The sequence below is a fragment of the Tinamus guttatus genome, unplaced genomic scaffold (assembly GCF_059628265.1).
Source record: "Tinamus guttatus ecotype Peru unplaced genomic scaffold, ASM5962826v1 Tinamus_guttatus_pri_ptg000138l, whole genome shotgun sequence".
Taxonomy (NCBI): Eukaryota; Metazoa; Chordata; class Aves; order Tinamiformes; family Tinamidae; genus Tinamus; species Tinamus guttatus.
This window is the reverse complement of record NW_028288672.1, coordinates 4,960,012-5,104,190: the sequence shown is the minus strand read 5'-3', so window position 1 is coordinate 5,104,190 and position 144,179 is coordinate 4,960,012. Positions and strand designations below refer to the sequence as shown.

Sequence of the window (144,179 nt, the reverse complement as noted above, 5' to 3'; positions counted from 1 at the left end):
TACGAAGACATTTTTAAAAGAACTCTTGCAGTTTTATTATATGCTGCTATAAGCTTATTGTTTTCTACTGGTTTTCACTTCTGTTTATCCAAAAAAAGGATTCGATTTTTTTTGCTCCTGTTGTTGCATTTGCAATGCCATCCTCCTGTTAGTTGTTATGGCAATTATCTGCAGTGTTCACTTTACTTTGCCAGTAAAGGTTAGAGATGCTTGTCTACATTAGATACATTTCATTCTGGTAAAAGAACTACGTCTGTGAGGATGCCCTGTAAGACTGGCAGTGGTTTAGTGAACCATGAAATAAAGAAAATAGGAGGAAAAGAAAAACAGTAGAGGAAAAGACCACAGACAAAAGAGCATTAGTTATCTTTTGTAAAATTCTGGGTAATAAATTAACTCATTATAAAAATTGCACATATTAAATTATGAATGATAGACCTTAACATTGAATTCTTTATGGCATTATTTTGAACTACTTAATTGTACCAGATATATTTCAATCTTATTACTCTACAAAAAAAGAGTTCTTCTCTTCTAACTGTCCTTAACATTAGAGATGAATGAAGAAAACAATAAAACTGTCAAATAGCACAACTATCAGCATCACTCTATAAGTTGATTATTTCCTAACCAGGCTTCTAGAAGTATATGAACATTAAATGATTTTTTTCAAATGAAATTCTTCTATCCAGAACATCAAAGGAAGTAGCTACAGAACCATAAAAGCAGGAAAGCTTTGTTTTAAACAAAATATACCCTTTTCAATAACATATTACTGATTTGAGAGCAATTCTTTAAGAAAAAACTTACCTTCTAAAGCACGGTAAAGTAGCTCATAGTCTTCTTTTGTTTTAGGATTCTGTCTCCGTCTGTACTCACTTTGTAGTTTTTCTTCTTTCTCTTTTTTTTTCCTTAACTCTTCTTGTGCCTCCCATTCCAGCCTTAACCTCTTTTTTTCCCTTATGTTTTGTACTAAATTTATAGCATGCCAGCGACGGAAATAGGTCTGCAATACTATTACCTACATGTGATAAAATGCATAAGAATCATCAATCTAAAACACAACAGTTTAGAACAAAAATATTACACTATTTACACTATTTTTTCTAGCTAATTAACTACATTTCTGAATATTTCTATTGTACAGAGGCTTATTTTTTGTTATAGAAAGTCACATTGCGTTGTGTTTGTGGGCACATAGTGAACATGATGCATACAAGGCTGTTAGGACACACACCTTCCAAAGGATGGAGGAAGTATCTGTACTATACTAGGGAGAACCTAGTCCTAAAGTGGCCCAAAAGCTCCCACCAAGCAGGTCAGCACCTGAGCCACAAGCAGCACATCAATGCAATTATCCCGCTTCAACAGCTGAGGAAACCAATGCACACACAGGTAAATTCAGACTGCCTATTTTAAGCATCCAATTAAGAATAGAATATTTAAGAAGCAAATGCCAACTCTAACATGGTGATTTGGAGTACTTAAGTTACATGTGCAATCATGGAATAGAGTGATCAAAGAGCAACCCAAAACACAATGCCAGGATGGCAGCCTCTTCACCCTGACTACATAGGGAGCCTTCATGAAGCAGCTCAGTGCCCCAAAGGACCCTTGATCAAAAGACCCACAAAGTGTTTGAACAGACAGGTTCTGCCTTCGTGCCAAAGCTGATGGTCTGTAATTTATCAAAAATGAACCATTTTGCCAAATATCACCTAATAAAGAAAAACCTCAGAAGTTGAATCCAGGTCTCCTAAATGTTCTATTGCTTTACCATATAAGGTCATTCATGGCATTATGTAGCTTGGGCCTTTCTAAAGGGATGAGAATGTCATAGGAATGAGCGGAATGCTCAAGTTTCTGTATTCATCAATGAGAAGGTTTCTCCACAGTTTGGCTGAAGAGCAGGACAAAGGGAGGGGAGACTGAGTGGAGCCATGAGCCGAGAAGGACAAAAAGAGCCATCTGCAAGGAGATGGGGCCTTTACAAAGGAGGGAAATAGGGCAATTGCCCCACATTCTTCAGCAAGAGGGACAAAGGAGTTGGTGAGCTCAGGTGAGAACAGATGGCGGGAGGCCGGAGTTCGGTGTAGGCGGGCCGGGAAGGCTGTAACTTCTGAGTACCTTGGCCAATGGGGAAAAGGAGAGGGCGTCCCTCGGTCGGGAAATTAGGATAAAAGGGGGGGCTGCGTCCCCCAGCAATTGGAGAGACCCCACAGGGATATGCCCGGTGGACTCTCCCTTTATTCGAATAAAGTTTTAGGACTCCTCTGTCTCCTTTTGGACATTCAGTTCTTGACAGCGAGATTTTCCGCACAGGAATAAGTTTACTTTTTAAACCCTAATGCTATATAAGTAAATTTTAGTTTAAATTTAGAATTTCTAATATTTAAAAACTTACAAGCCTCAGAAGTTGTTAAAACATTATTAATGTTGTAAATGAGCTGGTATATGCCTCCTACATGTCGCAAAAAAAAAAAGGAATGTGAAGACTGAGCAGATATTTTAAACTTTAAGCAGGCTTACAGATTCAAATGGGTAAAAACTTACTGCTTCAAGTCTACGTTTATGATATTCATCCGCCGTAACGTACTTCCCAGGTCTTATTATTTTGTCAGTCATGTTTGACACATAAAGACCAATTTTAGTCATCTGCGTGGATGTCGTATTTACTGTTTGTTGGAGCTTATTTTTTTCAAAAACAGTCTGGAAAAAAATGCATATCAAGTAATAAATACACAGACGGTTTTTTTTTCCTCATTGCAGTAAGTGCTAAAATTAACTACTTTTAACAAAAATCACAAAGACTAATAATATTCATCAATTAAATACATTCAAGTACATACTTATTTCTCATTTATTGCCTAATTTCTATTTGAAATAATTATATTATATTGACATTCTATTCAATTTGACAAAAAAAAATCTAAATGAAACACTTTAAAAAGATTACCTGTGTTTCCCTACAAAATACTTCAATCCCTTTGTCAGGTCGTTTTTTAGGTACTGTTTGTGAGCCTGCATTGTGAAATTCCACTCCTGTAATACTATGTTTAAATCCACCCAAAAATGGTTTACGATAGGTAGGTCTTTCTATTTTTACAGTTAAATCTTGAAATGAATCAGAATCTGTTAAAATGGAAGTTATAAGATCAAAATATTATTTAAGTAACAAGCTGAGTTAATATATACTAGTACACATTTGAAAACACCATTTACCTGTTTGTACTCTGACAGTTATTATGTCAGGCATGTGGTATTCCCGTTGAATCACTCTCCTAGAAAACTGTTCTGGATCAAGACATAACGCCTCAGTCTGGAAAATTCCAGGAGACTCTGCCCCAGTTCCTGGAGCAAAAAAGGCAGGGGAAAAAAAAGGCTACTTTCTGATGTTCTCAAAACAAATAAATTTATTATTAAACGAGCCTACCTTGAGATGATTTCATTGAAACACTGCAACACAGTATAATCATGAATTACTAAGCTGAATAGTTTACACAAAAACTGACAATTATATCTAATGTAATATTGTCACTAGAAAAAGCCACTCATTATACCAACCAATGAATGAAAATATTTACTTATTGTATTTGGAAACAAAGATTTTTAAGTCAAAGCTATTTATTAAATACACTTAGTATTTTTTGAAATTCTGACCAAAAGCTGCTCCAGTTTAGACCTGATCTAACGGCTGAAGGAGTGAACTCTGGTGTGAGGTAGCTGACTCATTGGGGCTTATTGTGGGACAATATTTTGAACCGGAAGCCTTGTAGCTTCAGAAGTTACTTTGCAGGTAACTTTCCAGGTTCAAAGCACAGAAAATAGGAAAGTGGCAGGTGAATGACAGGAGGTGCTACAGATTTAAATTGCTGAAATGTTTGCTATGACCCAGTCCAAATTGTTAGCTCAGAGCCCATACACTTCTATAAATTACGCACTGCTGTTTTTAAAATACGTGTGCAAAACACTGACGCATACTCATGCATGTTTTCAGAAAGTAGGATCACTTTATAAAACGCCATTCTTCAGTCCATATATTGCTTCCAGAACTTCAGGTAAGTACACTACACACCTTCTCAAGTTGTTTTCTTACATGGCAATTTTCAGAGTCACCTTAAGATCCAAACTATGCAAACTTGAACCGAATTGCAGGGGGGAAGGTATGCAAGAAGCCATAGTCAACTTGATGGAAAAATATATATCTTTGTAAAGCAGAAACGTTCAGTGTTCAACAATTTTTTTTACCTGTTACCATGACACTTGCTGCATCTTCTGACAGCGCTGAGTCTTGAGAAGTTTGCCGCTCCTCTTCTGAACGCATTAATTCAGGAAAAGGAGGGCGCTTTGCAGTTGTAGCAGGGGATGCAATGCTCGAGGCGTTGGGCTCAAACCCGCCTTGCTCCACATTCTCCAGCAGCTCTTCCCCGCGGCCCGAGCCCTCCGCTGACGGCAATGTGGGCTCCATGCCAGCCTCATGCTCGCCCTGCTCCTCGCCCTCCTCGCCGCGCTGCTCTGTGGCCGTAGCCCTTTCTGAAGACCAGGCTCCCACTGCCAGGTCGCCATCGTGAGGGCTCCCAGGGTCCTTTACTGGGGGAGTCCCAGGGGGTGGCTCTGTACCTGATGTTTCTGTTTCATCTACTTTGCTGCCACTACCTGAGGTATCGTCCATTCCCTACCTCACAGCTTGCACATGGCTAAGCTCTCTCCAAGAACAAGCACTTCTGAAACGCACCGCGGGCCCCGGGGTACTTTTTTTACAGCCGTTCGCAAGGAGTCTGCTCGGAGCGGCTGGACGCCCTATTTTGTACTAAAGGCAGCAAGCGGAGGCCGCGGAGGGGCCCGGGCCGGGGCCTGGAGGGCGGGCGGGCGGGCGCTGCGGCGGCACCGGCCCGCGTCGCCCTGCGCGGCGGCGGTAGCCATAGCAACGCGGGGCCTCGCAGAGTCTCGCGGGAGTTGCGGGGCGCGTGCGCCGTGGGGGGGAGCGCGCGGGAGGCGGCCGCGCTGCGCGGTCCCTGCCTGCGGCCCCCCGCCTGGAAAACGAGCCGGGGTCTTCCTTTCTTCCCAGGTAAATGGATCGTGCACCGTACATGGAAAGCAGCTTTGCTTCTTCTTCCTTCCGATGCGGATCAGGGGATCAGGGACAGAAAGAGGGTCCTGTTCAGAACTGAGTCACCCACACTTCGGTAGTAGGGACAGCAAATTAGGAATAATGAAAATCCCTCGGTATTGCTGTTTCTTGGCAATATGAGGTTGTTGTTCTGGTTTAACAATCTCCATCTCTTGCAATATTAGGTCTCATCCTAGAGACATGATGGTTTCACTCACATAATGACTCCAGTGAGAGGATCTAGAAGTGTTTTAAAAATCTTCACTCTGCAGCTTACAGTGATTTACCTTATAGCAGGTAATCACAAAATCTTTTCCTGCATCACATATTTCCAGAATCGCTAATGGAAAAAATCAAGCAAAATCATTACAACCAAGCTGCAAATTATGCCTTGCTAGCATATTCATCTTAAAACGATTACTTGCAACATAGTTATCCTAATACAGATTCTCTCTTGTTAAACAAGATTCTCTCTTGCCTGTAAAACATGCCTGTACTGGTTGTTGCTAGAGCATGGTATCAGATATATATTTACATATAACAGATACATATCTACAAGCATCAGATACATAGTTACATAGTTAATAGACAAAAAATTAGCTTTTCTTTCTTGGCAAAGATGTATTGTTAAATTACCCACAAAGATAAAAATTTACAAAGGCTAAACACTGATATTATCTCAAAACTTTAGACCATTGTCTATTCTCCCTTTAGCCTGAGTGTCTGTTCAATGTTGATGCTAAAACCTAAAATCAATTATTAAACTAATAATCTTATGTGGCATGGATGTAATTAATTTATAATAGGATAATTAAAACAAATGGCAATTCAACTAGCAATAAAATCATGAAAATAGATCATAGCATATTTTAAGAATATGATAAAAAGCTCAGAAAGCTGAAAAAAGCTATTTCTAGTGTGTCTTCAGGAGGACCTTTTGAAAATTCAGGTTGACTCCTAAATTAAAGCATTTCTGAAGGCTAACCTGGCTTCTTCTGGATAGAAAGTTTTATAAGATTATCCTTTTTGTGATTCACATGGAAGAAAATACATAAACAACAGAAATCACTGAGAATAGGAATTAGATAATATACTTTTCAAATATCTATCTATCTCCCCCTTCAGGATAGCAAACGACCTGTATCAGAATCCCTAATGAGGACACACTTGAGATGAGAAAATAGATGTGAATAAGCTTTTTAACAGTGAAACTCAGTTTTAAAATATCAAACTTCAGGAGCAGTGGGCCACAAATAACAGATTTCCTCTCCCCTGCATCACAATTCACAAGCTTATAGGATAACTACTATAATGACATGCCTAATACTGTTTTGAAATGGAGAAAATAACTGCGGGAGAGTTCAGCTACTGCTTCAGTTATGAAAGGACAGAAAGAATTCCAGTAGTTCTCACCATGCTTCAGGAACTTTCGACATGTCAATATAATTCATACTAGACCTCACAATTTTATTTTGCTTCTCACATCAGCTCAGTATTTGTGAGCCACAACCATTCATCCTGATTTTTCTTTTGACATCATTTGCTTTCATTTAAGCTTATTATCCATTAGCATTTTTCATTTGAAATATTGTACTTAATTTTTGTCCTCCTCTGGAATGCCATCTAGTGGCTTCCTCTTAGAAAAGACCAGCTTTTACTTTTGTCAAAGTTGAAAAATGACTGTTTGAAATTTTCAGAAGTCTAAAGAATTCTGTGATTACAGTAAGAATATCAGAGAGAAAACAAGCAAGCAAGCAAACTAACAAAATGCTCAACAATTCACCCTGTGAAGGGTTCATAAACTCTTACAGGTTCACACGATTTTTCTTCAAAAAAATTGTCAGAAGGCAGAAAAAGATTTTAGAACATTCTTGAGGCTCTTACTTTTAAATAATTTACAAAATTTCCTGAAAATGCATAATGGTTGTGCACAATTAGCTATCTGCACCTGACAGTTCTATTTCAATATACATGTACTGTATGTACAGCTACGGCTGCCGAAAGGAGTGAACACTGCCTTCATCAACGGGAATGTCTTAAGATACAACAAGGCACCAGCATTTTTTCCTCTATCAAAATCTTCAGAGAAAAGAAAAACTTTTCAAAATAGGAGATTTCTTTTTCTCTTGTTTTTTGAATCTCTATGAGCAATCCCATGAATTAGTAAGTCAAGCTTCACGCTTCTACATACAGACTTATTGACTCTGTGTTCTCCAATGTTGAGATGGTGATCCTCTGCTGCCTACTAGATACAAATCTTAATGCCTATGTGAAAAAGGCTTCAGAATTTCTCCTGCATTTTGCTTTAAAAATCACAAACCAGCAAATGCTTATTATGCTACTGGAGAGAACTGATAAAGGTAATTGTCTTAGTAGTAGTAGTACAGTAATTTCAATAGTAACTTCCAACATTTGGCTTTATCTCTCTCTTAGGGATAGCGTTAATGCCAGATGTAACATTTAAAACAAAGGCAGTTTTGCAAGTAAAGTCTCAGTACTGCATTAACTACAAAGGTTGTTTTACGATAGTATTTGCATTAACTACAAAGGTTGTGTTTTACCATAATCCCAATCATTTTATCATTAAAATCATAAAATCATTTTATTTTAATATATTTACTAGTCAGCATCAATTTTCTTATTAGACTAAGCATCCTTTGTACTCATTAAAGACAAAGCATATTTTAGAAACTCCTCAATGATAGTATCTGTTTAAAAAAGCCTGTTTTGTTTTTAAACAAATTTCAGTTGGTACCCACATATACCTTCACGTTAATTCCCTTCATAAACGATTAACTTTTTGAAAGCCTGCAGGTTGGCTTTGGTTAGATAGCAGTGAGAACTCAGAATAATCTTTCCGAAATACCATATTCAGCTTTGTAGCTTCACTGCTTCTGCAAAGGAAAAATCTAATTTTCACTTAGTCTATATAAAAGTACAAACCTGCAACAACTTGCATGAAAAATGGCTCTTAAAAAATGTTATGTACTTCAGTGTAGCAGCACTCAAACAACCTTTAATGCACTTTTATGTTTTTCCTGAAAAACTGAAAAATACAAGCAAAGGCAAATTGCACAGAACTGCAAATTCTTATCTCTGCTTTGAATATTTTTAATTGGCATCCATAACTAAATCTGAGGAGAGTCACACAGTATTTTCATTTAAGCATCTGAAAGAAGCACCTACCAGATCTGCCAAATAATATCTTTTTGTCTTTCCTTATAAGAAGGTAATATTCTAATTCAAGATCCACGATACACAAACAAACCCATGAAAATAGATCTTTATAAAGAAACCCTTTACAAAACCAAATTCTATACATATTAAAGCCACTTAAGCTTGTTATTACACTAAATGTGGTAACCTGCTTCCTGGTCAAGAAACCTCTATCTCTGATGACACCTAAAGGGGTTACTCCCTCCTGCTCTCACCTTGAATGTTCCCTACTCCTTCCCCTCTGATAGGGGAAGTCAACCAGATCAAATTAAAAATACTGTTATTTTTGGTAAGGTTCATATCAGCAATCTGATTCTAGTGGCTGCATGGTCACGGATATACTGTCTTAGCACTACAAAGTTGACAAAAATACACAAATAAAAATGTAAGGAAAGGGCAGGATCATATCTTTCTACAACTTTAATATCTAATGCCCTATCACATGTGCTTGTTAACATACAAATGCAGGTAAGGGTAACTGTCAATTACAATACTTGCCATTTCTTAAAAAGCCCAATGACACTATAATCTGTTTATATAACAGTGTACAATGAATCACTGATTCTAAAAATTCTTTGTTAAACCATTTTTGTTTGTTAAAGAGACAAGAAGCATCGTTGGGAAAGAATTAGGCAGCAAAACCCTGTTAATCAGGAGGCAACAAAAGGAAACAAGTCAAAGGTTACAGAACAGGTGAAAAGAATGTTCTTAAACTACTTTTGCAAGACACTGGAAGTAGTCTTACAATGGCTAAATACAAGGATATGAAGACAAAAGATGTTTTTATTAAGTTATTTTCTTTAATTTAAAGATAATTGTCAGTAGCATTAAATCAATATTTAACGTCTTTTGAATTTCAAGTTATACCACTTTGAGTATTATATTGGCCATCTCCACTGGTCAGAAGGAGGTTCATCAACTAGAGGTTCCCATGGTTTCCACTGTGTCATTTTTCTTGCCAGAGAAAGCTCATTTTCAGCCTGTTAATAAACATCATATACAAGGTCTTAAAAACTGAGTATCACTCATGTATGAAACTAACTTTATTTCAGACCATCGTGCCAGTGATATGTCACCATCTACCATGGTCAGGGATTACTTCAAATTTCATCTTTAAACTGAACAAAGAAATTCCTTCTGCTGCCCAAATGCCCCTCCGCAGCATGCCAGGAGCCCAGGCTCCAACCTCTGCTCTGCCTAATAACACAGCAGCCTGCAGGAACTGGAGATTCCTTCTGCATGGTGCAGGACGTGCCAGGAGGAGTGTGGTGCCCGACTTCCCTGTAGGCAGCTCTTCACCTTCCACCAGATGGACTAGATGAACTCTAGAAGTCCCTTCCAACCTTAACCATTCTGTGATTCTGTGATTTTTAATAGATCAGGTGACACCCAAATGCTCATAGGGACAGCCTGTTCACCTAGTCATTCCCATTCCCCTTCATGACAATCTCTTCAACCCTGTTATTTTCCCAGTCTATTTAGTTTATCTTCCAATATGATTCTGTTATCTGCACCTTCCATATGCACGTTAAGTATATACTCGCATCAACATGGTAACCATTACTAAGTTTGTTAGTTTTCAGCCTGATCATCCCTTTCATGCTTCACTTTCAGCTTCCTTATGAAACAAACAAAGATGTTTTCTAGGAAAGGTAAATTGCAAATTTTAAGTTCAGCCAAAACAACACTTGGGAACACTACTCCAACTTGTACCTAATTTTAAGTTTCCCATTTCTTACCTGTAAAATGACTTCTTCTATGTGGCCACTATTCAGCTTGTCTTCTAGTTTTTGCACATCTTTTTCCTGTGTATTCAAATGCATGTGTTTAGTTTTACTTAGCAGTGGAAACACGCTTAGAGTAAACAAAATGTCAAGTTCTCAACTATAAACACTGAAAAGCAGTACTAATTAATGGCATCCAAAGAATCAGCAAAGGGCTAGAGTATACATCTTAAAAGATCTTTTCTTCACCTTTAAGAAGGATATTCAATCTTTCAGTTATCACTTTAAATACACCACCAATATTGTATAGCTTAATGTACCCAATAAGTGTTTTAAAATGTCAAATGTAAAGATTGTTCTAACAGCACATGGATTTTCCGGTACAAATGTGTGGAATCTATCGCTATTCCACAAATCTTCAGAAAACTATTTTTCTTCTAATTTTAATATCCCACTGAAAATATTCTAATCAATAACAAAAATAAATTGAGACCTCACTTATTTCTGAATTAATATATGAAAGTTGCTTATACCCCCAGAAAACAGCCAGTCATTTCAAAAGTCATTCTTCACATCCTAAAAATCTTTTCACATGCAATATGTATGAAACAGCTCTATACTTACTGTTTGCACTAAATTCATTCGCTGATTTACAATCTGCTCGGTGTATTTCCTATATGCAGCATCTTTGGGAATGCTTTGCAGGACAGTGAGAATTTTTGTATACAGTATTCGCAGGCGCTGAAGTGATCAAGAGACATAGTTAAAATACAAAACTGGACTTACTCAGCTACACATCCTACTTAATCTGCTTAAATACACATAACAAAGTACTGAAAGTATTTGGATGCAAAATGTCTGAAATAACAAAGGAGCCAAGTCTGACCCACACAATTCTTTTCTTGGGTTGGATTGAGATTTATCCAAATTTACCACTGGGAGCTTCCTTACAAAATAAAACATTGTAATTTGAAGTATATATGATACAAAATTCAACTAGATACCTGTATTCCTAGCATTAACCATGCTTTTCACAAATAAAATTCAACTCCAAATGATTAGTTTCAGAAAAACTACTTGAGAAGATAAAAAGATGCATATTACTTAAACTAGAGCATGTTGGCTTATTTTTTTCCCCACCTCTTCTCATGGTAGTACAAAATTCAGCTGTAAATATTGCTGTATTCTAATGCAGTGGTAAAGCAAGATAATTAATAAATGCCAGCTAAGGGACATCTCTTGTCTCAGTAACAGCATCTAACCAAAGAAGAAAGAAAGTCCTGTAAGAGGAATAAGAAACAGAAGTATATTTTAAATAGTATTGTTGAATAGCTGGAAATTTCAAAGTGAGGAGAAAATAAAAAACTGCAGAAACCCTTCCAAAGTTCCCATCTCTTCTATGAACAAGCCAGATGCAGCAAATATATCTGCCATGAAGAGGCAATAAGAATGTACCAAATTGTTCATGAACCAGCTACTTGATTCCCAAGAACTGCTGAGATATTCCGATCACAGGCCCTACATGTGCTTCTTCATTAAATGACTATCCTTAAATTAACGCATCTATTGGGTAAAGTTACCCCACCACCTTGATATCGAGTATAGCTTTTTTAGGTATGTACTGAAAATAAAAGCCAGGTATGAAAAAAAAGTGTGCTTGTGCCCTAGTAATGATATTTATAAAGAGTTTAATTGAACATTTATTATGTTTGAATTGGAGGAGTACATAAGATGCATCAAAAATGAATTCAAAAAAGAACTTGCAGAAATTGAGATTTCTGAAGTGAGCACACATAGCAAAAAAACATACCCAAAATAAAGCCCTGCGATCTGAATTAACTTTAAGAACTAATTTGTTTTTCTGTATTTTTGCTTTCACTTTGGAAAACATTCACAATTTGTCATTTAATTTGTGATCTCTCTAATGGACTGCAACCAAAACAAAACAAAAACAAACCCCGCTTTGTCCTCCCTCTCAGTTTCAGTTTAACATGGAATTTCTCGCAACGTACCTCGTGAGGATTTTCAGATACAGCCAATCCTACCAGCCCGGTGGTCTGCAGAGAGGGCACAAGGGAGGGTTTCATGCACCAAGGCGCTATCTTCGTGCCATGTGACCCTTTTGGGGCCCTCCTCGCCTCACACCTTCCCGCGACACAAACCCCCCCCGCGCCAGCGCCACACGGCGCCGCGACCTCAGCCCAGTCTCGCTCCTCCCGCGCGACCGTTAACGGTCCCGGCGGCCCGGGGCGCACTGGGCCCCTACTTCGGCCACTCTGCTCGGACACCCTCTCCGTGGAAGGTCGCCGCGGCGGGAGGCCCACGCGAGACGAGCACGCGAACCGCATTCACCTTCCTCAGTGCGCCGGCCATGGCTGCGCCCCACTCCGCCAGCCCCCGCCGGCGCCGCCGCGCGCATGCGCCACGCAGAGGCCCTGCGCACGGCGGCCAGAGGACGCGGCGAAGGACGCGGCGAAGGACGGCGGCTGCGCATGCGCCGAGCCCCCCCCCCGTTCCCGCCTGCGGTCTGCGGAGCCGCGGGCCGCCTGGCTCAGCAGTGCGCATGCGCTGAGCGGTGCGGCGCATGCGCGGAGCCTCGGCCCGGGGGTGCGCGAGGGGCGGGTCCCGCCGAGCGGCCCTGGGCGCCCTCGCGCGGGGCGGCCGGGGGCTCCCCCGGGCTGGAGGCCCTGGGGCTGGGGAGGCCTTGCCTGGAGATCACCAGTCCTACATCTTGCGTTTGAATTTTCATTTTATTCCTACCAAACAAAGATAAAAGGTGTAATTCGCTACAGTTTATGTTTTCTGTATCACTGCTGACAGCTGAAAACAACAGATACCAAGCAATAGTTGCCTGCAACTGCCATTAATGTGTCCTTAGAGCTGTCACAAGATCACTTTGGGATTTTTTTTTTCCACTGATCCCTCGGCATTCAAGCTCAGTACAATTCAAAAATGATCTCAAGTCTTTCTTCTGGAAAACAGACAACTAAAATTTATCTTAGTTGCCCTAGTTGCTTGTTTAAAAGTCAAATTTTGCACAGTAGGACTTGATAATACCTGAGTTGTAACTGTTTGTACTCTGCTTTTGAGGGTTTTTTTTCCCCTCTAACTGATAAGCCTTGCCAATATCTGAGCTTGCAGAATATCAAGAACATCAAAGAATTTTCAGTGAAAATCAGTCTTTTAATAACACATAGGCGACCTGAACTACATAACAAGCAACCTTACTGACAAAGGATGTGCTGTGTTTGCTTCTCCGCTCCTGAGTGCTCCTTGGGATTGCACCAGGGAGGTCTGAGGTTCCTGCAGTGGGCCTTTCTGAGGCATAGGGAATAGTCTATCCATTCAAAATGAAATTATTTAAAAATTGCAACCCTTTTTATTTGACTATCCCCATATATTTCTGTTCTCTGTAGTGTTTCAAGCAGATTAGTATGTGTGATTCATAACCAGCCATAGCAGAAATTATTCTGTGGGTGGCAGTTGTCTTTAGCCAAATTAGCCGTATAGCCCAATTACCTCCATTCAAATACTGGTTTTAATCATCTGTCTAGACAGCCCAAGCATACAGGTGTCCCTGCCACATCCAAGCATCAAGTGTACAAAATGTTAGTGTACAAAATGTTCCATCAGGAATTCAGAGGTGTTTCAGTAACAAAATCCTCAAGTTGTTAAATCCTGTTTAAAAAGGTAGTTTATGTAGTTTAAAATATAGCATCTCCCAGACCACAACTACGTGAGAAGTATTAACAGTATTAACATAACAATAATTACCCTGTTTTTGAAAGAAAAGCATTTTACAGTTTATTATTTGTTTTAACAGTGGTTACCCACAAGTGTATCCTGTGTGTTATCACTATACGGTGCACAGCCACCCCAAGAAGGCCTTGCTACTGCTGTCGCTTTTCCTCCCTGCTTTGCCTCACCAATGAATTTATCTCACAATGTGAAGTCTTGCAAATTGCCATATGATTTCGATATCTGGACAAAAGTCTTATTTATTCTACATGCATGAAGTTAAAATTGACCAATGGATTTAAACCTAATAGCTGTGTGAAATCAGAATCAGACACTGTTTGCATAACAACGCTAAGTAGTACTGAAAACAGTTTGAAAAGCAAAATAATACTAGGCCTGCAATATGGACTTGTTCTGATAGCGTCCCGGTGAGGCAGGGGAAATGAAAGCACTAAAGGTAAGCACTTAAAATGTTTGTGTTTTTATGTGTATGTATGTATGTAGGGACATATATACACACCTTATATAGTTGCATGTATTTTATATATATTTTACTATATTAAAATATTTTAACTTAGGCAACTGTGGAGCAGGTTCTCAGCACTGCTGCTGCTGTTGCTGTTGCATTGACTGGGGTTTATTTTGGAAGCTCCTCATAGTTATTCAAGGCACAATTGTGAAAGGTGTTGAAGTAAACATTATTATTGTCATTAAATATTTTTGTTGATTTTATGCCCAAAGGTGACATGCATTTAAGCATCCTGGTTAGGCTTTGGTGGTTCTATAAATGCAAGTGCAGCATGGGGCACGGAGGAGCGATGGAGTTCGGGACATTTGCTCCAATCTGCCCATTTACTGGGCTCCTCAGAATCCACAGTCTAAAGTTTTTTTTCATCAGACCAGTTGTAGACACAGACTAGTTGGAAGATTGTTGTTCCAGTTTGTAATGTTCAGTTTGTGACTGTTCAAACTTGTATTTCTTTTTATCCAATTGGTTATAAACAAAACGATGGCAAATTAATAAGTATTACATCAATGTCTGTCTAGCAAGAGAAAAAAAAACCCATAATCCTTCTCACCCTATACCCTTTGTTTTAACTTGTGGGCACCGTGTTCTTAATATTATTCTGGGGTTATTCTGCTTTGCCCCAGTACTGCCTGTGCCGCTCTTTCCTGCTTATTTGTCCAGTTTCAAGGTTTTAAATCTACTTAAATAAGTACTATCCTTGACAGTGAATCTATGAAGCATTGTGTATAAGCCTCAGAGCAAGTGGTTAGTATTCAGTGATGTAATGTGGCAAGATCCAAGACTAGTTCAAGACTAGACCTCAAATGTGTTTTATTTCAATTTATGTAAATACGTTACCAGATTTTCTTAATACAGCCAGTGAGAGTAAGTCTGCAAATAATGTGTTTTCTTAATGAGAGTTTTTGAGCCAATGAAGGCACAGATAATCTCATTGTGCCATCCAGACCTCGTGTTAAATTTCATGAGATTTTAGAGAAGTCATGTGTAATACTTTCCTGTGGGTTGAGCACACTTATATTACAGTTGTACAAGGTCAGACCTTAATTTAACTAGCAACTGTGTATTTAATTTTAGAAATATCACAGGACACCTCAGCTTGCAGGGCGCTATTCCTGGCTGTTCGAAAGGCAGGCCCAAGAGTAACAGTGACAAGATAATGGGTTGAAAAGGTGAGAATTTGCTATGCTCGCCAATTTGATTAGTACTGAAATACTTTGAAACTGTAAATAATAGTTAATATACTGAATCCAAATTTAGACTGTTATTAATTATTTTATTGTTACGAATAACCTCTTTGGGACTGCATGCCTAAGGGGCTTCTATTTATAGAGAGCTAAGCTAGGATTGCCTAGTTTATTTTAAAGATAAGATTTAGAATAACATTAATGCTCACATAACCTTAATTTTTTATCTGTGTGTTTAATAGTGATAAATCTTTGACACGCTTCTCTCTACAGAAAGACCCAATTTTCCATGATTAGCAAGTATTTCAGACCTTTTGCAATGAAAACAAAAGTAACTTCAGGAAAGCCGAAATCTTTTTTAGGAAAAACTGAATTTCTGTTTCACGGTAAGTATGCCAATAATACCAAGTTAAGAGCAACAAGTAACTATTTTTTTGTTTTAGAAAAAAAAAAACAAAATCAGAAAAAGAACACCGTACTCAAAATGTGTTTACAGAAAAATAGTCTTGGTGATACAAAGACTAAAATTTGTTTGGAGTAAGCATTTCCAGTGGTTTCTAATGATCTAGTATTTTGCAGTGGTCAAAAAAACCCCTGATTTTCCATGAGCAAATGAAATAAAATTTTGCTACTGAGCATTTTAACTTTTTCACTGCTACCTCATGCAAGAGAGATGTTTGTACTGCTGCTCAGTGTTCCAGCCACTGTTCTATTCCTCTGTGATCCCGGTGGAACATCCACACTTCATTTGGATCTTGTCACCTCAGCACAGTGTATTACCAGCAGTGATATAGCAAATCAAGCTCCCAAAGCATTTCTAAACCTCTAGTAATGTGTCCAGCACTTGTGCTATGATGAGCTATTTGCTTTATCATATTTATTCTACCATGTCACAGTCACTTTCTACCTTCTTTTTCCATTTTATATATTCCATATATATATATATATATATATATATATTTATTATTTTTTTTTCTGTGGGATAAAGTATCTTGAAAACAGTACATACAACATTACGAAAGCAGTCCTAAACTGAGGTTTTCTAGCTAAGTGTGTATGTGAGCAGAGCTCGGTACTTGCTCTGGCATAGTCAGTTATGGGAAATACAGCAAAGAGGTACTTGACCAAATAGGTAAGAAAGCTATAAAACCAGCAAAAAAACAATGTATATGATGAGCTGTTAACTATTTTGTTTTTATAATCCTTCAGAGATGAGGAGGTAGGCAGGCAATATATGTTTTCCCAAAAGACATGGATTTTCTTGATAAATTTGTAACTAGGGTTGTCGTGCAAAATGCTGTCTGCTCTTATCCCTTTTAGGAATCTGTGAAGCTAGAGGGTATTCATCACCTCACAAGTTTAAACCTGTTACAAAGTGTTAGGAACATTTATGAATAATAAAGTAACAGGAATATACCAAATATACTATGATGGACTATAATGAACTTGATTCACTTATGGACTGCAACTTTAGGAGGGCTTGTGGATTATGGAAGTTCACCCGTAAGGATGCAGTTTGTCCTGTTTCATAAGCAGGATGCTTCACAAAATTCAGCAACACAAAGGGAGAGCATTAAAAATGCACCAATATTGCAAACGGAAGGTTTTCTAAAAATAAAAGGTACCAAAAAAGGGAAAAATTTAGGTTCTTTTTAGCAAGAAACTTGTAACATCATTTAGAAAATAGGTTTTAACCTGCTTCCTTTAGATGTTTTTTTGACATTCTCATACTTCGTATTGCATCTCAAAAGTTTGAGAGGAATAACTTCCTTTCTGCATAAAGCAAAATTGGGGAAAAATGTAGAGAAAAAAACTCTTTAATTCTTTTTGCTGCAACAAATTCGATAAGCTTTCATAATCTTGTTTTGATTACAAGAGCTTCAGAACATCTTTGTAAATCTTTTTAAAATTATGGAGAGGTTCATACTGTTTTGCATCTGACAGGAAACTTGATCAAAATTCTGAAAAATTTCAGATTTTTTTTTTTGCAGAAGGAACCAAGTTCTGCTTAAAGCTTTCTGTGCCAGATCACAACTTCCAGAACTTCTGAGCACGACCATGACGTACAGTAGATTCACCATTAGGTAGTGTGTGAAACTCTTTAGTTATTTACATGATTACCTTTTGCATTTGATGTTATCTCTCTCAAATCCCATGTTTTTTTTTAATTGGGAAGACATCCCCATAGTCTGTTACGCACCAGGAAAGGTGGAGGGGGCGTTAATACAGGTTGCGACTGAAAACTATCTGGTAAAGTTCCTTTGAATTCAGAACTGGGTGATGAACCACCACCACACAAACTGTAATGAGATGCCTTGGGCTTTCTCAGTCTGAAATTCTGTGTCCAAATGGTATTGATTGGTGGATCACTTACCTGCTGCCAATACTACACTAGGTGAAGGAAGCAAAAAAAAAAAATGTTCTTTTTCCATGAAAAAAAAACTAGTTCAAAGCTTCTGTCAATTAATAACTTTTGTGTAATGCTGAATAAGTTTGATGTGTGATAATCTTTATAACTGATCACATTTGATTCAGAATAGCTGACCTCCTCTATACATAATATACACAATTCTCCTTTTTTTTTTCTTTTTTTTTTTCCTACAAATTTTAAATGTGTGTATATTTTGTTCAAATAGGCTTGCGAATACCTATGTTAGGTGAGGAATCATTATTAGGGTCTTAACGTTGTTTATTCTTCATTATTCATGCTTTTGTGGAAATCATATATCCACTGTTTTGATGATCTTAGCTTCCTAAAGGGGAGTCTCATTTCATGGTTCAAAAATCGTCTAATATTTGTTTGTATATGATAAATGTAATATGCTAATAATAAAAAAAGCTTTTCCAAACAGCCTGTCCAGTACTCCAATTCAAATGTTTCCAGTGTTTTTTTCTTTTTCTATCATTCTTAAATAGAAGTAAAGTAAGCCAAGGTATTATTCAATTATAACAAATCAATAGAAACACCTAATTTTATTACAAGAAACCTTCTGCATACCTTCTGTAGCATATGACCCTTAGTAAGTATGTTTTGTTTCAAGATAGCTCATCATTCCATAATAAATAATGGACGAAAGTGAAGATTTGGCTGAACACCTGCTCACTGAGTATGCCATACAGCTCAGCATTCAAGAATCAAACACAGCCAAGCCACCAGGATCTTCCAGCTATAACGACAGGTACTGTGAATTCAATACACACAGGAACAAATTATGACGTATTTGTAGAGTGCTTTGACACTGCTGTGGCTTTAGTGCTTTGTGCTAAGTCTTCAGTGCTTTCCCCAAAAGATTTCTTAGTGTGGCCATTGCATGTCTCTCTCAATAAAGCATTGTCTGAAGCAATGATGAAAAGATGTAAGCAGAATAAAATGTGGGTTTTTTTTCCTCATAAATTTCTAAAAGATCAACTTTAAAAGACAAGAACACCTGAGTTGTTAGTTACACATTTGCTTATTCCAGCCCTTCCATGAACATTCAAACTGTTCATACAGCAAAAACCTAAACTAAAATAACAAGAAAAACCCTCAGGAATGATCGCAGAAGGATCCATACCTGATCTTGTTTAAGAGCAGTTCCTTTGACAAGAAAATGTGACCTCTGCCAAGCCATTCAGTATGGCAAAAATTACCTGTTGGAGATCTTCAGAGATCTGTGCTCTGTGGGCAGCATTCTGCAATGTGGTATCTGTGCTGAATTGCCTTCTAGAGCAACAGGTCTCTTGAGAGCTCACGGAGAGAATTTAGGAAGATTAAATTCACCTGGCTAAACTAAACTAATACTTCTAGTTATTTTAGGCCATTTGCATTCTTTTAAAAAGTATAGTTTTGAAACAAAACATAGTCTTAAGATAATTCTTTGGCAGAAATACTGTAAATGAGGGACTCCTATTTTAAGATTGAAGTCTCTCTTTTTACTGAAGGTTCTCATTAAAACCTTCAAATTTTTTTTCTAGTCTGGTTATTATGGTGTATTTAGCACCTAAATAACTCAGCAGCAAACACTAGTTCAACTAGTTCGACATTCTATTACATGCAGGTTTAAATGATACTGTTAAAAATATTGACAACTCATTTTGTCAATATTTTGACAAAGGGAAAATCATAACATTTATGCCATCAAGCTCTCTTTCATTAATGAATATTGATGCTTTTGTGCCCTCAAATTATCATTTACTATCAAATGTTGCTGAATCTCAAGAGGTTTCTTCAGGTGGCAGATACCCGTTTTAGTCTATTTCTGTTCCAATTAGAAGATTTGTCACTTCACAACTCCTTCTGGGATCTGCTATGCCAGCAGAGTGGGAGGGAGGGAAAGGACCATGAAAAATACACTCTGGAGGCTCCTCATGAGGTCAGTTTGCAACATGAATTGCATCTAATTTGGGAACTCTGTTTTTTTTTGAAGTTCCACTAACTAAAGAAGTCACAAGGCAAATCTAGGTTGCAACTAATGTATTTGGAGGAAAGCAGGCTCAGATGAGAAGCAAATGGCAAACTGAATAAATGATTTCATATAATGCATCTACTATTTGTATCTCGTATATTCTGCTTTTTTTTTTCCTTTTTTTTTTTTGATAGATTTTTACCACCTAGTGAGGAAAACAGGAAAATTGTAAGAGCCATAAAGCAAGGTAAACCTCCTAAAATAAAATAGGCCTTATGCAAAATTCTGAGCTTTCAGCGTATTCTTTTCAACTGTATCTCGTTTATCTTTTATCTTTTTTTTTTTTTAAGGTGAAGTTTTTGGGCTCCAAGACCTTGTGAAAAAGAAATATGCTTTGGATGAAGCTGATGATAGAGGGTGGTTCCCACTGCATGAGGCTGCAACTCAGCCAATTCAGCAAATACTTGAAATCATTTTGGATGGTGAGTAAAGATGTCACACAAAACCCAAGACAGTGGGAGCAGCAAAGAAACAAAAATAAGCAAGCATGCACAGAAACAGGCTAGAATGAATAATAAAGAAAGTAGGAACATATTCTTCCATGGAGTATCTTGCTACGTTCTATAAATATCAGTCAAATTTTGGTTTGGGGAGGTCACATGAATTTACAGGAGCAAAGAACATGGATAATTTTGTAAGGCTTTGTTCAAAAATCTATAGATAGGGAAAGCAAAAATTACTCTTCAATGTAATCTTCAGTAGTTCATTGTGGCAGTACTAGTTGGATTAAGTTAAGCATAAGTAATTTTCATAAAGATTTAGCATATAAGAATTTCTGATGTATATCAATGTCCTAGCAGCCTCATGCTTTACTTTTATCTTTTTTTTTCTTCCTTTTATTAACTCTAGCATCTTATAAAACCATGTGGGAATACAAAACATGTGATGGAGAAACACCATTAACTCTGGCAGCAAAAGCTGGCTTTGTGGAAAATGTGAGAACATTACTGGAAAAGGGTGTTTGGCCAAATACCACAAATGACAAAGGAGAAACTCCACTTCTTATTGGTAATTGCATCCTTTCCCCGTGTTTAAGCAAAAAGAAATGTAGTTCTTCTCATCAGCTAGACTGGCACATCCATTTCTGCAGACTCAAGAACTGACTCTTAACAAGGGGAATTTAGGCCCATTTTTGCAAATCCTTATATCTGTGAATAATTTCTGCTGATCTAAATACTCCTGTTGGCTTGTATTTACAATGGTGACCATCTTTTTAGATGAAAATAATATCCAACACTTTGTAAAATGTGCCCAGCATTCCGTCTACACTAGTTATGCCCTAGGTGATCACCAAGCTGAGATTTTGCTCCTAAAGATACTCTTAAGAGACTGATACTAGTTTATTTTCTTCAAGACAATTTCTCCATGCATTCAGATATCTTAAGGCCTTTAGCAGCTGGGTCCTGTGTATCTTAAGGTATGAGTACTGTAGAAAATAGGCTGCTGCTTAAACTTTCAGGCCTGTAATTTATACTGAATATTTTTATTTCTATTGAATGATTTCAAAATCAACAAGCTCATTTCTCTCCCTCTTATATTGAAAATGAGTTTCAACTACATTGCTAAACAATACCTCAGGAAAAGTGGTTCTTTTAGAAGATTTTATGCAGCAGATAGAATTAACTGTATCTTATCATATAAGAGTAATTTAGCTGTATCAGATTCCAGTTCCTGTTGAAAATGGAAATCTATTCATTTTTCTGAAAATAAATTACTACAATTCTAATTTACTATATAACAAAATACTATTATACTAAGTAAGAAAATACAATATATAATATAAATATCAGTATTGAAATGCTCAGTTCTCTGAGCTGTTTTTGACTTTGATTCAGGTGCAATTAATGTATTGAAATTTTAGGGCCCTAAAGCATTTTAAGGCCCTAAAGAGACTTCCTTTACAGCTGTTTTAAGCCTGAAACTTTTACACTATTTTCATCCTTTGCTATTTGAATCCTGAAAAGAACAACCAGCACTAACTGAAAGAATGACAATTTATTTCCATAAACATTACCTTATACAAACTCCTAAATATTAAGTTGACAGCTATCTTTGTGCTGAAATGTGCTATCATGTATTTCAGTCTTAGACTCAGCATAACAGAAAGGTTAAGCACTTTTAATAGATGATATTCAGAATTAGTTTTGATTTAGTTACCCATTTGAATGCTAAGACTGGTTTAAGGGGTTCTTCAGTACACATGAAGGTAAATGCTGAACAAGTATTTAGTGGGATAACTTCTGCTTTCAGGCTCATTCAGTAATACTCTACTGGATAATTTTGAAGACTGTTGCCTCTTCAAAACTTTTGACTTGTATAGAGGGACACTCGCAAAAGTTAAATTTGCTAATCCTGGGTGCTGGTTTCTCTCAGTTCTGTCATCAGTCAGACCCACTGTTCCAATGGACAGATCGGAAGTGAAATTAGACTCTTACTCTGGATCTTTTGCGCAAATCCTGTTGCAGTTATCCTTGAAAACTTCAAACTGGGAATCTCAAAAAGACAGAATGTGGCCTCTAAAAGTGACAGGTCTCAGTTGTACTTTGACTAATAGCAGCCACAGAGCACACTCTAGGATTAGAGACAGCAGATGACTAAGTTAAAGTGTACTTTTCTAGCAGGACTGTAATGTTTGTACCATCATTAAAAGCAAAAGACTGCTCTAATATTGTATTATTGTTGCTTTTTCTTTCTGTAAGTCACTTCTCTCTCAGAATCTAACTTACGCTGGTTTTGCCCCAGATATTCAAAACTGACATAATTTACAGATTATGGTATTTTATCTTGATTTCCTGTGTAGTGGCTATCACCATTTACTTATCAATGAGTTTGATTCTCAGATTTCCAGAATGGGAAGTATTTTTAACTTCCTTATATCAGTACAAAAAAACAAAACTAAACAAAACCAACTATTCTAGACTTACTAAATCATCTTTTAACTTTGAAGACAGTATGTCTAAAAGTTTAATTGTATTATTTTCTTCCCTTTTTAATATTTTCAAGCTGTAAGAAGGCGCTCTTTTCAAATGGTGTCTACTCTGATTGAACATAACTGTCATATCCACCAGCCGTGTGTGAGACGTTGGTCAGCAATGCATGAAGCTGCAAAACAGGGTTGCAAAGATATTGTTTCTCTTCTGCTGAAGAATGGTGGAAATGTGAACCTTAAGGATGGATATGGGGTAACACCATTAGGTGTTGCTGCTGAATATGGTCACTGCGATGTGCTGGAGCATCTTATTCATAAAGGTATATGGTCAGGTTAAAAAAAACGCACCTGGATATGTATTGTCTGTAGGTAATTTGGCCCGATTTTTGTGATGAGCTGCAAATTAATTGGGATATAAAAATAAATTCCCTCTCCTTCAAGGTGGAGATGTCCAGGCCTTAGCAGATGACGGTTCATCGATACTGTTTGAAGCTGCTGGAGGAGGTGATCCAGACTGCATAGCACTTCTGCTGGAGTATGGAGGAAGTGGCAATGTGCCTAATAAGGCAGGATTGCTTCCCATACACAAAGCGGCTTATGAGGGACATTACCTGTGAGTATGAGCTCGGGCTTCACGTTTTCTTTAAGACACTCTGTGACTCAAGGTCCAGTTGAGGAAGACTGTGTTAAACATGGAAATGTACAGACCATTTATATTTCAGAAGCACCTCTGTTACACTGAGCCCTGGAACAGGCTGCCCAGAGAGGCTGTGGAGTCTCCTTCTCTGGAGATCTTCAAACCCCGCCTGGATGCCGCCCTGTGCCACATGCTCTGGGTGTCCCTGCTGGAGCAGGAGAGTTAGGCTAGATGGTCTCTAAAGATCCCTTCCAACCCCAACCATTCTGTGATTCTGTGATCTATTAATATGAATTAAATTTAAAATGTTATTTTAGTGCATAAACTACAAAATGGAAAACTTACTGCCTAGGACTAAGTGAAAACCACTGAAACAAATTAACACAAGGTGCCATTTGACATTGCTCAAAATAGATGTTTATGTTTTTGAATCATCTGAAGATTCTGCCTTAGCAAAAAGCTGGATGATGGTCTCTTTTCTTCTTGCAGGGGGTGATTCCTTACTACTTCTCTTCACTGTTTTTTAGGGCCCTGAAATATCTCATTCCAGTGACATCCAAAACTGCAATCCAGAAAAGTGGGTTAAGTCCTCTTCACTCAGCAGCAGATGGCCAGAATTTGCAATGTTTAGAGCTCCTCATTGAAAGTGACTTCGATGTCAATGCCCTGCTGGCTGAGCACATTTCAGACAGTTACGATGACGAAAGGAAAACGGCACTCTATTTTGCTGTTTCTAACAATGACATTCTTTGCACTGAAATATTACTCAAAGCAGGAGCAAATCCGAACAAGGATCCTTTAAACTGTCTCCTTGTGGCAGTGAGAGCTGGTAATCATGAAATAGTCAGGCTGCTCCTATCCTATGGAGCGAACGTCAACTGCTACTTTATGCTGGTCAATGATACCCATTTCCCCAGTGCCATTCAGTATGCCTTGAATGATGAGGTGATGCTGAGGCTCTTGCTTAACCATGGATACAATGTGGAAATGTGCTTTGACTGCATGCATCAAGATATCTTTGGAAATTCCTTTGTGTGGTCAACTCCAGAGGAAGAAATTCTCCCAGGATGGACTTCTTCTGTGATTAAGGATAATCTAGTAAATACGTACCTTACTTTCTTCTCTCTTTTTTTTTTTTTCATTAACCAGTTTTAAAATTCCCAGGTAATTGTGCACAATTAACATACAGGCAAAGTCCCTTTTCAGAAGACCTATAATATAAAAGAGTCTTTCTTCAGTTTTGACCCTGAGATGGAGAAAATTATGTGCAAGGAGTGACTTTAGTTTTAGGCTTGTATCTTAGAGATTTAGGAAGAAAGAGATAAGCCATAGAGAAAGAAATTGGAATTTTTGTTTCTGTCACGACAAATGGAGTAGATGTATTTCCAAAGAGAAATAACTGTCAGGCAGAATGGTGTAGGAAATTATAGCAATATTATCACAGATATTGGCCACCAAGCCTGTCCAGGCAGATCAAGGAATCACAGAAGTTAAGCATGGAAGCAAATGGCTTCTGAAGGAACCTTCTTAGGTGTTAGTTTATGATTGTCAAAATTATTTCTAGTACTCTGATTGTTTTCTGTAATTGCTTTAAAATTTGTGGGTTTGGCATTCCTTTGCACAGGCTTTGAAATTTTGGTGTGTTTTCCTTTTCAGTTCTGTGACTTTATTGCTGTTCCTTGGTTGAAACATTTAGCAGGAAGAGTGGTTCGTATTTTCATAGATTATATGGATTATGTTCCTCTATGCACAAAAATAAAGTTCGTCCTGGAAACCCAGAAGGAATGGCCAGAGATACGGCAGATACTGGGTAAATATCAAACCTCCATTTAATGATTTTATGATTTATTAGAGACTTTAAATGTCTCTGCGGAGCCATATTCAACCAGAATATTTTATAGTCCCTTTCAGCATACTACTAAAAATGAAAGTTTTGCCCTTCATCCATTTCTCAGATTGAGACAGATCTTTGCCTGTTACCACTAATCATGCATTAGCTGCCTTCACTGGAATATAGCAAACATACAGCTGCTGAGAATTGCTCTCACAGAGGATGTTACTGTTCTGTGGGAAGCCCCTAGGGTTAGCTGGGACTGTTGAGGTGCTTCTCAAACACCTTATTAGCCCATGCATTTTAAAGACACCAGCCGTTGTACAGCTGTGAGATACATTTTTTAATGAGGAATATTGCTGGCCTGTCTTTCTCTTTTGTTCCCTCGATCCTTTTCAGCTCTGCAAGTTGTTTGAGCAGTATCATAAGAGCAGGTTTTACATCCCATAATATTCAGGATTATAGATGGTGACGAGTGCTCCATAACAATTGTATCACCATTTCCAAACTCTGTCGTGAAGTACAGTTAGGGTTGTCGTTTTTTATACAATAGTTGAAAAGTATTTCATATGTATGCTTATATTTTTAAAACAAATTATCCTGGGCCTTCCCCCTTTCATGGCACCCAAGATAGGCTTCACCTCCCTTAGCTTTAAAAATCTACAGTATGGATGTCTACGTCTGAGCTATCTCTGTGGGGAAAGCTTCTCCTCTGCTGTGGACGTATGTTAGGATGAGATGAATGATTGAGGTGATTATTTCCCTTCGTTGCTACAAGAGAAGTGTGGACCTCTAATTCAGTTTAAAGGACATTTATAATGTGGTTACCATAAGTTACTTAGGTGAATCGCACTTCTTAGCTGTATATAGTTTTTCCTAGGTACAGTAGATCTTTTCATGATCTGTCAGCATGTTAGGAGAAAACTTTGAGATGTAGGAGATTTGATTTCCTTACCAGTTCAGTGCTGAAATTAAACGTTTCCCATCTAATAAATGGGCCTGAGGAAAACAAACTGAGAAGCACCAAAGCTAATAGTGCAACTTCCTTCGATTTTAAAAGGCCTCTCATTTAACTCATAATTCAGATTTGCAAAATTTGACATAGTCACTTGGTAACTCAGAATATGTGACTGCATGTGCATGCGGGATAACTGAGGCCCACATTTTGAAGGATAGTTGATAGAGATAGTAATACAGAAGCAATTATCCTTTTATTTTTTATTATTTAAAATTATGGTATCACTACTGTAATTATATTTTGAAATCCCAAATTCAATGAAAGAATGAATTTCTAATTGTCCTTAGAATATCATCTGACGATTTCTTTTGGTATGTTGAAAATGTTTATATACCGGGGTATAAACGTGACTGTAGCAGCTTTGCATAATGGTTGGTTAAATGCATTGGAAAATACTGCATAAATATCCAGATGATAAACTGGAATTATGACTTTGAAATTTAGATAATGAATCGTAATGCAAGTTTTTAGTAAACTTGCATATTTACTGATAAAATTCTTTGAAGTGTCATCTAACACATCTAGCATAAAACATTTTTTTTATTCTTATCTGTCTTTTCCTTATTTTCGCTTGTGTGTTGTTCTGCCAGGGAAACATATAATCAGTAATTTTTGCATTCATTAATTTTATTTAACTTTTTTAAAAATTTGTAAATAGGATTTGATTTAACATCGACCATTTAAGAGCAAAATATTTAGAATTAAAGCTTATATGCTGTATTTAATTTTGCTTTGATAGTTTATACCAGCATGCAGAGGAAATCTTTCTCTTTGTTATCACAGGAACATCAAAATAATTTAGTTATCTTAAGTACTGATATTTCAAATATGTTGAAATGCACTGATCTGTTAGGAAAGCTAAATTATACTGAACACTTACAGTGGTGTAAATTCTCATATTAAATGTTTATTTGGAAGACTCAAGAGTCCCAGGCATGATATGATCTGGCCCTGGGGCCTCATTATTGCTGTAGAAATATAGAGTGCCACATAGTTTGCGTGACTGGCCTCAGCATCCATATTTTTAAGTTGTGCATCTAGAAAAGAGGTGAGATCTTTTACCTCTCATAATTTATTATACTAAATAAGGTCCTGGTTTAGCTATTCAGAGACTTTGAAGATACAGCAACATGTGCATGTTTGCAAAGTGGACAGTAACATTAGGCAGATGTTAGCTGAAAACAGAAGGTTGATTATGAATATCAGCAGCATGTAACATGGCATTTTGGAAGTAAAAATAATGGTATTTTATTCCGAACTGGCAAGTTAATAGCACTCCAAGGTAATAGATTTTGATGTTAATTTTTTCCGAGCATGTTTTGAGATTGCGAACTGGACTAGTATCATTGTTGATGACGTTGTTTTTCCCACTGTTTCTATCTTGCTGTTTTCTCAGATAATCCTCGCTCACTGAAGCATCTATGTCGTCTGAAAATACGTAAACTCATGGGATTAAGGAGACTCCAGAAACTGTCAACCACAAAGAAGTTTCCACTTCCACCAGTTCTAAAGAACTATATCCTATATAAAGAATATGATCTGTATGGAAAAGGGATACATTTAGATTAGTTTTTAAAAAATAACTGTGTACAATCTGTTATTTGATTTCTTCACTATTTTTGACAAATCAGAAAATTGTTTAGTTTGTTTTATAATTCAGAACACGATTATATTTGTTGTAAATAGGTCTCCTATGGGAACAATCTTTATTTTTTCTTCCAAAAAGAATGATATGTTAAAGCTCAATTTAAAACTTCATGTTTTAACTCAACATTGTGTTGCCCAAAAAGAGGCTAAAATCAGAATACAGAGACTAAAGAGACTAATGTGAAACACTAAATAGGAGTTTAGGTATATAAAGGATAAAAATTATAATTAATGATTAAGAAGAATTTTCTTGATGGACTCCTTAACGATTGCTGCTCTCTTTTTTGGGGATCCATTGATTTGGGAAAATAAATGTGTAATTTAGTTTGGCAATGAAAATTAAACAACTAACTAACTGCAATTCTCTGTCATTTAATTTGCCTGAAATATAACACATTTTGTATTTTGAAAATCATGATCCTATTATAAAAATCTCAAAAAAATAAAGATTCTTTTTTGCAATTTTGTCAGAGTGTATGTTCTCAAGTAAACCTTCTGTACATGTAGGGCAGCATCATATAATTCTTGGCAGAGTGAAAGTTTTTCTGTAGGCTTTTTAAAAGAAAAAGTGGATTTTGATGGACAAGAAAAAAAGGGGAGAGGGGAAATTAAGCAGCAGGTTGTTGCTTGATTAGTTGAGAAATAATGTCATAAATTTAATTATGGTTCCTGCAGAGTTTTGTCAGGTCACTTCCAAACCTGACTAAACAACATTCTTAGCCATGCTGGGATGCACTTGACAGAATATTTCTGTGCATGCCTGGAGGAAAAGAATTAAACTATAGTCTTTAAACTATTCTATTAAAAGTGGATTTCACTTCCTCTTTGTATGCTAAGGGAAAAAAAAGAGTGACAAACCGTTAAATTCATCATTTTTTTCATATGGCGGATGTCAGCACTATATTGTGCTAAGTCCGAGCATAGTAAAACACTTAGATCATGGTTATTCCTCTTTCTCTCACACACAAACAAACAAAAGTTCAGCTTAAGTACCTTTCTGCCCTACCTAGTGGCAATCTTCAGAATTTCTCCCTTTTTTTTTTATTTGCTGTATTAATTGCCACAAATAACTTAGTTAGAGATGTAAATTCCAGTTCCAAAGGCAGCTACATCTGTCCCTTTGCAGATACCCCAGAGGGCTGCGCTGCCATCCAGAGGGACCCGGACAGACTGGACAACTGGGCGGTGAAAAACCTCATGCAGTTCAACAAGGCCAAGTGCAGGGTCCTGCACCTGGGGAGGAATAACCCCAGACACCAGTGCAGGCTGGGGACTGACCTTCTGGAGAGCAGCTCTGCAGAGAAAGACCTGGGTGTCATGGTGAATGACAAATTGACCATGAGGCAGCAGTGTGCCCTTGGGGCCAAGAAGGCCAATGGGATCCTCGGGTGCATTAAGAAGAGCGTCTCCAGCAGGTCGAGGGAGGTGATCCTGCCCCTCTACTCAGCCGTGGTGAGGCCACATCTGGAGTATTGTGTCCAGTTCTGGGCTCCACAGTATAAGAGGGATGTGGAGCTGCTGGAGAGAGTCCAGTGCAGGGCTACAAGGATGATCAGGGGCCTGGAACATCTGCCCTATGAAGAGAGGCTGAGGGAGCTGGGCCTGTTCAGCCTGGAGAAGAGAAGGCTGAGAGGGGATCTGATCAGTGTATAAAAGTACCTCAAGGGAGGGGGTGAAGAGGATGGTGCTGGCCTCTTTTCCGTGGTGGCCACCAACAGAACTAGAGGTAATGGCCACAAACTGAAGCACCAAAAGTTCCACAGGAACTTCAGGAAAAATTTCTTAACAGCGAGGGTTACAGAGCGCTGGAACAGGCTGCCCAGAGAGCTTGTGGAGTCTCCTTCTCTGGAGATCTTCAAAACCCGCTTGGACGCAGTCCTGTGCCACGTGCTCTAGGTGACCCTGCGTGTGCAGGGGGGTAGGGCTAGATGACCTCTGGAGGTCTCTTCCAACCTGAAGCATTCTGTGATTCTATGATCTGTCCTTGGTCACAACAGATTTAACGGACCAAATTGAAATAATAAAGATTACTGGTGACATGCGGGGAGTCGAATACATGACTTTATTACTGCTTCTGGTCTCAGTAGGGTTGCTAGTCATCTCGGTTGTCGGTTTCTTGTCAGAAATTTTATTTCGGATGTAAAAGAAGTGTTTAGTCATTGTGCAGCATTCCTAGAAACTCTGGTATCTGCAGCTGACTGCCTGACTCTAGGAGATCCCTTTCCACAGAGGGTCTGAATGGCAGATGCTCAATGAAACCAACATGATTAGAATCATAGAATCATAGAATGCTTAGGGTTGGAAGGGACCTCTAGAGATCATCTAGTCCAACCCCCCTGCATACGCAGGGACACCTAAAGCACGTGGCGCAGGACTGCATCCAAGCGGGTTTTGAAGATCTCCAGAGAAGGAGACTCCACAACCTCTCTGGGCAGCCTGTTCCAGTGCTCTGTCACCCTCACTGTTAAGAAATTTTTCCTTAAGTTCCTATGGAATTTTTGATGTTTCAGTTTCCGGCCATTTCCTCTAGTCCTATCAGTGGCCACCACTGAAAAGAGACCATCCCCGTCCTCTGCACTCCCTCCCTTGAGGTATTTATATACACTGATTAGATCCCCTCTCAGCCTTCTCTTCTCCAGGCTGAACAGGCCCAGCTCCCTCAGCCTCTCCTCATAGGGCAGATGTTCCAGGCCCCTGATCATCCTTGTAGCCCGGCGCTGGACTCTCTCCAGCAGCTCCACATCCCTCTTGTACTGTGGAGCCCAGAACTGGACACAGTACTCCAGATGCGGCCTCACCAGGGCTGAGTAGAGGGGCAGGATCACCTCCCTTGACCTGCTGGAGACGCTCTTCTTAATGCAGCCCAGGATCCCATTGGCCTTCTTGGCAATGAGGGCACACTGCTGCCTCATGGTCAACTTGTCGTCCACCATGACACCCAGGTCTTTCTCCGCAGAGCTGCTCTCCACAAGGTCGGTCCCCAGCCTGTACTGGTGTCTGGGGTTATTCCTCCCCAGGTGCAGGACCTTGTACTTGGCCTTGTTGAATTGCATGAGGTTTTTCACCACCCAGTTGTCCAGTCTGTCCAGGTCCCTCTGGATGGCAGCGCAGCCCTCTGGGGTATCGGCTACTCCTCCCAGTTTGGTATCATCAGCAAACTTGCTGAGGGAGCACTCTGTGCCTTCATCCAGGTCATTGATGAATAAATTGAACAGGACTGGACCAAGGACTGACCCCTGGGGGACCCCACTAGCCACAGGCCTCCAACTAGACTCTGCACCGCTGATCACCACTCTCTGGGCCCTGCCATCCAGCCAGTTCCTAATCCATCTCACTGTCCACTCATCTATCCCACACTTCCAGAGCTTGCCCAGGAGGATGTTGTGAGGGACGGTGTCAAAATTAGGGCTCATAGGTCAATGTATTGTGGACATATCAGGCTAAATACGTGTATCCAGAGATATGACCAGAATGTGGGAATTCCTGGGAAGAACTATAGCTTTAATAGTGGTAATTTTGATGAATACAGTGGCCATAATACAAGAAGAGGAGTAGCTGCCTACCTAATACAGTATACTCCAACAAGCAAAGGAAGCATGATCTAATAGGACTTCAGGCAGATGATTTTAAACCCTTTCTGTGGCTAGAGCCAAATTCCATTAGTAATTTTAGTTCATGGACTGGGGTTTATATTTAGGAGTCTATACATGCCTCAGGCATAGAAATCACCTCTGGCATCAAAGCATTCAGCTCTAGAACAGCACATTGCCACAAATGTTAAAAATATCATGAACTAGTCCTTGAAATATCATGAGGTAAGCTAAAAAAGCATGATATTATTGAATTTATCTTTTAACTAATGCAACTGGGACCCTTTTTGTCGTGTGGTAGTCTGTTCTAGAGGGTGCCCTGATTCTGTGTTAAAGCTTTTTTTTTTTTCTTTTTTTTTTTTGAACATTGAAAATGTTTATTTACTGAAGACTCTTCTTTTTCCCTTAGGTGATAAAGAAAATACCATGACATGAGAAAGCATCTGGAATGCTTCTAAGACATCTCTGAACTGCAAAGGATGAGGAAGAGACAAAGATTAGTTTAAAGGAGACAAGGAGAGATACAGAAAGCAACTGTTAACCTTGTGTCATGCTGATGACACCGTTAGGAAATGAAGGTAGGTCTTTTGGATCCCATGTTTTACAGCCAGAACATTGTATTTTAATTTTCCGAGGTCAAGTGTGCACTGGTGAGAGCAGGGGAAGTAAGTGGTCTAGGACTGTCTGTTGTGTGAAAAGGGGAAAAGACAGCAGCCACAGCTGTAAAAAGAAAGCGCTGGGAAAAATTTCTGCTCTTTTCCTTACTTGGACTTTAATTGAACCCTTGCGATCTAAGGCTTTGGTTTTCTCAGCTATCCGGGTGTGACTCACTGGGTGTTCCATCGCAACCCAATTCCATGGCATGTCCACCCCAATAGCAACGTGGTCAGAGGTAATTAAATGCCTTGGCACAGATTCAGGCATGCTCTGGGGTAAGGACTTCTATCAGGTTGGAGACAATGTTTGAGAGCAGGGGTATAGCTCAGTCTCTGTTTCTCATAAAATCTGACACAAACAGCTGCACCAGACTGATTAGCTCTCCAAGGAGCCAGACATTCAACCGTGGTTACATCAGCCTTCGCAGCACCACAGAGAGGGACTTTGTAGCTTGAAGTTTTTTTCAGAGCTCCGTCAAGGACCAAACCATGGGGATAACTTTTGTGTGTGATCAGCTCTTGCCTGTCAGGCTTGTAATGCTGTGTGTACAACTTCCATGCTTTGGAAGCACTTTGTATTCTTGGAAGCTGGTGTGGCAGGTCCTTGTCCTGTGCTGTCAGCAGGGAAATTTTGCTGCAGAAGTCGGAGTTCTGGCTCAGCCTCTTCATGCCTGGGCTGGTCTTTGTCAGATTATTATTCCTGACAGGATGGGTGTCATGCATGGAGAGAGAGTCACAAACAGTGATCATTTGGGATAGACAAAGGGGTTTTTCTGATTGTTATTTGGGATTCAAAGAAGCCTTTAAAGTGCCTTCGCCTGTTTAGCGAGGTGAAAAGCAACAGGAATTCATGAATGTTTGCCTCTGTAGAAGAACTCTCTTACTTATCCATCACTCCCTTCTGCATGCACCTAATCAGCAAACTCACCTGGATCTCCTGTTCTGTGTAGTCACTGCTGTCCCCTTGTTGTACTCTGCCAGTCTGTCTGCTAAATCAGTCCCTCTAAAGCCTATTTTTTCTCCCATGAGCCTTGGAACTGGTAGGTGTCTGCTCAAGAAAAAGATATGTGGAAAAGCAAAACCAGCCACGGTAAATTACAACCTTGACGGCTTTACACTGGGCTGCTTCTCTCCTGGCCTTTCCACCATAGTTCGTTTGTTTGGACTGCAATAATTAAAACTGGAACCTTACCATCCAAGATGTCTATCCTTTAGACTGTTCTGCTCCCTTGAGATAAGGACCTTGCCTCAAAAATAAATCCCCAGCTTCCAAATGCATGGAGCAATCTTCAAAGAAATCCACTCTGATTCTTCAGCAGGACAAATGAAGGGTTAATCAGAAAATATATGGTTAAGTGCACTGAAGCGCTGTATAAATATTTATAGGTATGTATTATGTTGGGAAGCATTTGCCCTCTGAAATGTTCTCTTAATTATCACTCACACCACTGGATATATCAGAGGGAATATTCTCCAAGGAATATATTTTCCATGGTTCTCCTGAAAAGCTGTAAAAACAAATTACTAAATTGCTAGTAGTCACAAGGCACGTACAACAGTGTAAATCTGGTGGCATGTAGAAGGTGTTTACATTTTATTTTTAAAATTCATATTTTCAATAGCAATCTCTACATTTGATCCACTCTTAGGGGAAAAAAAAAAACATTTTGATTGGATATTCTGCATGTGCTAGATATGGTATCCATAACTACCATTGTCATTAGTTTGGGCTATTTTACAATGCAGTAGAGAATTTACCTTACCTACTACATCTCGTTTTTAATTCCTCATGATTTTCATCATTTATTTATATTGCAGAGACTTTATATTTAGAATCTAAAAATACACTTAAAAATAATTTGATGGAAAAAGGAAATGCTAATAGAAATAAGTAACTCTGGGTATTAAGAAATAGAACATCTTTTTAATCGAAGGGCAACTGTAGGTTGTGCTAAGCTACACAAGAGAACTGTCTGGGACTAAGATATTCAACAAAAGAATTAGTCCATGCACTTAGAATTACTTATAAGTAATTGTTCAACTGCTGTCATCTGAACATAGAAATTACTCTACAGTTGCAAATGCGACCAAGAATAGCACAAGGCTTATACTGGTGGATGTTAGCTGTTTTATTTTACTTTTTGGGAAAGAATAGGTTACCTACAGCTGTCTCAACAGTGTGTCTTTCAAACTGCACGTCTAATAACTGAATTCTGTGTCCATGCAAAGGTTCCTCTGGTACTTTATCTGCAGTACAGTGGCCTCTACTTCCTCTCCAAAACTGTTGAGCAATATTGCTATGTAATTCCAAACAGCTGCTGTGTTCACCCTAGTGTCTGTACATCAGTAGCGAGTGAAATGATTTCTATATATAGTTTGTAAATCTGTTGTCAATGTTTGTAAAGCACACTGAGATTCTTCCTGAGGGATAAGAGCAGCTATGTGAAAGCAAGAGCATTAAGATCGTCACTGTGTGCGATGCACTTTATCTTTTTCCGTGTGGTAGAAACAGGCACTGAGGACAGGGGATAGTAAGCAGAGACGGGGCAAAGCACTTGCTCTAAGCAAATCCCAGGCAGGAATGGTTTGTGCTGTCAAAGATAAGCAGGCTCATCTCACACTGTTATTACAGAACATGACAATGCACTGATACAACACGATTAAAAAGTGTTGCCTGAGTAAAGAGGAAAGAAGATTGGGAATGGAATGACTTTTATTCAGTAGAATTTATTTGTTCTCCTTTTGTATGATTCTTCCCATTTTTATATGATTCTTACAGGAAAAACGGGCAATAAAGTCTGTTTCACCCTTGACACCCAACTGTGTGTGTTGCTGCATACTGAAATAAACCATTAGGCTCAGTGGACCCTGGATGGCCGTACAGCATGGACTGCGACTTTCCCTTTTTGAAAAAAAAAGCCTGAGAAATCTGTAAGTCATTAAATCTTCCTATCTGCACCTAGCAATTTTTTTCCCAGTGTTTCCCTATGGCCAAGTTCTCCTCTTGACCCATCTCCCAAGATGGATCCTTACCCACTTCCTGTAAGAGCAACACCAAAATTTATGCACTTTTTTACTATTCATGACTCTCTTGTTTTTTCTGATATGCAAGTCAGCCTAAATACTCTTATAATCAAACTACATTAGACCAGTGGTTGCCCCATGGCTTGTTTCTACGTAGCTTTCTCTAAGCTTCTGGTTACCTTCCCAGCAGCTGTTGGGAATGCTGATTTCAAAACTAATCCAAGCAATAAGGCAGTTCACATGCGCATGTTTTTCAGTGAAAGTTGATCACTGTTTGTGATGCAGCTGAGTTGTTAAGCTACAATCTGGATCTGGAATCTGCCTTCCTGATAGCCAGGGCGTTCAGCATGGTGGGTGTGCTGCTGTGAATTGCATGGAAAAAATCTGCCTTGAATTAGGATGCTGAACATAATTCCCAAGCAAAGGTTGGTTTAGGTACAAATTCACCTTCAACTTTATCTCACTTTTCATTTCTCCAGCATACAGCAATGGAATTATCTTTTTCTCCCTTGTGACTCCACGTTTACGACCTCACCATGTCCTGGACAATGGAATCATCTGGCGTAGAGAAAAGCAGCTGAGAAATTATTCCTTCAAATGCCTACAACACTTGCTTTATCCTCTTTGCTCTGCCGATGCCCCTGTTAAATGTAGGTGATGACGCATCTCTTGCAAGAACAGCACAGTGTGCACAGTTTTCAAGCTATGCCAGTCTCTAGGGAGAAAGAGCTACAGCTTGTCCCATCAGTCTGTCTCATGGTCCTATTTGGAAGCCAGGCGAGATTACTGACCCTTAGTCTCTTCTTTGGACTCCTAATTCAGGCTAGGCCTGTAGAAGCAGTATACAGAAATGGCTATATGCTTGTGTGTGTGTACGCATATATTTAATATCTATATAATATAGATATATAGATAAAGATGTATTTATATATTTACACGTATATATAAATATATGTAAACATATAATGGGAAGGAGGGGGGAAATCACAGCATTAGTATTGAGGGGAGGAAGAAAGCTCAGGAATCATGAGGAAGAAGATAAGTAAAATGCAGTGCAGCAGAGAAAGAACACTAAAGAGGTGCTAAGGAGAGGAGCAGGCACTCAAAGGCTGTGCTCCGTGTGGAGACAGCTGCCTGGAGGGGACACGCTGCGGGGAGAAGGGAGAGAAGGCCAGGGCCGCTGTGTGAGGACGTGCAGAGAGGAGATGGCAGGAGAGAAGAGGCCAAGGAGGTGCCTGAGAACAGCATGAGAATGTGAGGAGGGCCAGGATGGAGCATGAGGGTGGCCAGTGGAGGTGAAGGCAGGAAGGAGGCCTGCAAGTTCATTGCAGTGGAGAGGGCGCGGGAGGAGAGCTCACGGGATGAGGCACTGGTGCCCACACATGGCAGAGGGACAAGGAGAGACAGGCTGAGGAATGAGGGGTGCAGAACTGGTAGGACAAGGAAAGGGTGATCACTGGAGGTAGATAAGCAGAAGAAGAAGATGGGAAATCCCAGGCATGCACTGTAGTTACGTTGTTTTTCCCATGCTCTATGGCAATTGGACCTGTTCCTGCAGTGTGGGACTGCAGCTCCAAACAAGCCAAAGCATCTGTCTGACGAGCTGTCCTCAGGCTCCAGGACTGAAATAGCCTTGTCCTGGGGACGGGCCATATCGCACTGCTGAGGACAAGGTTGTACAACACTCACTTCACTTTCCTGCAGCTTGCCCTGCCCTCACCCCAGGGGAAGTAGGGTTTAAACTGTGGGGTTTGCCCTGCTCAGGGGTGAATAGCACCCGTCAGATGTTGATCACATCCTTTCAGCGATGGGGCCACATGGCCAGAAGTGAAGAAATTTGTGAACGGCAGAGCAAAATTTCTTTAACTGTTGCTTGAAATATTTCATTGCTTGGAAAAAGGACATGACTACTCAAAAATGTTCCTTCTTCTGAAAGCTAGTAAATAGATTACCTGTGTTAGAAAGGATTCAAAAGCCACATCTAAAATCTAGCTGCTGCTGAGAGGATTCCTTCCCACTCAAAGTCAGAAACTTGCGCATGAAGTATCTAAATGATTAGACTGATCCTGCTCCTACAGAATAGGCTCTCTGTTCTTTAACTTTCTCTAATCTTAGTCCAGATATGATGAAAGGGAAGATATTTATGCCATTTTGTTGACTGAATAATGAGTTTTCATGGCTTGTATCTGTAATGTATAGTCTATTCCTTGCATGCAGGATTTCAGCAAGGTTGCAGGGTCATGAGTCTGGGTTTTCTGTTAGCATGTGGCAAAGCACTTGGGAGAATTGACCATAAACAACTGTCAGTGCAGCCATCATAGCATCTACATATGCTGTATACATATAGCTCATGCTCCACTCTCATTATTTCTGCATCACCAAGAAGTTCTTTGTACCACCACTGGTTTGGGTCAGCTCACACCTTACTTATCACAAGATCTCCTCCTAAGATGTTCAAAATGGTGTTGCAGTTTCAAGTGGAATATTCCAGGAAAGGTAATATCAATATTAGATGTATTTTTTCTTATTAACAATTGTACAGGAAGCTACGTGAGAAATAGAAATATTGATTATATTGATTATAATCTTGGATTTTTCTTTTTTTTTTTAGAGAAAAGTTCAAAAATGAAATCTAGAATAGTGTGTTAAAAAAGTTACTCAAAATGTTATTCAAAAAGGAAAAGAAAGTCAGAAGTTGGACATTCAATCACTCAACTTGAATTCATTTGAATTCAGTGCACCGAGATTTCCAGGACCCTTGCTTGATTTGGTATGCAGGCTGGAAAGTGCACTGGGTGGGTCAGACCGTTATTTATCCTTTTTTTTTTTTTTTTTTTTGGAGAAAATGAAACCCATATAATGTCTGAGAATAGGAACTGTTAAATGAGCATAAAAAGTTTCATACTGGAATGCTAATACTTGCAAAACAAAATTACCACTATCTTTATAAGAATACTTCTGAGAAAAATCAATCAAATCATTAGTGTGATAACCTAGTGTGATCTGAACTGCAGAAGTCATGGGCAACTTCAGCAATGCCTGATGCTCACAGGAGCTGAGTACTGAGCACTAAAGAAGTGCTGCATAAAGCCAAGCCCTCTAAAAAAGTGAACCCTGAGCAGATCGCAACAGGCACTTCAAATTAATGGATATTTTTGGACTTAATGTCTCTACATCTCTGTTCTTTCTCTTTACAACAGAAGGCTCTTTACCAGCTCTCCTGAAATGGCTCTTAGACAAATAAAATCCTAGTATGCTGAAGAAGAAGACCGAAAAATACCGAAAGGCTGTTTGTTAGAAATGTATGAACTCCCTCACACTCTGAAGAGTAAGGCTGGGGACTCTCGTGTACAGAATCAATGTATATGACTATAGACTTATGCAGTCAAGAACTGTGTTAGAGTACAGATCAACAGATCAGTAATAACAAACATAATTTCAGCATTTTTTGACTTGTGAGGGCTTGACTTTTTGATCTTAGCATCATTTCTCTGTGTGTAATATGCCATACATTACAGAATAGCTCTTCTAGCAGCTGTTTAAAAGAGTGCTTTAAACGTTCATGGGTTTCACAGTCATTCATATCTCCTGTTTCATGTTGTATGGAAATTTGGTCTAAGCATCATTTTCGCAATAAAAAAACAAGAAAATAAGAAAATAAGAAAAATGAATAGAACTTCCACTCACTCGCGGTTTCATCTAAATGCATCTGACACGTTTCTTTTTCTTTGCAATATCTTATGAAATCATGAAGGTAACATTCATATCTTTGTAAGCCAAAATATTTTGCTCATTCCTCCTTTTCATTTTATGCAAAGATTTGCTCAATACAAATAACCTGCAAATATTTATTTTGATTACACATGCACAATATTCTTTAGTCTGCTTTATTAATATTTTCCGTGTTAAGAAAACATAAGCTTTTTAATTCTACTGCTTTAGCAAACTAAACTTGATGAAATTCACAAAGAGAAGTGCTAAGAGGAAAATGGAATTTATTTACCACATCTGTCCATAAGAATTATGCTGAATCTCCTCTATCATTGCTAGTAAAACAATATGCATAATAATAAAAACTAATGAACAATTTGGCTAAATATCATGCACTCAGTACTAACATCTAATCCCTACTAAATAAAGACAGATGGTCCTGGACAAGAAGAATCACAGAATAGTTAAGGTTGGAAGGGACCTCTAGAGATCATCTAGCCCAGCCCCCAGCTCCAGCAGGGACACCTAGAGCACGTGGCACAGGGTGGCATCCAGGTGGGTTTGGAAGATCTTCGGAGAAGGAGACTCCACAGCCTCTCTGGGCAGCCTATTCCAGGGCTCTGTCACCCTCACAGTAAAGTTCTTCCTCACATGGAGATGGAACTGCCTGGGTTTTAACTTGTACCCATTACCCCTTGTTCTGTCGCTGGCCACCACTGAGAAGAGTTTGGCCCCATCCTCTTTACATTCTCCCCTCAGATACTTATACATATTGATCAGCTCTCCTCTCAGTCTCCTCTTCTCCAGGCTGAACCAGCCCAGCTCGCTTAGTCTTTCCTCATAAGATAGATGCTCCAGTCCCTTAATCACTTTCATTGCTCTGTGCTGGATCCTTTCTAGAAATTCCACATCCCTCTTGTACTGGGAAGTCCAGAACTGCACACAGTACCCCAGGTGTGGTCGTACCAGAGCTGAGGGGCAGGATCACCTCCCTCGACCTGCTGCCAACACTCCTCCTGACGCAGGTCAGGATCCCATTGGCCTTTTTGGCCACGAGGGTACATTGCTGCCCCATGGTTAACTTGGTGTCAACCAGGACTCTCAGATCTCTCTGTGCAGAACTGCTTTCCAGCAGGTCAACCTCTAATCCGTATTTATTTTTTTCAGCTTCCATTAAATGGTACATTAAAATGTTAGTTAAGAACACTAGGTTTTATTACTTAATAACATTAGCATTTATCAGTATAGATGTGATCCTTTGTTAAAAACAACTTTTCTCTCTATTTCTCTCTCACAGAATAGAGGTGATTAGGTATTGCTTGGCCTCAGTGTTTCTGGAAAATATCTGTAGTTTGACCATCATTCACTGTTAGTAGAGAAAATAAATGTGAGGTTTAGGTTTTTGAGCCATGGTTTCTTTTATTGGGTTATATCTATCCATATAAAGATAGTATCAGAATAGCATATCATTTATTGGAGGACATGAATGGATACTCCTATGAAAATAGGATTTAAGGACTCTCCCAACTGCAAATCAATGAGCAATAGCAAGCCATTGCCTTTTACCAAAATGGCCACTAGAGGCCTCATTTGCTACGTTCTGTCAGATTTTATAGCCATTAACAGTGTTGTGCATGGATGGAGGGCCCCAGTCCACCCTAAAGCTCTGTGAAATTCTGTTAACTCCAGTAGCACAATGTAATCCTCCATTTAAAAAAAAAAAAAAAGCACGAGTTTCAAATAAACATGTCAGGTTGATTCTCCCTCGGATGATTCTTGAAAAAGGCAAATCGGTAAATAATCCAGTTGTGTGATTTGCCACAGGCCAGGCATGACAGTCCTGGAGCGGTGCCTCCTGCACCCTTTGGCCCGCCAGCCCTCCCCGTTCCTGTTGCATTCCTGCTGATTACGACGTCTTCCGAGTGCCTTGGCACGATAACCGCATGGCTCCACAAGATAACTGTGGAAATGAGAACAGCTCCGCTGTACAGCTGTGAGCCCCGTGGCGGCTCAGGATTAAATGCATTTTTATTGTTCTTCTTCCACCGTTGTTTGAATGCAAAGTCAACATAATTGTGTCTGTAATTTTATTTTGTGCAGTTCCCCTCCGTGCGGTTGGTATTCTCCCGCGAGCAGCCTGCTCTAAATATGGCAATGGTCAGTGTGTCAATAATCCCCCTCTTCAAGGGACCTGCAAACACTGGTGTTGGGACATTCTTTCTGTTCAGATGTCTCGCTGACGTCTGATGCTTAAAACAGAGCATGCTTTCATCCCTCCGAGCATTGTCGCAGGGCCCCGATGATTACTCTTAAAAGGGTGCCTCAGCTAGTCAGGGAAACAGTTGCTGACCAAACGAGATACAGCTTGCTTGATTCAGCCTTCTTGAATGCCTGATCATTTTAGTTTGATATCGGCCTGATCAAGCGGGACCATGTCTACCTTTGGCTACAGAAGAGAGCTTAGTAAATATGAGGACATTGATGAAGATGAGCTCCTCGCTTCTCTGACCGAAGAGGAGCTGAAGGAATTGGAGAGGGAGCTGGAGGACATAGAACCTGACCGTGCCGTTCCAGTAGGGCAACGGCAAAAGAGTCTAACAGAGAAAACCCCAACGGGGACTTTCAGCAGGGAAGCGCTGATGGCCTATTGGGAAAGAGAGACCAGAAAACTCTTGGAAAAAGAAAGGCTAGGTGCATGTGACAAGGTAAGACACTAAAGCTTTTGCTGTTCTCTAAGAATATGTTGGCTTATTCTTGCATGATATTATCCAATTTACTGTTTTTCCCCTCTTCAATCTCTTTTAGTATTGCTGGTCATATGTTTGCATTTGCTCAGGGTCTTTGCTCGCTCTCTATCAGGAAACACCCTAAGAACTCATATGAGAGCAAAAGAAAATCCTGTAAAAAGTAACTATCTTTAGTGATTAAAATAGTATGGGAGTACAGTTCTAAAGGGCTGGGTAGAAGTAACAGCTGGGTAGTGATATGGACTTTGAGGTAACTTCTGATGTTGTTTAAGAGAAAAGATTCTTTTCTCTTTCACTGAAGAAAAATCTCAGTGTTCCTGACAATATGTCAGGAAGAGAATTTTGAATATGAAGTCAGGAGTAGAGTAAGGTGGCCAACCAGCTTCAGTTTAACTTCAGTCCAGTTGTCATCCCTTGGGTCCTTGCAAAAGCAGCTTGTGAAACTGCACTCTCAAAAAGCAACTTTTGTGCTCATATTAGCTCCACATATTTTCCAAGCAATACAAAATTTTGGCATGTGTATAGCTCATTAGTTTTTAAGTACTGTTTCATATCAAATTCTGACTCTGCTTATAGATACAACTTTGGCTGTTGTTTAAAAATACATATTAGAAAAAGGTGAAGGCAGCAAGTTAGAGATGAGAGCTCAGTCAGAATTTCCAAAAGACTCAATTCACTGAACTCAATTCATTTGCCCAGGAAATAACTTACAGTTTGTGTTAGATAAAATATTTTCTTAATTAAAAAAAAAGTCATCTGGATTAAATTAGCTTCTAATAATAATATTCTAGATTAGTTTAAAATACTAGTGAATGGTGGTATAAGGTATTTTTAAGCAAGAACACAGGCAACTAGCTGTCATCAGACCATTAGTATCAGCTTGCAAACATCAGCTGCCCTCCCTGTTAAGTCTTAGGGAAGGAACAGCAAGATTAATGTTTTCTTCTAGCTGAGTCTTTAATTCCCACTTGGCATCTCCAAAGAAGATCCTGAACAAGTCTGTTTCAATGTCTTCTATGGTAGTTTTTTTTTAATTTATTTATTTTTTTTCTTTTCTGTTGTTTAGACAGAATGAGTGGTGGGTACTGAATAAACCCTAAAGTGCATGCCAAAACTATTCTACTTTTAGTTTGATAAGAGACTTTCTAAATTAGTCCACAAATATGAAAATGTGCTGATGTGGATGGCACAAATACTCCCTCCACAATAAGAAACTTCTGTGTTTCTTAAAAATGAGCTCCTTCTTGCCTTCACATGTCTGAAAATTAGGCACTTAACTCTGGGATTCTTCTATAGCTGCTGGAAAGAGATTGTCCCTCCGGAAGACAAGCATCCTACCTACCTTTTAGGTAGCCTTTTAGGCTGAGTGACTTGACTTTCAGAGCTATTTATGTCTCTGTACTATCTTAGGCTTAACTCTTCAACAAGCTGCTATTATAATATAAAGTAAGAGGGAGTCCCGCAGTGAATGCTAACCCAGTAACAGTGCGTACCTCTATACAGGAACTAAGGGAGGAGTGACCAGTATTGAAAAACTGTTGTTCAAATTGTTATTGGTTATGATACTAAATGATGCCCGTGACAGGAAACCGAATCTACCTTTGCTCTCATAACTGTAAATAATAATAATAATAATAATTGAAACAATTGTGGAATTTATTTTGTTAATCTAGTGCCATCAAAACATACTACCAGTTCATTCTGAAGCACAAACTTCTGCTCTTATGCAGTCCTGTAGAGGAATTAGTATTATATATGCCCAGGTAGATTAACGCATAGGAAGAAAGATGCTTCTGTGAATACTTGGTGTGTTTGAATTGTAGAAGTTTGCATGTATTTGCAGAAGTTTCATATATAAATCTTGACCCCGTAACGAACCCCTGTTTCTAAACGCAGCACAACGCGCGTTAGCTAAGAGTCTTCCCACACAGAATTCACATGAACGGTCATGGCGATGGGTCCTGACCCAGCAAGTCCTCCGTGCGCTGGACTCACTGACTCACACAGGACTGACGGGAGGTTACATTTAGCGTGTCCTGTTTCATTAGAGTCAAGCTTCTCGGAACAACCAAATTATCGGCTGTCTTGACTATCCCAGCACTACGTGGGATTTTGAGATGGTATCATGCAATCTGTTACTACTGGAGTTACTGTTACTACATTTTTAGAACCAAATAGTTAAGCATTTTTTAAATTGTACACATTTCTAAAAATATGCTGTTGTTTTTGTAACGCTTTATTTTGCTGGAAGTACAAAATGGAGTCATGTCTCCACTCAATGCTCTCATCTTTCTTTCGTGTTTTACACATACTGAAATATGAATGTCGATAAACCAGTACATGCAGAACAACTACAATTCTGCAAAATTTTATCAAAATTTAAAGATGTAAGTAGATAGGTATATGCTATGGCTTGGTCCAGGACACCCAAAAGGATCTAAGAACTTTGGGGACAAGAAGTTGAAGACTGGTTGTACTCTGAGGGTCCATTCATGGTCACTGCCTGTGGAGAACGGTTCTCCACAGTAATAGGTAAGAGCACCATGCAGAACTTCTTGGAGAAGTGGATCCAAATGTGCCATTTGGTGCACGACGCACACTAAAATACCTTGGGGTTTAGACAAGAGCAGTACTGGGTAGGCAAAGGGTTATAACCAGTTACGCTATGGCAGCTGACCTGTGACAGCTGCTTGGAGCACATTCTTAGCTCTTGGCAAGCTTGAAGTGATTTGGGGAATACTGGTGTGTGATTACCTGGTACCTGTAGGAATATATGTCAATCTCTTCTCTGTAAAAAGCTTCCAAGTACACACAGCCTTAGAGAGCATCCATATTCTTTTCTATATGACTGTATTATTTTGCATGGCAATACGCATGTTTACACATGTAAACACTACTTATATACTAAATCAGGACATTCTTTTGCCTCCATGGATGTACTAATACACGCATGGAAATCTGAGCATTGATGCAAGTGTTTAATTTTTATGAGATCAGCATGATTTGTTTCTCACAGATCATGTCCGTTCTGAAACTGCAGTCTTGTGTCTCTGCTGGCAAGGATCCATCCATATCTATATTACACCACCTTGTGAACATGCCAACACATAGAAAGCATGAAGTATATTCATGTTGCAATATCTTATATCAGTTTTTCTCTTGGTAGAAATCTTTGACATCAGTAAAACTATTTTAATTTGCACTAAGCATTTGTCTTTAAAGAAAATGAAAAGAATAGTAATTAAAAGGTATTAGGCACTGAAACAATGTTTCTATTCTCTCAACTGTCTCTGTTTCTCTGGATTTATTTTTAGCTTTTAACACTAAGCTGTATAGTTTCAAGGGTTCTTTTTGTTCAAAATGACAGTAGTTACATTACTGCAATCATGTTTAACACCCACACCTCCATTCCTGCTCAGGAATCAGAGCAAGAAGAAGACAATGCAGAAGATATTCAGGAAGAATGTTTCACAGAGAGCAACAGTGAAGTCTCTGAGGAAGCGTACACTGAAGAGGATGAGGATGAGGAAGAGGAGGAGGATGAAGAAGAAGACGAAGATGAAAGTGATGAAGATGAAGAAAAGCAAAATGCTGCAGCTGGCGAAAGAACTTTGAACTGTGAAGGTGGCAGGAGTTCTGACCACAGTAAACGCAAGAAAGGCAGCAGCCAGGACAATGAAACCCTTTTCAATGGCCACAATGGAAAAGACACAGACAGTCCGAGCTTTAAATCCAGTGCCATCCACCCTTGTGGAAATCCCACTGTTATTGAGGATGCTTTGGAAAAAGTTAGGAACAATGATCCCGACACCACAGAGGTCAACCTGAATAACATAGAAAACATCACTTCACAGATGCTTATACAGTTTTCTCAAGCCCTCAGGGACAACACAGTAGTTAAGTCATTCAGTCTGGCTAACACGCGTGCTGATGACAATGTTGCAATAGCTATTGCCGGGATGTTAAAGGTGAACGAGTATATCACTAGTCTGAACATTGAGTCAAATTTTATCACAGGCAAAGGGATACTGGCCATCATGAGAGCTTTGCAGACTAACAAGGTTCTAACAGAATTACGATTCCATAACCAAAGGCATATAATGGGCAGCCAGGTGGAAATGGATATAGTTAAGCTGTTGAAAGAGAACACCACTCTAGTCAAGCTGGGATACCACTTTGAGCTTGCTGGACCAAGAATGAGCATGACAAGTATCCTGACAAGAAACATGGATAAACAAAGGCAAAAGCGTATGCAGGAGCAACGGCAACAAGAGCCCAGTTGCAACGGAGCAATCAGTCCTAAGACCAAAGTCTTGCAGAAAGGAACTCCTCGGTCCTCACCTTATGTGTCACCTAAGAGCTCACCTTGGTCCTCTCCCAAGCTCCCTAGGAAAGCCCCAGCCACAAAAGGTCAGGTCCCAGCTCCAGCTGCAGCACCTCCACCTCCTCCACCTCCGCCTCCTCCCCCACCTCCGCCTCCTCCCCTAGTATTTCCAGAGAAAAAGGTACCAACTAGGAATATAGCTGAGGTCATCAAACAGCAAGAAAGCTCGAAAAAAGCCTTACAAAATGGACAGAAAAAGAAGAAAGGCAAAAAGAGCAAAAAAAGAGAGAACAGTATATTGAAAGAAATTAAAGATTCTCTAAAATCAGTCTCAGACAGAAGATCAGAAGAAGGTTCACGACCCTCCACTCGACCCTCCACCCCACAAAGGTCTCTCCATGACAATCTTATGGAAGCAATTCGAGCAAGCAGCATAAAGCAGTTAAGGCGGGTAAGTAGGAGATCATCTTTCAGCAACAGATCATTGCTCTCAGATATAGCACAAGCTTAATTAATTTTAGTACATATATATTTAATAAAAAGGATATTTAGAAACATGAATACAAGAAAATATTTGGGAGGAGTCTTTCCTCTGATTAGTCTTTTCTCAGCACACATTTTATTTCTTTTCATTTTATTACTTATTCATATTTATTTCATATATTTCAAAATTATGTCTCCATTTTTTATTCATTTTATTTTACACGTTTTAGTTTTATTCATTCTTCTATTCATTTGTATTTCTGTTTGACTGTAGTTTCAACAAAAGTGGGATACTGCTGCAACCCAGGTTCAGGCTTGTTTCAGCAAATGATGCTTAGCACTGTAATCTTGGGAATGTGCCTGGAACACAAACAGGAATCTCTGGAGCATAACATACGGCAAGTCTGTTGTCACAATGTCTCCCAAGAAATGGACTTGCTTTCTTGCTCTAACAAATAAAGCACTCAGAGCTAAAGTTCTTTCAAACAGCTCTAAGCAGAAGAGGAGGAGAAAAATATTTAGTTTTATGGAAGAGGTGAACTTATTTCTGAGAATCTTTAGTGGGCTGAGGTATTATGAAGATTAGATCTTCATAATTAAGACTAGGAACATCTGTATATCACAATGACCTCTCATCATCACGTCACACAGACAGGCAGGCAGCTCAGTTGATGGTTTCCAGGCTGAACAGCAAATGTAATGAGCCTCCACCCCCCTGGTTTTGCAGGTGGAGCTTCCAGAAGCCCTTCGGTGAGAGCGCGAGCCACGGAAGAACCAGAGCACCACAGTGGTCAAGGGGAGGTTGCTGATCTGTTCACTTGTGGTAAAATAGACTGTATAGCAAGCTGCTTCCAGAGTACACTCTTAGATTTGAACCGTTTTTCTTTCCTTTTAAAAGAAATGAACCCACTAAACATTAAAAAATGCTTTAAGCATACATCCGCCGTGTAATTTGTAAATATGGAAATAATTTTCTTTTTTTTTTATTTAATGAGATTTCCGTTGAGAAATTTCTGCTTATTTAGATATTCTTTTCAATATCTGATTGCACATCACTGTACAAGTTCATTGCACTGAGAATTAATAGTTTACTGACCTGCAGTTTCTTTTTCTTTTTTTTTCCATGAATTTACAATAAACGCTGTTTGAAGCTTTTAAGCGGAAACATAGTCCTGGATTTCTGTGAATGTTTGTTTCACATCTGTAAGCACTAGGAAGGTCTCACTGAAAAGTATCTGGGCTCATTCTCAGTTGCCTCAATCAAGCCTACCTGGAGGATGGTACCTGAGCTCATATGTGAGTGCAATTCCATACAGCATGGAAGGAATTGGTTCCTAAGCTATGTACAATTAAAATTAAGCTGTGAGCTGTATCCAGCCACTGCTATGCAAGCTCCTAATCCTTGATCTAACCTAAGGTTAAAGTGTGTGATGTAGTTAATGTTGACTAAAAGGTTGAGGATTAATTTGGAGATTTTAAGGATACGGCAGAATTATTCAAATGAGATCCACTCAACATGAGTGTAAATTACAAGTGTATCTAGGCAGAAATAACCCTGATGCAGAGATTCGCTCAGACAGAGAGACTTGAAGAGCAGTCTAGCGTTCAGGTGGAAAAAGACCTTCATATGATATCAACAAGCTGGGTGTGAATATTCAGTATGGTACAGTGAAAGCAGAGCCAATATAATTTGAGGATGCATGAGGTATCACATCACCGATGATGGCATGAATAGCCCTTCTTCATATAGCATTAGACAGTCTCCCTCTGTTAGATTAATGACAGTTCTGGGTGTTTCAGCTAGCGTGAAGACAGTGATAACGTGAAGAAAACTGAGCAGTAGCCAAAATGTAGAAGGTGAAGAGGAGGTATAAGTTTTGGAAACATTGCTAACTATTAATGAGTTTGCTCATTACAACAATTTATATTTCTTTTGCACAAACCATGCTGAAGAGAAGTAATTATTTAAGGTTACCCAGAAAGTACACTGGAGTGTTGCTGAAAAAAATGCAGCTAGGTTTGTATCTTGAAATAGTCATGATGTAGATTCCCCAGAAAAGGGAGAAAACTGCTTGAGAGAGACATCTTAAACATATCTTAATGGAGCTATCAGGGAATGGTCAGAAAGGTTACTGCTATGGCAAGAGAATGGTAAAGTCATTATAGCTTTGCTATCTTAAATGCCTTTAGTTTTATAATTACTGAGTAGAAGCCACCCAACCAGTTTAAAAGTAACTAACTGAACCGCTTTCCAAAATTTTTCCTCTTGTCTCAGGATCACAACAACTCATACATATTTCTAGATCCAGTATCCAGAGGATATATGGTATATACCATTAATCTTTCTTTAGCTGCTTTTATAATTACATAGGCTACCATAGCATAAATCCAAACCCATTATTGTTATTCCATGATGCCAAGGAATATGGAGCTTGAGATCTTTTGAGCATGGAAGTAATGCAGTAACATCTGGAACCCTCTCCTGGAACTTTGACCATATCTGGGAGAAGACCTGCACGCCCTGGCTTTGCACTTAGCAGCTTTGTGAAGGATGAGACAGAGCAAAATGTGTAATCAAATGAGAGAGAGCAACTAAGAAGTTGCAAAGGAAAATGAAAAGATAGGGACAGGACTCAGGGAAAGCACACTGGAGAGGTTTTGGAGGAAGAAAATGGAAAAAAAAAACACTAAGAGAACAGGGAGGGCAAGAAGTGAGGAAGTTAACTTACTACAGGAGATAAAAAATGATGTGGAAAAAGAAGATAGTGTGGAAAAAAAAAAGAATACTGAAGAGAAGAGAAACAAGAAGAATGCAGAAGGAGAAAATCTAGAAAAGGAAGAAAAAGAAGATGAAACTCATCTTCCAGGTCAGTAGCAACTTTTTGAATTGCTCTTTTATATCTTGTATATTCGGGGCAGGGGGAATGGACAGAAACCTTAAGAAGATGGATTCAGTTTGCCATGCTGGCTGCGTCTGCTGACAAATTGCTCATCAGTCCTGCCTGGTACCAAGTTCTCTCTGCTGATGGAGATCAGTTTCAACTAAAATGTAAAGTCACAGAAGCTCTGATCACCGGTGGTTATTTATGAACCTATGGCACACTCTCTCATGAAATGTCAGTCTGTCCTAGCCAAATTATCATCTGGGTAGTTACTTTCTGCCTGCATAAATTTCACAGCAGTTTCACTTGGAGACATTTCAAAGCGCCTCTCCTCTTGGCAGTCCTGTTGCAGGCCCCTTAAAACATGTTGTTTTGCCCCACATTCTCCCCAGGAGAATTCAGTTTTGCTGCTGATGGTGCTGAGCTCCCCTCCAGGTGGAGAAGCAGCTTCCAAGAAGAAATTTCTTTTCCTGTCAAATAGACAAGTGAGCACCATAAGAAAAGCACACAGAACCGCTGCCTCCCAGGATGCTGGGAGGCAAAGTGCTGCACTGAAAACGAGTGTAGCCCAAAGCAGAGCTGGAAGGTCTCCACGCTGCGTTCCTGCTGAGCACAAGCTCCTCCTGGGAACAAATACCTACATCTGTGGATTTCCCCAGGGACCAGGTCCTACCTGGAAGCTCAGGTCACATTTTGCACCACTCTATCGAGGCATATGGAGACAGATAATCTCCTCTGGAGGCCTGGCTGCTGCCTGTTTGACCCGTAAGGAACGTGGTCCCTGGGTCAACTGCCACGTGTGCAGTGCTGAGACAAGCGCTGACAGGAAAGGCCAGGCATGCAGGTGCCTCTCCTCATGGAAACCCATTCCCTGCCACGGGAGGAAGGCCCTTCACTGTCCAAGAAGGGTCAGAGAAAGCAAATGCACAAAAACCTGTCAAAATGAATTGAACAGTAATACAAAGGGCGAAGGAAACACTGCAAGAATGCTGGGTGACACTGAAGAGGTAAAGGGACCAGGGAGGAGGTTGTATGTCTTTAGGAACAGTATTTATCTCATAGTCAGTTACAGACATGACCAGGCCATGTGGGCTTCTTGGTGGCTGAGAGCCACACAGTGTCTTTGTGCAGCCCCACGGCCGCTCTTCCGTGTGTCTCCGCGGTGCAGTCACACAGGTGGAGCAGGGGACAGGCTGCGGTGACACGGGGTGGCACAGGCTGGGCCCCCTTACAGAGACCCCTCTGCACAGTCCAGGGTAGCCCAGCTAGAAGGCACTAGCGCAGCCGTTGTCTTGTGCCTTGGCCTTCCCCTAATATAAAGCCATGTGAGTACCCATGCCATACAACCGATGTGAAAGGACTGACATGTTGAAGTACAAGAAAGGTCAGAGCCTAATTAATACCTATAATTACAGAACTGACTTTTAATTTCTGTCTCATCACCTAGGGAATGTGTCTTAGCTTTTAGAAAGAAAAACGGCTTGCAAAATTCTAAGATAATTAATTTCTACCTCTTTTGAAAGTCCTCCTTTTTGCTGAGTCCCTTTTTTAAAACTTAAGGAGAGTGACCTATGCTGTCTTGTAGCTGGGGAATTTAGCCATGGGAAGAGGTTTGTCTATGAATTTAGCTAGGGGAACAGGTTATGCTCAAGGCCTCTTCCTCACCTCTATGCCAGCTACACCCACCCCCCGCCCCAATCCAACACAGAAAAAAGAGAAAAAAAAAAAAGTGAGTATCCAAAACTTTCCCTCCTTCACCCATACTCTTCCCTCAGAAGCTCATCTCCATATACGAATATATGAAAGTAAATGACTAAGGGAGATGAAGGAGAGAATATCTGTCCATAAGGTAATGACAGAATGAATTCGTCCTACCTTAAAATGAGGTAATCATGGAAAGGTAAATACAATATTTGGATGTAACAGAAGAGCTAGTTCCAAGAACTATTCACTGGTACAGGCCCAAGTGAAACATCATCTGGAAGACTGCATGCATTTCTGGTAACTAATAGTCAAAAATAAAAAAAAGCTATTTGAATTGGAAGAGGGGCAAAAAATGGCTAGGGTAACTGGGGAACTGGAGAGGCTATATCCCATGAGAAGGGAAGAGAGCAGGTGGTGGGATCAGTCTAGCCAAACAAAGGTTCTAAAGGATTTCAGCTCGTATCTATAAATACTGCAAGGGGAAAAGAGCTATTCAGCTACAGGGCACTGTTAGCAGTAGGGAAAATAAAAGGATATTGACTGTGCATGGCTACGTTTGAACTAGGAATTAGAAGAAATTTCCCAGCTAGTAGAACAAGGAAGTTCTTGAAACAGTTTTCTCATTGAGGAAAAGTGGGGAAAAAAGCCAATTTACTCTTAAAATAATGCAAAAAAAAGACTAAATTGCCAATTTACTCTTAAAATAATGAAAAAGCTAGCTTTCAGTAGCAGATGTGTGAATCTGATACTAGAACATAAGGTCCTTCCACTGTTATTTTAATGCTCTTGGGAGTGATAGATCCCACAAGGTCTTCAGGCTAGAATAGAATTAAAAATTGTAAAAACTTCCTACCATTTGTAGCAAATTCTTTAGTTTCAAACAGATGCCAAGCATATATAGTGTTAGAAATAGACTATCACAAGGAAGCCAGTCTTCTACTAGATTCTAGCTTACTACCATTTCCACTAGATACCAGCAAGACTCAAATACCTACTATAAGGACCAGAACTTAGTTCACAAATCACTGTATGTAGCTAGGCCTGACCAATTTCTTGTCTGATTGTTGGCTTCTCATTCACATAAGAAACAAAGCATTTTAGATGCATTCAATAACTACAACAAAAGTTTCCCTCAGTTTGCCAGTTCAACTACTTCATTTTGCATGCTAAGTTATTGAAACCGGTTATGAAAATGATGCTTTAGAAGCAAGGAGAAAACCTTCAAACAAGAGACAAATCTTGCTTAAAGCTGAAATTATATGCCTGTAAATACTCCTCAGAAGATGTTCTTTAGGAGAACCTGCTGATTTGCACCAGTTACTTTTATATCAGAGGCATGAGATATTTGTGTTTTCAGACACAGCTAAGCTATGTAAAATGTCAGAAAACTTACAGGTTTTCAAGTCTAAATGAAGTTTCTGAACATGTCTGCAATTTTTGTAACACCTTGATCAGTTCATTTGATCAATTGCCTTGCTCTTAGAAGCACAGAGGATTAGTATTTAATGGCTACCAGCCAGAAAAGGCCTTTAAAAGCTGAGGGGGGTCATCTCCAAATCCCACCTCAGCATAGCAGCTTGGGCTTCCCTCCCTCCACATAGCTGTCTGCATCGCTGGATCCAAGAGGAAGGAGGATTAAGAAGTGACTGGGCTGCATTTGAGGGCTGTGATTGCAGTTTGTGCAGATGGGCGAGCGGTGTGAATGTGGATTATGTGACTGGGGCGACAGGGAGCGGTACCGGTGCAGCTCCCAGTACGGACTGCCCCTTTTCCCCCTGCCCACACCAGGCTCCAGCTTACCAGCTTGCACGGTCAAGCAGAGCAGCTCTGCAGGCGACGGAGTCAGGCACGGCCTTGGAGTTGCAGGGTCTGTGAAACCTTGCCCTGACATCAGAAAGGTGAAAGGATGCATGATAGCTAGTGAGCAGCTTTTCAAAAAGACAGTTATCTCCTAATACAATGAACCCTGTTTACCTGTAAAATACAATTACAGGCTCACTTTTAGTGAGTTTCTGGAAAGAGCCACTGCACACATCAAAGCCTAGTTTGCTGGGTTGTGGCCTGAGCTGTGTTTCTGCTCTTTGAGTACTCTGGGTACACAAACACTTTTTTTAAAGTTTTTTTTCTTTTTAATACTTTTTTTTAAAAAACTTTGCTTTGCTTTGGTGATGTGAGCGCTGACTTGTCTCACAGACCTGCAAGACTCAAACATGATCCAAGATCTTCAGATAGCAGGAGCTGTAAGATGATTATTATTGTTATTAAACTAACAAAATAACATTGTCCAGCAGAATATTTCTAAGTGAATATCATTTGTGTCAGTGTAATTTCTAAACTGTAGAAGACACTACTAAATGTAGGAAATGCTCTCCACTGCTTCTTCAGTTGTTGGAAGCCATTACGCAAGCCCCATAACTAAACACAAGGCTCAAAATTTTTCTTTCTCTGGCCACTTCTATGAAAGATTTTGTAAATAAATGTAAAATAAGCCACAACTGTATGAATGTTAAAGCTGTTCCAGCTACGCAAGAATTCCTGTCAAAGACAAGTAGTTTCTGTCACAAAATCATCTAAGAAACAAACACATAAGGAACTGAAAGGACAACCCAAATTGTTTATCCATTTCTAGTAGAAAAAAGTAGAGCTATTTCCTGGGACATGCCTAGGAGACAATTTCCTAAAACTAGTGAAGTAAAATCTGCTCGTGGCATGTAAAAAGGTATTTCCATATCCAGTCAGACCATCTTTTTTCTTGCATAGGAAATATTCGGATTTTCATTTTCATAGGTAAGAACCTCTTTTTCCTTCTGCACCCACTTTATGCCACTCTGCTGAGGGTGTTTAGTCCTTGGCCCATGATATTTCCTGGGCTATCTTTCAGAAATATTCGGCATTATAGCCTTATTCTTTACTAACACGCTCACAAATGCTTTTCAGGGATGTAAACAAGCAGCACTTAGAGCAATGAATTTCACAGGCACTTGAAGGAAGTGTTTATGTGTATACAAAGTAAGACTACAGCTTCCACGGGGTCTCAGCTTACTGCTCCTCCACACTGTGGTGCACACATGTGGCTCAGGCAGCACAGGGAAATGTAATTTATATGCCTGCCTCCACCTTCCCTTTTCCATCTTCTTCTTGTCTCCTGTCAGGCTCATCTTCTGTCTGGCCAGTTCTCAGTCTCTGCTAGAGCTTCCTTGAAGGTGACTCAAAATAGTCCAAGTGAGAGCCAGTCGCTCCAAGCACCTTAATAACTGAATTTTAGGTGAAAAGAGCCGTCCATGCAGCTCCAGGAGAACTAGAGAACTATTGAGGCTTTATACAAGCCCTGGTACTTGCTGCCCTCTTTATGGCTGCCTCGCTGCAAAGTCTTGCCCCCTCTTGTTCCAAACCTGCAGAAAACTAATGTGCCAAAAAAAGGGGGAGGAAATGGAAAAAAAAAGGGAAAGGGGGAAAAAAGGGGGAAAGGGAAAAGGGGAAAAAAGGGGAAAAAAGGGGGAAAGGGGAAAAAAGGGGGAAAGGGGTAAAAAAGGGGAAATGGGAAAGGGGAAAAAAGGGAAAAAAAGGGGGAAAGGGGAAAAAGGAGGAAAAAAAGGGAGAAAGGAAAGGGGGAAGGGGGAAGGGGGAAGGGGGAAGGGGGAAGGGGGAAGGGGGAAGGGGGAAGGGGGAAGGGGGAAGGGGGAAGGGGGAAGGGGGAAGGGGGAAGGGGAAAGGGGAAAGGGGAAAGGGGAAAGGGGAAAGGGGAAAGGGGAAAGGGGAAAGGGGAAAGGGGAAAGGGGAAAGGGGAAAGGGGAAAGGGGAAAGGGGAAAGGGGAAAGGGAAGGAAAGGAAAGGAAAGGAAAGGAAAGGAAAGGAAAGGAAAGGAAAGGAAAGGAAAGGAAAGGAAAGGAAAGGAAAGGAAAGGAAAGGAAAGGAAAGGAAAGGAAAGGAAAGGCTGTTTTATTCTGATTTTGTTCCCTAGACCTTTAAAAACCAGGTTATCTCTGTGTTCCAGGCACCAGGGAGGTGAGGGAAACCTCTGGCCAGGAATGACAGGATAGGGGTATCCAGGTAACATGGATTTAGTTCAGCTTAAGCTATTACTGATCCATACGCTAAGCCCTTTGGGACCCGTATAAGAGACCCGTGGATGCCGAGTGCCTGGTGCAGCCGAGCACCCCCTTCTCCCGCCACGCTGCCGGTGCCGCTGTCACGGTGCCCTGTCCCGAGGGGCTCGGATCACACGGGGAGCTGAGTGCGCAGCCGGGCGTCACACACGGCCCGGCCCAAATCCCGCGGCGCCCGCGCGCCGCAGCCACCGCGGCGCCAAGGGCCCTGCGTGCGTCCGGGCAGCTACGAGCCACCATGAAGCATGAAAGGCAGCTCTAGAAAGTACTGCCTCTGATCCAAGACAACACCAAGCACAATTAAACTTACCTTTAAAAATACATAATGGATGGACCTCCTAATCTCCCTAAACAAGCATCACAGAATATTGGCCAAAGAGAGATGTAAATTCCAATTCCAAAGGCAGCTACATCTGTCCCTTTGCAGATACCCCAGAGGGCTGTGCTGCCATCCAGAGGGACCTGGACAGACTGGACAACTGGGCGGTGAAAAACCTCATGAAATTCAGCAAGGCCAAGTGCAAGGTTCTGCACCTAGGGAGGAATAACCCCAGACACCAGTACAGGCTGGGGACTGACCTTCTGGAGAGCAGCTCTGCAGAGAAAGACCTGGGTGTCATGGTGGACGACAAGTTGACCATGAGGCAGCAGTGTGCCCTCGTGGCCAAGAAGGCCAATGGGACCCTGGGATGCATTAAGAAGAGCGTCTCCAGCAGGTCGAGGGAGGGGATCCTGCCCCTCTACTCAGCCGTGGTGAGGCCACATCTGGAGTATTGTGTCCAGTTCTGGGCTCCACAGTACAAGAGGGATGTGGAGCTGCTGGAGAGAGTCCGGCGCAGGGCCACAAGGATGATCAGGGGCCTGGAACATCTGCCCTATGAGGAGAGGCTGAGGGAGCTGGGCCTGTTCAGCCTGGAGAAGAGAAGGCTGAGAGAAAATCTGATCAGTGTCTATAAGTACCTCAAGGGAGGCCATGAGGAGGATGGGGCCGGCCTCTTTTCAGTGATGCCCAGCAACAGGACTAGAAGAAACAGCCACAAACTGAAACACCAAAAGTCCCACATGAACTTAAGGAAAAAAAATCTTCACAGGAAAGGTGACAGAACACTGGAACGGGTTGCCAAGAGAGTTTGTGGAGTCTCCTTCTCTGGAGATCTTCAAAACCTGCTTGGTGCAATCCTGTGCCACGTGCTCTAGGTGACCCTGTATGTACAGGGGGGTTGGACTAGATGATCTCTAGAGGTGTCTTCCAACCTTAACAATTCTATGCTTCTATGATTCTATGAGTAACAGATTGTTTGAGTTTGGAAGGGACCTGTAGAGATCATCTAGTCCATCCATATTGCTGGAAAGTTTTCCTTAGTACTTATTCTGTATCTCCCAGCATGGAGGGTACATCATTAGCTCTTGTGTCATCTACACTGGACATACAGAACCATTTAACCTGGATAGTGATAATTTAACTGCCTCACAGTGACAATGTTTGGCCATACCTGTGAGTGACTGTACGTTAATCTTACAAAATGATGTATATGACTACCATTTAATTAAATACAGATTAAGCAAAGCAGTTCAGTGATGTGGCTGCTGGGTACTCCGAGGTCATCCATGCAAAAGCAGACAGGTCCCAGACTTCACTGCACTTGTTTATCAGCTCTGATCTGAGCAGTATCTCGTTTCGGTGGCAGCCAGCTGTACCCCCCGCCGTGTCCTGTCACTCGGACAAGGCAATCTGCAGCACTCAATCTTCCCGGTCTGTTTTCTTATCACACTGACACTAACTGTGCCTCCTGGTATATGCTGGGAATTAAGTGACTGGTCAGTGGCTCTTTCATCAGAAAAGGGCTAATTCATCACCTCTGGAGTGGACTTTCTGATGAGAGTGAGGGAATAGGCCTGGCCTCTCTGGCTATTGAGTCTTGGCTCTGCAGTACGACTCATATGCCAGAAACGATAAAAAAAAAATAATAACAATAATTCTCTCTTTCATATTTCAATGAATGGTGAAACATTCAGTTCCCAAATCAGTCTCTTTCTGAGCTGGTAAACATCGAACCCTCTCTACAAGTAGAGTGATAGCCTCAATATAATTTGAGTCTGAGCATAGCTTAGTTTACAGAGTACTTCCTTATTTGAATTCAAGGTTAATTCCTATCTTGCGCTGATTAAAGATTTCTCTCCTTCTGCTGCTTAGTTTTCATAAAGAACTCTGGCAGATTTCTTTTTATTTTTTTCTTGAGGAAAATTGTGAAACCACTTATCTCTTCAAAAATTCATGGTTTGGAAAAGCTCTGCTAGGTTATTTAGTCTTCTTGCTGGAACTTGGAGAGCTGCAATGATCTTCATTGCAAAGGAGAAAGATTATAAACCTACCAACCTATCTAATTCCAGCCTTCGCTAGCATGCACAGGCAACTAATGGACTTGAGTACATTAAATGATACACCTTTTTTTTTGCAGTATGAACATACAGCTTTTGCAGGAAACATCATCCTTGCTCCTTTGAAAGCAGCACATTCAGTTTAGCTGAAGCTGACTGATTGATCAACTGAAGGCAGTTCAGGAGTTACATCATTTATTATGAAGAACTTTTAAGTGAAAATGGGGATTTAGCCTGGAAATGTTGTTGTAGCTTTAGTTCTCTGATTTCCTGCCTCCTAAAAGAGATAATCTATAGCATTCCTGGATGCAAACATGAAGGCTAACAAGTGGCAGAACTTCGCGCTTGCTCTCAACACAGATGCTTCTGAACTGGACTCTCTGTTGCAGGCCAAGGATAAATGCTGCACAAAGATGCATAATGAAATGAATATATTATATGCTCTCAGTCTTGCAGTTCGAGGGGTAGTTTGAGGGGGCACCAGCTTTGCCTCTACAGTGCTCTGGGAGAAATTTAACTGCTTTTTTCCCCCTCATGCCCATTCCTCCAATTACTATTTAAAAAATGATGAAGGGAAGATGACCCATTTTCTCTTCTTTTTCCCTTTGCCTTCATTTCTGTGCTTCTCATAGAAGAGGCTTGCTTTCCTCCATTTGCTTTGAGAAACCTGTCTTCTCAATAGCTCCTCTCAGAGACAAATTCAGTGTGATCAAAGGATGATCTTGGGCTCAGGTAGCTCTCACCAATGTCATTTTTTTCCTGACACATATCTGTGCTGGGCTGTGCATTGTCAAGTGAAAAGGCATCCTGCAATCTTTTCTTTCCCCTTTAATCCTCACCTCAGGTCACACGAGATGTAAATACAAGAGGCAAAGAAGAGCCAGCTCAAAACAATACAGACAGTCTGAATCAAAGCTCCATCAAGATGCTTTTTCTCTTCCCACTGCTTCTGTTCCAGAAACAAAGAAGAAAACATCTTTTGATCTTATGTCTCACTACCTACGAAGAAAATACTTCCTAGCAGACTTCATGTTATGGAAGGTTTTATATTTCAGGTAGAGGGTTCTGTCCTGATGACCGGAAGGCTGATAAACAGAAATGAGAGGTTTCCTTAGCGGGTAAATAAAGATGAAACTATAACTGCACTATGAATATAAGTAAATGCTGTTTACGATTAATTTCTCTAGAGCCAAAAAAAATCTGCATTGCATTTTTCACTCATTTTCCAGTTTTTCTATATTCTAAAATTTTCTCTCGCATACTTCATCGGAAAGCAAAGGTGTGTAGCTACTTTAACACTTCGCCACATACACAATATCTAATTACAGTTTAGAGGAGAAATTAAGTTTGATCTGATCTTAAAAAAAAAAAACTCGATCAAGGATTTCAATAAAAATAATGAAATACTTAGAATCAACCTCACTTCCTTTTAAAAAGTATGCTTCGAGACCACAGAGCCATGTCCTTTATATATGTATATATATATAATATATATTTAGCCTCTGGACAGCCAAATAATTACTCTGTTATGAAGGCCAAATGTTTTGCCATTTTTAAGAATTGCCAAAACTGTAATATGAACTTATGATCTCTCAATATAGTCTTGTACCGACTGATATCTTTCTGTGTAACGGGGCACTGCCTCAGATAACCTAACAAATAAATCCCTTCTAGAGCCTGTAATTCCAGTCTTTGTTTCTGCTTTATGGATTCTGCCAAATGTTCATGTGCCCTGCAGAGAAGTTTGGAGTCTTTGATCATACGGACTGTGCAGATGCTTCCCATCTCCGTGTAACCTTATATTTGGCACATCACTTACATTCTGCTTTGGGATAACAAGCATTTAAAGGGAAACAATGGCAAAATGCAGAGTCTACTTCACAGAGTGTGTGCTGAACAGGTAGCTACGGTACATTAAAGTTACTGAATAAAGATCATTTAAAAAAAAAACCCAAACTGTGGGCACTCGCTTTCTATAAACGTAATATCCCTATTTCTCACCACACACAACTGAATGGATGGATTAAATACAATGTTTAATACAATGCCTAATAACCGAGTGGTGCTCAATATCAGCTGATGGAAGGATTTCATGACTGGATGAAATATAATGCTGGAAATAAGGAGTAATGGACTAACTGTGAATGTCTGTCACAAACTTCTGTAAGAGCCTTAACGGAATCATTTTTTATCCATAGTAGCATTTTACTGTGTGAACTCTTCTTGCAATCCTGTTTTGTTACTGTGAGGAAATGCTTAAAGGTGCTGATAAAAATATTGGGACACATAGGCAGAGAATTAAGCAATAATTAAACTGAAGCAAAACTTGGGATTAGTATATGTATGAGCTTCCGTTTAGCAAGAGCCTTAGAAGCTGAGGCTACAAAATTAGAACCTAACTACCTTCAGAGTAATAAAAATGGGAGGTTAGATTTAAAAAGCAACATTTGCCCTTGTGTTTCTTGGAAGAACTCTGTGTCCCTGAATTGACAGTGCAGCTGTTCATAGAAAATTACGCAGAAAGATTAATAAATTCTTTGCAATCTCAAAATGTATGGCAAGTCCAACGATTTGAAGAACAGTATGGATCAAATTGTTCAGCTGAGTTAGAGACCAGACACATTTCTGCCATGTGGCTCTAGTATTTTATTTGTCAAGGGTAAATAATAAAATGAATTTTAATTTAAGAGAGGAAAAGAAATTGGTTTAATTCAAGCCGTGTCTACTGATAATTTCTCATAATATTCCATGATGATCCAAGGGGTTAGGAATATAGAAGATGACTGTCAGTACACAGCAAAAATATTATCACACACTTCAAAGTTATTGGCTGCCTTTCCTCAAATAAAGTCAGAGCTCTAACGTGCACGCTGATGGAAACAGGATGGCCCCTTTCAAACCGAGAGGATACAGACAGACAAGGCAGTAAGATGAGACCAGCAGGAGCCAGCACACGGAGAGCTGCAATAAATCCAGGTCATAAACAAAATGCCTTCTACACTTACAGCCTTCAGAGGCCCCGAGCTTTCTAAAAGTGCGGCAAAAACACTGCTGCACTCTGGTCTTGTAGACCTGGTAGGACTCCGAAGAGTCCAGCAGTTTTTAATGACATACACCCTGTTAACTCTCATGTTCTAAGAATCTTTGAGGAGAAATGAGTGCCTTTTCATAGGCAGCCAGCAATAAAGTCTGATTTTTTTTATTAACAGGCAGATCTCGGTGGCCATACGATAGGGGGAGAGCTGCTGCAGGTTGTACAAACAGTGCCTGCCGCAATCGCAGAGCTCATCTCCCGTGCCTGGCCCTGGCCGAGGACTCCGTGTTCAGCACCAGCTAATCTGCTGACACTGTCACTCACAGCCAAGAGCTTTGGGCAGGAACCACTGGGAAACAAAGTGCTGCTGGGCCCAGAGAGATCCTTTCACTCATAAATCTCAGCATTAGCCACAGCGCTATAACTTTAAGTCCCAAATATTGTTCACAAGTCACGCTTTTCACATACAGTTCATTAAAACTAAATCCAGGAGGAACCGTATACTGTGGCTGGGTTTCCAGGGTTTGGACCGCATAAGACAAGGAACTCAAAAGCACAGCTTTAGGCTGACCTAGAGGATGACCCAGCATACACACAGAGATAATCTAACTGCTTAGGTTAACTCTGTGATTTAGAGATTTTTTTGGGGTGTCTTACTTAACGTCTGTGAAGCTATTCTGCTAGAGGCTAAATAAGGTGCTTCTGCCATACACAGCAGCAGCTCCATCCAGGGCCTTCTCCTCCTGACACATTGCGTGAGTTCTCACAGAAAAAAATGAGCAAGACGGCAGGTGTTCAGATACTCAGACTTTTTACCACCTTTCTAAAGGGCTATTAGCAGTCTAATGGTAAGAGGTTTAGCCCTGAAAATGGTTTTGGGAAAGATACAATTTGGGAAACATAAATCAAGTTTTAGTGTGCAGTCAGGGAGTATGAAGATCTTTTATCTTCTCATATTGAATCATCTCCTAGAAGATTTCTGCTCTAGCAGAAAGGCTGTTCTAAGAGTGAGATCAGTACTATGGGTGATAACTTCCTGCACCACTACGCTTGATTTCAGCCAGTGCCCATGCCTGCAGCCTTTTGGGAATCTTTGGTTATACCATTGAGTGCAAACGAGAAAATGACCTGCAGGGAGGTGCCTTGGGTGCTTTATAGGCCTGTTTGGACCTTCAGCTGAAGAGGACTTGCTGTGCTGTTGTTAATCAGCTGGCACCCATACTTTGAGGTATCAGGAACGTTGCTCTAAATTCATGTCAAACCCAGGTAATGTAACTAGACGGACAGGGCAGTGCTGAAAAGCTACTGAGCAGAGCGGTTCCTCACGTACGAGTCCGAGCCGCCCAGACCCTCACAACTACCTCAACAGCTGCCAGAGGCCCTCGGGATTTCCAGAGGTCAACAGCACAGACAAAAAACATACATGAAGCGGGCAATACACTCAGCAGCCAAGGTGTGTCCCCTGACCGATTCCCAACAGATTTTCCAGTATTTTTGATATCAACAGAGGTCTATGCTGGGTTGGATCCTTGAGGAATTCTTTTCTTAGCCACCCATCTCACATTGACCATTACAGCAATCTAAAAACAAATTTCTCTGTTGGTCATTGGATGCTCCTGAGTAGTCTTGAGACAAAGATGGAGTAAGATCATTTCTTTTCTCCAAGAAGAATCCACACCAGGAACAACTTCTATTCACTTTGAAAGCTGACAGGCTGCCTGGCAAAGAAACACATCACCACCATGTGCTGTATACAAATGCTCTTCTGAGACCACAAAAAATCTGCAAAGAGACCACCTGCCAAGAAAGTCTGAATTTCTTCCTAAACCAGAGCATGCCATTCAGAGCATGCATTCTGAAGCTTTGGAAAAGCCATCAGGAAGTGCTTCTAAAGATGTATTATTTATTTTTTTGGCAGAATGTGAAACATACAGAAGAACAAAAAGGTCTGTCTACCACTTGCTATGCTTTTCTTCCTGGAATCAGATTTATTCATGTATAAAAAGGCAGCCCAGCACATAGGTAAGACTCTGATGGGAAGCTGAGAACTGATCAATAGCATCCCCATTAAAATAGCAAGATACTGTACTTACCCTGCCACGTGATCTTACCAACCGCTTCAATACTTTTTTTTTTTTTTTTTTTTATTAGATAAGCCACTATAAGTATCGTTAAAAGTGCAAAATTTAGGCCTGACCACTGTCTAATGAGTGATATCTCACATGCTCTCCAGAACTACTTTTCTTACAGGCATTGGGGACAGTAGGTAAATGTCAGTAATCCTTTCTCTGAGGACTAGCTTATTTAAACTACAACAGGCAAAAACCTAACTTTGTTGAGGGTGCTTCACGACACGGATTCTCAGCATTATCCTGCTCCAGCCACCAGCCTTTCATGCTTACAAATGTTCACTGTGGTTGGGCTCCAGAGTGCAAGGGGTTTTTATCTAAACTAGGACTTGAATGTTTTTCCATTTCGTATTGAACTTTAAAATAAATACAGATTCCCTGATGACAGGTGAACAAACTTAGCTCTGCCAAAAGATTAATCGTTTGAGAATTATTTTCTCCCTCCATGATGAGGAAATAGGTGCTGCTTTGTTTGAAAAAAAAAAAAAAAAACTATTCCAACGTGAAAGATTTATAGCAGCACCTAATAGGACAGACTCTTTCTGTCACACATGCACAAAACCCAAATGTGAACTTCTTTAATCAGTGTAACTTGTTCCCCAAACATGTAGGAAAGTCCCACCTACCCACAAATGCTTTCAGAGGCAGTTCGACTGCTCTGGCAGCTGTTTATTCTTTGGCATCAACATACACGGAAGTGACTTTTAAGTGCCTGCCCGTGGTGTTTCATTACTGTATCTGCACAAGCACTATCTGTTCTTATTTCTTAGTCTCCAGCTTTAAACTCCAGGTTGTTACATCGCAGTCTGCACAACCGAGAATACGGGGCTGGTTATTGCTCTTCCCTAACTTGTTCTGTTCTTAAAACTTCCCTGGAGTTTCTCAGAAAAGGTTACACTCCTCTAATCACCGAGTACCAAGCTGAAAATTCACGCTGCCAGAATAACAAAAGTCGGAGCGGAGACAATTAACCTTCAGGGAGGGGGGAAAAGAGAAACATGAAGCAATGGCTTAAGAATGTCACTCCCCAAAAGACTCCAACGGCACTTCAGAGCACAAGCAATAAGGCCTTTTAGTATGTATTTTAGTGCTAATAGATAAAAAAAACCTACAATAAATGAAAAAACATTAAGCTGTGTAAAGATGGGCAAGTGCTGCAGGCATGTCCAAACCATGTTACCCAAAACCATGTCAGAGTAGAACTCCACTACCTGACAAATTACTGTTCTGGCTCATCCTAGCAAGCTACTCTGCAAATATTGCAAAATTCAGCACACAACAAACTTTATCAGAAAACAACTCCTATTATTTGCATTTCAAACTTGATGCAGTGATTGCTTCCATTCCTCTCCTTAACATGTTTGCTTTCATCGCTGTGACTTTCAAAAGCTAAGTTGTTAAAATCAACAAAAATCTCCTCCACAACTCTATAAACGTTCTCACACTTTCAAGTATTATCCGAGAGAGGAAAATGCCAGGCTAGTGCCTGGCTGCCGGTTTAACCATCTGCATTAAACCTAGACAGCTAATGTTCCAGTTTGCTATTGCCCTGTATTTTATTTCTTCTCACACAGACAACTCCAGGCAGTAAACAAATACATAGTAACAGGCACTCTCGTGGGAGCGTGGTGCAGTAACGCTGCTCCTTTTGAAAGAAAAGGGTTTAATATCTTATAAGCTTCCCTAAACCATTTTAGTTTTTCTAAAAATAAAGCTGCTTATCACTGTACTTAAGCTTCAGGAACTTTAATTGGACTAGGAATTCCTCTAATGATTAGATAAAGGCCGTTACAATGGACTGACAACAGCCCTCCATAAAAACAACAAAAACAAAACAAAAACCCACTCCTTTTTCCTTTTTACATACACCCTACTTGGGAACATGATGTTAGCAACTGTTGTCGATTAAATGACGAAATTTGGAAAGAAAAGCTTCCTTTCAAAAGCACATTTTAAACTTCTGCTCGCTAAGCAGAGAGGAAATAACAGGAGGCCCCGGCAAGCCCTGTCAGTAACAACCTCAAGTTCGGGTTGTACTTAAGGCCCGAGACTAGGAAAGAGCAGGAATGCACAAGGCAAATACTGGAGATGCAGGACTGTTCAGACTTCGGGGAGAAAAGCAGATTTATGAAATGCAACAAGCTCTAACACTACATTCTTACATACAAGATACTTACATCTTGAAAAAAGGTTAATACATCAGAATTTTCTGAAGAGTCAACTGTTGCACATTCATTCCGGACCATTTCTTAATGAAGCTATTTTTGCTTAACCTTGAAAGGTTATTGTGTTCCTGAACCTGACGGCAGCAGGGGCCCTTCCCAGCGGCCCCGTTTGCCAGGGTGTTACATTCTCGGCCCATTGTGTTTATTCACTAGCACTATCCAACTTTCCAGACATGAAAACTACTGAGATTTGACAGCAACTATTTACTGCTGGGTGAACTTGGCCAGGCAACCAAAATCACTTTCCAAGTGTGTAATCAATACGTGCAGCTATTTTAAAAGCTATTCTTGTAAAACAAAACTCGGACAATTAACCTTTAAGGAAAGGTTTACCTTTAAGGAAAACACTGCACTACAATTAACGCTTGAAAACAAAATAAAAAATAACCACAGTTTTACACTAGTTGGGTCAAATTAATTTTATTATGCTCCATGATGAATTGCCACCAGTGCAACATCCTATTCACTGTACATTTCAAAAATTCACATACTAAAAATTTCAGTTTGATAAATGGAAAACTGAGTGATTGAGACTCTTTTTGTACGGATTTCATACGTGTAAGTGGCTAGCTGATATTGTCTATGCACACAGAGTGTTGAGATACACAAGCCTCATGCTAGTGTGTTAATTGCTAAGGCTACCTGGACAGTCATTGATCCGGAGCACACAGGAGAGGCCTTCATCGCGACGCGGAGCAAGGACGCGCCGGTGCCACGAGGCGCTGCCTTCTGCTCACGGGGCAAGCGGGGGGCGCTGAAGCCGCGGCCACGACTTCACCTTCATCGCTGCTGCAGTCTTTATGCCTGAATTTTGTCATGTACACGCGCTGTTGTAAAGCAAATATTCATCTGGACAACACAGAATGTCAGCGTAGTTTTTATATGGAGGAAGAAAAAGGAAAAACAAAAGAAAAACAAACAAACAAGCCGTTCCTTTGGCCGGTATCTACAAATAAAAGTTTTACTCAATAACAAAACTTCACCAGAGCTTCCAAAACCTGGAATCCAAATTTGATTAATGAATTGTAATCTGCATAATTATATTACAGAAATCCCAACTCAGAAAACGTAAGAGCTAAACATACCTACTGCTCAGCGTGTTTGGAAAACCTCTAGGCCCCATCTGCTTAATTTTAAATGCCCTATATGCAATACGAATAAGGAAGCAGAGCCAGAAGTTATATGCAAGCCATACAATAGTTTTCCTTATACACAAGCTCTTAACTCCACGGACACTAGTGCACCCAGGCTGCACTTGCACTTGACTCTGTGCTCAAGCCATTACAGCAGCAAAGCTGGTAGGAAGGGGTTTCCAGTAGCAGAGGGCAATGCAAAAGCCACCGCAGGGAAGTTAGACCACCTGGAATTTTCTTTTTCCTCAAGTTATGTGCTTAAATTACTCCTGGAAGAAAGTCAGCATCCTCTGAATAATTTAACTACAACCATACCTCTCCCACTACCTCTCAGCAACTTTCTTTTCTTTTTCTTACGTCTAAACTCATTCTCTAAAGACTAGATTATAACTGTTAGAAATCCAAGCCGTATCATGCAGGTCCAGCCTGTCAAGATCAGGCCAACACTGGGTTTCAGTCAATACAATTCTGATAACTTAAATTTAATTTGATACATTGACTACAGTGAGAGATCCAGGAACACTATGTATTAACTATGCTCCAAATATGACTGACTTAACTAAATATTCTGCATCAGTTAATGTGGTTCTCTTAAAAAAAGAAAACAAAAAACCCACACTCTACCTGAAAATTACAGTAACTAACAGTACTTAGTGCTGCAGATATTAAATACCCACCTAACATAGATTAGCATTTTGTAATAGGCAGATATGCCAATATTTACCACACTATAAAAGTACAACTTATATAGATGTGCAAGCTGTGAAATGAGAAACCCATTTGCTGTCCACTTACTCCGATACCATTCCTGTGAATAGGGTCCTTGATCTTCATCACAACCCTTGGTCTTAAAGCCAACGTATGAAGGCAGAATATTGCCATAAAGTTCAGTACATATTCAAAGTGTATATTCCGAGTCAATGGCTTCCCGACTTCCTGGATGTGGGACTGGTGCTTTAGCATTTGTTATGTACCATAACTCAAAGACTGCAAAGTAATACCACTAAAGTTTACTTTATTAGTACACCAATGCCCTACACATTTTAAAATGTAATTAAACATTATTGAAGCAAGCATTAAATGCAGCCCTTCAGCCCAAAGAACACATAAAACTGATTTTAAAAATCAAACTGTAGCAATCGCCAGACTTCAGTAAAGCCCCCCAGCAATTTATACTTCTTCATTTTGAAAGATAAGAGCTGTAAAGAGAGGACCAAACCGGTCTGCATCAAAGATGTCTTCAACACCACTTTACTACCCTGTTTGACCTCAGATAGGTAGTTCTCCAATTAAAGCACTCAATTATTCACTGCCGTTCGATAGCAGTCCGTATTGCTACAGTTAGGGCAAGGTAATCTTCACAACTAGCTGTGCATATCTGTATGATTTGGGTTTAATGTAAAGCGTACTAGAAAGGTTTGTACTGCAATGTTGTGATGTATTTGTAACTGTGCAATATTATAAACCAGCCTCAACATTCATGTAATGTTGCATTTGAAATGAAGGGGCTAAATAAACTAAGAGCTGCATCACTTAAAGAACATAGTGCTATACTAGGTTTTAATAAGAAAATTTAGATACAGAAAAAGTAGGGTATGAAAATAGTGTTTTCCTTCTTGCATTATAACTAAATTACATTAAGGTTTTTGTCAGTCTCACATATTACATTTAAACTCCCTTGTTGATGGAATGGAAAGTATTCACATGTACATGATCATCCAGGTGTAAACTCGCACACATTAACAGGGAGTAGCTTTGTAGAGGATTATGACAAACCTTTACAGATTAAATGAGGTATTGCACAGATTAATAAAAAAGCAAAAGGCAACAAAAATATACAGCAAATTGGTAGAACATTTACATGATAAATTTTACAGAATCCATAGACAGAAAGTAGTGTTTAGTATATCATTCACCTTAAAAAATATATATATATAATATAATATATGATCAATCGTCCCATTCGTCATCATCCTCAAAGTCTTCTTCATCATCTTCATCCTCATCTTCATCTACAAGACAAAGAAGCACAAGTCACTTGCATGCAGGACAAAAGTGTTCTAGCTGCTCCACAATTTTCATGGCGGAGGAGGAAGAGTAGTGGGAAACAGAACCATCATTTCAATGAAGCCAAGACAACATACTTGGTAACACTGAAGTATTTTACTAAAATTGCTACGGCACATTGATCTTAAGCTGCAACCACTATCAAGACATAAGTTCTAATTCCTTTCATTTCTCATCGACTTCCTACTATAGGGGAAAAAAAAACAACCAACCAACCAGAGACTTCTCTTTTGCTGTGAGACAGAAAACAAGCTTTCATTTCATCATTTCACACTTTCACTGCTATTACTTTTCTCTAAAAAGGTGAGTAGATACCATGTTCATGATGGATTTTTAACTTCAGCAACAGATTCACTCCTGAAACTTAAAGAACTGTTTCCCCAACCTTACCTTATGAAGGGATTTTTTACTCACTACCTAAGCAGGGAAAAAAGTTTTTGTTGGCTTCAGACTGCTGTTACTGGAATATTACCGACTGCTTCTATTTTTAACTTTATTCCATTTTCCATTTTTCTTTGCACATTTAGTTGGCTACAATTAGTAAATTATCGTACATATAAAAATACTGATTTGTCAGGCCAGAAAATTCACCTCTTAATAGCTCTGAATTTAGGATCCTCTGGTGTTTAATTGATGTAAAGCAATTTGTGTAAAATTTGAAATTACTATGCAGGTCAACAAATCAATATATAATTATATTGCATTCAACCAAAGCGAAAAAAGAAGAGATGCAACTAAATGGCTGCACTGCAACTACTGAACTGTATTCATTACAAGTTGATGTTTGTCCTCTTGTCACTGTTGTAGTCTTACTTTTTCAACATGTTGAAGTCTGAAAAGTTTGTTCAGTAAAAAGTATACAAGTAGTAAAGTAACACTACTAGTCATTCATTTCCTATCCAGCAGGTGGCATCCAAAGCACACTGGAAATCACAGAGATCTAAGAGTGTGCAACTCTGCAAGAGTCTTTGCTTGTAGAAACAAAGATTTTTTTTAAAAAGCCTGCTTTCCAAAATACTCTTTTCACTAAAATTACATTAGATATCTAATGGATAAAAATATATCAGATATAAAAAAGTCTTTAGAAGAGATGGTTACTAAGCTTGATTAGTAATTTTTAATTCAGTATTACTGCAAATACAATTCACAAGGTAGCACAGTGTAAGCCCTGAAGCCATCACTAATCGTCTGTCTAGAGCATTCCATATTTGACTATATTCTGATTTTTTTTTCCTATTAAGATTTTATGTTCCACTGAAATATTAACACTTAAATAGACAGCTTGATGTCAAGAGAAAAAAGATCTGTCAGGCTTACCTGAAGAATGAATGACTTTGCTCCTTTTCTGCATAACTTCCATTAAGGCACCCACAATTCCTGAGGTGGGTGCTGGCGTAGGCGGTGCACTCTCTTGGCCATCAGATACCTTGTGGGGCAGGGGGGGAAGATACATAGACGTAATCAGAAAAACAACCTGTATATTTGTAGACAAACTGTCCTTATAAAATTGCTAAGTTCATTTTCAGCTGGGAGGACAAGTGAAACTATAGTTTCAGTTTTCTTAGCTCAAACTAGACCTATGTTTAAAAAAAAAAAAGTCCTTTTTTTTATTTTAAACCAGAATCTTAAGTAGGAACTGGTATTGAATATTACAACTCATACACCAGGAAGCAAGTGCTCAACTAACAGAAAGCTTCTTGATGCAATCTTACAGGCATAATGATCATATATGCCTTCCCCTCTCTCCCAAAAGACACCCTTTTTATCCCTAGTGTACAACAGTTTTTCTTCCTGTTTAAGTTTGTTAGTCAAGTTTGTTTTGGGCTGATTATCCCTTTTGAAATTAGTCTCTGATACTGTATACCTGTACTAACAATTAAATACTAGTATGCCCTTACACATTTTACACCAGAAGCATCAAATGCACAAAAGAATGACAAAAACAGCAGAACTGAAAGTCAATGAGGTTAAGAGAAAAAAAAAAGGCAGTTGAGCAAAAAACTTGTACTGAGCATCAGATCAGCTGAAAGTTGAATGAAAGTTGTGAAAAAAGCAGCTTAAACCAAATGTGTAAAGAACAAAATGCAAGATGGTGACAAGTAATAACTAATGAGAGACAAAGAAATGAACTGCACTTACAGAGTACAAAGGACTGAAGAGGGGCGACAAGAGTGAAGTTAAAATACAGGGGGGAAGAGAGACATGGCCTAAAGAAGCTTTAGAAATATCTTCTTCCACTTCAGTGTCAGAATCATCTCAACATTTTTTTAAAAGCTTGACTAATTAGGTGAGAAAATCTATAAACTCTAGAAACCCCCCATATTCCAGATCTCAAAGGCCAGAGGGATATGGCATTATCCTCAGGACATCTACCACAGCGTGAGCTAGTTTAATCTTGTTAAAAGAGATATACTGCCTCAAACACCTCAAACTGCAACAGTTACACGTTTATTGGTAAATTAAAGACTGTTACACCATATTAAGCATACTTCATTTCCTCCTCCCTTTTTTCCTTTAAAGTGTCACAGTCTTTATTTACCCTGGGCCACAGAACTGAATCAACCTAGACACGTCAGCAAATATCCTTTATGAGGAACACTCAATGCTACGACTGCTTTCAATAATTTTTTGCAACTTTCACAGCATAAAATTTTCTCGGCAGACTTAGTTGTTAAAATAAGCATACTCCTAAATACGAAGTGACTACAGAAAAAAGTTAAGATTTACACGTTATAGGTGCATAATCTGTTTATAAAAAGTATTTAGTCATCTGCAAGAAAGGCTAAGAGTTTGTTCCTTAGCATGGCTACACTAGGACCAGATGATGAGGCTTGAGAAGGGAAGATGCTGACTTCCTTGCTTGGAAAAAGCAATGATCATCTTGCATGCTCAGTTCTGTTTCCTCTCACATCTCTTCTACAATCATCCTAACTACTGACTAGTCTTAGATTAGGAGTTGCTTGCAATTTAGTGCTACTAATGGTTTTTTTTAGGCTATTTTACTGTAATGTTAGAAGTGGCTCACCTTTCAGCTATAACATCCTCTAGACATCATCTACCAGACCCTCAGGCCAACATATTACTATGAATGCATTTTATACCACCTACAGGGTGAAGTCACCCTAATAGCAGTCCTGTATCTGCAGGCGAAAATTGTCTTGCACATATTGAGTGTCATAAAGAACACACCAAGAAACACCCTGAGCTGCAGCAGGAACAAGAGAGGAAACCACTAGGGGTAGAGAGAGGCAGCCTCAACATCTGCAGAGCACAGGACTCTAAGGTGGCAGGAAGTGATCTACTGATTGCTTTACAGTATTGTTACTGCTGAACCCACTCTCTGCAGTTACTTTTCACTGAAGTACTCAAGAGATTAGCAGTCTTTGCATACTACTTCTTGCAAAAGCTCTTAAAGTTTGAATTTAAAGCTTTATTGAAAGTGAAAAGCAAATCTGAAATGAGAAAACTCCACGTAGCAAATGTACTTCCTAATATTTTCTTCAGTAGTAAAGTCTTATTTAAAAAAAAATGTAAAAATATGATCTAGCCCAAAGGAAAATGCTGCAAGTTATTGTTCATGCTGTTACTGTTCATGTATTCTATCCATTTGCAAGTTCCACTAGGGACTTGGATAACAAACTGCTTTACTTACAGATTTCAGTTGTATACCCTGTCGTATCTGGTCTAATAGTGCATCTCTTCCTGAGCAGGACACTGGTCGACTGTTATGTTCTACTTTCTTTAACTGAGCACCTTCTCTGATTTGATCTAAGAGTGCTGCTTTGTTTCCTGCAGGAACTGGAAGCTGGTTGTCAACCTCTGAGTGAAGACCTGGTGGTGGAGGAGGACCAGGAGGGGGTGGAGGTGGAGGTGGAGGCGGGGGCACTGATGACCCACTTGCTGGTGGTGGTGGTGGAGGAGGAGGACCAGATGGTGCAGATGATGAATGCACTGGTGGAGGAGGAGGATTCATCCTGTTTGGAGGAGGTGGAGGCACTGTTGCACCTGGTCTAGATGGAGGTGGGGGTGGCGGTGCTGCTGTGGGAGCTCTTGAAGGAGGAGGAGGAGGAGCCCCTCGGCCTCGAGCAGGTGGAGGAGGAGGGCCCGAGCTATGGGGAGGTGGTGGTGGAGGTGGAGGGGGTCCTCCTCTGCATGGCGGTGGTGGAGGTGGAGCTGAAACAGAACAAGACAGAGTACAGAATTACAGGCTACTCAGTATTCTGGAGATTTATAGAAAGATCCAATTTTTTTTTCCCCAAAAACAAGAACAAGGCTTTGCGTTTCCTTTTACAAGGATCTCTGTGCCTGTGCAAGTTTCATCAATCCTGGATTATGCTGAAAACAGCTGAAGATAAATAACACTTATACGGACATAAGCTAAGGCTAACACAGCCCCTGTGCCTGTCTCTATTTTGAGAGCACAGGCCATTACTGCAGGGAATGACTGCAGTATATAAAAAGAATCCTAAGTCAAAAAACAAGCTATGTCTTTGTTTATTTATCAGGAGGGGGAGTGTCCTACTGTAGTAATTTCCTTCGTAATCCAAAACATATCTGAAGATGTGTATTCTCTTAATAAAATCTGGCAGGATTTCAAAAGAAACCTTAAAAATTCTGTTGAACTGCGAAGGAAGGAAAGGAGAGAAAAAAGATATGAAAATACTCTTAAAATGAAGTATACATAATTTCCATTCTGTAGATTATCTATTAATTTATGTTGGAATTATTGAGGAAAACATTTTTGAAGCATTACCTTCTAGTAATAAGAAACTGGAAACGTGTTAATACAGGGAGAAGGCGGCATACAGTGCCAAGCACCCTGTGTTCAACCGTGTGCATTCGCATCCCTAAACAGGACCTGGCAGCAAACAGGGCAGCAGGACCCCTGCTAGAGCACCTCAAGTTACCCATGATGGGGGACATGCACAAAGACTAACTCGAATCTCCTCCAGCTCATTTTCCTTGGTGGGCAAGAGCAGGGAGCTGTCACAAAACTGCATCTCGCTCCACTGACTATGGCTTCACTGGAGCGATGCTTCCTCCCCGACACGGCACTCAAAGTTTGCTTCCCCCTGCCATGTGAAGCACCTCCTAAACAAATTTTTTTTTTTTTTTTCCCCTCAACAAACTACAGAGTTTCCTATTCTTATTGCCTAGTGGTGATACGAAAAAGCATTTCCCCCAAAAGAAATCTAACATTCACTTAGAAATTTTATCTTGTTAATAGTACGAGCATTTTTAAAATGTGTTCTTAAAAAAAAAAAAAAAAAAAACGCTTCATAAGTTGCATGATCTTTATTTTTGCCAACAGAAGCTACTCTGAGCCTCTCTCTCATATTTTATGCCTGCAAAGTCCCAGCAAAATATATGTTATCCCCCTCCCTGCAAACCTTATAAAACTAAGTCTCACTCTCTTTTGCTGAAAATAATTTCCAACAATATCGTTGTGTAAAAGAATGTAAGAAGAGAACAGCTTCAAAGATACTTCAGTGCACAGGATCATTGCTATGAGTTTGTGTTGAATTGCTGTGTACTTCCTCTGCTAATAGCATTTTAAATAGCACATTTCGATCTCCTCTTCCATTAAGCATCTAATGGCTTGTGGTTTGTGCGGTTATTTCATATAACTACTTAGTAATATGACAGTGCCTGGGTTAATATATATATATATATCTCACATATATACATGATTATCTCTCTCTCTTTCTCTCTTCTATATGTAGAGAAAAATCACATTTAATTGCATATGCTTTGATTGTAAAAAGGACTTTGTCCTCAAGAAAGATGCGTGATTTTTACCTCTTCTGTTATCCCCTTCCTGTTAACAGCTGAGAAAGCAACCTATCTGCAAGGGAACAGAGAGGAGAAATCCCTGAAAAAGCAGCCTGAAGGAGAACCACCTATGCCTCCTTCCCTGCACATCCTATAGGAAGGCATACTGCTCTTAACCGTCATTTTCCTAAGCTTCATATCATATAAATTTCTCCTCTCTATCTGCATCAGTTCCAGATAAATATGCAACATCTAAGCTGTGGAAATACAGTTCAGGAGGTTTTTTTGAGGTTTATCTGCACTTTAACTGAGAAGTGAAATGAATGAATATTCCATGTCCTGTATCAGAGCCCCCTCCCGAGCAGACTATAGGCAGCTGTAATACCTATAGCAAAGCTTTGCTCTCCTTTAAGCAAGGAGGAGAGGCCATTCCTTCCCCCTCTAACCCACACATGCCAAGTGAAAGCAGAAGAAAGTTTTAAAAATGCAAATTAATCTGAACATGGGTATTAACAACAGAGCTGTAAAGTCTATTGATAGTATCACCACCAAAAAAAAAAAATCAAAAAACAGAAGTAAGAGAGAGAGGGCAGGCAAATAAAACAAGAAATAACTTGTTTCAAAAGAACAACATATTGACTGTGATTCTCCTCAGCATCTTCACAGGGTGAACACTTAAGCACAGAAATTCTTGCAACAGAAGACAGGAAAATGTGTTTCAGTGAAAAAACAGAATATTTCAAACAGCAGTCAAAATTACACACCACAGCATATTTCTGGATAAAACCACTGAAATTATGAATTTTATACTTCTAGGAGCATTCACCTACCTCTACCACAAGGCAAAAGCCTGATCCTAATTATCATGCATGTTAAAGGTAAGGCAGCTAATCTTTCAATCGCATGCAGGCAAAGTAGCCATAGCTTGACGTTAATGCACACATTGTAGAAAAACTAACATTTTAAGTATTTTAAATTAGTCACAGGGACTTCCAGACAAATCTTGTCAAAGAAATTTTCAGTCAGTAGTGTGGTGTCATTAACTCTGTACATATTTGAACAGAGCTAAGATTATACAAAGAAACTGACAGACTTGTTACTGAGACAAAAATCAAGAATTCAAGTTTTGCTCGCAATTCAACTAAAAGTCTGACTAGTATCTAGTATCACCATCAAACAAATGTGGACTAAGATCTCCTATCCATTAGAAAAGAATCACACAGTTTAAGCACAAATAATTTGAAATATATGCTTGGATGCCAGCTCAGATACATACCACTCCAACGTGGGGGACCTAAGGAATAAATGTAATAAATTACTGTACCCCAAACCTGCATCTATTCAGGCACTAGAACAATTTATTTACTAGTTTAAGATGGCTATAATTTCAACAGTTCCAAGGGGCAATCTTTAATTGAAGTTTGATACTGGCAATGTAATTTTCAGACTGACTTGCCATGTTGCAGCAGCTGAGATTGTATTTAAAAGTCAAAATTACTTATTTTAGAGTCTTCTCTAGGCAGAAACCTAATCAGACCTCCCTGATCCGAAAGTGCTACCTTTTACTTTAAACGGTGAGGGAAGGGGGAGAAAGGGGAGGAGACACCTTTGGTTTCTTTAAACATTTACATCAGATTTCCAGGTCTCTGGCTGTTGCAAGGCAGATCACACACTGCTACTAGGGCGAGGGATGCTTGTCAGCCACGTACTACTACTACACTGATAACAGAAATATGACTTTTAAGAATTTAATTTATTTATGAGGTTGAGACTATAAATAAAATACAGAACATTTACAATCTGAAACAAATCCATACGAAATGCATTGCAGAGCTTTGCAATCAGCAAAGCATTACTGGAAGATACTCAGCTGACACAGAAAAGATCTTTAGGAGAAAGTATTCTCATGAGTGAGGCAGACCTTTTTTTTTTTTGATTTTTTTTTCCATAGTGCAGGACGTACAGAAGCATTACAAAATCCAATATATCTATAGTGATGTGAAGTCCAGAGAAGACTATGAGAAACCAAATATCATCAACAGTGATACAATCCAATTTTTAAGGCAGAATAACCCCTGAAAAATCTGATGTGAAAGTAAAGGGAAACGCACCTTGTCTACGGAGTTCATTTTTAACAGCTTCTACACCTCCTGTTTTTTCAATGAAATCATATATGGCCTTTGAAGTTTCTTTGTCTTTTAGTTGAGCCTCTGAAATTCCGCACAGATCAAAAAGATTTTTCAGTTCTGGGTCCAAGTTGTTCACCTGTAAGTTAAACAGATTAGTTCCAAGTATCTTGAAATACTTTTTTTTTTTTTTTCTTAAACTTGTATTGAAAAAAAACAACAAATGTACCTAGGAGGAACAGCAAAAACAAAATCACTTTCTCCATGCTGAATTTGCAGTCAGAACTTTAGGGCTATTTTAGGTGTGGAATGTACCTAACAAAAAACTCATGTTTTACATGCTTTTCCCTCTACCCCACCTCTGGTTCCCTTCTGCTGGGGGGATGGAGACATCATCTTTCTATGCTTAAATTACAGAAACAAAGTAATCAAAATACCATGAGTTGCAGTTAATATTTAGTTGATACCGATCTTCAACCACTTAAATTAAAAAATATTCTGTAGCTTTTAATAGCTTTTAACCATTCAGCATATTGAACAATGTATCAAAATACTTACATCGAAACCTGTGTTTGGATCCCAACCAACATGTCCAATGTGCCTTAAAAAAACACAGAAAAATCCATTTAATCCACAGAGTAAAAAGGATCTAATTAATAATTGTTTTAAAATAACAGTTTTAAAATTAAGAAAATAACCCCTAGATAACTGTATCACCACTTAGCTTCTACCTTGATCTCACTGGACACATCAGTGCCTCATTTGTGAGGGAAACAGCAATACTTCCCTTCTCACTTTGTCTTGTGAGAAAAAGAAAACAGAGAAAGCAGCAATTTTACCCTTAGGATGTAGCCTGCAGCAAGACGTTAAGGCTCCATTCCATCCTGCAGTGCTAATACTGATACTAATAGGAGGGCTGTACATCTGCCATGGTCCTTAGTGCCACACGGCAGGAATCCTCCTGCTGCCTCCCATCCTGGTTTGCTCTCACTTTCCTGACATTTCTCTCATTCCTGTTGGATCCAGGCTTGGGGCTGTTACTACCACCAGAATCCAGATTTCCTCTGTGATGATGCTGTTCTACGTCCAGTTGTTGGCTTTGGTATAACTACAAGCACTTTCTTCTTAGAAAGTCTGATTTTAAAATTGCATTATGCTACAAAAAAGGCAGAACTAAAAGCCCTTTGTTTTGCCTACAGAAAAGGCAGAATTAGAAACTCTTTGCTTTGCTTAAATATTAATATAATTTATAAGATTTATTTAAATGGAAAGCATGTTGAATTCCTTCTATTACCACCATACAGTCAGACTTACGGTATTATTCTGGATGTTAAGATACAGCTTGCTTCGTGTAAACTAGACACGTATTTCCAAATATATATAGTCTCAAACCCATTTATAATGTATTAAGCTGGCATAGGCAAGTTAACAGAAGTTTACTAGCAAATATAATCTTATACTTTCCTCCCTACATGCCTGTACATTTCATAACGTTATTTTAAAAAGCTTGTGAGCATGATACTATTAATCAGAAATTATTACTGAACTTTACAGATACTAATGTTCCTAAGAAGTAAAACGTTAACAATATTTCTCATTTATTTTTTCATACTTCAAAGAAAGGAAAATAAAAGTTACTTGTGCATAATGACCACAAACATTATGCACTGCAAGGAAAAACAAACCTCTGGAAATGTTTAAGGTAACCATAGGTCCTGTGATATTTTTTTAAAGTGCAGGAAGCTCTAAGCTAAATTAAGTACTTTTTTTTTCTTTTTTTGAGCTGCTCAGAATAGTAAACTGAAATTCACACATTTTCAAGCTCCTTTTGCAAAGGTTCACTATATACAATTTAAAATTACATTTAACCCTAGCCTGTATACAAATTCTGACACAAACTAGAACGTATCCTTTGTTTGAACTTCATTAAATATTTTATATCATCTTATTCTCAGCTTTTCTAGGACAACCTGAATATTTTATGACTGCACATAAAGAGTTCCACAACTGTCAGAGCCTGGCAGACAATATAAACAGTCTCATACTCAGTATATTATCTGTGCTACTTTACACCCCTCCAACAGCTCTGATCAGAGGCTAAATGTGATTTGCAGTTTCATCTGCCTGGGCCAAGCCAACATCAGCATGGCTAGAGGAGTGACCAACTACCAATTATTACTCAATTTCCTTACAGATTAAGTCTCACTTTGGTATTTTCTCTGTTTTTCCTGTATTGAGAGGAATGAACAGATGTAGCCCGTCAGTTCTCCGCTCAGCAAGATGTCTGAAGTGTCTGAGCGCAGCCTGGGCACGGAGGGATTTCAGCCTCTCCTTTATTCTCTGTCCTCTGCCCTATTCTACAGAATGCTCTCTCAAAACACTATAATATTACTATAATCATAATAAATTATGCTAACTAGCAGCACTAGTGCTATTTTAGGGATTTTTAGTCTAGAAAAGCATATCAGTGTAAATGATGCCAAAAAACACTTCAAAAGAAAAGGGCTCGCTAACTTGAGATGTAATCCTAATACTTACTAAGATTTATAGGGAAACGAATGTTTCCTGCAATTAACGCAAGCTTTTTATTTGTTAAAACAGCAGCATTTTATTCTAAAATGCTGAAGATCAAATAATCAAATTACCACTCAATAAACCATCAGCAATTCAGTAAATTCAAGCAGAGCTTTCCCAAACAACATTTTCCCTCTATAGCAGCAGCTATCACATAAGAAATTCTAAAAAACAAACTCAATTGATCCTTAACAGGCCTCCAGTGAATTCTGTACTTCTGTCACAAGACACAGTGCCACCAGAGTTAAGTAATGTTACAAACAGGAAGCCAAAGATGACCACAGGGCTGTACTGTCTCCATTACCTTGCAAAACCACACCAGCAGGCACACTTTGCAGGACAATTTACAGCCACAGCCTAAGACCATGATGTTAAACAGTTGATCAATGAGGCTGTTAAGCCAACCACTTAACCAAGGCATCTTTATGCAGCTAAGTGACTTCAGGATAGCAAGTTACTTGTGTTTAGAACTGAAGTGAACTTCGCCGTGCCTCAAGTAGCTTTAGACCTCACAGCGTGCCGGCTCACAGCCCCTGCAGTTGAGGTGACCCAACTCTCACACAGTTTAAACCTGGAATACTGGCATGTGGAATTGGCAAATCTCAAAAACGTCCTTACTGGAAGTTAGATGGCGTCCCAATATCTGCCTTTGTCAATCTTTTCTTTTTAGTTTTTCCTTTCTTCTTTTCTTTGGTATATGAAATATTGTTGACTTGTGGAGTGTAAAATCTGTTAGTTGTAATTTCTGGGTTTTTGATATCAACAGTTGCCATTGGAAGATTTGGACCTGTGAAGAAAAAAAAAAATAGAAGATTTTTACTACTGCTTAAACAAAATCCTACTTAACCTACTAAGCCCCCACTCCCTCTCCTTACATATACACTTCTTTTTGAATGGGAAGCTAAGTGTACCATAGCCAGTGTTCCACACACAACTGAGTTGCTGGATGTCAGAAGTATTAACCAAATTACTTGCTGAAGAAAAAAAAAAAGTTGCTACAGCAGAGCAATCACAGCACAGTTTTATAAGCTGGAATTTAATTTTTGTAATTTTGGCAAAAAAGATGATTTGAAACTAAAAATTATAATGGGTACAGAATTCTTGAATTTTTTTATTCATCAGAACAAGAAACATTAAGGTATGTCTGTACATACAATTGTAACTACAATCCTAGATTCTGTATTCTGACTTCCATAAATAAAACAGTGACACCAGCATGCCCTGACAGCACAGTAAACTGATCTTAAAGGGGATTTTTCGCTTAGCAAACATCAAACGGGAATGATTTCTGCTACAGCTCACAGAGCATCACACACACAAGAACTTCAGACTGTAGATAGGCTTCACTCTGTACATGTTATGAAGTCTCTGAAGCACTGGAGCCTTTACAGAGCTATTCAGGATTTTTCATTCTTTGGTTCACAAAATAACCTGAGACACAGACAAAAATGGAGCTTGAAGAGCACTAGCAATAAAAGCAGCATGGAACACAAATTAAACACTCGAATTATGAATTAAAATTCTCATACCTCATCCTCAAGATTAACAAATCAGAAGTGTTAAAATAACTCATGCAGTTATTTTAAATGCATCTGAATTAAACTCATGCCAATTTCAGTATTCTATTTGTTTCTGTTATTTACATAACACTAGTAAAGGATCTTTTCTAGCAGCTTTTCCACCCATTTTTTCTTCTAGTTTCCACTGAGGATAGCTCTTACATGATAGTAGTATTTAAACACTAAGAAGCAATTTAAGCTTGTTATTCGTGAATGTCTATGGTGTAGGTCCTTAAAAATCAAAACAAAAATATCTACAAGGATCAGCAATCTCATTCTTCCAAAACTGAAGCCATCTTCCATTCTCCTCCAATTTGCTATGCTACAGCCTGCAAGTCAATTTAAATAGTTTATCTTAAACTCAGGCTTCTGACCTCACACTAAAGAGGATGAGAAAAAACATGAGACTTTGGTAGAGGAAAATATTTGGACATCTATTCACGACTGTGTGTGTATGGAGTACACAGTCTCCCTACACCTCCTGACAGCAGCCTCCCGACACCTGGGCTTGCACAGTGCAGACCGATGCAGAAAGCAGCAGGCACTGCGACAGGTGAATTATCTGGCACTTGCAGATTAACACCTCCACAGCAAGTATCTAGAATTGACCAGAACAATATACAAAAAAAGAAACAAGATACTGAGTTAGACAAAGCTCGTCTGGCAGCTCCTACATCCCACTGTAACGGTGTGAGGACAAGACTTAAAACTGCATGGAAATGGCACAAGGAACAGCAAGTGTTTGCTGCTAGCAGCAACTGCAAAAATAGCAATGCTACAGTCTAGACAACTGTCTTGTGAGAGCAGTAAAACACACATTGACCACATATTGACCGCATACTGCTACGCACAGGAATTTGTAGGCAACACTTAGAATTAGCTTTAAATTCACTAATTGGTCAGTGCTATCCACAGCAAACTTAAACGTGCTGTTAAGCACTTCTTTAGGATGAATGGACAATTACAGTCCTTATTTCATAGCTTAATACAAAACATTGCAGCATTTCCCATTCTATTCCACCACTGATCAGACTCCCTTACTGTTACAGATATTTGCAGTTTCAAGCAACACAAACTTAAAACAAAAATGCTAAACTGCTAGCAAGTTCTCAGTCTACTCCCAGCTGACCAAGGCTTTCCATATACGCCTTGCTTTTTGCATGCAAGGCCTAGGTTAACCATAAAAAAATTATATTAAGAAAGAGACACTTTCAAAACGAAATATTATTTACCCAAACTCAACTTAAGATCTGATAGCCTGATTCCTCAATACTAATATTCATTCTAGATATCACAGAAAGATCTTTAAGACAAAGTTATTCTTACCGTCAGCCTTAGCTCTTAGATGTCCATGAGGGATATAAGAACCTTGAAAAGAATTATATTCTTCTAGAACTGCCATGTTTATATCCAGCAAAAATTTTCCCATCATAATACATGCACCTTCCCCATCAGGTATAGACAGCTCGATAAACGAAGATGAGAGGGGCAGGTAGAGTTCATCATTAGGAAGAACCTGACAGTAGAGTGGCTTTAAGCATCCACTGCTATCAGTATCTGTGATATCTCCAGAAAAAGTGGTAGAAAACATTTTGAAATATTTTCAACTTTAGAAAATTCTTTGTATTTTAGAACATCTCTGGTCTGTCTGTAGCCTTGAACAGATGCCTAAGAATAACTGCAAACTGTTCTAGCCAGCAGTTGAAATAAGTCTGTCGCAAGGTTTTTAGAGATTCCCTCAAAGCCTAGTTGTCTGACAAATCCTTCTTTCAGGCAGGACTTCACTAAGAGGTCAGTTCAACCACAATAATTCCTCTTTATTTGCATAAAGAGACCTCGTCATTACAAATGAGAGCAGGACGTAAATCCCAGGAAATTACAGGCTAACACCCTTTATATAACTGTTAATGCTAATTTGGTTTAATCCTGCAATTCTGTAAAAACAAAATAAAACTAAAAAATGCTTTAATCTCTACCACTGAAAAAGATCCCCTCCCAAAACAAATAATATTTTTCCCATACAACTTTACATTTGCCTTAACATATGCAGAAAATCTAAACAAGCCCCAGCTGAAAGCAAATGCCCCACAGCGTTCCACACAGGGACCACATGCACACAGAGATGGGACTGTTCCTGTTTCTCAGCTCTTGAGTAACTATGTACTGATACACAGCACGAAACGAACAAACAAAAAAGCAGGTAACCCATTTTTGAAAAATAAATTTTCACTGTATGCAGAGAGCAACACAAAACCCAGTTTACCCTACAAGAGCTGCTTCTTCAGTTAAACCCCGACAACATATGTCTGTTCTAGACTGAATTACAAGCACTGAGGAGTCTGAAGGCCATCGTCTGTGTTGTGAGCATGTCTCATCTGAGGCTGCAGAAGGCAGGAACACAGCTAACCAAACCCTACCTCCTTTATCAGTAAAGCAGACAAGCTTTATGAAATTCAAGGAAAACTTAAAAGGGACACAGGCACCCCAAGTTAGTAAAATGCAGAGGTGCTCAGAGCTTTGACTACTGATTATAAGCATAAGTAGTGGGCAAAAAACCTGGGCAAAAACCTGTATTTTTTATAGAACAGGTCAGCAAAAATGTATAGGACCAAAGTATTGCACGTTTAAGCCCATCAGCATTCTTCTTCTAAGAAGCTGCTGCTGCCTGGCTATAACAGAATGAATAACAGAGACTTCCATTTATATTTTTAACATACAAGTTTTCACAGGCTTCATTTTCTCCAATTTTCCCCCACTCAGAGATAGCGAGTCAGACAAATGATTTGTATTATTGTAGGTAAACACAGTAGAGACAAAAGCTGTTTTATTTTGTAGCACATGGTACCACGACTAATGTTTTACTTTCCCTTCTGCCCTGCAGACACTGCTATCAAAGAAGACGCTGTTCAGGTGAGCAGAGGCAAACACTGCTGAAAAGGGAGAACAATTCCAAGCTGAAGTCTAAAGAAACCCGGAAGATCAAAGTCACGGAAGGAATCCTACTGAAGAAGTGGGCATCAGAAATGACCAACTAACCTGGAGTTACCCACATTACTGCCTGTGTTTCCTCAAAACTTAAATATTCATGAGAACAGAAACATTAATTTATTTGAGCAATGTTCTACACTATGAAGGCTTTATTTGGAAGTAGGTTAGCAATCACCTACTTCTGTGACCTACCTACCAAGATGCTTAGACACCTTGGTTAGTGAAAAGTTAAGGCCACCTCCTCAACTCTGCAGGTTTACAGTTGTACCCAGGGTTGAAGGATGTCAGATAATCAGTTGATGATATCTCTGCTCAAGTAGCAAACTAACAGTCATTACAATATGACCTATGCTACAATCACCAACAGGTTAAATCACTTTTTAGGTTCAGTGTGGGTTGGTAGAAGTCTTAACTAAGCTTGATATTCTCTGATGTGCATTTTTCACTTGATCTTAGAATAAATGATAACATTTTTCAATCCGAGTTATACTTAGTTTTGATACCTTCCATCAAATTAGTGATGGGAGAACCATCTGAGGGAGTCTGCATCTTCATGCCAGCAAAATGTGTTCAAATAAGCCTTGTATGCAAAGAAAAATGTTCACCATTGAACAATATGCACTATATGTCCAAAAGACTATGCTACTGGGTTAGCTGCATATATTGAATCTCAGATTTTAGAAATGTTTTATGAACTCTGTCACGATTATCTTTAAATAAATATCATCCCTTATAATTGCCCTTCAATTTCAGCAAGGTTCTGTGTGACAACCTGATATACATGTATTCTAAAAAAACCCAGCAGCAAATTAAAATACAAAGATTTCTTCCTAGTTTAGGCAGAAGGGCTTCTGTTCTACTTGCTATAAAACAGGTTCCTCCAAAAGCCACAAATCTTCCAAGCAAGAACTAAACAAATACCAAAGAACAGAAGCAAAACAAATACACTAACCTCCAACATACAAATTTACTGCTTTCTCCACCACATAACTATCTTGACCAAGTCCAAAGCAAAGATGTACAGCAACAATAATTGACAGAATTGGGAAAAAAAATAAAATGCAGTGATTCATGCAAAAAGCTTACCATTCAGTGGGTCTCGTCTTTTTTCTGGTGGGAAAAAAAAAGAAAGAAAAAGAAAATGAGCTGTTTATTCATTGGTATCACTGGAAACTTTCATTTTAAATCTTATTTTTCTAGTGCAGTTTTGAATGACCTTGAACTCACTCTTAAGAACCTAAAAACATTTCAAAGCCTACTTGTTACTCAACTGAAACAAAATTAAGCACTATAAAACTATAAGAAAAACTTAGAAATAGGCACTAATTTTGAGTAAATTAAACAAACATAACAAAATGGCTGAGTTTCTGACGTTTAGAATACTTAACCAAATTTTGCAGTCAGCAAGCAGCTTTCAAATGACTTTGTTTTGACATAACCCATCAACACAGGATTTCTAAATAACACTTTTTCATTACTAGTGAATGAGACCAGGTCCTTCATTTTAATTTGAAACACAAACAGCACTTCTAAGCAGTGATGTTCTCTCACAGACCCCAAAGTACTTCACGATTATTTGTTTTATATGCAAAGAATAAGAGAGAGAGGCAAGTCAATTTACCTAATGTTACCAGGTAACTGAAAAACAGAACAGAACTCAATCTCCTAAGTACTAATGCTGTTATTTTACTCACTAAGCCTAACTGTTTCACTGAGCATGAAGAATTTTGTTTGAAATGTTAAAATGTAGTTGCAAACACATAACACCTCAGGACCCTTAGATATTCCTGCCAGTCTATAATGCTAAACTCTCCTTTAAAAGGTGCTTCCCTCACCTACAATTCATGGCTCTCTGCCTCACACATTTACCTACTGCAATCATCCTTCAAGACATGTAGTTCAATTACATTTACACTACTGGCATACCTATGCACACATTCTTAGAAGTGTGGGGTTTAACCGTACAGGGTGTAACAGCACAGTTTATCATCTCTTCTGCCATACAACATGGTTCCATAAAAACACTGTGTATCCTCCTTTTCAATCCAGAACAACTGCAATCTGATGGGGACTCCAAAGAGTTTTGTAGTAACAGGAATTTTTAGTAGACAGTTGACTTTTCAGTAAGCCTAAGTCATATTTTTCAAGACACACACATGGTCTTCTCCAAGACTGCAGGCATGTCCAGACTGTTTTGACCTAAGTTAAATAAAATAAAACCCACCCCACACTTAAGTGTGCTGGGCATTTTGACCTGGCATACTGATCTTCAGGTGAGAGTAAAGAACTTCTCAAGGTCACGCAACCTTCATCAGATGAACAGGAGAAAAACCTCCGAGAATCATCTTTGGCTGAGCGGGCAAGCCTATGCATGGAAACTGGAGCAGAAGGTATTGGGTTTGGCGGACAAAAAAGGGTGTTTTTTTGCCTAATACTGTGCTTTCTCTCCCTGAACGTATAAGAACTACTTGTGCTGGGTTGCCAAAAGGCTGCTCAACTTTTGGAGCACACTTACAGGCCTATCTGAGAAGCAGCAACTCAAAGAAACAGTAAAGGAGAGTGCAAGATTGAGAGCAAGTCATTTGGCAGAGGATGGGATGCTGGCAAAAGCACTCTGCATTCACAGGAAATGTTGAGTGACCTTGTGCTAAATCAAGGGAATCCATTACAACATTTATTAGGAGAAACAGAGCTCAAGAGATAAATTAACGGAAAACAAATTGAGGCACTTTAAACACTTTTCCCAGTAATTTTTGTTGGGTGTATATACAAAGGTTAATCTGTGGCCAAAAGTCACAAGTTCTTCCTAGGGATAAGAATCTAATTTTGACCTTTTTTTTTTTTTTAAAATAAGAATTTAGCTAGATAAAAAACACCCCGGTATATGCAGATTTCACATGAATCCCTTCTGTCCTTCCTTCTCTGTCATTCTACTCTCTCTCACACCCTCTCCATAAACAAACTGCTCGTGCGTGTTCAGCGTGGACTTGCACGTGCCCCTCTGTGGGGCCCCGATGCGCTGCCTCTAGCGTCACCCAACGGCGGGACACACTTCATGTACAGTCAGAGGGAGCAGAAGACTGGCCTGGTCTGCAGCTACCTGATATTCTGCATACGATATTCCCCAGCTTTCTGAGGAAGAATTTTTGTTCTTGCTACCTCCCAGCGACAAGGGCTTTCCAAAAGACTCCTGGATAAATCTTGCAGCAAGCCCTGAATGGCAAAAGATGCTACTAAGTGATCACGAGGAGCACTCATTTCAGTAGAAAATATGTCAGGTGGCACCATGATGAAGTGAAGTATATTTTGGGAAGTAGCAAAATCCCTTTAAATAGAAAGAGCATCTACCAGACTACACAAGGTCTATTTTTGAAAGGTTAATTGCATTAAAGAGTATTATGCCAATTTGCAATTCAGGTTATGACTTGGGCAAGTGTAAAGCCTGTTATTTTGGATTCACAATTAGATACAATCCCATCCATGGCATAAATACGAACTCCGTCTGGTGGCTTGTTCAAGGACCCTTCCTCCCCCCACCCGCCATGCGCCTTTTTTTTTTTAATTCTTGCTTTAAAACTGAAAAAGAAAAAAAGAAGCTCTTTTAAAAAAGTTGTCTTCAACATATAGTTAAACATATTAGTAAGCTCATGCTACAGTGTGGCTTTGAGCACAGAAACCAAGACATTTGCTCAAAGTATAAGCAGGAAAACTTTTGTTGTCCTGTGAAGAAAAACTACATGAGGAAGAACATCCTGTGAACAGGAGAAGGGTTTTTGACTAAACCACTTCGTTTTCAAATGTAGTTTACCATGGCCAATATATTTCCTCCCAAGTCATGTCTGTGTACTGTACCTTGGTTTTTAGACAGATGATAGCTAATAGAATGAAACTTTGAGAACAGGATATGCAAGCTGACGCAAAATTACTTTTACTCTACATTTCAAAAACATACATAATTAATGCCACTTCTTAGTGCCCTCATTTCTTCTCAAGTCATACCACCATATTCTAACTTTGCCTGTGGGTAAACTTAAAAAAAGCATTTAAGCTTCCAGACTGAAAGCCCTATGCTTGAGGCACTTTACCCGGTGGAAACCTAAATGACTACACAGATCAGCAGGTTACTGAGAATACCTGAAAGGATGGCATTGCAAGACCAGGGATTCCTATCTTTACATTGGACTCTACTGAACTCCTAATGCAATTCCAGTCCCGAATGGACTATAAAAATGCACCTCGCAGCTTGGACATAAGCCCATGCTACTGTCTACAGCACGTCTGAGAACACCCGTGTGTGCCCAGCCCACATCAGCTTATTCTTCACAGTCACATGCCTGCCAGGCAGGCAAGTTGTTTATGGGCTCCTCATAAAAGGACCCAGACAGGATCTGTAAGACGCCCAAGCTCCCTGCAGACCTGTGACCATGTTTCTCAGGCATCGTGCAGCTGGCAAAACGCATGTCATGCTTCACACCGTCCTGTGCTGCTAGCAACACTATAGACACACTGTGACTTCTGTTCTTGGCTTCTGACAAGATTCCTGCTTGTGAATAAGAGACGTTTCTCTGCTAAACACTGGACCAATGCCAATAATTCATTCACATGGACTCCTGAACATCCCAGATGGTAAAGCCTTCGTTACAACCCACTTGGGCTGAATTTAAGCAAATTAGTTATAAACAGCCCAGAGCTAAAAGAGTGTTTAGTCAAATGTGAAAACAGATTACAGGAAGATTTCTAGTTTTCCCACTGACAACTTAAACTTTTTGCTTCTTCCTTGTCTATATTTTCAAACACCATAATCTGGGAGTCCAACCTGCATGGAAAATAGCAGCAAAGAGCACCAAGTAACTTCAGAAAAAAAAATTTTTGCACAGTAGAAAAATGAAACATGCTTTCCTAATGCAATTACTTCTATATATAAATATGCCAGTAATGGCTCCAGGAGCTTTCAGACGTAGACATTATTTCCTGCCTCCCCCCAAAAAGACAACATAAACAAGCCTGAACTTAAGATTAATTTGAATATTTACCAGATTTTCTTTGCCGTCGTCCAAGTAAATCTGTTACTGTTTTTCGGAATAGTTTAGCTTCTTCTTCATTAGCAAAATTAAGACCAACTTGACATGTCTGAAAAACATTAATATTCCCCCCACCCATGACTAAGAAAACACTTTAAAGGCTTTCTTAAATGTTTTCTTAAATCTTTTGAAGACATAACCAAGAAAATAAAAACAAGAAAAACACCACATGGTAAATTTGGCACCAAGTCTGAACAAAACATTCTCACTATGGGATATTCCCCTTCTAATCAAGTTTCTAAAGCTCATACTTCAACAAAACTGAGCAGGATCTTGTAGGCTGAAATCAAAGGGAGCAAAAAAATTTTGCTTTAAGGATACATGAAACTTGCATCATCATGTAAGTGAAAATGTATTATGCTTGTGTTATGGATTAAATTTTCTAGGTGAGGCACAAAAAAGATTTATAAACAAAAATCTACAAGGAATAATTAATATTGTATTTTTATAAGCAATTTATACAATGAAGGCGAAGACTTCAATTGTACTAAAAGAAGCTATTGTGCAAATAAATAAAGGATATTTTAAAATAAGCATTCAAAGACATTGAGACTCACATCTCCAGCAAAGGTATGAAAATATCCTCTAGGACTATTATATACAAAGTTATTGTACAGCTCCTGCTCCCACAATAATTTCCCATCCTGAAAAGAAAACAAAAAGGGAAAATATATATGTATATATAAACATTTTGAAATCAAACTGCCAAGCTTAACTCATTTCACATTAGAATTTACTAAAAGTTTGAAGCTCTGTTGTGTTAAGCATCTACCCTGCCACTCACCCAAAGAATGGCTTCAAAGCAGATTGGGACATGCAGAGGCACCAAACAATTCCAAGTCACTGCCTTCTGTTCAAATTCCTGCATGCTTTGAAAAATATCTTTCAAATTCTCCAAATCTGCAATCCTAATACTGGCAGTAATAACAGAGAGCCGTGATAACAGCACCAACAATCACATAGTTACAATAGTCATTACAATGAAGGCGGCTTCTACCAGTATGTTAACTACCTCCAGGTCAGCCTTCAAACAGTAACTTCAAGAAAATTTCACCTTTGTAAGGTCGTATCTGTGGCACGGCAGCATGATATCCAAGGAGCAAGTTTTTCACTCAAATCTAATAATGAGGTGGCCAAATCTCAAGGAATGCCAAGAGGCATTCCGGAGTGAATGACAGAAGCCAAGCTCTGAACACTCACAGCTAACAAGCTGCTTTTAGCCCTAGAGATAACGGGAAGCCTTCCAAAGTCTTCCTGAAAGTCACGAGGACTTATGTTTCCCTGTATGGGTTTATGGAAACGTGCTGTGCACACTTCAGCTCCTATTTCCTAATCTGTCTTGAATGAAATATTACAGCAGGATACAGATCTTCAGTATGAACATACACATCATGGAAAATATATTTTTGTCCCGCAATTTTCACAGGCAACAACACATCAATCTTAAAGCTTCTTTTTCTCATACCTAATTTGAAAATATCACACAATGAGCAGACACCTGCTCTTCTGACAGCTACCCATACAGGTGACATTATACTAATTTACACTAGTTTTACTAGTCAGATTAGTAGAAAACTGCTTCTGTGAATTGTAAGAAAACTCACACCTGAACTTTGTTTCGTAAGAGTTGATACTGATGAAATTATTGAATTTAGAAAAGCTGAGAAAATTGCACAAATATCTATTAATAAGCATTGTATTTGCACTGCTTCCAGTATGACATCTATTGACTTCAGCATTCTTGCATGAAGTTGTACATGTAGCAATTCATTCAATTCAAAACTAAATACAACAGAGTTTAAAGAGCGAAAAGAAGGAAAAAATAAGAAAGCCAAAAAAGTACTTACCTTGATGTCAAATATTCTGATAAAATATGACCTCTGTGGATTGTCCTTTACAAGGCAAGCTACACCACAGCACTTCTTTGACCACATGGCATTGCGATCTGCTGCATATATTTGAACAACTGCTGAAGACATAGTCTAAAAGGAAAAGTAACTATTAGTTTTCAGATAAAATTACAAGTTTACATTTCATCTTTTAGCAAAGTATTCGTCAATTTTGTGCTTTATTTTGGGCAGCAAATCTGATATTTCCCAGCATGATTTTAGTCTATGACTACTAGCCACTTCCTAAAATTCCTGAGCACGGTTTGGGAATTCACACGAGCTAGGATCATTCCCAGTTGGTTGTATGAAACCATCCTGCTTTAGAAATAAGATGAGGATTATTCCAGACCAGATGGCCTCAATTAGCAGAAATCTTCCTAAGCATACTTTTTACTATAGGCATAATTTATGCATAAAAATTTATGGAACAAGTACAGACTAGAACATCTCTCATACGAGGAAAAAAAAAAAAAAGTTTGATTGTTTAGCCTGAAGAAGAAAAGATGGTAGGGATAATCTTATCAATATGTATAAATATCCGAGGGAAGGTTTAGAGGAGCCAGATTCTTCCCACTGATGCCCAGTGACAGGACAAGAGACACTGGGGGAAAAAAAAAAAAAAATGGAACACAGGAACGCTGTCTGAATCTAAGGTAAACTTTTTCTTTTTTTTGTTTAAACAATGAACACTGGAATAGATTACTTGGAGAGGTTGCTGAGTCTCCAACCATGAAGACCTAGCTGACCCTGCCTGAGCAGGGTTACAGTAGATGATCTCTGGAGATTCAGTCCAACCTCAACTATTTTGCAGTTCTAATTCTGTTTTCTGTTCTTATTTCCCTCTGACTACAGAACATGAAGTAGATGTTTCACAGATCTATTGTAATTCCAAGACCTTTCTTGAAGGATCATATCTAGCCTGAGTAATGGGCTCTATATTAGGTTTTCCTCATCCCCTTTATCAATGTCTTGCCAAAGTGGCTGACTCATGCAGAATGAAAACATATCTTGTTGCATTATAAGATTATCTACGTTTCACCATTACCCACATCATACTTCCATTTCAACAGGTTAACAATGATGAAAAGAATTGCCACACAAGCTTTTTAGGATTTTCTTATCAACAAATCTCATTTTTTTTCGCCTAAAATAGCATGAGAGTAACTATCTAGACTGTCAGATACTGCATAAGAAAGATTAATAGTCTTTGTCCAAGAACCATAATGCAGCTCCCATGGGTAAAGACAGGGATTTCACTCCTTTTTTTGTGGTCACTTCTTTGGACGTCCTAGAACTGACTGCTCATCTTTCCTGTAACCTACAGTAAAAGTTTAGCAGAAATGACTTGAAGAAAGCTTTGCAGTTGCTTCTTCAAATGCTCTAAAAGGAAATATGTATATATAAAAAATTCTACCTGTAATCTACAGAGCAACATGAATATTTTAATCACAACTGAACTTGTCAGATAAGGAAAGGGAATCTTGAATTGGCCATACTACCACACCAACATAGACAGCTGATGGATAGTGCAGGTATAAGTGTTACTCTTCCCTTACATTGCAACTGAAATGGACAAAGACTTAATTCTGACTGCAGTTGGCCAGATTTTGTTCAAAACCTATGCTAACAGATTTATTCTGTTTTTGCAATTCCAGCTCATTCTTTGACTAAAAATCTTGAGACACAAAACAGCGAGGAGCGCAGACGAGGCCATGCTACAGTTGTGACTAAGGCAGCATCGCACCCAAATACAACTGTCCCGCTGCCCAAACACAAAATCTTTCGACCTTCCGAACAAGTCCAATTCCACTCCCATTAACCACTTAGAGTAGTAGGCAGCCTTGGCAAGACTTACATGCCCTAATTTAAAGCACAGAAGGCTATGGTTGATTGCTATCAAGAAGGATTTCCTTCTACACATTGCTTCCTATCGCAGAAGCGACTGAATTGAGTAAATCAGTAAAATGTTTAAGTCCCTGACAACAGCCTTAAGCCAGCACAGAATTCTTCACTCATTCCTATGAATTTTCCAGTCATGGAAATCACCTACCACTTGAGTAGAAGTAAGAATACTACACAAAGAGTAAACTCTCATTCTGCATAATCATGATAGATATAATTAACATTTGGTGCTCCTTGGCACGTAAAGCTTATTTGGAATGTTAAAAAACAATTTTAATGAATCTAAAGTAGGTGCTGTTTCAGACTTACCAAACCCAGAATTAAACTACACTTTAACTTATTAATTAGCATTATGCAAATTCCTAGCACTCAGAATACAGTGAGGTTTTTGCATCTTAGATCATAATTATGAATTCCACTGTTATGCCCTACTATTTTTTCCAAAGGGATATCAGAGAGAGGAAAAAATTTACAAGTGTGTAGAGAGGGCGAATTAGGAAAATACAGAGCAATGCTGTTATGCCTCATGTTACTCAGTTTCTGGAAGACAGGTGGCAAAATCATTTAGTTTCTGATCATTCACTACCTTCAAAAACTTGCAAGCTTACTAGGAAAACTTGCAGCTTGCAAAAGCACATGGCCATAAATTTCACTGCCTGCTATTCATTATGAATCCCAGCCAGACGAGTTCAATTAAAAATTCTTCAACTTTAATTGCAGAATTGCAGGGTCTGAGAACACTCAAGCCAGTGTCATAATTTAAACATTCAATTGCATTTTCTGAAGCAGCATTTGTTTGCTGTGAAGTCAGCTATTGCACACAGCACATTTCTCACCCAGCATTCCCAAGCTTAATATTGCATCTAAAAAGCCTCGTTGTTTGGTTTTAATTATGTGTAAATATTTCTTCAAGCGAGGTCATGACACTGACTTTACAGGAGTGCCATTAAATACTCTAGTGTTTTTTTTCATGTACTATAGTAGTTTTTGATATTATTTATTACCTAAAATTATTACTGCATTTTCAGAAGAATGTTTTTAAAGTTGACCCTAGTGCTTTATATAACAATTCTGATGAGACCTTGCTTTTCCTATACACCTCCAGAGTTTCAAAAGGTGGACAGAAAAGAAATAAGCTCTTCCACAAACTGAACACTGTGTGTGTCGCAGCGGGGAAGCACTTGTAGGTGAAAAGGAGGGGACAAAACCCCTCAGTTTCCTTCAAGTTTGCCAGCATCAACGCTCTGTGGGAGGACAAGCTTGGAGATGCCTGTACTCTTGTCACACCTCTCGAACTGGTTACCTCTGAGGCAGGAACAGGTCGGGTTTGCCAGTTCTGTACTGGCGGCTCTGCTGACCGAGCTGGTCCCGTCCCTGCTTCCCGCAGAACACGCGTTACCAACACGAGGTTCGTGGAGCCACCTTCTCCCTGCTGTAACTGGCTCGCAGTAAGACCAACATCATCACATCAGCCAGTGTCAGCTTCCTGCCTAGAAGCTGGGCAGGAGATACCGGAGATACCACAAGCTTCTGGAGCGACTATTCATTGAAGTAGCCTGTCAAATTAATGGCTTGCAGTGATTCAGCCTGTTCCTCAAAAACCTATAAAGGAAGCTGAGAGCTGATACAAGCTGTCCTCACCAATGATACCACTGGTGCACAGGGCACCTGTGACAAACAAGCCTGCTTCAAACACAGACCGTGGTGGAAATCCTCCTGCATCCAAGCCAACAGGCAGAAGAAGCCTGACCAGGTGGTGTTGGCTGCTCCTACCACATCTCTCATTTCTGCAACAATTCTTTAGGAATAAATAATATTGCTATTCAACACCATTAAGCCAGGGCTACGTTATAGGCTTCCTCAGATGGCAGGGCTCAGGAATAGAGGTGCAAGAGGGAGGCGAACACCTTGAGAGGAGGCGAAACCTTGATCTCAACCACAAGCACAGGAAGCCTCACTGCTGAGGAAGTCTCCAAGAGCCCAGAATTAGCTGAATCACAGGAGATGGGGAAAATCAGCAGAGACTTGTGGAAGAGAAAGACAAGCAGCAGAACAGTGCAGGGGAGCTAACTGCGCAGTCACCCTAATCCACAGGAAATTAGTCAACTGAAGTAATTCAGTGGCTGATACTTCCTTCCCTAGTTTAGAGTGGTTCTACAGGGGGAAAAAAAGGGAGTTGACATAACAGATAGCAATGGCTGATCAAGCAGAAATGTCATTTGAGGCATTAGCTCTACTATGTGAGCTCATGAACTGCAATTGGACTTTTAAATGCCAGTACTTTAACAAATTCACAAACAAAAATTAGAGCAAACAAAATTAAGAATTAGGCAACATAATACCTGAATGATATTCTCCGATCAGCTCCTTTTTAGTGTCCAAAATAGATGGAGATGGTAAAAAACGCACCAGCAGTGCTCAGCACTGCTTATGAGTTTTATCCCATTACTCTTAGCGCAGAAAGCACAAAGCTTGCTGCAAGGATAAGGCTCAAGAACCTCCTCCCCTGCTCAAAGAAATGCCTTGGGTAGCCATACAGAACTGAATCCTGCTCATTCTTTCTGGCAGTTTCAATTCCCTTCTGCAGTTTTAAGAGAAAACATTGCCAATATCCTGGCATTTAAGATGTTCTCATGCCATATGGAAGCAGCACTGCCTTCCTGACTAGGAAGGGCAAACAGCGACCGCCAGGGTGAGCGCTGGAATCATGCACCAGAGCCTGGCATTGCCCATCACCTCTAGCTGGGCTTCTTAGATGAACTGATTATGCCTCTCACTATCCGGATGATCCCTAACTAATTAGGCCACCCAAATGACCTGTAAGTGCGTTTACCTAACAGTTTCTACATTGTAAGCAGCAAGAAGAACTTTTTTATATTAGACCAATATATTTCTCAACACTGTCACAGAACCTTGGCAAATACAACTTTAATCAGATTCAGAATCCTACAGTATTTGACAGCCCCAGATCATAGGTAATCCAAATATCTCTTAAGCACAGGTGCCAACCACAGTGGTTCAGGTCTACTTCAGGCACCACCGCTAGAAATATAAATGCAAATCAACTCCCTCCCTATTTTTTAAAGATATCTTAGTATTTTAATTCACCAGGGTCAACTGCCAATTACTTGGCTTTGCAGTTTTAGAAAGGGAAGGTAGAAGGTAGCTGTAGATGGCGAGGAGAGAGGCTGGTAACGTAAGAGCAGACTGGTTTTACCTTCTGCTGACTCTAAGGAATCACAAGGCCTGTGGCCCACTGAGCAATGCTGGGAAAAGAGTGAGATGATGGAGGTGGTACAAGAGAGGTGTCAAGAGAGTTAGGTACAAGAGAGGTGTCTTGCACTGACCTGGTCTCTTTCCTCAGGAACAGGGATCAAGCTATTCATGAGTGCTGAATCTTGTGTAACTAGAGTATGATGATATTGCCTCAGTTAACATGACGACTTTACTGTAGTTACTTATGCCTTTCAAAGAGTCTACAATATTTTGACTATTAAATTTAGATCTTAACTCACAGCATTTTCCAATCTTTAGATTGGCGTACAAATTGTATTTGTACATCTGGGACTAGGGGATAGATCTAGATCTAGTTATGTTGTCTCATTGTTGATTTCAGTAATTTATTGGCAATTCAGGAAAAGTATACTAAACTTTCAGAGCTGCTATGGGTTTTAATTAATAATTTTATCTTTAGAGACAATACAGTTGTGTATGCAACTTAAAATGCAGTGCAGAAAGAGTATCTTACACTATTTTCCATACAAACAAATATGGGAGTTCTGAAGTCTGCTCGCATATTTCAGCAAAGCAGCTAGAAACAAATCTTATAATTTTAATGCAACTTATAGGAAGTTATTTTGAGAAGACAGACTTTAATTACTTTGATTCCCCATGGAGGGGAAGGCTAGATCAAAACTTTGTATTATATTTGACAAAATCCACATAAAAGAGAACGTTTTGTAAATGCCTGAACACAGCAGAAGCTCTGTTTGGTGCAAGTTAAAAAATTACTCAACTCTAAGACATAGAAGCCTCGTTAGTTCTATTGCTCTTAGATATTTTTTTAAATCACCATTGTTCAATTTAAGCTTAATGCTTGCTTCTTATTCCTTAATTTCCCATAATTACCAACAGATTTAAAAATATATTATGAATAGTTGCTAAGAAATTCATGTTTTTAACGCCTACCCACAGCTAGGCTTCATTAAATAAAGTCACAGCGGTAAGGATGCTGCCTTTTAACTTATCTGAAAGGAGAAGGAAAAAGAAATCAGGATTTTCTGAAAACAGAATAAGATTTTTTTCAACAAAAAGCCACTTAAGGTATTTCATATCATCTTGGAAATATGAAGATCTTAATCTAAGCTAGGTCCATGCAACCATAGCACAAAACACTAAATTGTTTTGATCACTCGTTCCTTAAACAAGGAACACCAGTAGCGGAGAACAGATTCCCCTTATTCTGATCAGCTACAACACCCTGATTCACAAACTTTTACTGATGCAGAGAAGCTGCCATGGACCATTAAGTTACATTACAATGGAGGAAAACAAAACAAAACAAAAAAAAAACGGAACGGATGAAGCAAGGGAATAGTGCTTAGCAAATGTAAACTTAGTAAAAAGCATAAAGAATAGGGAGAATTTATTTTTGAGAAATTTAGGAGAGAAAGAAGCTCAAAATAGTATACTCTAGATTTGTGGAAATAGGTAGAGCACATGAAACACATTTTAATAATGTATTCTTTTTTCCCCCCTTTTCTTAGGGAGAACACTTTATATTCTTCACATTGTAAGAATTATATGTTTACACACACAGTTCAGACAAACTGATAAATTATGATAAAGTGGAAAGAGTGTACGGATTTTGATACTCTTCTCATACTCTGTGTGTTCTGCTTCATAATTCAAAAATTGTTTCTTTTCGCTAACTATTTGACTATAAAAGTGCCTGTCCAGCTTCAAGTCTGCAGTTATCTAACAGAGTGATCCCTCACTCCTAATCCTTGCTTGGGCAGTTACAGCCAGCTCGCATGTTTGAGTGTGCTCAGATGCAAGTTCGCTTGCATTTCTAGCACTTACTTCTGAGAACTCTCCAGTTTGGCTAGACAGAGCTTGGCGATTCCTTCCGAACGCTCCTTGCTTCCTAAAATAGTCACATCACAAAAGCTGCTCTACTGTGGGTCACATGTCCAGCAATTAAGATTTAAAAAATCAAATCAAACAACATGCCATTAATTAAATTGACATATTTAAATCCCACAACTTCAGTCTGAATAAGCACATACACTCTTCAGCCTTCCAGAGCTATGACGTAACCATGACCTGGTCTATCTCTGCGAGCAGTTAATTTGCTAGATGACATGTAAGCTTTTAATACTGTCACTTCCTGTTTACCTGGACAGCATTATTACTAGCTTCATTAGCTGTGTCTCATGCCTTAACATTTCGAAACGTTGGCTGAACAAGCAGCAGGCACGTGACAAAACGCTGCAGCAGTTGTGTGCTGCTGTTGCAGTTACACATCTAGCTGCTTTCAGAACTCCTGAAAAGGTGGCGCACACAGGTCTTGGACAGAATCGTCTGTGTCCTGCTGCCACACACACATTACTGCCACTTCACATTTCTCTGAAAATGCCTTTGAGAAAATAAAGCAGAACACGGACCTCTCAACCACAAAAACCAACACAGGCACAATTTCTTTTTCTTAAGTTTTAGATCTACTGAAGTTTTTTAATCCCCCCGCCCCTTCTTCTTCTATAGATCCACTCAATGGTATCTGCATCATCATTTGTAAGTGTTCAGAGCAACAGCTAAATTGATTAAATAAAGGATGTAAAGCATAAACCTCAGAAATTCCTGAACTGTGCTCCTTCTGGAATATTCATTATTAAGCCCTTGGAAATTCCATCCAACATCTACTTGCATTCCCATGTACAGGGGAAAAAATACAAATGAACATTTGCTTTGCAGAGCCGAGATTCATGTGAACTTTTTTCAGGTCCTTATATTTGGGAACAGGACCATAACCATTCAGGAATGCTGCCTTCAGACACCTTGAGAACAATGCAACAAAACAGCTTAAGTTGTTCTAAAATAAAATCTCTTCTGTAAGAAAACATTAACTTCATGCCAATGCAAAACAAAGAAATCCCTTCAAACTGCAAACCAAGATTGAGAAAAGGTTATTAAAAGTAAAACCTCATTGAGTAATAGCCAACAACTGGTCTCTTGCAATTCTGTATGACTTGTGTCCTGTCCCATAAAGCAAACACAGGCCACTTACATAAAGGTGGTTACAGATGCAACTCCTCCCACTTCTGCTGTGCAACAGCTAACCTTTTGATTCCTCCTGCAGCACTTGATGTTTGAGCTGAACAGTTTTGATCATTTAAGTCAAGATAAGGAAATCTGTAATCCTACGTATATTTTTTTCATATCTATAGCTTTGAGTCTGTTATAAATGATCCCCAATTGTAAGTCTTAAAAAGTAATTACACTACTATAAAAATAGCAGATTTAGTAGTTATACAATAGCTTTCCAAATTCAAAGCTCAGTCCCCAGATACAACGCTAAAACAAACAAAAAAACACAAAACTAAAAAAGAGCACACACACATTAAAAAGGGGACAGATATCTGATAGGGAAAGCATCAAATAGATACCTGAGGGATTGGTGTTTTAGCTTTGGTTCTGTCAGTGGTCTGCTGTATGACCTTCGTATTTATTTCTCCCCTGTGCCTCAGTTTCCTCCTCTGCAGTATACAGATATTGACCTCTACCTTTGTTAAGCACTTTGAGAACTACTGATTAAGAAAAAGGATTATGCTGCTATAGTCAAATCCACTACTTTGGAGGGAGCTATATAATCCATTTGTTATGAGAAAAACATGACTAGTGTTAGTTCTCCCCAAAATGCATGAACGCCAAGTAATACTTGATAGTCTAGTCGCCTGTAACTACTTGACTGTCTCAGACAACCCATCAATGCTGATACAGCTTCATCGCAAGCAATGAAACCTTGGTTAAAGTAATAGATATTACAATTAATACCAATAATAGTCACTACCTCCTTAATTCAGAAGGATCTAGAAAATCCTAAGGCAACACACAAAAGCAGACTGGAACTGGCAGTATCAAAGGAGTGACATGAGCACATAACAAAAGTACTTCTCAAATAGCCCTCTAGACTAGTTCTGACATAGCCTTTCAGCAGAAGTAATAATTACCCACGTATTTAGGCTCTTTCTCTTTTGAAGTATTCCAGCTACATAATATAACATACTATAGATAATTGGGATTTTGGCATTGCTATTTCTGTCTCTTAAGACCTGTACCAAGGCCTTGACTTCAGTGATATTCCGTCATATGGGCTCTGTAGTTCAAGATAAACAGTGAAGTTAACATTTTTCTTTTTGAGCTTACCATCCACTAGCCAAAATTAAGTGCAGAGGACTACTGAAGAAGCCAATCTCTTCCTCCATAGTTCCTTACAATTCCAGATTGTCAGTTAGGGCCACAAGCCTGCTTGCTTTGCTAGAACACAAAAAAACTCCAAAGAATTCACTAATTTGCACTTGAGAAGTTGTTCCTTTATACAATAAGGACGTTGTAGAAAGAAGGCAGCAGGATGTATTTCTCTCCGACACTCAACAATTGGGTGTCTATGCTTGCTTATTCTTCATGAAGAAAACACCAATTTCTGCTTAAATAACAAGACACTCATTTTTCTTTTAGTGCAGAGCTGCTAACATAGCTTTAGATTGCATTTCCAATGAGCTATTCAGAGCAGAAATGAGGAAGAGCGGTATGAAACTGTTCTCAAAGTTTTATTCTTAAAACACCCATGATTGGATGTGGCAGAATAAGAGCATCTCTGCAAAAACTGAGGATCATGAGCTTTGCTCTAGTTCAGTACTACTGTGCATGAGCATAACCTTTCAATATTATTCAGTAGGTAAGACAAACGTGCTACTTATCACGATAAAAGCCAGCACTGGTCTGAATTTACAGATAAACCAAAAGTGATTTTACTCTCCTTATAACGGTACTGAAGGAGCATTAAATGTTGTGTGAAGAGCAAAGTTGCAAAAAAAAAAAATTAAATTGATATAGGAGTTTTTTGAACCCATAAAAAGTCATCAACATCATTTTAGCACAAAGACAGTAGTTTAGTGTATTTAATAAACTCTTAATAGCAAATAGCTGTTTTAAAGAACATTTAGAAGACGCATTACTAAGTCCAAAAATTACTCTTAGATTAGTATTGCCTGAATTAACAAAATGCAAAAAGTTGAGCCAAGAAAAATAATAATAAACAAAGATACTTTAGCATAGAGCTTTGTTCTCGATCCTAATGAAAATACTGAAGAAAATCATCATGCAATACACTGGCAACTTAATCGGCCACTATCGTTAAGCTAGTCAAGTATTAGATTTGAAGCGTTACATGCTTCATTTTCTCAGCTGTTTTTATCCAAGTATTTCAACCTGTTCTGGAGCTACTAACATATTTACTGTCAGTGATTCTTGTGCTTGAGAGAATTTCCAACAGTTCTACTGTCAGCCTAAATGCTTGTCACCTTTCTGAAAAATCTCCATTTACCATTTATGCAATGTTGGTTTCACGATAATATATAAATACAGTGCAGTGCAACAATATATCTAGTAACAGAAAAAGTATGCTCATTAGTACTGCTTATAATAATTAAAGGGGGGGGGAGAGGACAAAATAAAAAAGTTACTAGAGACATATAATGATATACTCTTCCACATTTGGAAAGGAGATACTCCTCTGTAAGGAGGAAGCCCAGATGACTGGAAGAAGCTTCCCTGGCCAAAGCACACACTGGGCTGCCCATTTTGCATGAGCTTGCCTTTTCTTTGAGACCAGCTAAGCACACCAATTGCTCTGATAATATCTTGATTAAGATAACGCACCTACCCTGGAGACTGAGATGAGTTAGAGTTCAAGAAAAGCGGTACACTACTCCAAACACTTTGTGTGGGTATAGGAATAGAGTATCTCTGTTCCTGGAAGAAACAATCACAAAAACTGCAGAGATGTACGAGAGATCCACACTGACCCTTTAGCAACCTATTAAGCTGTTGAACATTATGAACATAAGATTAAATGTTTATTGTATAACTGAGTTTCAAAAAAAAAATCTAGGAACTAATTTGTTTACCAGAAACTTCACACCGGCACAAAAACTGATAGAACAGCACCGGTAGATCTTAATCTAAGAAAAAAAGACAGAAATACAGATTTCTGGTAGGCCCAAATTTCAATCCAAGGCACATACATTATTTACTTAAGGTGAAGCTAGTCAACTTTGTGATTAAAATGTCTAATAGAACACTTGTTATTCAAAAGTACATCCTTCAAAATAAGGCTTTTTTAAGTCACAAAGGCCTCCAACATCCACTGTGTGCTACAGAACACGAGACAGAGGTCCAGAGTAACATGTTAGCTGATCTGCAACCTCAGATCATGGGCTCTTGAGATAAAAACATCAGTGCTCTGTGAGAGACATTACAGCCCTCTGGAGAATCCAAGCGTCAGTTACCTTATTTCAGGATGAGATTAATCTGACATAACAGGACACCATGCTGCACTGCAGCAGTGTCCCATGTGGAGGGAAAAAAAAGTGTCAATTTGAAAAAATGGCCTCTAGGATAAGGCTGGCATTCTCATTTATGGCTCATTTTTTTGATACGAGTCAACTATTCAACACCCTTCACTAATTTACACACAGTGACCCTGGAGCAACAACATATCTGCGATGAGCAGTCCCAGTATTTGGATATAGGTACTGCACCATTTGATTTCTAGCACAAGTACCACAGCCAGAATTATTGGTATGTAAATCATAATCTAAAAACTAACATTAAAAGCATTCAGCTTCTAAATCCATGATGGATTATCTCCCTTTAACTTTGAAGCAAAGACCACTTGCCATGGAAGAACCATTTATACAGCACCAAACATCACCATGGGTCCATTTCCTGGTGCTGACTTAAACACAGGCCTCAAAATAACATAAAATAAAATAACATAACATAACATAAAATAAAATAAAATAAAATACTGAGCGGGAAGAGAAGCCTGTAGGACCACAGATTAAAACTGAACAGCTTCAGGTCAGTGTCTAACAAACAGCGATGCCTAAATGTTCTCTACATCTAGCAGATACGGAAGACAAAACTGAAAAAGGTCCTGAGCTCACACCCTGGCAGCTCTGGGAGAGCCAAATGAGTAAGCTGAGGTACCAGAATTGACAGAATGTCTGTGGTGATTAAATGGTCATTAATCATGCTACTCTACTCCTGCAGACTCAACCAGGAGACAAATTGTTATGTCTAAATAGACAGAAAACTGCTAAAACCATCTAAAAATCAGCTGCAGATTCCAAGACACCTCAGCATCTCTCTGGAAGCTCTGAAGAGGCACACAGCTTAGACGGCTCTTAAATCTCTTACAAACTAGCCAACAGAAAAGAAAGCCTTGAACAAGACTATATTTTCTTGTTAGGCCCATGCTCTGTAATCAGGAAACATACTAAATAAAACACAACATCCCTTAAGGTAAATTCTGCTGTATATAATGCAGCTTATGAAAGAACAGCTAGAAATTAATCAGATCTCCTTACCAGAAGACTCCCCACCTCACACACACACCCTGAAATCAGAAAAGGTGGTCAGGCACCTGATGAGTTTGTATTCACAGCACATCAAACACACTTGAGAATTTGTCAGTCGCAGTAATTTGCTACAAGCAGAAGCACTTTAATCTGTTGGAAACTCATAGACACCTGAATCTTCCAGTTTCCAAGGCAATTTCTGGGAGCAGAGAGGTAAAACTTGGAATCTGTTGCTGGCAAGAAAATCTGCCTTAATGTTAGAGAAGACATTATGTTATGGGAAATTATGGGAACAGCAGTAGAGTTGATCCCTGCTCGGATACTCGTAGATGCTGGTAAGGAGAGAGCTAGAACAGATGGCTCAGTGGGGTCTCCCCATGCCCAGCACTGCAGTTGCCTGTCTCCTGGTAGCTCTCATTGATCGCATTAGTAAATCAGACCAGGGCTGTCTTTGACAAATAGCACATTAGAGTTCACATCTAAACAGATGATTTTTTTCTCTGCTCCTCCCAGCAAAACAAATCGGGCAAGGATGGCCTTAAACACACTACATACTCAGACTGTCCACCCCATGCCACTACCAAAACCGTGCTCGTTAATTACTTGAGTGAGCGCTGGCACCAGCCGCACCCGGGCCAAGTGCCAACAAACCCAACCCTGCTCACCACTGAGACCCTGCCCAAGCTCACTCCACCGCCCTTCGAGGTCTGCTAGCGTGACTATAGGTAGCACAGCTGGCTGCCACAGCAGGACAAGAAGAATGAAAGGACAGGATGAATCCTTTCTGGACAACACCTGCATTTTGGCATTTTCTACATGTCAATTCTGGTTACTGTGCACAGAAAGGTAGAGTCTAGACAGGTCTGGCAAGTGCAAGGCATGCACTCCCTGGGGACACCCTGTGACATGTAGAGCAGCAGCAAGGGGAATATTTGTTCAGTAGAGCAATCCTCATCTAAACAGCAGAAACAGTGCAGAGTAACTAACAAAAATTGTATTGCAGTCAAGGGCAGAGATGTTCAACAATGTTGTTAAGTAAAAGTCTCAATGAAGAAATAAAGCACTGAGAGAATCCACTAAATGTCATAAAAACACAAAATGAAAACAAGAGGTGGACCGAGCAAGAACTGTACCAGCTGAAAGGTCATTTAGCATCAAACCCACCTTATCGAACAAAACAAAAACATCACCAGGTTTTCATCATATATAACTATAAACTAAGGTAAGGAAGGTAACACTCCACAGAAATCTCAGATGTATAAATATTGACTGAATATGAATATGGGCAAATCTTTCAGAAATGCAACTTTTTTTTTTTTCTTTTTTTTTTTTACAATAGGAGAGTGATGTGATGAATCAATACCAAGTTCTTTGTAGAAATTGAGCGCAACCAACATTTCATGTTGCACTGATGCTTTAAAAACCTTCTGTACTTTTAAATGAAAAATTCCAGATATACAAATTGAAAAGAGTGGCTACCAGGACAATGAAATCCTTGAAAAGGCCATGTTTTTTCCTTATGGATAAGGAAAGAAAAGGCAAATTAAAAAAAAGAAAAGGCAGAGCAATGCTTTACTTATTAGAATGTACCACTTCCTTTTTTTGCAACTGCACAAGGAAGCTCGCCTGTGGTACTGCACTGAACACGTACCACGACAGGATGTTCATAGCTCTCTTCCTCTCTTTTCAGTTAACCACAAAAAGCAGCTACAGTTTTGTAGATAGGAGCCTATTTGGTCATATTTATGTATACTTAGTGTCTTAAGCTAAGCGAGGGTTCTATTTGCTTTGGCTAGTTGAAGGGGGAGTGAAAGAAAAAGTGCCTACTTACAAAAGTTGACCACATCTTAGCTCTCGAGAGAACCGTCATAAGGCTAGAGGATCAGGAAATAACCTACAGTTCACTCAAAGCAGTACTAAGAACTTCTGTGGGTTCCAGTATCAACTTGGAGAATTGCTGGAGCTGCATCTTCCACTATACAGTTCCTTAATATAGGAACTTCCTACCTGCAGGATAAGTACACAAGGGTGGAGCACGGCAAGAAGTCTGAGGACTATCACATCCAGGTTTTGTTTCCCCCCTCATCCATTAAAGTCTCTCTTTTCTGTAGCAAGATTAACATTTACTTTGGGTCACTGAAGATGGAAGAGCAGAAAAGGGTTTATCTTAAGCTGACGTGCACTGCACACATCCAAAAGCAGCAAGCTGGCGGGCATAGAGGCTGCCTCCTTTCCCCACCTCCTTCCTTGTGCAACGCTCTGTTGAGTAAGGAGAATACATGTCACACCTACCCCAAAACCAGGAATAGGTAGCTACGCTTCCTGCAAGACATGAGGCCTGTCAGTGGAAAAAAAAAAAAGTAGTTACAGAACTGAAAGAAGCTGCATTATAAAGAAGCAGAGGAAGAATGATGAGGAAAAAATAGAGGTTGGGTTTATGCAAACTAAGCATGCTGGGGCTGGAGGTATTAAAAAAAAAATCTAGAGGTACTCTAACTACAAGGAGGAAAAGGAAGAAGAGCCTTTGGGTGGGACATAGGGCAAAAAACAATGTGAGCAATGAGAGTTCAAGGAGTCGATACTGGAAGCTAAAATATGAGATTTGGGGAACAAAGAATAGGATGCAGGAATGGAGGAAATCAGCAAGAAGCAGCTTACAAGGGAAGCGGTGCTTAAATTAACTCCTAAGAATATCACTACAAATTTCACAGTAAACAGCTCCATAAAATTCTTAAGAGATCCATTTTCTGTATGGGAACTTAGAGTTTTCCAAAGTATTATTTAGTCTGTTGCTTCTATTGTAAAAATATACTCTGCAATAAAGTTGTGAAGAATGTTACATGTATATTTTTGCACTCCCTTATTTCACTGCAGATTCATATTTTTCTAACTTAGATATTAATCCAACACAAAGAATTTACAATTTAGTGCCAAATTCCCCCAATCAAATATTCTTTCTGTTCTTCAGGATAAATAGAGACACAATTATTAGGCTTTGTCACTTCATATTCAGAATATGTTATTTAGGAATACATATTTTAACTTTCTTGTAAATAACGCTACTGAGTGTCATGGTTGGCTTTTAGGAAAGCTGTCATCTGTTACATTAACTGCTACATTTAAGTAAAGACATCTTCAAGATGTTCGCAAACCCAGAGACAAGAGCTTTCTTCCAGAGTTCAAATTATGAAAAGTCATCTTAGCTTTTCAAAAAGGAAGAACACATTCATGTTTCTTTTCATTAGGTCATTACTTTCTAAACTGAAGGCATAATGCCCCAGCATACAAAATACACTTAGCAAGCACGAATAGGTTCCTGTATAACTATCCCATTCAGATACTGCATACAGACTAATTGACATGAGGAGATTGGGGCAAAATTCACTTTGAAGACAATGATACGAGTGCTGGGAAATTTTGAATTAGGTATAAGCTTATAAAGGAGGAAAAAAACATGTGGGAAATTACATTACATAAATGGAAACACTTATGACCTTGATTAGCAGGCCTTAATGCTTCAGCTTTAAACTCGGCATACTAGAGAAGTAGAAAATACATTAACACTTCTTCTCAGTAAACTTGTATCAAACAGGATGGGGGAAGGAAGGGAGACTGCCTAGAGTAAGGATTTTAAGGATAGCAGAATAAACAGCACAGGGAAAACAGTCTCATCAAGATGGGAACACATGTGCGAAAGCAAGCGCCTAAGGTGAGCCTCAATCTGGTGTAGTGAATTTGCCAGTATGCCAAGGAGCTCTTACAGCAATCGTTTCTTTGCCAGCAACGATATCCTTTGCAGAACATTAGGTTTACAGGAACTGAGTAATCTGTAAGATGCTTTAATGAGCAAGCTTCTTCCAGAACCACATATTCCTAATACAGGAATTTTAATTTGAGATTCCTAAAATGCCATGCACATAGAAAGGTGCTAGAAAAACTGTCTAGCTTTAATGCGAAGGTAGCTAAAAATAACCAAACTTGAAGAAGTAAACAAATGAAAATCTTTCTAAGCAACCATTGCTATGACTATCTGGATTCCACTTTTGCTTTTCCCATTTGACTCGTCTAGTAAATAGCCTTTGTGACACAGAGATCACAGCACATTCAGAACTTGGGATTTATCTGGAGCCATCTATGAAAGCAGCATCTCACGTACTTTGCTTGTTTTCCTTATCTAGAGAGGCATAAACAACATACCTGGAAGCCATAGGAGTTAAGTGTGGCAGTGTACCCAAGTACACATGCTGAGAATCAAAGATACCTTGCACAGTCTATGGCTAAATATGGTAAAGTGGACTGGATACATGCTTAGTTCTGCTAAATCCACGTTATGCAGTTTATTTACTAACAAAACAGCAAATAAGAGATTCCCACATAATAAGTAACACATATTGACATGGTTTCTTGAGGAAGTCATGCCTTTAACATACCAAAGAATAACACGCTAGCATAACAAGACATAATATTGTTGCTTCCTTTTACTGCAGTAACATTATCTAGGCATTAGGTCACTAAAAACAGTGAGTCTTTTACATTATATTAAATTTTAATTCTGTATTATAAAGAGATTTCTCTTTATAAAGAGAATGGTGTATGTTCTCTGACAAATAGGGCACTTTGGGCTCACCAAAACCTGTCAACATTGAGCATAGCTCTCCCTGCTAGTGAGCCATGAAAGCAGCAAGCCCTTCGCCATGTCAGCTAGGGAACTGCTGCAGTTGCAAAATGACTAAGGCTCCTCACACACCCTTCAACACTACACAGGCTCCAGCACTGAGCCAAAGCAATCACTGCTGCTGGTAGCACCTTTGAAACAGAAAAGGTCTGCGACGTAGCTCAGAAGGGAATGCCAAAGCTATGGAGAATTTTCCAGATTTTTTAAGAGGTGAATAGAGAAGCCTTTGCTACATATAGTACCAGAGCACCCACAATAGAGATGAACAGTGACTGCAATCTGTAGGACTTGGAGGTCAAGACGCCTATATGTGTCTGACACCTCTCTGCTGTTGGCACAGTCAAGAGATGTAATCAATACACTCACAGGAGCCACAAATACAGTTTATAGTCACACCTGTCTTTCTCGAAATGAGTGAAAATAACGGATCAAGACAGATACGTGGTCTTAACACACTTCTCATACCCACCTAAACAATCTTCACTTACAGCACATTTCACAACCGCAGTCAAAGAGCAAGCTATGAGCATGAAATACTTTAATACATGCTAATAAGCATGAAATACTTTGGAAGGAATTCTGCTGTAGATACACGAAGGCAGCCACTTGCTGCAGAGAGTCCGATGTGACCTCTTCCACTGAAGCTTTATAGGCACAAGCTTGATTTAAATGAACTGCCAAAAACAAGGAGATTCCCTCTAGCAGGGAAGATGACTGCTGACAAGTTGCTTAGAGAAATGACTCCACTGGATACTAACGAGGCATATTAAGAAGTTGCGTGATTTTTGATAAAACATGACAGACTTCAAAAGAAATCTAGACGTAAAACTTAATATTCCTGCGTTCCACAGGACCTCATCTCCATATGTTTCTAAACAAGATGGCTACCACTTCCAAACTAATGATGTAGTTCTTCCTCTCTCCCAGAGACTCCTGCTGTTCAGACTTGGATCTCAGCCTTTCACACACCTTTGTGCATGCACAGCCAGAAGCCTAAGCACAAACCGAAATACTCCTCAGTCACATAAACTTGCCTGTTGCTGAGAGTATAATCAACCTCTACATCTTGACTCCTGCTGATTTCATATGCACAAAGTCTTGGGGGTTCTTTCCTGATATAAATCTTTACATCTTATCAATTAAGAACTAAAGCTCCCATTTAGAATTTTATTCTGTTTTACACAGAATGTTTGAGGTTGGAGGGGGCCTTTAGAGATCATCTAGTCCAACTCCCCTGGATCCCTCCTAGCAGGGACACCTAGAGCACGTGGCACAGGGTGGCATCCAGGCGGGTTTGGAAGATCTCCAGAGAAGGAGACTCCACAACCTCTCTGGGCAGCCTGTTCCAGGGCTCTGTCACCCTCACAGGAAAGAAGTTCTTCCTCACATGGAGATGAAACCCCCTGTGTTTTATTTCAGTTATTATGGCAAATTATCCTTTGGCTTTGACAAATACAACTGTATTCTGCTCAGTGCATTTTAAGAGCATTTTTCTCATTTTGCCATTCTAACACTTTTTGCATTCTTCCATTATTTCGTATTTGTCCTATCAGTCAAAGCAAGATCTTTCCAATAACTACACTATCCATTACATGTTATTCAAGTCACACTTGAACACTGAAGTGTAAAATATCCACACACAATCTTAAGTACACACCGGCATTCTCTCTCCTAAGTCTCCTCACATATAAACATAAAATTATTTCTGCAGACTAAACGGATTTTCAGTCAGTGGCATTCACGACATATATCTTGCAATTTAGTAACCAGGTTTTCTTTCTCAGAAATAGTTAATTAAACTTTATCTACCCTTAAAAAAACAAAAGAATCATATTGTTCAGTACAATTTTTGAGTGACTGATTTGTGACTAAACACTGATTTCAGAAAAAAAAATAAAAAATTTAGCATACCCAGAAAAATAGTTCATCAACATAATTTTAAACAATCTTATAACTCAGTTTAGCATAAATTTATAGACTTTTATATTTACAGTATTATAAAAGGTAGTTATTGATAAATTTCTACAATGTTAAATTTTACTCCTGACAAAGACAGAACGATGTACTCGGATCAAAGATGCTCACATGCTTTTTTACCACATTTAACAATGACAGAAGCCATTAAATATAGCATGCAGATTTTTATTGCATGAATACTGCTTTTTTTTTTTACTTGAATTGATTTATAGGTGCAAATTTAATCAAAAATCGAATGCTTGTATGAGCAGAATCAAGCTAAGTTTTCAAAGATACTTTAGCTTCAGGTAAGACTTCTACAGTTTCAGCAAATGAAAAAAGACTGGGTGCTGAAATCTGTAGTATTACTTGTGTACATTTTTCTGCTAGATGATGAAACTCCAGAGTATTTGAGTAAGTCCAGAAAGTGATACCAGTATCACCAACACAAACACTATGACAGCCTTTTCACCACTTCCCTCACTCCCAGGTAGTTTTTGTGGTTACCAGTCATAATGATTTCAGATTCCTTTGAAATTATGTCAGTATTGGAATTCTTAGCTTGTCAGTACTAATTTAAAATAAATCTACTCTCTATATTCTATTGCTTTTCCATGGAAGAGAAATTAACAAGATGAATCCTCTATATAACTTCAAAGTAACTGCCTTGCAAGCAAAAACATGAGCCTGTAGGATGGTTGTAAGATGGTACATTCAGAATTACCTATGTTCTTCTGACCCAGGCACTCAGGACTGATACTAGCATCACATCCTCCATGGAAGTATCGTGAATTATTACTGTACAAAGTCACTAAGGATCACAGATTCATGCCTTAACTGTTCTGCCATTCCCTTTAGTAGGCACGTACACACAAAGTTAGATAAGACATGTAGACTGAAATGATGCTGAGTCTCTCACATCACCCACCACACACCACACAGCTCAGTCAGGTGTGGGAGATTCAGATTGGAAAGTTTTAGTTGTTACCATCTCCAGGTGCCCATCCCTCTTCTTTGGGGATGACTGTCCTCCCTAGGATAGAGATGTTCAATTTGTTCAAGAACTAGTTTCCGAGTTGTCACCATTTTGGCTCTACATGTTACTGAGGCTAAAAAGTTTAGGGTATTATTAGAGTACTATCTTTTGACAGACTTCTGGAGCCATGTCCTCAAGCAAACAAGCAAATGATATAGACACCCTGTTAGAGGAAGATGAGCCTAAATTTAAACTAGAAAATATATATGGCAGAATGAAAAGGATAAGAGGCTTGGCCACAAATAAATAAATGAAATCCTCAATTAGAAAGTCATCCAAGACTCACATCAAATGCCAAGACTGTGTAGTTTTAAAAAACAAAAAAAAAAGCAAGCCCCTTATCTATCTATAAAATAACTAGCATGTCATGAACCACACATCCCTCAGATACTCGGATGATATTTACCTTGAAGCCTGTTTAAATTATTCCCACAAGTAACATATCCCAAAAACTTGAGAAAAATCAATGCTACAGCAGGGCAAAATAAAACCAGCCGCTTATCCTCAACAATAAATAAATAAATAAAATAATCTGAATCACAGAGAAAAACAAAATCTGGAGATCAATTTAAGCACAAAAAACCCCACATGCCTCTTTTTAATGTAGACATTATAGGCAGGTTTTATTTTTTGGTTGCAATAGAACCAAATGCATGGAATGTGTACCTGAAGTTAGGTAACGAATATTTCTTGCAAATCTACTACTTTTTAACGTGAGCCTCTTTCTACACGTTTCCTGATCACACTTTCTGAGCCACCCGACAAAGGGAGCAACTTAATTGTGATGACATGGTGTTATTTAACTCATTCCAATGCAAATATCACCTGCTTCCTGTTCGGCTACGATTCCTGCCTTCCTTGCAACATTTGGTTTGATCAACAATAGCATTTCAAAGTCCAGAGTTACACGGAGCTATTATGATTACACCGATATCCTGCTCTAAAATAGCGACACGAGACGCTGTAGGTGCCTCACGTTACTATTCTAGGCAATGGACATGAAGCATCACAAGATACCAGGATGGCATCATTTTAAATGATGGTAATCTGGAAAATGAGAAGACTATTAAAAAAATAAAAATAAAACAATACAAGCAGCTAGATTTGGAAGCTCTGCAACTGCTTACTTTTAATACAGTTTTAAAATATACTTTGCAGCTCTGTTAATATGCAAGAAGTTGTTCAGGAAAGTAAAAACTTGCTGGTGAACTTGGGGATGCATCGCCTGCACCGAGCTCCTTCCTTCTTCTTGATCCGGACACGGCGCTCGGTCTCCGGCCGGGAGGGAGGGAGGGTGGCGGCCCCCGCCTCGCGCCGAACCCCCCGGCCGGCCCTGCTCGCCGCTCGCCTCGGCCTCGCCGCGCGCGGCAGCCGCCCCCCCCGCCGCCCGGAGCGCGGCGCCCGCAGCGGGAGCAGCCGCGGGCAGCGCCGGGGGTCGCGGGGAAGCCGCTCGCGGCGGCGGCCGCGCCAGGCCCCGCCACCCGCGGCCTCCCCGCCCGGCGCGGCCGCGCTCGCCCCATTCATCGCGGCGCGGCCTGCAGCGAGCAGGGCGCCCGGCACCGGCTTCCGGGCCGCGCCGGGGCAGCTCGGCCGCGCTCGCCGCGGCGCCCCGGCCTCGCGCCCCGCACTCACCACGCATTTCTTGCCCAGGAAGCCGAAGAGGCTCTCGTTCTCCTGCGGCGTCAGCAGCAGCGAGCCCACGTTGCTGACCCGCCGCGGCTGCGGGGGCTGCTGGCTGCCGCTCATGGCCGCGCTGCCACTGCCGGCGCCCTCCTCGTCCGCGTCCTCCTGCCGCCGCCCGCCGCGGCCTCACGGCAGCCGCATCGCGGAGCCTCCCTCGCGGGGCCGGGCAGGGGGCGGGGGGAGAGCGGCGGCCGGGCCTGCGCGAGCAGCGCGCGGCCCGCGGGGAGGGACCGCGCTGGACCGAGTCGGGTCGGGTCGGGTCGGGCCGGGCCGGGCCGCACCGGCCGCCGCCGGATCGCGCCCAACCCCGCGGCGGCCGCTAAACTTCCAACTTGGGCCCCGCTCCGGCGGCGGCCGCGCGATCCAACATGGCAGCGGGGCGGGCGGGACCACGGCGCGCGGCGGCCGGGGGGAGGGAGCTGAGGCCGGCGGCGCGGCCGCTACCAAGCGCGGCGCGGGGGCCGCCGCGGCCGGCAGCCCCGGGCGGGGCCTCGGCGCGCCCGCCCCGCCGTACCTGCCCGGCCGCGCGCCCGCCCCGCCGTGCCGGGAGCCTGCGGGGGAAAACGCAGAATTACAGGGCGTAAAAACGCTCGTGGATCCCGTGATACCCCCTGAAAACCTCCCAGTAACCGTAGTTGTTGGCGTGGGAGCTCTTTAGCGCAGCGACTGCCCCGCGAGGGCGGCTTCACGCAGCTCTGCGCGCACGGAGGTGGCAGGGGGCATGCTCGAAGCCCGGCGTGGGGTTCCCGTTAACTTTTCAGCCGATGTGATTAGTTTATAACTCCACAATGGTTTGAGCTTTTGCCGTTGGAAAGAACAGTCTTTGTGGGGCCCAGCCTAGAGATGCCCGGGGGTTTTGCCGTTCCCAGCAGTGCCGAGGGCGGGAGGTTGGGGGAGCCTTGGCCACAGCTCCAGGGCACAAGGCTTCACCCTCCTCACCACAGGCCTCCTGGCTGAGGCAAATGCACCCAGAAAAATATCCATAGATATCCTGTCTTCCTCGTGTGAGCCGCAGAGGTCCGACCTGCACCCCTGCTGCCGTGAGCACGAGGGAGACGCTGGAGGCCGCACGAGGCCCTGCGACTTCCCTCCATGCTCCTAAGCGAGGAATGTTGGCTTCGTTTTCCCTGATGAATTCATGGACCATCTGGAAAATGCCAAAGCACCCCCATTGCTCCTGGTGGTGACTTCCTTGGTATTCAAGAAGGCCTGAGGAGGCCGGGGGAGAGCGGGCGAGCGCGGATCTCACAGCACGGGGCTCCTGGGGAGCAGGAGCAGATGGGCAGCCCGTCTGCTCCGCGCGGGGCCCCGCGGCCCTGCGCCCAAAGGAGCCTGTATCAGTGTCTGAAAATGTAGGGAAGGGAGAGCAGGGGGAAACTCTGAGCCTCCAGCGCAAAAAAAAAAAACTAAAATAAAGGCCTGTGCGGGGTTCCGCGGTGAACGGGGGCTGCTTTCTGTTGCAGAGGAAGACCAGTGAGTAAGGCCCAATTACTTAAAATTATAAATATCTCAACAATAATATGTTGTTCCGTTTTCATTCCTTTTCTGTGTAAGTATACGTAGGCTTAGAGCATATTTTAGTGTGAAAGGAAATGTTTTAGTTGAAGCCTGTTAGAATATTGGCAGCATTTCGTTGCTTGAAAATGTACGTAAAAAGGTAACACACTTTAAGCTACTTTACTTGCCCTTGTTCTTTAGTTTATAAAGCAATCAGTTACATTAGAGCCTAAACCCATTTCAAGGAAAATTACACTTCTAGTATTAGTGGGCACAGTGTAAATAGCTGAATTAAAATTACGGTGGGCCTCCGATGAAGGTACTTTCCTCACCTCAACCCCTTAAGTTTCAGTCATTTTTGTTAACTGTTCCTCCTCATGTGGCTTTTTGCCTCCAACTAAAGTTGTGTAGTTACTAGTGGTGCTTTTTTTACTTCATTCTGTTCTTGTCAGACATGCAGGCCAGCAGCTATTCTTAAGCACTCTTTTTTCAGACTTTATTAGGGTTTTTTTTTGCCTTTTTGATAGAGGTGGATGGGGAAGGGGCAGGAGGGGGCGCTTTTTAACTTCTGTGTTTCATTAATTATGCAAAAGCCGTTTCTGTTTTTATGCCTGACAAAACAGTGAGTCCTGAAGTGAAATGAAAATATCAATAGTTGGTCATGAGACCAAGGGACTCACTGAAAAATAGATTTTTGCCTTTGATATTTGCATTAGCAGTAATAGCGGCAAAGAGCTGCTATTCCCGCATAATATATCCGATTTCAAGGAAAGTTCTTTTAAGCAAAGCCACAAACCAGAATTACCTGGCTATATTTTAAAGAAATTGCAGTGCTCTGGCTGACCTCTCATAGTCGCAAGGTACAAACTTCATTGAAAATAACATACATCTCTCAGTATGAGCAAGCATAATTAAAGTATTTTTTATAAACATCTATCTAATAAACAATTATTATCCTTGTCAAACTTATATTTGACAGAAGTACATCTCTCTGAAGTTGCATGCTTCAGATTTAAACATTCAAATACTCATACAATTTCAGAAATAAATTTCTGCAATTGAAAATAATAAGACCAAAAAAGAGAGGAAGGTTTTCTAGGAAAATTTGATATTTCTAGCACTATGAATCTTGGTGTATTTCAAAGGTTTTGCAAGGGCCACATTCCAAAACATAAAGGTTAATTATCTAAATAAAAGAGACAGAATTTGTCCCCTTATAAGTAGTTCAGCAATGGTTTTGTCTGTTTATTTTTAGTAGTGGTACTGTGTTTTCCAAATTTTGGTTTGTCCCAGCATGGAATTTATGTCTCCCTAAACTCCCATTTTGTTGTTGTTGTTTTTAATTTTCATAAAATTAAAAGATGGTTGATTATACAAAGGACTAGTGTGCTTAAAGGGGAATAAAGCTCTCAGTCGGAAAAAATTCCTTCTCTCTTCCATCTCATATTCACCGAGAGCTGGAAGAGCTTAGTACAAGTGCATACATCCTTGCAGCAACCACATAAATATGGCTGGGGGAGAATAGAAGTGAGAATGTATGATTACTGTCACCACATTTAAGGGTAAGTCAGCAGGATAGAAAAAGACTAAGCAAAAGCAAGGAAAGCCTTGTTTCCCTGAGCACTCTTTTTGGTTGTACCATGGAGGACACTGGTCCATTTCCTGCAAAACCACATGTGGTAACCAAAGAAAGGAATACACTGTGGTTGAAAATAATGTCTGCGTTGTGAAGATACAAGTTCTCTGTTTTAAGTAAACCACTTTTTTTTTTTCTTTTTTCTTCCCCAAGCACAGAACTCATCTAAAAGAATTGGTTTCAAATTGTTGCTGAATCAATGATAAATAAGAAATTATTTTACTGAAAAGAATTTCATTCACTTCTGTCTGTGCACTGAATCTTTAAATGTTTAGACATCCCAGCCTGCTCTGGAAGTAACTGAATCATCTATTAATTTGTGGTTCATTTCAGATGCATTTTATGTATTTCTTTTCTCACGGAGATTTTATATTTGATTATTTGTTTTGGGGGCTGTGGCAGGGAGTGAATAATCTGGAATAAATAGGGCCAGGAGTCTGTGGTGGGTTTTTTTTGTTGTTGTTTGTTTTTTTCTACATATTGAGTTTATATGCTGAAAATGTCAGATGCAGAAGGAGATAAAGTAGCCACAAAGGTAGCAAAGTTGGCAGTTAAGCTTTATTTTAATAAGTCAGCAAAGCTTAATGTGTAGCCTTGTGAATGTGAACCTGTAGGGTGAGTGGGAAGAACCTACTAGTAGGATCTCCGTTTGTGGACCTGCTGAAAACTGTCCTTGCCACCAAAATGCGCAGTCTGAAGCCTGAGAACTGATACAGCAGGGCAATAAGTTCCTTCAGTTATTGCTGTATCCTTTCTTCTCGTTTACTGCTGTATCCTTTCTTCTCATTTTCAATATCAGACTGCTGACTTTAAGATGAAGGAGAGGAATTTGTGTCCTTCCATTCTGCTTAGAAAGTAATAATGTTGGTTTTGCTTTGGATGAAGAATCATACTTTGGATATACTGGTGCTAGCTTTCTGGGGTAGTGTTTTAACTTTGAAATCAGTCATGGGGGGACTTAGCTCTTTTCAGGAGTTCCTGTCCACTTCCATAATGGCCTGCAACATTGGACTGCCCTTTTCAGGGCTGTGGAGAAGACAGCAAATCACACACTGACATCAGAAACATCCTAACTCTCTTCTTAACGTTTCTTTCTTATGAAGGTATGCTGATCGTTGCTTACAGAAACTGTGGAATGCTTCTGTAGCCATTCCACAAAACAGAGGAAAACTTTTTCTTCCTCAAAACTAGCTAGTGTCCAGCCTTGCATCAAAGCTCGTCTCCAAAAACTGCTTATCGCAGGGTTTGTTGAGGCACTGGTTTTGTTGTCTTTGTTTGGTTTATACTTTAGCAGAGGTATTAATTATGAGTTTTACACACAGCAATAAGCATGAGTGGAGTAAATGAATTTATTTTGATTGATCCACAGATCTTAAAAGGAACATTTATTCTTTCTTCTGAATTTTTAAATTCAGTGTAATGAAAACTCCCTTCAACCATTAGTCAGCCACCATAGGATCAAGAATTTTACCTGTTAAGAAAAAAAAAAAGGAAAACGTGTTCTTTCCCTCACTGGGATCTGCAAATATGTTGCTGTAGCAGATTCCACTGACGACAGAAGGTTTGCTCTGGCTTTGGAAAGTCAGTTCATCTTTGCAGCGTGGCGGAATGCCCTTCCCAATCCACATGGCCCTGACCAGGAATCCTGTCTTACTGAGATGAGGGTGGCAAAGTGAAGTACCCTCAAAATCTACTGCTTTTGCTGGAAGTATATTGTAGTATTCATCTTTTGAGTCTGTCTTCTACTGGGGTTTACAGGATCAGATCTTTAGTGCCGTATTTTGTTGGGTCACTGAGCCCTTCGTGCCCAGGCAGCTCTTGTTCTCCTGCCCTCCAGGGAGCGAGATCCTTGTCAAAGGGTCACCCCTCATCTGAGAGGGAGATTCAGCCTCGGGATTTTGTTGTTACAGCAAACTGCACTGCACTGTTCGTACGTTTTTAGTAGCCTTGCGTCTGTGTGGGTTTGATAGTCGATGCAAATGTATGTTTTTTTTTTAAGAACAGTCTTTATGCGTCGGCATTCTTGAAGGTTTATGACTCCAGCTCATAAAGCGAGACTGAGAACGTGCATATCTTGATTAGCCTGATTTTTGTGTTCAGGGAGGTTGCTTATATCAGCCCCAGGCCACCTAGAACCACTGGTGCACTGACCGGTGCTGTTTTTGTAAGAAAAGTAAGAATCTGTTTAGCAAATACAAGAGCTTAACAAATATATACTCTAGGAGCTTTAACAAATATATGATAGAAATGAAAATCCAACATATCGCAAATTCCTGAGAAGGCAGATGAAAACCATCTATTTTTTCAAACCCATGTGTACAGTCAATGGACTGCCACTTGTGTGTGTGATACATCAGCAAGAAAATTGCATGGCTGTTCTCTTATTTCATCTCAGAGATAAGTAGATCTAAAAATAAATCTTCATTTTTGAATGCATCCTAGTAAATAAAGATAATCACATTTCTTTTTAAGACCTTAGGGATGTCTAGAAGAATTTTAACACCAGGCAACCAAATTATTTTAATGGTTATTTTTCATGGCTGCCCTATTCTTGCTTTCAGTTAAGTACTCTTTCCATTGCCTGTTGAAATGACACATGCAGCTGGTATTAGTGGCATTTATGTGAATATCCACAACTTGTTTTATACTTGACTACTCGAAGTGAGCGAGATGAAGTTCTAATTTGTCCTATGAGAACAAATCCAGTTGTTTTATCTTTTAGTTACTGCAGTGCTGCTGTACATGTAGTACAGTGGTGCTGGAAACCCTGAATAGATTTGATGTCTAGGTGACTTGTGTATGCACATGTACCCAGTGCCTCATCTAGAGGGACAAAATATTAAACTCGGAGCAAACATCCAGAATGGAGTAAGTGTTGATTCTACAGGCTAGAATCTGAAGTCGACAAGTTTAGTTACGTTCCTTTAATCTTTTTTTTTTTTTTTGGTGGGCATCACAGTGAATTAAGCCTACCATCAAATTTGTTAAACAGACATATATCTCAGCTTCAGATCTAGTCTACAGTGCTGAGCTGATGTGCTGTGTGGGGAGGAGGTTATGCTGGTTTTTTTAAGAGACAGAATTGTGTTTATTTGAACTCACAATTCTCAGCGTATTTGCCGTAACCACATATCATGCCTGCTGACCCACTTTGCTCGGTTAGGTGTCTTGGCCTTGACTTTTCTCATATCTATTTAAAGATGAAACCAAACTTCTTCATTTAAAATACTTTCCTACTAAGTACAGTAATATGAACAGTTTTGTGAAGACTAGAAACCTAGAGCACAGTTAATAAGGGCTTTCTGGGAAAATACTTGCTAGGGCTAGAGCAGCTCTTTCACAGAGGTCATGGCAAGGAGCCAGAGGAGGCTGGTAGACAGCTAGGCAACCCAGAAAAGAACAAGTTTGTCAGCATTTAGAGCTGATTACTGTGAGAATAATTTTCCTTAGCTTAGCCTGCCTGGTGTTTACTTAAGAGGGGGGGTTAATTTTTCACTAAACTTCCTAGGAACCAAGTCATTTTTGACTGGTCGTGTAGAAAGTCATTTGTTCAAATCAGATGGAATAAGGGTCAGGAGGGTTTTTATTCATATCACATTGCATTCAGTTGTGGTTACACTTCCTGTAAAGAATATTTTACTGAAAGAAAAAGGAGTTTTCTGGGAAGAGCAGTCCCCAGTTCAAAACAAAGTAGAAACAGAATACGTAAGTGAAAATATGAAGTAGAAGGTCTAGCAACGCATGGTAATTATAATACAAGCTGTTATTCTGGAGGTGTCTCTTAGATGCATATAGCAAAGCTTGGGGTGTGTTATTTTAGTATATATAGAAGATACAGAATCATTCCCATAGCTATATATTATGGAGATTATTTTGGTTAAGTGTTTTGATTTCTCATGGCTTCAGTGATTAATTCAAAAGTGTCTGAAAACTAGTAAATATGAGAAAGGTTACCCGCAATGAAAAGGGACTGCCTTCAGTCCTTACCGTTTCCTGCCCGTGACTGCCAGCTACGCTGTCAACAGGTAACCATAAGAAATAAACACACATTTTTTTTTTCCAGAGGCAGTTTGTGATTACAAGCTTAGCATAACTTTGTGGGAATATGGGCGGTCACGGTAGCTTTATAGTGCCCAGCTACCCCAAATCCCTGTCCAGCTAAGACTGAATCGCTGTTCAAATCCAGTAGCTCCCCAGAAGGCTTATGTGTGTTTACCAGTGCACTGTACCCCTGCTGCCCTTTTCTCTGGCTATCTCTGTATGCAAGGTCAAGCCTGCAAGAGGGGATTACACCAGATCTGTGTCATATGGAGACTTTCCTCACACTGAAATAATCCTTCGTTAGCTGATTGCCTAATGGTATGGTATAAAGCGTGGAATAGTATGAAGCACATGGAAAGAAATAAATGCATGAACACTGCTCTTTCAAAAGAGAAGGTGGAGTTGATTCATATTTATACTGAAAAATGTTTCTGACAAAATAATATTCTTAATTTTAATGTTGTTCTTGAATATACAGAATGTTTCCCAAAGCCTCTAAGATTGTGTGGGTTCTATTTCAGATATGATGCAATCCCTAATTTGCAGCCTGCTTAATTTTGCAATATGAGCTGTCTTTATGCATTATTTATTGTCTCCCAATATGAAGAGGATCAGGACATTAAACAGAAAGAACACAATTTGAGGATGAGGATGTTATAGGGATGAGATGAAGTCCAGCAGTAAAAAGGACAGTGGTTAAGTGTCTTAGATGAGAACAGCTTAGGAGAACCTAGGAATCACTGTGAGCTACTGTGCTAATATTGTCTGGGAACAGTGAATGAAAATCTTGGATACTTCGAGAGAGAGATTCCCATCAGAGACAGTATCATTCTTTAAGGCCCTAATGGACCTTACTGGGAAAAATATGTATAATTCTGCTTGCCCATTTTCAAGAAGGTGAATTTAGATTCAAAGAGATATAGGGGAAAGTCAGCGTGCATGGGAGGAGGAAGAGGAGCCAAGGCAAAACAAGAAACAGAGCTGAGAGAAGGTGTAACTTTAAATGTAATACACTTTCTGATTATTGAATACATGTCATTTCTGTATATACATCCAATTTCAGTCACAGTGACTGAATCCTTCTATATCAGATGATGAGGGGCTTTATGATTAATACATCAGAGGATAAATATCCTTTTAAAGCAAAGGCAAATGTTGGTTCAAAAATGGTTAGAAATTGCTAAGGACTACATTTAGGCAGACATTTGCAGCTTCCTAACTCTAAGGATGGTCAGTTTGAGCAACATTATTCCATCAGGAGTAAGTGAGGGGAAAAAATGAGCTGCTTTTAAGATGGAGCTTGATACATTTATGAAAAGCATTCTATAAAGTATTGCCTTTAATACCAAAATTATTGACTCAATAATTCAGAAAATTCCTTTCCACTTTTCGTTCATATTCATCCTTCAGGTATCTTGCCATCTAAAAAGTATTAATAAAAACAGTCATGTTATGCAGAAAATGCAAAACTTTCTGAAGTTGTATGAAAAAAAAACACAACAACAAGAAAAAACTGATTTGGGATCTGTTGGAGAATGATAGCTTTCTATATAAATCTGTCAAAAATCTGAATGTCTTTAGTCTGCAATGGTGAAGTTGCTCTGAATAGAACAGATATGATAAAAAAATGCCTGACAAGTATTTTCAAGTAGCTTTTCTTTTCATTCCATCTAGCACTTTCCAGTAAGAGGCAATCTGTTCTGCATTTAATAAAAAGTAATAAAATACTGAATTCAGAATTGAATGCTGAGTAGTTTAAAATAAAAAGAAGTTTGTAACTTCTTACAGTTTACTATTTGTACTTGGTATCTAGAGGCAGTGGTTAAATGAGGTGTCTCTGGGAGGAAGTTTCCATCGGATTATAAACATTGGGTTGATGATCTGTACAGAAATTTAAACACAATCCTGTTAAACAACATACTTAGATTGTTAAACAACACCAGTTGTTTTCCTCGGATGGGGGGCACTAGGCTGCAGTATCTTGAGGATAGTTCTTAGAGATTTTGTAAAACTGCAATGTATAAAGTTGGGAATCACTGGGCTAAAATACCTCAAGCATCTCATCAGAAAGATGGGATATCTGGTGGGTACAGAATCTACCAGTAAGAAGAAATTGTCTAAATGCTGTTTACTCACAGTAATAGTGGGCAAAGCAACAGCTACACGAATAAAAAATGGACATCAACATTGGCTGTATCTGCTGTAACTATAAATTTGGCTTCATTCTGGGTTGATTTGCATACAGCTGGAGAATTTGACCCTAGATTTTACCCTTATAATCTCTAAAAAATTTATAAATGAAAAATGTAAATGTAATAAAAATTATACAAGAACACACACAGAAAAGTAAGCTATTCATAGAGGAAATCATTTTTTTAATGTTAAAAATTGTGGTTTGACAATTGTTGCCACTGATCAGCCCACTTGGGATGCTGCACATACAGACGGCGGAGAAAATCGGAAAGATCACAGATGCTGTTGTGACGGCACAAAGGAAGAAGGATGCAAAAATGAGAAACGAGGATGTTGAGCAGAGTTCTGGAACACTAGAGAACTGGAAGACGGAGCTTGCGAGACTGCAGTTTTGATTAAATTCCAGCACGCACAAGTCCAAATGCGTAATCATGCTCCTGTGCAAGTTTCTGATTAGCCCTAGCTGAACTAGGGTCATGGCGAAGCCTTTGGGCACAGTCCTTGGGCAGTTTCCCCTGTGTTCTCGGAGGCTGCACAAATACGTGAGCACGCAGAATCCTATGCCCGGCACAATCCTTTTGTCAGGGGTCGATCGTGCGCAAGATCCTGTGCACGTCACTGCATGTTTTCACCCTTGCACTATCACAACCTCTAGATGACTTAAGATACGGTACTATTATTAACTTCCTGGGGAAGGGCATGGGAAGGTGACTGCAACCTATGGATGTGGATGCAAACTCTGTTCAGCTTGGCACTGTGCTTATTAGAAGAGTGTCTAATAAAGCACTATAGGTGTTAGAGAGCACTACCAGGGACACTATCTGTGTTGTAGCATTTAATTTTGTTTGCAGTCTCCACTTTGGCCTGTTTTTCCTCCTTTATTAATTTAAAGCAACAGTTGCTTACTGTTTGCAAGCAGTAACCAATAAACCAGGGATCAGCTGTTCTAACTGCATGGTTCTTCCCCTTCTCCCCCAAAAGCAAAGTTACTATAAGAAGTTCAAGGTTTTTTTTTCCCTTGTCTTTTCTAGACTTGTTATTATTATATATCAATGGAGGACACCGAGCAGTCAAAATTATGCCACAAGTTCTAACAAACAAACAAACAGAGACCAGTTAGCAATCTACTCAAGTTAATTGTGTGTCGACACATGATTGGAGCTAGCAATCAAAGAGATTTACATTTAAATTGCTATTTGGCAACGCAGTCAGCCATTAGCCAATGCAGTCCATAAAATTAATCACCCATAATATACTCTGCAAAGATTAGCAGTCCTTTCATCCCGGGAGGTTAGTCCCCACCTCCAGTAAAAGAGACACTTTACAAATCTGTAACTTCAGTACAGCGTGTCCTGCGTTAGTGCCCAGACCAGAAATTAGCGTGATCATTTACAACTGGTTTTCATTACAGTTCTCCTGTATTATATGGGTGGGAGCGTGTGCTTGTGTAAATATGCTTATGTGTGTTTATATGTATGAGTACATACATCATCACTGGTCCTTCATGTACTGCACTGATATTCCAATAGGGATACATCCTGGCCATGGATCACAGGAAAACTCCCACTGGGGAAAAATCATTTAACCTTTTGTCTTCAACAATTTTGCAGAGTATCATTTACCTTTTGGCATTCAAATTCATGTTGTGCTGGAACCTTGCATCAGGCAAGCAAATGGCTGAACTTTTAATACAACCTTTGTTGCCTGTGTGAAATTTCATACCCAACACGGCTTGTGGACAGGCAGGCCTCCAAAGAAGATGGGGCAATTTCCTAACACGGCTTTGGAGACCTGCTTCCTCACTTGACATTTCAAAGGGAGTGCTGCTCATCTGAGACAATTTGAACATTCAGATTGTCTTGAATAGCAGTAGCAGTAACTACAAAATCACGTGAGAAAACGCCTGCTCTCCAAGTGCTGGTGTGTTTGCTGGGTTTTGCGGGTAGCCGACATGAAAATGTTAACCTGCTAGGGTAAGCATTTACAATTTGTTGTGAGTAAATAAAGCAACAATTGATTCAGATAGGTCTGTGTAGCTAGTGCAAGCTGAAATCAGTGGAGCTGTGAAAATTTAAATGTGTTGAGCACCTGATTAAGTCTCAAGTTTGCAGCGGTGTCTGTAGTGGGGTATGTGAGATTTTTACAGATGAAAGGTGAGACTAATCTTGGACCCCCTCAAGCTGCTGTGTTATGTCTCAGTGTTCAAGCCTTGGGTATTCTCATTTGTCAGCTGCCGTCTCTTTGAAGACTTAAGCCCTAAACTGATCTATCAAAATCCTTTCTGGTACGTTACTGAAAAGACTGCTGCCACTATTGAGCTGAATGGCAAGCAGTGAAGGTGCAGAAATATAAACTATTAAGATTTTGAAAAACATAATAATTATTGAATGAAGAAATCCCAGATTTTCCTGCTTTGATAGTGTCTTTATTTTTTTTTGTGAACGTTACACTTGACAAATCTTCCATTTCATAGCAATAGATTTCTTTCCAATGTTTCTGATGCTCCCTTATTTTGCTGTGTCATGAATCCTGAAAATGAGAAACTGTAGTTAGTCCAGTTAGCTGTTCCAATAGCTGTTCCTACAAATACAGAGCCAGGAAGTCTAGGCAAAATCCTAGAAGCGCCAAAGCTTTGTCGTCTTTGTTGCTTAAACATTGAACATATAACTTCTAGATTATGCATCTTACCCAAATTAACTCAATGCTGCGTTTCTGTATCCTTGTAATTTTCTCATAAATATTCTAATTTATTGCAAAAATTCTTTGTGCCTTTCCTCATTGAGTGAATAATTGGGCTGGTTGGGTGACTAATTGGGCTGGTCTGCTGCTGTGTACACTTTTAATGTGTTTTACATAATGTCTAGAAACTGACAGATAGCTAAATTCCCCAGGATGCTAGAGAAAGATTTTCTTGTGATTCTTATGTATACACACACAGATATAAAGCTTTTTTGGTATATCCTTATGTTTCTTCACAATTTAATGCTCCCTTTATTTTATGAACTGAGCACATTCAGTGTTCCAGAATATCCCTTCTCATGTGAAAAAGAGACCCTATGGAACGATATATCCTATTTTGAATTCTTGCAGATATTTCCCGTGTCAGTAGTGTCAAATGGAGATATCAGTGTGCTGGAGGTTACAGCACAGCATAAAGCCCAAATGAAAATCTTCCTGGTGTTTTGCACTTCAAGACGTAGAAATCCTGAGAGTTGTGTCCATAAACACCGGGGTGTCAGGTGTGTCCAGCCAGGTTTGTGTCTCAGTCCTGGAGCCGGACGCAGAGCTATTGACAGAACAAGGGAGCAGGTCAAGGACAGCCCTGGGCCTGGAGGGAACACACGGACATTGACCGTTTCTCACTGTGAGCTTTGGGCACAGGAAGGCTCTGAACCACTGTCCTGCTTCATGACGAGGGGATGACCGGGACCTGTCCCACCTCTCCTGTCCCATCAGTACAGACCTTCATGGTGTAGGGCAGCTGTGGGACAGCAAGGCCATCTCCTTCCTGTGCTTCTGGAAACAGGCTCGTCCTCGTGACTCAGTCCTGAGAAAACAAGATGTCCTCTGAGAGGTGCTGCAGAATTCAGGGTTCTGCTCACTGGATTTCAACCACAACAAGAAAATATCCTTTTTAACTTTCCTCTTTAGGGAGAACACTAGCAGAGAACCATATGCTTTGCACAAGTAATTGATTTTGGAAGGAAGATACTTTTGTGTTAGGTTTTGCTTTATGGCCCCCTTCATGTTCTCGCACTGTGAAGAATAGTTGCAATGTAACAATATATATTTTAAGGCTTATGTATATTTCAGCGGTTAAACTGACAGTTAGCACTACTTCGAACATTACCTTTTACTGCATGGGCTTTGTATTTATACTTACCAGACAGGAAGAACTGAAAACGCTCCTGAATATGAAGCATTCAGTGCTATAATACATAGTCCCTTTCATGGGTTCACCAGAAAGAATGATGCCAGCCTCATGATGCAGCATGTGCAGACCTATGTTAAGCCATTTTAATGGGTCTGAATTCAATCTTAATCTTCAGAGCTTGCTCCTGAAATCCATATTTAAGATAGTCAGTATTAAGTCAGCTGGAATGCTGAATTAAATATCATCCACAGTGCTCAAACTATCTAGATAATGTCATTTATATGAGGCACAAGGGGTGGAATTCATTTGATTCCGTGCAAATCACTTCAGTAGCTATTTACATCTGTGCTAATCACATCATGCTCCCTTTGCAACCAGTGAAGAGAAATGCTTATATCTCACTCTGTTGCTGTGTGTCAGCTGATCTGTTGTGTACATCTAGCATATGAAGAGATGTACTCTGCACTAAAGGTAACTATTACTCTCCAGTGCTTTCAGAGAGGCCTTTCAGAGGGTTCATACATGGGCATTCATCCTGGTGATATCTAGAGAGGTGAATTCCACTGAGATGACTGACAGCAATTATGGACGTGATTTTCAATAAATGAGATCAAGCACTACATATTTTACACTTAGCTCTACAGCTCTTTGCATATTAAACCCAATGAGACAGCTGGTAATAGTCCATCAACAATCTTCTTGGTCTTCTGTCTCCACATTAAATTGCTGACAAGTCTCACTAGGTAAAAGGAGAAATCAAGGTATTTGCAAATAATAATCAAAAAGGCCTGAGGAAAAGGAAAAAAAAAAAAAAGGTGAGTCCATGGTGTTGCTGGAATTTCTTGTCTGAAACTACCTGTGCTGTTTCCAAGGCCTACACCCCAACTAGATGGTTCCTGTGCAGAGGAGGAGAGGGAGGATGAGGAGGGTATTTGCCGGCTGTGATTCCCCAAGCAAAAGGGCAGATTTTATTTGTTGACTGCCAGCTGAACAGAGCACAAGGGCCAGGTCCTTCCCTCAGGTCTGGTCCTGGCTACTTCTGACATCCACAGGACCCTGCAGACGCTGTAGAGCTTGCCAAGTCTTCATAGCCTCAGCACCAAGGTACTGCACTCAGTTTTTAAGGAAGTTGAAATCCTCTTTATTTGTTTTCGAACAATTTCCAGACACTTGTGAGAGTTGAACACTGCATTAAGCTGCACATGTGGCAATAGTTTTCATGATAGACATAGTTTAGACTTTCTTTTTTTCACCTTGTTTCTGAGGGTCTGACCTCAAAAGGGATTTTCAAGTATTAGCTTACAGATGTTAGCTGGTATCTCAGAAGTCTGTTTAGCACAGTCAAGTTATCAAAGTATTGTGCATGTGTTGACTTTTTAGGGGACTCTGTGTTAAAGTCATCTTAAAAAAATACTTATTTTTAGACTTAAAATTATACTCTGTAGAATCATGAGAACTTGGAAGAGAAAGCAAAGTAAAAGTGAGAGAAAAGTAAAAAAATGTTCTATTTACTAAAGAAAAACATTTTCTTTATCACCCACAAGATGGTGCCACTCACTCAAATTAAAGCGCAATCTTCCTTTAAAAACTCTATAAAAATGACACTTAAAAAATTAATTCTGATGAAAAGGGCGATGGAGCCCAAAAGTCTCAGTAGCACCTCTAAAGTAGGGCTTAAATGGGATTTAAGTGACATATAGCCATTGTGCTGCCATTATGCACATGTTTAAATTATGTCCTGCACAAATTCAGGGACATATTTGCTAAACTGAATAACAGAAATAACCTTTTACTGCATATTATCACTGCTAGTTCTGCAGAATCAAAAAACAGTCTGAATTTCTTTCTGTGCACCATAAAATAATAATTTCCTAAATTCTGAAGCATTATATCTAAGGAAATGTAGCAAAGATGGGCAATATGCAGAAATGTAACTGATAGTGCAATTTAAAAAGAATGGGGCTGCCAATGTGTGACTGTGAACACATTTGGGCTTCATTTCCTGGGATGATTAATCAGATGGAAAGCTACCAGCCTTTCTGCAGGCTGCTGCTGGGCTTACAAAGTTGCCAGGTAGGAAGGGAAAAAAAAAAAAAAGAAAAAGAAAAGGCCACCACTTTTTACATATAAACAAAATGCAATAGATGAAATAAAAACTAGAACATTCCCCAATGACTTTTTTATAGCCACTTTAGATGAAGATCTTTCAGGATGGTAACTGCCGTTTATTATTACACCTCCTTGAAAGTGAATGTCTTAAAGAGTAAGATTCCCAGCTGTGGTTATGTGTAACATTTCATCCACAGAAATGCCTTTAAGTCAAATACTGAATGGCAAGGAGATAGCAAAAAAAGAAGGTGCGCCTTGACAGATATCATTTCCCATACTCAGCTTCCTTTTATTTCTGCCCTCCGTCCAGTCACTCCGAGTGCCCTTGCCTTCGTCCCAACTGGCTCCTAACCAAGTAATTGAATTAGATCTTTTTATCAAAATTCCCATCAAATTCCTTTTAATATAGACAAAAAGTTGTTTTCTTCCAATCTCCTGTTGAGAAGAACATGTGCACCATTTTATCTGAAATGTCCTAGGTCTCTTAGGCAATTTTAAGGATTTTATTTGAGACTGTAATCCAAAATTGCTCCCAGTAACATGGTTAGGAGCAACAATGCAAATGGCTAAAATGGTTTCTGTGTTTTTATTGCCCATTGAAGTCATCCTAATTATAGATACACTAAATTGCTGGATTGAAAAGCGTGGGTCCGCCTCTCAACTGTGAAGCAAGTCATCATCTTGGGGTGGATCACCCTGAAACCCTAGCTTCTTCCTGGCTGAGGTGATAGAGTATTCAATCTCTAGAGAAAAGAGATTACCAAAACTCTAGAGAAAATATATTATTAATGACCTGAAGCATTTTAGCATCACAATGAGTGTTGAAAGAGATCGTTTGCTTCCAGTTGCAGTAGTATGAGAGTTTGCATGACTCACAGCAGTGAGGATGGCTCCATACCTGTTTTGTTTACGTTAGCTCCAAGCCTAAGGATATGTCTCAGCCCAAATCACGCAGGGTGTTTCTCAGATGAAATAAACCAGTTTCTTGTGATATGCATATTGTGGTTGAAGAATGAAAATTAGTTTGTTTATGAGACAGATTATTTTTAGAAAATGACCATTACTGACCATTCTGTTGCAATGATCTTGGTTTTTACTTACTAAGAAGCAAAATTACATTTCATTTTTATTAAAATGCCAAAAAGAAAGAGAAATAAAGAGTAGGGAGAATGAAAAAGAAAAAGGAAAAACCTTCCTAAATTAAGGGTTGAATATTCAAAGAAGTAAATGTAATTTAGAGCAAATGTTATTATAAATTCTAGTACACATTATTCCTAAGTATTTTCACTTTTATTATACCCTCTTCATTTTCAGAGGAAAAGAGATCTCAACCGGTAGTCTTTAAAGTCATAATCAATGTGTTTTCTATGGAAAAAAATACACATTGACTTCAGACAGTAGCTTTTGTGTTTCATATTTAAATTTGAATCATATTTCCTTCTAAAGCAAACAAAGCACATTGTTAGGAAGTTGAAGGAGGAAGGAATAGCAAATGCAGGAAAATATAGCTTCTGTATCTGGGTAGATTTTGAAGCACATGATCCAAGCTGTGTTATTCCGGCCAGGAAAAACATTTGCCTTTTTGTGCTTATTTTCTTCTCTACAAGAGAAAACTTTTTTTTTAGAACCAGATCTGGTTGTTTGGAATTGGGTTCTAGCTTATCACACTACATTAGATGTAATAAGGTTAAGACATTCTGTCTCGCTAAGATGGATTCTTATTAGACAGAAAGCAAAATGATTAAGGAAAAAATAACAGAAAGAAGGAAAGAAGCAGTAAAGAAGTTAATAGACTAGGAGAATGTTTTCTAGAGAGGGCCTGTTGTCAAAGGTATGAGATGGGTCTCTCACATTGCTGATTGCTTTAGCCCTTGCTGCTAGGGCTGCCGACCATCACAGCCTCTGGCGATAGAAATGTCACAGATTGTGATGAGCTGGAGCACATTGCCTGCTCGTTCTGCATTCTGGTGACAGCAAGGTGCGCAGGGCCAGCGAGTCGTGAGTGCTGGCACGGAAGGTGTGCAGTTAGGGTGAATGAACCCAGCCGGAGCTGCCCTTGGCTGTCCCTGAACGTCCCTTGGCTGGGTTGGTTTGCAATTCTTCCACTTTTTGTCTCACATTCAGCACTTTTTAGTCTTCTCTCGTCCCTTTCTTACAATAAAGAGCTTTTGAAAGGTCAAGGAGCATGACCGGTGTAAACAGTTTTACAAATATTTTCCTGCATCAGCTGAATTAGTTCAGAAAAATAATGTATCTCTCAGTTTTATTGGTGGATCACTTTTACCTTTCCCACTTAACCATGTTTTTTTTTTACAGAGTTGACTTTAGACAATAAGGGTAAAGTGTGAAGGACTTTAGTGAGTTTTTTGTAATTTCTGCAAAATACTTTTTGTGGGGGAAAAAATCACTGTTTGTACTAAAGCTCTCTTACTATGCAGAAATTACAAAAGTGTTTTCCCAAATGTTGCCTACTTTTTTCATTTTAGCACCCAAAAGCCAAACATTAATTGTAGAAGTGGAAACTTTGCCTTTTCACTATAAAGAAGGACTTAATTTGGTGAATTTTCTACAACCTTACTTGTTTTCATATAATGTTAAAAAGTCTAAGAAAATTGTGAAGATAAAATTTACCCACAGGACCCAGCTCCTGCTTTCTGACTATAAAACAGAAATCCAGCAAAATTGCCTTGCAGAAGTATGTGGGAAGTCACGTTTTTTCTTTAACTTCCTCTTAAGCAAACATAAATTGACATTTTTTTCTCTTTATTCATTTATCTCCTGCTGTTGTTTGAAAGTACGATCAGCGGCACAGGCCTGTGAGTCAGCAACCTCTCTGCATGAAGCTGAACAATAAATTCCATTTCTTCCTCTTTACACTTTAAATATAACTTCATTTTTCTCTTCAACCTAGGAATGAGATCTGTTAGTTATTCTCTTCTTGTATGATGATGACATTATCAGCTTTCTTGCTACTCTGAAATAGCTTTTGCATGACAATGAAAATTCAGTTAAAATTGAGAAGGAAAAAAACGAATACACAAGATTTTATTCTAATACAGGGCTTCGTTCAAATAATGGCAATATCACAGAAAAATGAGAAAGGATCTTTCAATAATGTATGTCTTCAAACAGGAGCATGACTCTTATCTTCAGAGAAATGTGTTCAGGGACTTCGATCTTTTTTTTTTCTATTTGTTACATGTACTAAGAATTGAGGAGCCACAAATCTGATTTTGCAAAAGTCGTTGCCAAAACATTTATCTTGCCAAAACAATCTTATCAGTCTGATAAGCTCATAAATGTTTGCAGACTTTAAACACATTCATTATCTCTGCACTGTAAACATAACCAGCAGCAGAGTAAGGTCTCTGCTATTTAAGTGCAGAGGCCTAGTATTCTTACTGTATTCTCAGGGGTGTCTTGCAAGAATACCTGAAAGCTAAGGTTAACTAAGTGACCAAGTGCTTTCAGAAAACATTAGCAAAGTGAACTTCACAATTATCCACAGAAATAAGTATTTACTTAATGCAGAGGAAGGTAATAAAATGTTCTCTCTTAAATAGATTTTATGTTCTTTAGAAAACATTAGGAAAATCGAGGGTTTTTAAATCTTTATACTAGATCTATACTTAAATGTATTGTGTTGTACCAAGCGGGAAGATTTGGGATTTGTTAGCTAGACGCTCCAGTCTCATTACATAAATTCTTTGTAACACTATGTTCAATTCCTGTTCTTTTTCCTGAGGAAACCAGACTGTTAGCCCAAAATTTGCATTAGCCTTGGCTGACTTGTGATTGCTTTGACATTCATAGGTCAGGGATTTATTTCACACCAAGCTTCCTTACGCGCTCTGCCCTTTTCACACAATGAAGTTGCCGTGCACAGATTGTGCATTCAGAGACACTCCTACCTGATGGAGCATCAGCCCTTTCTACGTCTTGGCATCCGTGGGTTGCTGTGGCAACTCAGCAGCAGGCAGCCTGGCATCTCCTGGGAGAGATTTTAGCATGAGGAGGAAACGGCCAACACAGAAAGAGGCAAAATAAATGGAGTAGTTTGGATTTGGACCTGGAGCTCAAGGGAGGAGACATGAGAGAGGTGTTGGACTTCTGGGCCTGCAAAACACATTCCTGATGGAAGTGGTGTAAAGATCCTTCAGAAAAACGTTATTGAAATCTCACATTGTGGTGGTATCTCCCCAGATGCAGTCACAGTGAGAAGCTCTGTCCAGCTGAGGAGCTGGGAGAGGCAGTTTAGTCCATCTTGCAGTTATCAAGATATTTTGAGGATGTGTCTGAGTTTCAGTTTATGTAGCCCTAAAATCACATGTCCTGCATTTATGATTAAATGTGTTTGAAAAAATAAGAGGGACTTATCCCTCTAACCCTTTTATCCCCTAATCTTTGAATAGCATCACTTTATGTGTATTGTTAAATACTTTTTAATAAAAAAAGACTCCTGGGAGGAAATTCAATTCAAGATACGTGTATGGGCTCATAAGAACAGGTTCATACAGACCTATGTCTAATGAATTTGACAAAAAGCTAGACTTCAAATCTTAGCAACATTGTCTTCTAATCTGTGTGAATTAAATACGTATATATATATATATATATAAATAAAATATATATTCATGGAGGTACTCACATTTGTCACTTAGCAGGAATCAATAATGTCTGCCTCATAGGAATTGCTGCATCTCCCTTGTGATCTCCATTTTTCAAATATCAAACATAACTGCAATATCAAGTAAAAAAAGCAAAGAATATTAGTTCTTAGTTCTTCCAAAATGTGCAGGTAGAAAGAAAGATTAAAAACAGAATGGGTGGGCAGCAGTAGTATACCGCCTTTTATTAAATACCATTATTTGCCATCAACTAGTATTTGCAAACAGAAACTAGTTTTCAATGCTGCTTCTTCCATGCCAGATTCTCTGTGGCTATTTCATAGTCCTGAACACACATTTTTTTGCTCTGGTTGCCTTTTTTCTCCAGTGGTTGGAGAGATTTCACTTAGGCTAGCAGGTCTGAACACTATATGACTAAAAATGCCTTGAAGAAACAAGTTTTTGAGTTGAGTTTTTTCTCCTGTTTATCCTACAGGATACACTTTTGTAAGCATTTCTGAGTAAAACTATGGAGTGAATATTTTGGTAGTCTGCCAACCATTTATTTTAAATTGTTGTTCTTTCCCACTTTAGTTAAAGAAATGCAATACTAGTTAGTGGTTAAACTGAGATTTCTTTTTTCCCCACAATACCAATATATTCTAATTTCATTGAGGTCTAATTTTTGAACTGTAGCAAAGATTTTACTTATATATTTATATAAACTGAGTACATGTACATGCCATGCATATATCTCAGACTTGTACATACTGATCATTTTAATAACATAATCATAAGGTTATTCTTTCCACACTGTATTTGAACAACAGAACAAAGAGAATCACCAAAATGATTTCCCCATGAATTATGTACCAGTTTGCTTCATACTGTTCTGAATATGTGATTAAAAATATTACTAGAGCTAAATGAAAAACAAAGCAATGAAAACAAAGGAGGAATATCACAGGGATACTCTCAGTTGGGGAGTGTTGCTGCATGGCTGGTGAAGCTTGGTTTTCTGGAGCTGAGGCTCAAAAAGGATGCTGACTCTTAAAAAGACTTTAGAATAAGGGGGTTGTGGAAGGTGCCTGAGGTAGGAGTCACCATCCAGAGAGGGAGAGGAGAGAGCAGAAGCAAACTGAGAAAGGCCTACACTGCCCAGTACCAGAGCAGTCTGCACTCCCAAGCCCACAGGCTCAGACAATTGGACTTTGTAATTAAGAGAAGGAGAAGATGGATATTTAGGCCAGGCCAAATAAAGGAAGCTGTCTGATTATTTTGACCCTTTGTTTTGTGATCTAGTTTTGGTCAATAAACAGTGCTTTGTTTTGCATAAGCTGTTTCTGAGTCATGGAAGTCATTCATAGGAAGGCACAAAAGAAGCCAACCTCTTCTCAGAGAGGTGTAGGCCGTGCAGGAGGAGCATGTAGTGTGGCCTCACTCATGGCATGGGTAGGACAGTTTTAAATGCATGGCACACCATGTGTACCTACTGGAGCTGATGAACATCAGCTCAGACACTACAAGTTATTTGTGTCTTTCTTCCTGTAGGAGCAGGCTAAGGCTCCTACAGGAAGGCACTTAGTGAGTGCACATTCATGGGTAGGTCTGCCTGTGTGTGAAACCATGTGTCGATCCTCAATAGAAAGTATCAGCCAAACATTCTGGAGAGGGACAGTTCTTGAAGATCATTGTGTTTCTACGCAGTGATGAAAAAAACTTTCTGAGAAAAAAAAATGCCCTATCTGAAGGGAAAGATTGCAATAAGTGCTCTGGTTACTTTACAGGCTAGAGAGTCAACACAGGAGATCTCTTTTATAATTATCTCAACCTTGGGAAAACTTAGATTGGAGCTCAGTCAATGATGAGATGCAAGTCCATAGGAAACAGCTTTATTATACCCAGGGCTGAGGGAGCTACTTGCTTTCTATTTAATTTGAATAATTGCACAGATTTGGGGGCAGATGTAGCAACAACAACAATCTATGCTTGTTTCAGTAGTTCTCTATACTTGTTTCGTGTATTGGTTTCAATTTTAATACCTATTTTAAATGGCAACAATCATGCTTGACAAGATCAGGAAATTCGAGTTTCCTTTTTAACACTTCTTAGATTCCACATGGGAATTTGGGCTACATTTCTGACCCCATTGTCTGCACTGCTTTGAGACACCAATATGAAAAGACTTCCTCTATAAAATCCCTATATATTTGATGCATTTTCAAACGGCCATTCAGATGAAATGAGTCCATTTAACCTTATTGGTTGTGCTGAATCATTTTCAAACTCTCCTTGCACAGCACACAGATCTCCTGTTGGGAGACTGGTCTTTCCTGCTGTGCTCGGTGGTGCAGGGAGCACCTTCGGGGAATTTTGAAGGCTGAACGTTTCAGGATAAACTTTGGGAGTGTTTATGCCCAACTGCTCCCTTTAAAATAGCTGTTGGTGAACTGTTTTGCTTGTTTTGATTTGCAAGTGGCCCTGTTTTTTCCTGTTCTGCAGTGGTTCACTATGGATGGTCATTGAGTTGTCCCCACAGTTAATGCCTGTCTCTTTCTGAGATGAGTGTGTGTAGCTCAAAACATAACTTCATTCTTCTTGAGCACTGATTAGGTCATTCCCCCTCAGTTCATAAAAACAGGCAATACAAAGTTATTTTTCTTTGCCAGAAAGAGAGCCAGACTGCTTCAACACCTTTGGCTTTTAATGCCTTTATTTACTTATTTATTTATTTATTTTCCAGTTGCATGATGACAGTTAGGTAAAATTCTGCCCTTATCTTCCCGTCCTGTGAGTTTCTCATTAGTTTAAAGCCCACTCATTAGGAAGAACAAATTCCCAGGACCAGCACATCAGCTATTGTAAGTTGCTCTACCAAAGTTTTCTGCTGTTCAGTGATTTTAAAGCGGTAAGTGCCATGTAATTTGCTCAATTTTATATTCATTAACGATAAAGTTTTCTGCTTATTGTCTAACAGTAGGACAACTTTCTGTATTATATTCTGTAGTGATCACTTCTGGATTATATTTTATTTTATATTTCTGCCAAATAGCTGTGGTGCTTTACACTCTTTATTATGTATAACAACAGTTTTGGATTAGAACACTGATCTTGAAAAGCTATATAAGCCAATAAAAGTCACATTTGAAAAACGACAGTGATGTTTTGGCTTTAAATGGAATTTTACAGTATGATTAATCAATTTAATACTTAGCTGCAGTCAACAGTAGAAACATTGAAAACAGTTTACCATAAGTTGTCCATGTAGGTAATCCCATGTGAAAAATAAAGTTTTTCTTTTACATTAGAACAAGACTCTGAAAGTAAATGTTTCAGTAACATAGATCTATAGTAGTGTGTTCCATCACCTATGTTCCCTATATATGAAAATCAACTCCAAAGTAGCCCAAAAGAAGATGCAGTTTGCTGATTGACAATGAGTTGTGATAATTAATGATTTATGTCAATATTTTGTGCTCTACAGATCTAGTCATATTCTTAATTTAGTTTTGAGACAATGTAGACTGCAAGACAAGCTGAATTTTGGCATGAAAATAAATCCAGAAGCAAATTTCACCTCAAAAACTTTATGTTTTGTTCCCCAAATTGTCCTGAGTTTCTGTTCAGCAAAGTGCTAATATTTCCTTTTGTGATATCAGAAGAAAACAGAAATTATTTACTGCAAGAATTTATAGTAGCTATACACAATTATTTAAAAGATCTGCCAAAGCATTCATTTATTTTTTAGCTGATTGAAGGATACAGTTTGTTTTTCACAAGATTAAAAATGCTTACTAACTCCATCATTTCCACAGCAATATTTCCTGATTTACACCTATCAATTAATTTCAGTTGAATTTTCTGGAGTTACACAACAGAAAACTGAATATATCTCAGAGAGAGTTACTGTTAATTTAGTTTATAGCATTTTGTGTGGAATAAGCCAATGCCTGCTCACAGGAATTCACTGTTATTAATTTGACCTACTTTTCTGTTTTATAAGTGCCTCTGGTAACAGTAATGCTTTCAAAAATGAACATTTGAATTAAGTAAGTAGATAATATGAAAACAAAAACTATTTTAAATGCTTTACAACAATGTAAACTGATGTATTACTTATTTTGCTGTATTGCCCATTCATATATTCACACAGCTATTAAAAATTATGTGCCAGAAGGTAGAAGGTATTCTAGAAGGTTAATGCCAATTAATGTTCATGATGTCCAGTGAAAAGCATTTAGTAATACATTAAAAAGAAAATCCATAAAACAGTAAGTTTTTTTCAGGATACTGTTGGCTTGCACTTCTTTTTTCACCCACCAAGGGCCAGAGCCAAAAGAACAGTATCCTGAACCTTGCTAAGCACATTAGTCTTAATTTCTTAGGGCAATAAGGCTTTAGTTGCTCTTACAATCAATATGGCTCCTAAAGAAGGCCAAAAAGGTGAAATTTATTTTTTCTCCTTTATTCTTTGAAAAGTACTTTTAACGGAGTAACATTTGCAAAACATTAAATACTGTTAAAATTACATTTGAAGGTATTATCTTTTATGCTTTTAACACCAATATTAAGAATACTTTCTTCTAAAATATGCTGGTGTCTTTAAACAGGGCAAGAGGTGGAATCTGAAACAACAAAACACGCCAGACTTTTTCCAATGTTACTGTGAATGGCATGGATTTGAATAAGTCAGATCAGTGTATCAGTTCAGTATATTAGATTCATGTAGTAGATTCATGTATCAGTATATTAGATTCGTGTATTAATGTATTAAGTGTCCAGTTCATGTATTAGGTGAACAAGATATTACAATACGCTCAATTTTATATAGCTTCCTCCATTCAAAAATACTTCTTTTTACTCAGAACTTAAGCAATTGAAAGACTATGGTACATATATGTATAAATACTTGCAGTCTCCTCTACGACGTGGACAAATTTAATCCAAATTAACTTGTATTTCCCTGATATTTGCAAAATTATCCGTAATCTCTTGTGATTTAAAATGACAGGGTTTTTTTAAGTAAAACACAGAACTGGAAAACATGTTATTGATTTGCTAGTAAATTATTTAAAAGTTTTTCTGCCTTGGTTTCACAAAATGCTTCTTTAAAATGGGGATATTTTCCTCTGTCCCTGTCCTGACTACAAGTCAAAATGAGATTCTCTCACCCTGAGAAGAAAATTCAGGAGGGAGCACCAGGAAGGAGCCACAGCATGACCCAGCAGGTCCCTTGGATCATTCTTTTTGATCTTGGTCACAAGAGATGGAATAAACAAATATCTGCAGCATGCTTTGGTTTCAAAAGCTCAGATTTTGAGGACTTACCCTGTCTTATAAATTTCGCCTCTAAATTTGCTTCTGGGCAGGGCAGGGGCGAAGTGTTAACTTCACAGACCAAGGACAACTTCAAATTACAAAAAACTAATGAAATTATTGCAGTTAGTTACAGGCTGCATATATGGATACTAAGAAAGTAGACAAACCTGACATTTCTGCCTGCTGCTAATCTAAACTATTGTTTCTAGCCTTTAAGTACAGCTAAAACCTCAGTTATTTCACCCATAAAAAATTGCGTCTGGAAAAGATATGTCTCATGGTTTGCTGATTTTTTTTCCAGTGTGGAAGTAGTTCAAGGAGTGATTTGTATTTAAACCAATCTTATGGCATCGGCTGGGATGAAATTCCATCACCATTTATCAAACTGAATAGCCCTCAAAATTGCTGATATTAATGCGATGCCTTGGCACACCAGACAATGTGAGTAAGGGTGACAGAGTCTGGCTTCTGAAGTCTATCCAATAAAGAAGTTACATATAGACTAGGGCACATAGTCACATAGATATATAGGACACATGAAGTATTAAAATGGTTGTTTTTAATGGAACTGAAGCATTATGTGTTCCATGAGAAAAATAACTTCTCAATACCATTTATTTTTGTCTCTCATTGACATGCTTGCAATGTCTTGCTAAAAAAGGAAATGCCTAAGAAGACCTTTAGTCCATATATAAATTATTGTAAAAAAATTATTGTGATGCATCCGAGAATGTCTTCTAGAGTTTTCTCTTTGCTTTAGAATGACCAATCACCTTCACAAAAGGTCAGCAGCGACAGCAGTGGTCGTGTATGTGTGACCCTCCACCTCATTGCTCGTGGAATTTCTTTTCATGTTTTGCACAAAAATGCAAGGGATGCTATCTTTCACCTCACAATTAAGCCCACCTATTGACCAAATGAAAGTGAGCCTTAATATAACTTGCAAAGGAAAAACCTAATCACATGCCTTTTGTGCTTCCAGTGATCTGCAAGCAAGACTGTGAACATTTTAGTTATTTTTATTTCTGTTTACTTTTTAACTTGTAATCTAGTCTGAGAAATAATGGTAGTTTAAGAGTTAGGATGACCTGAAACAAGTTACTGATAAAGGGCGCTAGTAAATACTTATTCTTTCTAAAATGTGATGCTAATGAAACTTTAAGAGAAATGACACTTGAATAATGAAGTCAGTCTGTGTCCATCTTACTATGCCATCTTATGCAAACTGGTTTTCGACAAGACCGGGAAAAGCAAGACCTGGGTTCGTTTTGAAGCAGACTAACAATAGCGGAGAGGGAATAGGACAGAGAAAATGAGAACAGATTTGGTATTTCCTTGATGTCTTAAGAAGATAGATGCACGCTTGATAAAGATGTAGACATAATACCTGGTAGGTACATCCTGAAAAATCATATGTTATAGAGAATAATGTACTGATGCTCAAGATTTTTTCATGTTATATGCAAACTGCTTTTAAATGTGATTCTATTGCAAAAATAATATAAACGCGGTTGAAATGTCCATATTTCTTACCCACAATAATAATTTCTACTGCGAATATGGTCAGCCTATGTGCGAAAAATGACATTTCTTTAAGCTACCAACTCCACACGTTCCTCAGTGGAATAAAACAGTTCACCTAAATTTATTTCTTTTTTAAGTGCCATCATACTTTTTTTTTTTCCAAGCAAAGTACTTCCCTCCAGATATAAAAAAACTTAGATAAAAAGGATTTGTGTCTACAGTGAAAATAAGTAGAGCTTTATACTTAGTTGTGAGTCACTAGTGCATTTGGGAGCCTGAAAGTACCTTTGTGAAGTATTGTAAATCTAGTTTAGGCCCCACAGCATGACTCTTATCTGCTAACTAAGCTGGAAAACACCACCTTTCCTATATGATTTAACTGTACCTCTTCAGCCTAATAAAAACATTCTGCCTTTCCAACTCTAGATTTTAAATTATAACTGAGATATTGGCTAATGATGGAATCTGAAATGGCCATTATTGTAGGAAATTTTCTTCTTTTCTTTTTTTTTTCCAAAATATGTTTCTGAATACTGAAATAATTACGGAGTTCAATGAAAGATACAGAAACTACCTCTCATACTTCATAGGTATCTGTGAGTTCTTAATTTCCTACTGCACATTATGTTGCAAGCACTTTAATTTAGTTTCAAGACTGTAGTTTTCCCTTTTCTATCATCAGAAGCAAGGGCATGAGAATTGCTCAAGTTAGTTGCAGGTTATAGTCTTCCAATTGTTGCAATTTTTATGTGATTTAGTTTTTAAAATCATCTTTATATATATATTTCAGAAAATTGAAATGTCAACTAAAGCACCTTTAAATCCTAGCTGAAATTAGGTCTAAAACTACATGCTCTCTGGGTTTCAATGCAGCTGCTGTTTAAAATCTACCTTTCACATTATGGCATAATTTGTCATTACAGTTTTAGAAAAATTATTCTATTTGGAATGACTATGAGAAAAGAAAAGAAAACCTGTAAATTTCTTAGGTGACAAATAAAGGATTTTAATGAAATAAAATCTCCAGAAAACACATGATGAACGATTATTTTTTACAAAATGCTTAGTTGATTAAAGAAAGTTTCTTATTTGTTGGCCTTTGAAAAAAACTCCACCAGCAGTCAAAACACTTAAAATGTTTCTCTTCTGGAAATTAAATCTAAATAGTGAATATGCCCAAGTTAGTGAGCTGTTTATCCAGAAGAGATGGAAAACCTTGATCTTCAAGGACAATTAAAGCCATTAGAAGATGAAAAAAATGAATGGTATTATTGTTAAATGTAGGGATTTTACTTTCTTGGGAAGTCAGTATACAGAGAAGTCTAAAATAAGATTTGCATTTGATGAATTTTATGAAATTGCATTGGCTTGCTATTATATGGCTAACGTGAACCATAATCTAAAGTATCTGCCATAACATAGTGTGTTTTACTGTAACTCCATGATAATAAAAATGACAGAAAAGCAAAATTGTCTGGAGTATACTATTGGACCTTATTGGAATCTGTTTATCACTTCAGTGGTCATGGAATGAGGCCTTCACTTTTTTCACTTGTGAAGAATACAGTTTTGTTTTTAGAATATAGAGCAGAAATATTGAGAAAAGATTATGCCCTGAAAATACTGTAGTGTCTCAGAAAGATGTGTCTTTGAGAGGTTAAATTGATCATGACAACATACCATTGAATCAGAAAAACAGGAGAATTTGGATTGATGTTAATAATGAGCTTCAAGATAGAATTGCTAATGTCTATGCTCATTAAAAAATAGAGATTAAAGCAGCCCAATTAATGCTCATGCATGAGATCAAAAACCCCATAGTCCAAACAAACAGCAGTGGAAATTGTAATAGAAGATGTTTTGTTCTTGCTTAGAACCTGTTTCATGTACTTATGAAACAATTGATAATTTATTCTCCCCACTTTTTCAGTATTAAAGATAAGATGTAGCTATTTCCTTTAAAACATGTCTCATACAGCTTCAGATGGTGTTCTGAGGCAAAATAAAACATCTGCAATGAAATTCCCATGTGTCTGTAACATCAAAGTTCATCACAGAATAATGTATCTGTGTTGAACTTTGCCTGCAGAACAAGCTTTTGGCAGAATTTTCTGCTCTTGCAGGAATTATGCAAATCACAGAATCACAGAATGGTTGAGGTTGGAAGGGATCTCTAGAGATCATCTAGCCCAACACCCTGCTCCAGCAGGGTCACCTAGAGCACGTGGCACAGGGTGGCATCCAGGCGGGTTTGGAAGGTCTCCAGAGAAGGAGACTCCACAACCTCTCTGGGCAGCCTGTTCCAGGGCTCTGTCACCCTCACAGGAAAGAAGTTCTTCCTCACATGGAGATGGAACTTCCTGTGTTTCAATCTGTACCCATTACCCCTTGTCCTGTCGCTGGCCACCACTGAGAAGAGTTTGTCCCCATCCTCCCTACATTGTCCCCTCGGGCACTTATACATATTGATCAGATCTCCTCTCAGTGTTCTCTTCTCCAGGCTAAACAGGCCCAACTTGCTTAGCCTTTCCTCATCAGATAGATGCTCCAGTCCCTTAATCACCTTTGTTGCTCTACACTGGACTCTTTCTAAAAGGGTTGTCTTCCTGTGTGTCTTATAAATCATAGAAGGAAAAGTGAGATGCTTGGCATTTTTAGGCATCTAAAAGGTAGGCATTTTGCCTTATCATCTGGGTGGTTATCACCTCTCAGGGCTATTGGAGAGAGTGGGAGAGAGTTCCATAGAGCTCTAAAATAGGGAGCTTGCAGTAACTTCGGGAGATGTCTATTATTTGCTGAAGGAGCTTGAGTAACTGTCCTAGATGAGCTCTCTAGCTTCTCAGTATCTCGAACAAGGTTAAATGTTCAGTTTGCAGATGAAAACACCTACACCTCTACGACTAAGCAAGGCAGCCAGGGACCTTCACATCTTCAGTGAAGAGCCTACAGAATTACTCAACACATCGTGATATAAGGAGTGATATAAGCATATTCATTTTGTCAGCTGTGATGTTATTTAAAGCCTTGTGAAGGGCAAGGGGACAAGCATTTGCCAAGGATTAAAAATATCGCCTAGAATTAATCTATTAGATATTTCCTAACCTACCACTATTAGGGTTTATTATCTGCATTGTGGTAATGTCTACGGGCCTCAACATTACACAAGAACTGTACTGGATTAGTCATTAATATATGACAAAATGATCTAATTATATATTGATAATAACATAAGACTAAACAATATTGACATTTGGATTACCTCTGTTAGGCAACAGAGATCTTTTCCAGGATCTTTTCTTACACAGAAAATCACTAGCACCTTTCTTTTTCTCCCATTCTTCTCCTCCTCTTTCATCTTTCAGCTATAACTGCTGGAAAAAAGCCTTGCATTAAGGACTTGCTCTCATATACTGCAAAGCAATCCAGTCTCATGTGTGAAGAAGCTCTTACAAATATTCTAGATCATTGCACCAAAAGAAGCAGTGCAAAAGTAACGTGTTATGTTCAGAAGTCTCTTTATATAGGAAAAGAATAGGCTTTTCCCTTCCCTTCCCTTCCCTTCCCTTCCCTTCCCTTCCCCCCTTCCTTCCTTCCTTCCTTCCTTCCTTCCTTCCTTCCTTCCTTCCTTCCTTCCTTCCTTCCTTCCTTCCTTCCTTCCTTCCTTCCTTCCTTCCTTCCTTCCTTCCTTCCTTCCTTCCTTCCTTCCTTCCTTCCTTCCTTCCTTCTTTTTCCTTCTTTCTTTCCTTCCTTTTTCCTTCTTTCTTTCCTTCTTTCCTTCTTTCTCTCTTTCTCTCTTTCTCTCTCTCTTCCTCTCTTCCTTTCTTTTTTACCTATGGCACTATATAGGTGGTTATGTGAGGCTCTAAGAGGAAAAAGATACCAGTTACACTTCCAGCAAATTGGTGGAGTGAAAATGAGCTGGTTTCTTTTTCCAACATGCACGTTCATATGTAGTACCAACTTGTTGCCCTGTAGCAAAGGCCCATTTCCCATTCATTCAGTGATAAGCTCCCATTCATGGACATACATGTATCATTAACAGAAGTATCATTAATAGAATATAAAGGATTGTAAGCAAAATTTTCAAACTTGGGAGCTAAATCTGTATTTAGACATGCAAAATAAGTAACCAGACTGAGGAAACAAGAGCATAAATCTGCAGCCTACTGATGAGGGCTTGCTCCTGGGAAATCCTGCTGTCCTGACCATTTGCTGTTCTGCTCTTCTTGCATCTCTTTAATCGTTGTTTAATGCATTCTGCTTTCCTTCATCACTAAAGCAGATATCCTTTTAGCAGACCACTGGAGAGGGCGACTCAATTATTTCCTAGGATTGAGAATGAAATGACAGAGAACTGGGGGAGGGTAAAGAGAAAAAGGTTGTTCTGTGGGGGATAAAATGGCAAAGTAAGGGCAATTAAGGCAGTGACAGAAGGTCAGGAGAGCAGTGGTAGGTAGGAAAAGAAACATCAAACCCAGGGAACAAATGGCTTGACAGCTAAGAAAGCCAACACTTTTTCAAATAAAGGAAAATAATTTTTTCTCTTTAATAGGTCCGCTGGGAGGTTGGGTAGGGATATCTGCAGCCTTCCTGTAGATTTACATTTCATTATAGGTTAAAAAAAAAAAGGCAATATCTGAGAAGTGCTTCAAAATCTAGTATTTAGAATAGTCTGTTGGTTATAATGGTTTGGAAAGAAGGAAACCTATGTATTTCAGCTATGATCCAGTGGCTCTATAACAGATGGTTAGCTGTGATGAGTTGTTACTACTAATATCTAGGAAAAGATTTAAGTAAGTTGTATACTTAACTGCATATAACTGAGTGAGAATACACTAGGGCCAATTTAAGCTGCTGCAATTACGCTATCAGTATTAAGACAGGAAAACTTGTGCTTGATTTTACAACCATGGAAGGAAATCATTAAAAAAGAATGCAAATACAGGGAAGCATCCAGATTCAGGATACTTCAAATTCACATGGATGTGCTTGAATTGAGTATACAGCACAGACAGTGATTGAAGCTTGACTGTGTTTAATGTGAATAAAATGGAGAAACATGATAGATGAATGACAAAGGGTAACAACTGTGAAGATAAACCATGTCACATGACAGATGTGATCATGTTTATAGAGAGAAGTTGATTTTATGTTCCTTAGGTTCAAGCTAGTAAAGAAAGGCAAACTGGACCTGTCGGGTAATGTTTGGTTATCAGGAGTAGTAATGCTATCTGTACAACATAGCAAAGAAACCTGAATAACTAACCCGGCGTAAAGCTGAGCTGTGATGCTG

General features: G+C 39.4%; 5 protein-coding genes across 9 annotated transcripts in view; 2 read left to right on the top strand and 3 right to left on the bottom strand.

Annotated features, from left to right (window-relative positions):
- IQUB (IQ motif and ubiquitin domain containing) overlaps window positions 1-4,737 on the bottom strand; it is a 19,241-nt gene extending 14,504 nt beyond the window's left edge. The window contains exons 1-6 of the mRNA XM_088521913.1: window positions 4,237-4,737; window positions 3,938-3,943; window positions 3,223-3,351; window positions 2,957-3,132; window positions 2,554-2,709; window positions 811-1,021 (exon numbers count right to left, since the gene is read on the bottom strand). Coding sequence (XP_088378039.1) covers window positions 811-1,021; window positions 2,554-2,709; window positions 2,957-3,132; window positions 3,223-3,351; window positions 3,938-3,943; window positions 4,237-4,672 — 1,114 coding nt within the window. The 5' untranslated portion in view covers window positions 4,673-4,737. The remainder of the gene's footprint in view (window positions 1-810; window positions 1,022-2,553; window positions 2,710-2,956; window positions 3,133-3,222; window positions 3,352-3,937; window positions 3,944-4,236) is intronic.
- Window positions 4,738-9,173: 4,436 nt separating this feature from the next.
- NDUFA5 (NADH:ubiquinone oxidoreductase subunit A5) lies at window positions 9,174-12,451 on the bottom strand. Of its 2 annotated transcripts, XM_088521907.1 has the most exons (5): window positions 12,403-12,451; window positions 12,063-12,107; window positions 10,675-10,791; window positions 10,066-10,131; window positions 9,174-9,306 (listed from the first exon to the last, which is right to left on the bottom strand). In XM_088521907.1, the coding sequence occupies exons 1-5, from the start codon at window positions 12,421-12,423 to the stop codon at window positions 9,205-9,207; spliced, it is 351 nt and encodes a 116-aa protein (XP_088378033.1). In that variant the 5' UTR covers window positions 12,424-12,451; the 3' UTR covers window positions 9,174-9,204. The 2 variants fall into 2 exon arrangements, with proteins under 2 accessions (XP_088378033.1, XP_010212689.2); XM_010214387.2 differs by lacking the exon at window positions 12,403-12,451 and having other exon boundaries at window positions 12,063-12,154.
- A 2,851-nt stretch (window positions 12,452-15,302) lies between these two features.
- Window positions 15,303-27,930, top strand: ASB15 (ankyrin repeat and SOCS box containing 15). The gene is made up of 10 exons (XM_088521892.1): window positions 15,303-15,486; window positions 18,543-18,680; window positions 20,081-20,133; window positions 20,237-20,368; window positions 20,796-20,954; window positions 22,950-23,195; window positions 23,317-23,488; window positions 24,040-24,610; window positions 25,169-25,322; window positions 27,758-27,930. Exons 2-10 carry the CDS (start codon window positions 18,568-18,570, stop codon window positions 27,928-27,930), a joined length of 1,773 nt encoding a protein of 590 aa, XP_088378018.1. The 5' UTR covers window positions 15,303-15,486; window positions 18,543-18,567.
- Window positions 27,931-41,392: 13,462 nt separating this feature from the next.
- On the top strand, window positions 41,393-47,467 carry LMOD2 (leiomodin 2). The gene is made up of 3 exons (XM_088521893.1): window positions 41,393-41,694; window positions 45,156-46,511; window positions 47,271-47,467. The coding sequence occupies exons 1-3, from the start codon at window positions 41,422-41,424 to the stop codon at window positions 47,295-47,297; spliced, it is 1,656 nt and encodes a 551-aa protein (XP_088378019.1). The 5' UTR covers window positions 41,393-41,421; the 3' UTR covers window positions 47,298-47,467.
- Window positions 47,468-66,430: 18,963 nt separating this feature from the next.
- Window positions 66,431-112,275, bottom strand: WASL (WASP like actin nucleation promoting factor). 4 transcript variants are annotated; one of them, XM_088521895.1, is made up of 13 exons: window positions 112,036-112,274; window positions 90,150-90,284; window positions 88,860-88,946; window positions 88,255-88,351; window positions 84,308-84,331; window positions 81,560-81,601; window positions 79,293-79,461; window positions 76,659-76,701; window positions 76,086-76,239; window positions 71,855-72,375; window positions 69,520-69,628; window positions 68,052-68,147; window positions 66,431-67,122 (listed from the first exon to the last, which is right to left on the bottom strand). In XM_088521895.1, the coding sequence occupies exons 1-12, from the start codon at window positions 112,147-112,149 to the stop codon at window positions 68,086-68,088; spliced, it is 1,557 nt and encodes a 518-aa protein (XP_088378021.1). In that variant the 5' UTR covers window positions 112,150-112,274; the 3' UTR covers window positions 66,431-67,122; window positions 68,052-68,085. The 4 variants fall into 4 exon arrangements, with proteins under 4 accessions (XP_088378021.1, XP_088378022.1, XP_088378020.1 ...); XM_088521896.1 differs by having other exon boundaries at window positions 66,431-68,147; window positions 71,855-72,348; window positions 76,095-76,239; window positions 112,036-112,275; XM_088521894.1 differs by having other exon boundaries at window positions 66,431-68,147.
- Between the last annotated feature and the right edge of the window lie 31,904 nt (window positions 112,276-144,179).

Excerpts from the sequence above, each read along its gene's own strand:
- NDUFA5 (XM_010214387.2), bottom strand. The coding sequence starts at position 12,137 with ATGAAACCCTCCCTTGTGCCCTCTCTGCAGACCACCGGGCTGGTAGGA. Across the intron at positions 10,792-12,062 it reads TATCTGAAAATCCTCACGAG|CGCCTGCGAATACTGTATAC; the intron begins GTACGTTGCGAG and ends TGATCACTTCAG. Across the intron at positions 9,307-10,065 it reads TAGAAGAAGTCATTTTACAG|GCTGAAAATGAGCTTTCTCT; the intron begins GTAAGAAATGGG and ends GTTTATTAACAG.
- ASB15 (XM_088521892.1), top strand. The coding sequence starts at position 18,568 with ATGGACGAAAGTGAAGATTTGGCTGAACACCTGCTCACTGAGTATGCC. Across the intron at positions 20,369-20,795 it reads ACTTGAAATCATTTTGGATG|CATCTTATAAAACCATGTGG; the intron begins GTGAGTAAAGAT and ends TATTAACTCTAG. Across the intron at positions 25,323-27,757 it reads AGAGATACGGCAGATACTGG|ATAATCCTCGCTCACTGAAG; the intron begins GTAAATATCAAA and ends CTGTTTTCTCAG.
- LMOD2 (XM_088521893.1), top strand. The coding sequence starts at position 41,422 with ATGTCTACCTTTGGCTACAGAAGAGAGCTTAGTAAATATGAGGACATT. Across the intron at positions 41,695-45,155 it reads GGCTAGGTGCATGTGACAAG|GAATCAGAGCAAGAAGAAGA; the intron begins GTAAGACACTAA and ends ATTCCTGCTCAG. Across the intron at positions 46,512-47,270 it reads GCATAAAGCAGTTAAGGCGG|GTGGAGCTTCCAGAAGCCCT; the intron begins GTAAGTAGGAGA and ends CTGGTTTTGCAG.
- WASL (XM_088521894.1), bottom strand. The coding sequence starts at position 112,149 with ATGAGCGGCAGCCAGCAGCCCCCGCAGCCGCGGCGGGTCAGCAACGTG. Across the intron at positions 84,332-88,254 it reads ACGACGGCAAAGAAAATCTG|AAAAAAGACGAGACCCACTG; the intron begins GTAAATATTCAA and ends TTTTCCCACCAG. Across the intron at positions 68,148-69,519 it reads CAAAGTCATTCATTCTTCAG|ATGAAGATGAGGATGAAGAT; the intron begins GTAAGCCTGACA and ends TTTGTCTTGTAG.